General features: G+C 41.8%; 1 long non-coding RNA gene across 1 annotated transcript; it reads right to left on the reverse strand.

Moving 5' to 3' along the window:
* Positions 1 to 26,918: 26,918 nt before the first annotated feature.
* Positions 26,919 to 113,285, reverse strand: LOC145528575 (uncharacterized). Its single transcript, XR_014070521.1, has 8 exons — positions 112,979 to 113,285; positions 102,974 to 103,145; positions 101,930 to 102,013; positions 96,611 to 96,698; positions 91,878 to 91,961; positions 31,060 to 31,154; positions 28,209 to 28,396; positions 26,919 to 27,035 (listed from the first exon to the last, which is right to left on the reverse strand). It is a non-coding gene; the product is annotated as an uncharacterized LOC145528575 (long non-coding RNA).
* Positions 113,286 to 144,179: the final 30,894 nt, after the last annotated feature.

Genomic DNA, 144,179 nt, shown 5'->3' on the forward strand with positions numbered 1-144,179 from the left:
CACACATACACACCAGTCTATAAAGAGAGAGACAGAGACAGGGAACGCTGTTCAATGTTATGGAGCAGTCTGAACAAGAGGGGAGTTTGGGGGAGAATGGTTGCATGTACATGTATGACTGAGTCCCTTTGCTGCCCACTTGAAACCATAACATCATTGTTAATCAACTACACTTTGATATTAAAAATTAAAGCAAACAACTAAAAAACTTAAAAAAATAAAATAAAAATGCCTTTACAAAAGCTTCTAGACTAACAAATATTTGATCAGTGTTAGACTATGGGCACTTTGGTCTAACCAAGTTGATACATAAAATTATTCATCACATTGAAGGACTATATTTCTTTATAAAAGTTGTTGTTTCTCAGTTGCTCAGTGTCCAACTCTTTGCAACCCCATGGACTGCAGCACACCAGGCTTCCCTGCCCTTTACTATCTCCTGGAATTTGCTGAAACTCATGTCCATTGAGAAGGTGACGTTTTCCAACCACTGTATCCTCTGTCACTTGCTTTTCCTCCTGCCGTTGTAAAAGACCTTCCATCAACCCCCACATCACTTTTATGGTCCTTTGTTCTTTGTAGTAGTTAACATTAGTTGTGGTGCATGCGTGCGTGCTTGCATGTTAAGTCGCTACAGTCTTGGTGATTCAAGCATACTACAATTGATTCTTTCTTTCTTTCTTTTTTCTTTGCATTGTGAAGTCCAAAATAAATATTCCCAATTGGTGAGGAGCTCTCCTCCAAGTGGTGATTCAGGGACCCAGAAAACATTCATCCTGTGACTCCCTCATGTTTAACACAGAGCATCCAAATTTGCTGTGTTTATAAAGCCATTGAAAGAAAAAAAAAGGTTATTTGTGGGAATATTTTATACACCAGGAAGTAATTTTTGTATATTGCTTTTGCTTACTGCCCATTGACTAGAACTTAATCACCTGGGAAATAAAGTTAAACTTTTACTTGGGATATGTGAAGAACAGGATTCGTGATAATCTATCTAGTCTTTGCCTTGCTTCTGCATCTTATGTCCTCCACAGTGATCTTAAACTTTAACATAAGCATGAGGATAAGAGATTAGTAAGTTTCAAAACTTTCCCATACCTTCTTTTTTTTTCCCTTGTAAATTGGAAACAGCTTATGATTATGACATGTGCTTAGTTGCTCAGTTGAGTCTGACTCTTTGCGACCCCATGACCTGTAGCCCACCAGGCTCTTCTGCCATGGGGATTCTCCAGGCAAGAATACTGGAGCAGGTTGCCATGCCCTCCTCCAGGGAATCTTCCTAAGCCAGGAATCAAACCCAGGTTCCCCTAATGCAGGTGAATTCTTTACCATCTGAGCCACCAGGGAAGGCCTCTGATTATGATATGAGGAGTCAATACACCATGGCAGTGAACATGCCTGATAAACATTAGGGGCCTGACATTTCTGTTCGATTTTAAGCAGTTGAAAGAGTCCTGCCTTCCTGAAGATTTTAGTAAGCCAACATTACACTCTTGACTGGTTCTAGAAGAAGAAGTAAAGAGTTAAATATCTCAAGGTGCAAAAAAAAAAAAAAAAAATCTGCATTTTTTTAGAGCCTGCTTCTGAAGTGCCTCTGAATATCTTTATGGATAAAGTCTCCCAAACTGAGTCCTACACCTTAGAAACCAGCTCATCTTTGTTCAAATGGGTTTGATTTCCTACTGACCCTGTCAACAGCTTTGCAAAGCTAATTTGCTAGTTCAGTGGCTCATCATCAGTTCCTCTTACAATAAACTGACTAAGGTCAACCGTGTAAAAAAAAAATATTAGATTTCAGACTTTAATCCGAAGAGTTGCAATCTTTCTCTGATTTTCTGATTGAATTAACACAAAACTCACCTAATTGATTATTATACATGGAGAGATCAGGTTTTCTCTGAGGGTCCCTAGCTGTATCTTACTCCTTTTAAGTGATACTTGAGACGATGTTTAAGTTGATTTGATGAGGAAACTGCAATGATCTGTCAATAAGCCAAACCCAGCATGTGGTCAAGGACTTCAGAAGCCTCATGATACCTATCACTTTTGTTGCTCTGGGAGGAATTAGCCAGATGACCTGGCTTCAGCATCTGCTACTAACTTTTTGACCTTGGCCAAATGGCTTAAATTGACTAAGCTTTAGTTTACTTCTCTGTAAATTGTACCTAAGTCTACCACCTATGGGCTGCTTTTTGGATAAAATGAACCTGTTTATAGCAAGGTTGTTGGTCTGCATTGAGTGTTTAGTTATTTCAAGGTATCCTGCCTCTCTGTTTAGGGGTAGATCAAGTGTTCTTTAATTCTCATCACTCTATCGTACTTCATTAGGGCATTTTGTTTGAAAGCAGAAGAAACCAACATAAGCCAAAATAAAATTTTGGTGTTTGGTTTAAAGACATACTCTTGCCTCCTAGAAATTTAAGTTGGGGATATAGCCAGTCCTTGGATCAAAGATGAAACAGCATCTGGGAAGCCCAGCAAATGGACTTTATGTGTCATATTTCTGCTTCTCTTTGCCAACCCAACTCCTTCTCTTATATCTGCATATAATCTTTCCCGCTTATAGTATCCATCTGGTGGAAGATATCTAAATCACAGCTCTGGGCTTTCAAAGATATTGCTGCTGTTGTTGTTGTTAGCAGCTAATCTAGTATCAATTATCACTGTGGATGGTGACTGCAGTCAAGAAATTAAAAGATACTTTCTCTTTGGAAACAAAGCTATGACAAACCTGGACAGAGTACTAAAAATCAGAGACATCACTTTGCCAACAAAGGTCCATACAGTCAAAGCTATGGTTTTTCCAGTAGTCATGTACAGATGTGAGAATTGGATTATAAAAAAGGCTGAGTGCTAAAAATTGATGTTTTTGAGCTAACTCTGGGAAATAATGAAGGACAGGCAAGCCTGGCCTGCTGAAGTCCACGGGGTTGCATAGAGTTGGACATGACTGAGTGACTGAACAACAACAAATAACAAATAAAAACAACAACAACAAATAATTGATAAATGTCAGTTCTAAATTGTCTTCGCCCATCTTGTGTCAGCTGTCCACACTTGGCCCAATCCACTGGGGCCATTTATAAATATGGATTCTGAAGTAGCTCTTCTGTATGTAAGGGGATATTTAAGGGGGCTGTGAGTATGTCTACTACAGTGAGAGTTTAAGAAGAATCTCATTTTTATTATAAAAGAATATAAAAATAAAGGAATGTCCCCTCCCCCTTTTTCACAGGGATTCCACTGACATAAGGAAGTAATCTTGGTTTCTGTTGCAGGTCATTACAGAATGAACAGTGGAGGAAAATAAACTATATGGATGGTCATACTAAAACATTATCTGGAAGCCACTGGGAACCTCTGGAAGCTTAGACACCAATATGGGAAGCTTCCTTCACACACAGTGCCCTGGCCAGAATATGAGAGCATTGTGCCTGGCTGCATCGTAAATGCTCTCTCTCTGGGGAAATAGATGATGAGCAGTTTCCAGACTGAGATTTGGGGGCAGCTCTGTACCCACAGTTCAGTGAGAGCCAGGCAGAGTTGTAGGAACTTCTGGCTTTGCCAATGATGAACCTTCTGCTGAATTTCAACAGGTCTCTCAAATAAAATGCCATCTTCTGGAGCTAAACTAATAATTGAAGAATTTACTATCTCCTGGAAGAGGAAGTTCAATCCCATTTAAATGTGAAACACACTGCTGCAGACATCAAACTCAAATAAATATTTTCTTTCTGTATATTTTATGACATAATTTTAATTAGAGGAATGGAAAGAAAAAAGTTTAAATTCTTTTAACAAAGGAGATTATTTTACAGACCATCCTTGATGCAAATCAAAATAGATATGTAAATATATATAAATGACTATAATTGACTTTGACACAATGTCAAATTCTGACATTTTAGAGCATACAACTTTTAATTGTCTTTATACACTGTTTTTCAGACATTTCCTATGAGAAAAACGTTTTATATGCCATTTAATTTAACAATTACGAGTCCATTAGGTAGATAACAGTATTCCCACTTTACAGATTTAAAAAATATTGAGGTCAGAGAATTCAGATGATTTTCCTGATACCAGGTACCTTGTAAGAGGCAATTGAGATGTGAAACTAGTCTTTTGGACTGGGGGAAGGGGAGAAAGGTGCTGGTCAAAGAAACATGGTCCTCCTAAGGAAATAATTGCCTACAATATTACAAAAATATTAAGATTACTTATCAGCGCAAGTATCTCCAGGCATTTCTCAAATATTCTAACATGAGTCATTTTTTTACAATAGAAAGGTGAATCCAAATTTGACTTATGACCAGAGGAAGTAATAGATACCAGTTTTACTGTCACAAATGAAAGAAATAGAAAAGAATAATAAAATATACAAATCAAGAGTTTTCGAGAATTGGCCATGAGGCAATGAAGGGCAGGGATCCCTGAGCAATGAGAATAAAATCAGATATAGCGCAAATGATCCTAGTTTATTGCTTAGAGAGCATTTCCAGTCTACAGCAAGAGGAAAAACAACCTACCAGAGCTTAGCAGTCTCCATGAATTGACAGAAGATAACTGGGAAGCCAAGATGCATAGAGTCACCAGGCAGAGTATCAGAGAGGAGACAGCTGCCCGGAGATCTGGAGTGAGTTTCCCTCAAGTCTTCAACTGAAGACCGATCAGCACAGCCACGTGAAGAACTTACAAAAGACTAGGAAAGATCCACCTGAAATAATCAGAGGACACTATCCTGGAGCTCTGTGCTGTGCTGGGCTCAGTTGCTACCGTATGCCCAACTCTCTGTGACCCCATGGACTATAGCCCGCTAGGCTCCTCTGTCCACGGGATTCTCCAGGCAAGAAAACTGGAGTGGGCTGTCATTACCTTCTGCAGGGAATCTCCCCAACCCAGGAATCGAATCTGCATCTCCTGCATTACAGGCAGATTCTTTACCCGTGAACCACCAGGAAAGTCCCCCAGAGCTCACACAAGGCTTGAAAAGTTCCTGGTTCCATCAGTAGGAGTGGAAAAACTAATAACTCACAGGACATCAGGTAGGACAGTCAAAAGAGTTTTTTTGTTTTGTTTTGTTTTTTTGCATTTCTCTGGTCTTCTCTAATGAATCCTAGAACCAAGATCCAGATGAATCAGACTGTATTCAAATAATTTAACTGCATACCAGAATAATGCTGAATAATATTTATGGGACTATAAATTATCCATCACTCAACAAGTAAATTCACAGTCTCAGGTATCAAATAAAAAAATACAAGTTATTGAAGGGAGAAGACATATATGAGTCATAATGAGAAGAAAAATTAATCAGCTAAAGCTCAGAAATTAAATAGCTGATAAAATTAATTGATGAGGCTATTAAAACAAGCCTTATAACTATTTTTGAATGTATTTCATATGGTCAGTGATCTAGAGGAATGAGTGAGTATGTTAAGAAATGAGACATGTGAAAAGAGACCAAAATTACACTTCTATAAATGAATGCTATAAAGTATGAGATGAAAAATATGTTATATGAGATTAACAGCAGATTAGACATTGCAGAAAAAAAGATTAGTGATCTTGAAGATATAATAATGGGTACCATCCAAAAAGAAACGTAGGAAACAGAGAAAAAAGAATGAATAGAGTATTAAAGGCCGGTGGAAAATATATGCAACTGGAGTCCTTGAAAGAAGGAAAAGTAGAAAAATATTTGAAAAATGAACAACTAAAAATTTAAAAAATTAGACAAAATTATAGTTCTATACACACAAGAATCTCAATGAACTCCAGGCAGAAAGAATCAAAAGCAGAAATTAGAATGAATCAAAAAGAGAATGAGAAGATAGAAATTACAAGATGGTAGAACTAAATGAGAATTAGAACACAGGCTATCAAATTTGTTGGATGGAGCGAAAGCAGTGTTTACAGGAAAATTTATGTCACTAAAATGTTTATGTTAGAAAGGAGGAAAAGCCTCAAATCAGTGACCTCAGCTTCCACTTTAAGAAGCCCAGGGGATAAAATTAAACCCAATTTAAATATAACTACACACCATAAATGAATAATCCTGTGATCCAATAAGTGCATGCAGCCACTCGTTTTCCACCCACAAGCGGATACAAATACAAAATTTGTACAGTCAAGTCCTAACCATGGTACCACTTCTATGGTCTTAGGCAAATGATTCTACTTCTCTGAATCTCCACTTACTCCTTCATAAAATGGAATAATTAGACTGGATCTTGAAGACTGGGCAGGAGTTCTTTAAGCAAACAGAAGGAATCGGAATGGCATTCCATACTAAGGGAAGAATCTACAAACATGAGAAGACTTCCAGGAATGTGCTGCTTGAGGCACAGCTTATGCAAACAGTTTAATGTCAGCTCAGTAAGTATGGACCTTAAAGGTCAGAGGGAGGGAACTGATGGGAATGGTCCTGATGGTGGGCAGCCTCACTCAGCCTCCTAACGATAGTGGGGAGCTGCCCTTGGGCCAGAATTCCAGTGAGAAACAGCAACTCAGACGTGCATGTTTTGCGAAGACCATAGCTGTGGTCTTCGGATGATTTAAATCATATGCCTCAATTACTCATCAACCCCACAGAGTTCACAAGGTGAATGAGAGGGTAGAGCATTTTGTTCCACAAAATTCAACAAGAAAAAACTACGTCGATCTGTTTGCTTGTATTAGGAATCTGTCCATGCCAGTTCATTTTGTAGGTGTATTGATTTAATTTCCCGGCATTACTAAGGTCTGACCATTAGATTCCCTAAATAAGGCAGAGCTCTTAGATGGGGACTTTTTCTTGAAAGAATTCTTCAAGAGTTTTTAGAACACCTTTTTTTTTTCGGCCCTCAGGTCTTATCCCTTGTATTCTGAAACAAAAAAACGATCATTGTCATGAAAGTATAGAGAGAAACACACACACGCGTCTTGTGAAAATTTTACATGTTCTAGATACATATATACTCAACAAAGTGCCTTGTGAGCTGCCGCTTGAGCCAAGATTCAGTTAAGTGTGGCTAAGAATGTCACATTCACCTGCTTTCATTTCTTTCTGAAGAAAGTGACAAATGCCCATCTTAGTCACTGGAGCACAAAATTAGCTAAGTGCTTCAGGGAAAATGCAGCACAGGAATAAATAAAGAAGAGGTCAGAGACCCTGACCCATATGGGGATAATGAAAATGGTTAGAAAAAAAACCAAAAAACACTTATTTGTAATAGAGATCACGCCATCCATGTGGCCAGGTTCATCTGATTGCAGGAAGATTTCAGAATTTCCTCTTGTTCTAGACACTGATGTGGAACATGCCTGATTTTAACCTTACTTTGACAACTCAGAAATGTTTAATTCAAATCATGTGGGAAAATATTGTCCACATTCAAGATCATACATAGAATACAGAGTCAGAGGAGGGCTTCTGAGTTATGCCTCCATTTACATTCCTGCATGAGTTACGAATTTCCACCAGCTATGACTGACAGAGGCCTAAATAAGGTAGAGGCTTATTTCTTTTTCCTGTATATGGGGTCCAAAGATGAGAAGTCTGAGAGTAGTCTGATAGCTCCAACATCAGCAAATACCCAGGCTATTTTGTCAGTCTGCTTCAGCATACTTTGCCTTGGCTCCCATTCTCAAGCTAACCCAAAGCCCAAAATGGCTGCTGAAGCTCTGGCCATTACGGCAGTATTCGAAAGGGAGAAAAGAAGACAAAAGAAACACTTGCCTTGATTTTAAGAAGCTTCCTGGAAGTCTCACTGAATTTTTTCAGTTATATTCCATTTATGGCAATTTATTCACATGGCCACTTGTGGGGGAACAAGATTGACAGCGAAATAGTCTTTAGCTCAGTACTTTACTACTTGGAATAAAGATGAAATTGTCTTAAGAAAGGAGAGAATGGGTCTTTGGTGGCAAATAGTAATTCACTTTTGACTTATAACTAGTGTGTTCAAGTCCCTGTTGGAGGACATAACCTGCTTTTCTGGAAAAAAAGAAAAAAAAAAGGTTTCTTGTTTCTAAAATTTTCAGAAAAAAAGAGAACAAGTGAAGAAAAGGAAAAAAATATCAGCATAGTTTATTACCAGATATAAAAACATTAAAATTTGATGTCTTTCCTATTAGTCTTTTTCAGTATCTTACAAAAATTTTGATCATATAGCACATATAAAATCATATGTCATTATTTTAAAATATAAACAGTACTAATGATTGTGAAATTTACAGTAATTTATTAAAAATAGAAAGCCACAAAAATATAACAAAGAAACTGATATTTAATTAGTCTTAATATCCAGATATAACAATCACTTTGAATATTCTAGAATATTTTAAGGCTGACTTACTTTTCAATTTTTACATTGTTGATGTTGTCATCTTGTATATAAGCTGATTTTAAATTATGACAAGTACAAAATTCATAGGTCTCATCTGAAACAATTGGAAATGAAGAACTATACTAAATATCATATTTCATTGATTCTAAGATATATTTTTCACATTTTAATGTCTCTGAAATTGGGATGCATGCTATAATTAATGGCATATCATAGTTTAATTGGCAACTTTTTTTTTCTTAGTGGTACATGAAACAATGATACTTCTTATGATTGATAATGAATTAGATTTGATTAAAGCAGTAATATCTATCACTAGATAGTTTGTTAGTCATTCATATTAACTTAAGTCATTCAGTGTGAAGTTGAAAGAAGCAGAAAGTTATTCAGTAAATTCTCTAGCAATAAAATTTGACCGTTATTTTGCTTGGTCTAACTTGATTAAAAAGCAAAGATACCACTTTGCCAACAAAGGTCCGTGTAGTCAAGGCTATGGCCTTTCCAGGAGTCAAGTGTGGATGTGAGAGTTGGACAATAAAGAAGGCAGGGCACAGAAGAATTGATGCTTTTGAACTATGGTCCTGGAGATGACACTTGTGAGTCCCTCGGAATGCAGGGCGATCAAATCAGTCAATCTTCAAGGAAATCAACCTTGGGTACTCTTTGGAAGGACTTTTGCTCAAGTTGAAGCTCCAATACTTTGGCCACCTGATGTGAAGAGGAAAAGACCCTGATGCTGGGAAGAGTTGAGGGCAAAAGGAGAAGAGGGTGACAGAGGATGAGATGGTTGGATGGTATCAGCAGTTCATTGAACACAAACTTGGGCAAACTCTGGAAGATGATGAAGGATCGGGAAGCCTGGCGTGCTGCAGTCCTTGGGGTTGCCAAGAGTCGGACACGACTTGGTGACTGAACAACAGCAACAATAACGGCTTGGTTTTGGGAAAGAAGGAAATAACAGAATAGGATATTTTAGGGACATAGCAAACCTGGCCCAGAAGGAGTAGTTTCAGTAATTTGGGGTCAGATTACAAAGTTTCTGAGGGCAGCTTGGATGGTTCAGTAATTTGCCTCACAAGTAGACCCTTTACCAATTTTTTCTTTCATTTCCATGCTGAATTGAACTGCTGTTCTCAGTTTTTCCCTTTTCCTCCCAGGAAAAGAAAAAAAAAAATCTCCAGTCATTGCTGTGCAGCTCGCAGTCCCTTCCTGTATAAGACGTACACGTTTCTGCTGCACTGACGTAGAGTGTAGCCTTACAACTTACTTTGGCCGATGGCACATGAGCAGAAGTGATATACAGATCTCCATCAGGCAGGAGCTGTGACAACCATGATGGGCTTGGTTTTTCACAGCTTTCTCGTCCTTGTCTCTCGGCCGTGAAAACAAGTTCCAGGAGAAGCCTCTCTTTTGTCTTGATCTTATCATGCAGACAGGCAGAGCAGACCTGAGCGCACTTCATAGGTAAAGTTCAGTGTGAACAAAAGCAAGCCTCAGTTGCTACCATATCCCACGGAGGTCTGGGTTTCATATGTTATTGCAGCAAAGCTGACTTATATGAGAGCTCATCAAATTTGGGCAAGAAAAATGGATTGACAGATGGGCTCCAGAAAGTGTATTTCCGGATTTAGGGACAAAATACATCCTCAGGTCTCACAGGTAACATAGGATCCAAATAGATTACTACTGCAGGAACCTAAACTGAGTAAGAAATCGCCTACAACTCCGTCTGTAGTAAAACAGCATCTGATCAGAAGCTACCAACAAAGTTACCTTAATCTTAGTTTTTAACAGCCCCAATGTTTTGATCGTTGAGTACCTTAAATTGGATTTATCTTTCAGAAAACTTGAGTTTCTCTTCATCATTTCTTTTTCCAGAAGGATGAGTGAGTGGCACCCTTTCTGAGTATCTAGATAGATGATAGTGTCATCTTCCTGCCTTCCAACATGGAGTAAAAAACATGTGTTGATAGTACAGCTATCATGGCGACCAGTGTGGAGATTCCTTAAAAATCTGGGAATAGAACTGCCATATGACCCAGCAATCCCACTGCTGGGCATACACACCGAGGAAACCAGAATTGAAAGAGACATGTGTGCCCCAATATTCATCGCAGCACTGTTTACAATAGCCAGGACATGGAAGCAACCTAGATGTCCATCAGCAGACAAACAGATAAGAAAGCAGTGGTACATATACACAATGGAATATTACTCAGCTATTCAAAAGAATGCATTTGAATCAGTTCTAATGAGGTGGATGAAACTGGAGCCTATTATATAGAATGAAGTAAATCAGAAAGTAAAACACCAATACAGTATATTAACATATATATATGGAATTTAGAAAGATGGTAACAATGACCCTATATGTGAGACAGCAAAAGAGACACAGATATAGAGAACAGCCTTTTGGACTCTGTGGGAGAAGGCAAGGGTGGGATGATTTGAGAGAATAGCAAAGAAACATGTATATTACCATATGTGAAATAGATGACCAGTCCAGGTTCAATGCGTGAAACAGGGTACTCAAAGCTGGTGCACTGGGACCACCCAGAGGGATGGGGAGGGAGGTGGGAATGGGGTTCAGGATGAGGGGCACATGTACTGCTGCTGCTGCTGCTAAGTCGCTTCAGTCGTGTCCGACTCTGTGCAACCCCCGAGGCGGCAGCCCACCAGGCTCTCCAGTCCCTAGGATTCTCCAGGCAAGAACACTGGAGTGGGTTGCCACTTCCTTCTCCAATGCATGAAAGTGAAGTCGCTCAATCGTGTCCGACTCCTAGCGACCCCATGGACTGCAGCCTACCAAGCTCCTCTGTCTATGCGATTGTCCAAGCAAGAGTACTGGAGTGGGGTGCCAGTGCCTTCTCTGGACACATGTACACCCATGGCTGATCCATGTCAATGTATGGAAAAACCACTACAATATTGTAAAGTAATTAGCCTCCAATTAAAATAAAACAACAACAACAACAAACGTGTGTTGAAGTGTTAGTCGCCCAGTCATGTCTGACTCTTTGTGATATCACGGACTGTAGCCCACCAGACTCCTCAATCCACAGCATTTTTGAGGCAAGAATACTGGAGTGGGTTGCCATTTCCTACTCCAGGGGACCTTCCTGGCCAAGGAATCAAATCTGGATCTCCCACACTGCAGGCAGATTCTTTGCCATCTGAGCCACCAGGGAAGCATGGAGTAAAACATTATCTATTGCACAGGTTTAGGCCACAGTGATTTTCCTCACAAAGCCTGTGGATAACAGTCTATGTGCATTTTGTGTTGGAGAGAAAGAGTTCAAAGCAGTATGATTTTTATTTATTTGTAGGCAGCCTATTTTTTAACCAGGCTTCTCTGGTAGCTCAGCTGATAAAGAATCTGCCTGCAATGCAGAAGATCCAGCTTCAATTCCTGGATTGGGAAGATCCCGTGGAGAAGAGATAGGCTACCCACTCCAGTATTCTGGCCTGGAGAACTCCATGGACATAGGGACCTGGAAGATTCATGATCATTTTATCAGGATATCTATAGATTTAGTTTTATTTTTATTGTGTTTCCCTAATCACAGACTATACTTTAACCTTTATGCTAAGATCTTTTGTAAACTTAGGGACTTTTATTAGTTATGAATCCCATGATAAGGCAGTCTCAGGTTTCATTCACCAGCAGTCCACAAATAGTTATTAGTTCCCTACTTTTCAGAAAAATATCCTGCATAGAGGTTGCAGAGATGAGGTTTTGGCCCTTGTGGAGCTCAAAATCCAATAGAAAACAAGACAGCAAATTAACCAACAATTAACAGACTGAAGGGTGATGAGTCAGATTTAATGTATTTCCTTTCCTGCGTGGGTCGTGTACGGTAGGTTTCTGTGCCTTATTGGGTACAGGGCTTGCTGTGTGGATGTGAACATAATTTATCTCATAGGGGAGATGTCGATCCTTTCATATAAAGAACAGAAAGATTGAAGGCAGCTGAAGGCAGGAGGAGAAGGGGATGGCAGAGGACGAGATGGTTGGATGGCATCACCGACTCAATGGTCATGAGTTTGAGAACGCTCTGGGAGACAGTGAAGCAAAGGGAAGCCTGGCATGCTGCAGTCCATGGGGTCACAAAGAGTCAGACGTGACTAAGTGACTGAACAACAACAGAGAGAGGAGGAAGAGGCTGAGCATCTTCTAATACTGCGAACTTCTCCATTTTACAGATGAGAAGACTGAGGCCCGTAAAGAACGAGGCATGTGCAGTCACACAGCTAAGGTGCAAAGGTTCACAAATGCAGGAGCCTACATGCCCTGCTCTTCCTCTGCAGCACCCAGCGAGCACCATTTCTAACAGGGAGATGGTGCAGAACCCGGAGCCCTTTCCTGCCACCCTGAGCAGTGTTCTCAGTATCCCAGCTGCAAGATCAGGAGAAAGCCCTGACACTGTAAGTACTTCTCTTCCATCTATGATCTCCTTCTGTATTTTCAGGTTTCTGAATCATGCTTTTAAAGAATCACACAGAGATGGACAAATATCATATAATATTGCTTAAATATGGAATATATAAAAAAAGGATACAAGTGAACTTCCTTACAAAATATAAATCGACTCATAGACATAGCAAACAAACTTATGGTTACCAAAGGGGAAAGAGCGGAAGGGACAAATTAGGAGCTTGGGATTAACATACACACACTATAGTGTATCAGTTCAGTTCAGTCGCTCAGTCGTGTCCTACTCTTTGCGACCCCATGGACGCCAGGCCTCCCTGTCCATCACCAACTCTCAGAGTTTACTCAAACTCATGTCCATATATATAGATTAGATAAGGTACAAAGACTTACTATATTCCACTGATAACTCTACTCAGTATCTTGTAATAACCTATAGTGGAAAATAACCTTAAAAAGAATATAGATGCACATAAGGATATACCTGTATATCTCTATATCTATATGAGGCTTCCCAGGTGGTTCTAGTGGTAAAAAATCCAGCTGCTAATATAGGAGACACAAGAGATGCGGGTTCAATCCTTGGGTCAGGAAGACTCACTGGAGTAGGAAATGGCACCCCACTCCAGTATTCTTGCCTGGACACTTCCATGGACAGAGGAGCCTGGTGGGCTACAGTCCATGAGGCTGCAAAGAGCTGGACACGACTGTGGGACTGAGCACATGTGCGCACGTGCGCGCGCGCGCACACACACACACACACACACACTCACCTATATCTATCTATCTATCTATATATATGTATCACTTTGCTGTATACCTGAAATGAACACAACATTTTAAATCAATTATATTTCAATATTTTTTTTTAAGTCACAGTCTTTGTCTTATGTGTTTCTAATTTAATTGAGAATGTGGGAAGGAGGTAGATTTGGGGTGGGGGACATTTGCCAGAATAATGTGATGTTTATGCTACCCTCTCTGAAACTCTTCCAAGGCAGTTTGCCAATATTCCTTTATTAGGAGTCATTTTGGGCTAAGACCTAGATGTCTGCTAGCCTTGCCCTTCACTGCCATGAAGACATCATCAATGTCCAGGAAATTAGCCTTCACAAACCCATGAGTGATCACACAGGGCTGAGTCCAGTCCAATTTAGGTACGTAAAGAAGAAGGCTTGTATAGAAATCAATGAAGATTGATTGCAATTGATTTGAGGAAGAGATCAGATTTATTCTCCCCTGGAACTTAGCCCACAGTTCACATCATTGTGCCAGTGGGTTTTAGTCAAAATCCTAATGACGCTTACAGGTGAAGAATTTCATTATTTGGACTTAAGAACTACTTATTATTACCAGTCTGTGGCAAAAATAATTAAATAAAATGCCTGTAAATTAAGAAGTTGATATGAAAATAGATGAAGTTTGCATTCTATTGAGCAAGCATAGTTTTCTTATTAATTTTATGCATTATTTACATTGATAGCTAAACATATTGATCGTAGCAAAGCAGGAAGTGTTGTTACACCAACAACTAGATTTGACTAAGAAAAGGTAATAATTATCAATTAGCGGGAATTACTGCTAATAAGGTTGGGGGAAGTGCAGAAAATTTCTGATTAGGAAGAGCTGACACTTTCACAGTGTTGTGTAAATTGCCAGGATTTTAAAAATACATCTGCCTCATATGATATTTAAAAAGAGAAAAAAAAAGTGTTAGGCACATAATTACTAGATACATCTAAGCTACAAACCTTTTTGTTGTTCTTCTAATCATTGGAAGAAGAGGAGTCATTGCTTAGAAGATTTTTGCCCTTTTCTGAGGATAACAAGTAAAATTAACTAACAGCTCAATTATTCTGTTAATGAGGCAATTCCCTCCCCGCTTGCATAAATTCAATTTATTTTTCTTTCCTCTATCCTCTCTTCTACCATCAATCAACCATCCTTTCAGAGGAAAAAATTATACACTGAGAGAGGGGTGAGAGTGGGGAGAGGGCAAGATTGAGGCTGATCACACGTTGTCACATGGAAACAGAAGCGGACTTGTCTAGTCACTAAGTCGTGTCTGACTCTTTGCGACCCCATGGACAGTAGCCTGCCAGGCTCCTCTCTCCGTGGGATTTTCCTAGGCAAGACTATTGCAGTGGGTTGCCATTTCCTTCTCCAGGGGATCTTCCTGACCAGGGGATGGAGCCCGTGTCTCTTGCGTTGCAGGCATATTTGTTACCACTGAGCCACTAGGGAAGGCCCAGAAATGAACTTAAAAGAATCCATTTTGCCAAGGAGAAAACAGGCCCTAAAAGACTTGCTGGCCAGTCTGGGACAGAGCAAAGAGAATGTCAAGATTTTCCAGCCTTGAGGTCCATGCTATTACCCAACCCACAGAGGTCTGGAATGAAGCTTGTTCTTTGCAGACCGTTGTTTCCACAAATATTTGACTGTTTGTTGGTCATCCCATTTAATTAATCATTAAGAGCTTTTAAAGCTGCCAAAGGCAAGCAATAGAAATGGAATAATTCAGGCAAGAGCAAAGCAAAGGGCTGCTTAGTCAGTGAGGGCAGCCTCATCCCAGATAGATAGGGAGTTTCTTTTTGGCTTTTGGAAGCACTGCCAACCTGTCAGGAGTTGCCCTGGCATCTTTGAACAGCTTTAGAAAAAAGTTCAGTTTCATTAGGTCAGGAGCCGAGCCAAGTTTTGTCTGTTTCACCTTTGCCACATGACAATTTAAGTCGACTTCTTTGCACCTAAGTTAGGCCAAACAAAACGGTCCACCCACTCACACATCTCCTCGAGCCTTGATCTCAGTTGTCGTTTTCTCTGTCCTATGTATAACCCTTCCCTAAAATAATGTCAAACACGTTTGCTTAGAATTCAATTGCTTTTCCACATTCTCTCTGACCATCATTGTTAACAGCATTGCCCACATGCTGCCTTGTACCAAATAAACTCCCAGCATCTTTGCTGACAGGTGCCTCACCCTTTGCTCTGGATTCTGCCTTCTCAGCATCTAGTGACTTCACCTTCTGTTCTCCAGACTCTGAAGCTCTTCCCCACACACCTTCAGACTCTGGCCACAGGGTCCTCCTCATCAGATTCCTGCCTCCTCTCTCATATCCCTCCAATCTATCGTGGGCATCACTGCCAGAAGTATCTACTTCTTTTTTATATATATAAATAGTTAAGTTAATTATTTTTCTTGTTTAAAGAATGGTTACATGCTCAGTCATTCAGTTGTGTCCAAGTCTTTGCAACCCCATGGACTGTAGCCCACCAAGCGCCTCTGTCCATGGTATTTTCCAGGCAAGAACACTGAAGTGGGTCGTCATTTCCTTCTCAGGGGATCTTCCTGATCCAGGGATTGAACCCATATCTCCTGCATTGGCAGACAGATTCTTTATCACTGAGCCACCAGGGAAATCCTAAAAAAATAATTAAAAACTGTTCATGGGGTTCTATGATCAACCCAGCATATTAAAAAGCAGAGACATTACTTTGCTGACAAAGGTCTGTCTAGTCAAAGCTATGGTGTTTCCAGTAGTCATGTATCAATATGAGAGTTGGACTATAAAGAAAGCTGAGCACTGAAAAATTGATGCTTTTGAACCATGGTGTTGGAGAAGACTCTTGAGAGTCCCTTAGATTGCAAGGAGATCAAACCAGTTGATCCTAAAGGAAATCAGTCCTGAATATTCACTGGAAGGACTGATGCTGAAGCTGAAACTCCAATACTTTGGTCACCTGATGCGAAGGACTGACTCATTGGAAAAGACCTTGATGCTGTGAAAGATTGAAGGCAGGAGAAGAAGGAGATGACAGAAGATGAGATGTTTGGATGGCATCACCAACTCGATAGACATGAGTTTGAGTCAGTTCCAGGAGTTGATGATGGACAGGGAAGCCTGGCATGCTGCAGTCCATGCGGTTGCAAAGAGCTGGACACACTGAGAGACTGAACTGAACTGAACTGATCATGAAAGCTGTTCAAATTTCTTTCAACACTTTCTCTCTCCACATTTTCTCTCCAATCATCTTTGAGCTATACAATTGTCATGTCTGACCTTGCTAGAAAGTTTAAGTCAGTGTGGTGAAATGAGGCTAGGCTTTGAAGTCAAATGACCAAGAACCCTGCCCCAGCTTTGTCGAGACTCTTATGATCCTCAGCCCTAATCTATTGACTTGAACAAAGCCTTTTGGACTGAACGGGTGTAATTTGGAGGAAAGCTTTAAAGATAAAAAACTGAGTCTTGGAAGGTCATTGAAATGGTAGGAAATTCCAACTCAGAACAAGGATGGGGAATCAAAGAGATAAACCAATAAAGGAGAGAAGAAAAATTTCTGGATCCTTTACTGTAGACAGGAGAATTTACAAACATGATCTGATTTAAAATCCCATCAGCAATCAATCAATCAATTCAGTCACTCAGTCATGTCCAACACTTTTCGACCCCATGAACTGCAGCACACCAGGCCTCTCTGTCCATCACCAACTCCTGGAGTACACCCAAACCCATGTCCATTGAGTCAGCGATGCCATCCAGCCATCACATCCTCTGTCATCCTCTTCACTTTCTGCCCTCAATCTTTCCCATCATTAGGGTCTTTTCCAATGAGTCAGCTCTTCACATGAGGTGGCCAAAGTATTGGAGTTTCAGTTTCAACATCAGTCCTTCCAATGAACATCCAGGACTGATCTCCTTTAGGATGGACTGGTTGGATCTCCTTGCAGTCCAAGAGACTCTTAAGAGTCTTCTCCAATATCACAGTTCAAAAGCATCAATTCTACGGCGCTCAGCTTTCTTTATAGTCCAACTCTCACATCCATACATGACCACTGGAAAAACCATAGCCTTGACTAGATAGATGTTTGTTGGTAAAGTAATGACTCTGCTTTTTAATATGCTGTCTAGGTTGGTCATATCTTTCCTACCAATGAGTAAGCATCTTTTAACTTCATGGCTCCAATCACCATCTGCAGTGATTTTGGAGCCCAGAAAAATAAAGTCAGCTACTATTTCCACTGTTTCCCCATCTATCTGCCATGAAGTGATGGGATCAGATGCCATGATGTTAGTTTTCTGAATGTTGAGCTTTAAGCCAACTTTTTCACTCTCCTCTCTCACTTTCATCAAGAGGCTCTTTAGTTCTTCTTCACTTTCTGCCATAAGGGTGGTGTCATCTGCATATCTGAGGTTATTGATATTTCTCCCGGCAATCTTGATTCCAGCTTGTGCTTCCTCCAGCCCAGTGTTTTTCATGATGTACTCTGCATATAAGTTAAATAAGCAGGGTGACAATATACAGCCTTGACGTACTCCTTTTCCTATTTGGAACCAGTCTGCTGTTCCATGTCCAGTTCTAACTGTTGCTTCCTGACCTGCATACAGGTTTCTCAAGAGGCAGGTCAGGTGGTCTGGTATTCCCATCTCTTTCAGAATTTTCCACAGTTTATTGTGATCCACACAGTCAAAGGCTTTGGCATAGTCAGTAAAGCAGAAATAGATATTTTTCTGGTACTCTTTTGCTTTTTCGATGATCCATTGGATGTTTTCAATTTGATCTCTGGTTCCTCTGCCTTTTCTAAAACCTGCCTGAACATTTGGAAGTTCACGGTTCGTGTATTGCTGAAGCCTAGCTTGGAGAATTTTAAGCATTACTTTACTAGCCTGTGAGATGAGTGCAATTGTGCAGTAGTTTGAGCATTCTTTGGCATTGCCTTTCATTGGGATTGGAATGAAAACTGACCTTTTCCAGTCCTGTGGCTACTGCTGAGTTTTCCATATTTGTTGGCATATAGAGCGCAGCACTTTCACAGCGTCATCTTTCAGGATTTGAAATAACTCAACTGGAATTCCATCACCTCCACTAACTTTGTTCGTAGTGATGCTTCCTAAGGCCCACTTGACTTCACATTCTAGGATGTCTAGCTCTAGGTGAGTGATCACACCATTGTGATTGCCTAGGTCAGCAGTCCTTGAGATCTATATTGTTATCCCCACTTTAAACAGAACAAAAGGATCTATTTCTGAAGCCATGTTTTTTGTTTTTCTTTAAAATCATACTGATACATAAGAGATACATTGTCACTGTAAAATGTATGTATACGTTAGTCGCTGTCGTGTCCGACCTTTTGTGACCCAGGGACTGTAGCCCTCCAGGCTCCTCTGTCCATGGGATTCTCCAGGCAAGAATACCGGAGTGAGTTGTCATTTCCTTCTCCAGGGGATCTTCCCAAGGACTGTACTCAGATCTCCTGCATTGCAGGCAGATTATTTGTCATCTGAGCCACCAGGGCAAATTAAGAGTTCCCCTTCACCCCCAAATATAGCACCCTCAAACAACCCCCCAAGGCTCCAGACCATCTTTTATTCATTGGAAATATTTATACACACTCTATTTTCTGTTTGTGTGTTTACATGAATGTGAGCATTCATCTATTTCTGAAGTCTTTTCTTTCCAACTAGTAGAGAGAGAATTTCAAATCAGTTCATATGGCTGCCCTACCTTATTTTCTTCTCCCCCGCCCATATCTTATTTCCAATGGATCTTTGGTATTCCAGAGTTTAGGGATTTAGGATACTTTAAATTTTTTTTTCATGTATTGATGGACATCAGAATTAGTTTTGGTGCCATTTTTGTCTTGTAAGTAATGATGCAATAAATACATTCTGGGGCATGCATAGCATTGGATAAAAAGTTGTGCACCTTTAAAATATGTGAGAGTTAACTGACAAATTACACCTCAATAAGACCATACTATTTTTAAAATTTCACTGAGCAGCTTTCAGTAAAAGTGAAAGCTCTCCACAGTTTAGGATTATTGCATTTTTTTTTTTAAGTAAAACATTATGGTGGTTGAACAATGCTGTCTTATTGCTTTGATTTGCATTTCTCTGAGTAATAGAGGCTAATTGCATTTCTCTTCTTGTGAACTGATATTGCATTCTTCTATTCACTTGCTAATTTTCCTATTAAATTGTTTTTGAAAAATAATATTTTTATGTACTTATGGCAAGTGTGTTCTCCCAGTCTGTTGTCTTTTCTTATATAGCATCTTCAGAGGCATAAAATTATATTTTTATATATTCAAATATGCCAACCTTTTCTTTTTGGCTTCTAGTTCATACATTTTCTTTGGAAGATTTGATCCACCCCAAGCTATAATCGATCTATGTATCTTTCTACCTATCTATCATTTATCTTTTACATACATATACATGCATGTATGGGCTTTCCTGGTGGCTCAGTGGGAAAGAACCTGTCTACCAAGCAGGAGAAACAGGTTCCATCTCTGAGTCAGGAAGATCCCTTGGAGAAGGAAATGACAACCCACTCCAGTGTTCTTGCCTGGAGAATCCTTTGGACAGAGGAGCCTGGAGGGCTGCAGTCCACGGGGTCACAAAGGGGCAGACATGACTTAACAACTAAGCAACAACAGTGATGACATGCGTGTGTACATACACACCCCTCTTCTGTCTTTAGTAACTTTTGCAGCTAAGACTAAAGGCTTTAACATGCAAATTTAACATCTCCGTCCTAAATTTAACATATGTTCTTGTCTTCTACCTTCTTCCTCCTGAGAATAAAATTTAAACCCAGTGAACTATTAGGCCCTTCATAACCTCCATCACCTCATTTCTTCCTACTCAGTCTGCACCCGCTCTCAAAAAGAAGAGGGTTTCGTTTTATATCTCAAAGACCCAGACGCCCTTGTGCCCCTGGGCCTCTGCACACGCTGCCTGCTACTCTGTGGGATGTGGGCTGTTCAGGGTCCTTCCCCAGTTAATAACAGGAAGAATATCTTGGTCCTTCCTAAACGGGTGAGACAAAGAGTGAAAGGAAGGGGGGAGTGAAAGAATAAGAACACGTGCCGATCGTTTATGGTTTGGCAGGGAATCCTGCTAAAATCCTTACGAGTTACAGGGGGACAAACAGGAGCCGGAGGTACAGCAACGGGGAAGACTGGGCTGAGCTTTTCTGAACTGACCATTCGTATCTTCAGAGTCTTTTATTGCCTAGGAAAGGGGTTTCTGAAATCCCCTCACTCTATGCTGACAGATCTTTCCAGAGGCAAATGAGGACTCATCCAAGGAAACGGAAATACTTCTTCACAATTGGAAGGAGGTGTTGGATGCTACCCGCTGTGTAAAATCCTCCCACACTGTCCACAATCCCCAGGTTACACTGAATACTTTATTGCCGCTGCAGGTATTTCCTTTCTGACCCTCAGCATCCTGTCTCTCATCACCTCCTAACACCCTCAGCTTGCCTGGGGTCCCCTGGGAAGTTCCCTGCATTCATCTTTCTGCTTCCCTTCTTCGATTATATGATCATGCCGTTCCCTCTGCTAAGTTGCTTCAGTCGTGTCCGACTCTGTGTGACCCCATAGAAGGCAGCCCACCAGGCTCCCCTGTCCCTGGCATTCTCCAGGCAAGAACACTGGAGTGGGTTGCCATTTCCTTCTCCAATGCATGAAAGTGGAAAGTGAAAGTGAAGTTGCTCAGTCGTGTCCGACTCTTCGCGACCCCGTGGACTGCAGCCTACCCGGTTCCTCCGTCCATGGGATTTTCCAGGCAAGAGTACTTGAGTGGGGTGCCATTGCCTTCTCCGGCAGTACCCTCTGCAGGGAAGTAATTCTGAATCCACTTGTAGGTGGATACATTGTTCGTATTGACTGTTCAAGAGTCAGATCACATATCACCTCTCACAGGAGATATCTATGTCCTCCCTAAACCTAGCCTTCCCTCTCCCCATCCAAGCCCTACCCTGGAGCCTTGTGTGTGTTCACTTGCTTCAGTCATGTCTGACTCTTTGTGACCCCATGGACTGTAGCCTGCCAGACTCCCCCGTCCATAGGATTCTCCAGGCAAGAATACTGGAGTGAACTGCCATACTCTCCACTAGGGGATCTTCCCAACTCAGGGACTGAACCTGATTCTCTTATGTCTCCTGCATTGGCAGGTGAATTCTTTACCAATGCCACCTGGGAAGCGTGAGAGCCTTACTCTATTCATTCCTACACTTAAACTTGAGCCTTGCTCTCCACCCTTAACCCTCCTGCTCAAGCTCAGTTGCTAAGTCATGTCCAGCTCTTTGCAACCCATTGATTGTAGCCTGCCAGGCTCCTCTATCCTTGGGATTTCCCAGGCAAGAATACTGGGGTGGGCTGTCATTTCCTTCCCCAGGGGATCTTCCCTACCTGGGATCAAGCCCACATCTCCTGCACTGGCTGGTGAATTCTTTACCACTGAGCTGCCAGGGAAGCCCACTCTTACCCCTAAACTTAATCTTGTCCAATCTATCCATAAGCCTATACCTAGTCTCACCCTGCCTACCTGAACTAAGTTTCACCTCATTTTTTCTTATATCTAACAATAAATCTTACTTCATCCTATTTACCTTTAGCACTGAATTCAACCCTCACCCTACAGTGTGAAAGGAGAGTGGATGGATGAGTTGATGCATGTATGTATGTATGTATGTTATATATGTTTGCATATGCGGAGGAATGAATACACAGAAGGATGCATACGTGGATACATGGATAACTGAATGTGTGAATGCATGGATGGATGGATAGAGGAGAGCTTAAATGATGAATTAATGAATGCATGTGCGTATGTATGTATCTATTGGTGTGTGTGTGTGTGCATGTGCTCACGTGTGGGATCTCAGTCATATTCGACTCTGTGACTCCATGAATTTTAGTCCCCCAGGCTTCTCTGTCCACGGGATTCTCCAGGCAAGAATAATGGAGTGGGATGCAATTTTCCTCTCTAGGGGATCTTCCAGTCCAGGGATCAAACCTACCTGCCTTGTGTCTCCTGCATTAACCGCCAGATTCTTTACCACTGAACCACCTATTTAGAAATAGGGTCTTTGCAAATATAATTAAGAATATTGAGATCAGATTATCCTGGATTTAGGGTATGTCCTAAATCCAATAACAGGTGTCCTTATAAGAGAAAGACAGAGGAATATTTAAGACACACAGACATGGGGATGAGTGATGTCTGAAGCCAAGGCCTGCCTGAAGCCACCAAGATCTGGGAGAGACAAGGAAGCATTCTACCCTTGGTCCTTCAGAGGGAGTGTGGGCCTGCTTTAGTTCTGCTTTTGGACTTCAGGTCTTCAAAACGTTTAGAGGATGAATATGTGTTGTTTTAACCTACCCAGTTTGTGGTCATTTGCTATGGCAGCCCTAGAGAAAAAATACTGGTACCCAGAAGAGAGAAGTCTCATTCATCTAGAGGCAAGAAAAGTTTATTTTCCATCTCATCTGAGTTTCAATTTACTGATGAGGGCTTGTCCTGAATAGAGCCAGCAGAAGGGGTTTTTCCTTTAATGTGTGATCCATATCTCGTTACTTTAAGAGACCAAAGAAGGGACAGAAGTTTCCGTGTACAACTTAGTGATTTGATGTTATTGTACACTGCAAAATGATCACCACCATAAGTCTAGATGATGTCACCATAGGAAGTTGTTACAATATTATTGACTATATTTTCTATGTGCACATTGCATCTCCATGACTTATTTATTTTGTAACTAGGAGTTTGCATCTCTTAATGCCCTTTACCTACTTTGCCCAGCCCTTTGTGTGTCTTCCCTCTGATACCACCTGTTGGTTCTCTGAGTCTCTGACTGCTTCTGTTTAGGTAGGTTGATTCATCTGTCTTTTTAGATCCCACATATAACTGAAATATAGAGTAAAACACATGCACTGCCCCCTTAATGTTTCAAAAGCACCTGCTAATTTGAGATGAGAAGGGGATATAGACTCACCATCACTTTCCCTCACTTGGAATCCCTCTTCTCAACATTATAAAATGTTATTGTTTTGTTCCCCAAGACTTGAAGATCCATTATTGAAGTTCCCAAGAGCGGGCTGATTTTATATGTGGTTCTGCCTACTCGGTACTTTCCTAGACAATCAAAATCTGGATTATTTTAGTAGAAAAGATATCAATATATTGCTGTCATTGTTCAGTCCCTAAGTCATGTCCGGTTCTTTGCAACCCCATGGACTACAGCAGGTCAGACTCTTCTGTTCTCCACTGTGTACCAGAGTTTGCTCAAATCCATGTCAAGTTGAGTCGGTGATGCTATCTAACCATATACATAAGATCCCGTTATTCTTCTCAGGCGCTCACCTTTTCTTGACTAAAGTATTCTGGTTGCCACTCCTGGTAATAGATATGTATTTTTATCTCTCCCTTTCATCATGGCTATGAGGAAGCAGTGTAACCACTCTTGCCCTCCAAAGCCTCATCTTCAGTGAAAAGACAAATCATTGTAGTGACTGTCTGACTCCATGCTCTGTCTCCCAGCTCTGAACATCCTCACCTCGCCTCCCCTAATTTTTTGTTTATGTGAAAGAAGCTTCTTCCTCTTTCTAGACGTTATCTTTCAGGCAGAAAAAACAAATAAAATTCCACTTCAAACTTACCATCATTATTGCCATTATTTATCATGATAATAATTATCAGGTGGTTATAGGTGTTGAGGTGGAGATCACACAATGAAGGTCATCTTTTTCACACTTGGTGCAGCAAGCAGTGGTTAAACTATTACTGAGTTGATGATTCCCTAGAATATATTTCACTTGCATTATTAATAATACTCATCACCTTCCTCAGCCCCTCTCCTGCTGTTGCCCCAGTGTTTGCTACTAGCTGAGGATCAATGAGCCACAGACTATGAGAAGAAAATAAGGGTAAACGTTTGTCATAGCTAGCTGTGATAAAAAAACAGAGTTGTGGTTACGGAAGAGTGGTTTTGGCACATGAAGGCAAGGTAGTCATCAGACCTTTTCTACAAATATCCCATCCTTTCCCTTCTGAGCTTTGAAAATAACTGTAAGTGGGACTTCCTTCACGGTTCAGTGGTGAAGACTCCATGCTTCCAGTGCAGGGGACATGGGTTTGATCCCTGTTGGAACTATGATCCCACATGCCATTGGCGCAACCAAAAAAAATTTAAATTAAAAAAGTAACTATAAGTTTAAAAAATATATATGGATGGAAGCACAGTATAAATGGGAGTCCAAGATTCTCTTGACCAGTGAGTTTGGACAGAAGTTTGGGGCAGCATTTCCAGGCTAGAGTATACGATTGTCCAGGTAGATGCCTCAGATCTTTGTCCTTCTATGGTGCCTGGCATTGACCCAGTCAGTGGCTCCTCGGTCCATTCAGATTTATAGGGAGGACAACATTACCACAGGAAGGCATCTCCGTGGTGCAGGATGACATCTTTGCTGTCCAGATGTGGGGGCTGTTTCTTCCTACAGCATAACCCAGCTTATCTGAGGTCTTGGACAGAGCTCAGCAAAAGGAGAGAAGAGAGAAACTACCATTTTCCAGTTTAAATTCCTTTTGTGACTATGAATCCATGGGCAAACCATTTGTGTAGCCTTGGCATCTTTATAGCTAACATGGAGATAGTAAGCTCTGATTCTCTGCAAACATAAGATAAAGTAGTAAACGTGAAAAAAACTCTAAGCAACATGCAAACTTTAAATGGTTAGGCTGCCCTTGGACCTTAGCTATCTAATGATTTTCTAAATATTCTTTTACCATGTATATTAGATTGCCATCTCTCTCCTACCTATTTTCTTTTCAATTATAAAATGTTTCTGATGAAATAAAAAAGATAAGTCATAACTGATAAACACAGACGGCACTGAAGTATTAGTGGAAAAATTACATTTCAGCTTTTCTTGAAGAGTAGCAGTTAGCAAAAGTCATTACCTCCTCCCCACCCCTCAACAGATAGAATCTAAACATTCAGAAAATGCTATTTCTATTTTTAACGCTTATCAAAGTAATCTATGTACATCATTTAATGAGTCAAATAGTGCACAATCTCTGACCCCCCTCCTGTCCATTTCCAAATCCAGCTTCTCAGAGCCAAGCACTTGCATCTCATCTACATGTTTATGTCTTGATATACTTTAAAATAATATCTTTATGATGCTTTTTTTAATTTCCCCTTTTAAGTATTATTCATTGACTTCCTTCCATGGAAAATGTCTTGCTAGAGGTTTGGGTATTAGTAGTGACTGGGAACCCCTGGGAGTAGGTCAAGTCACGAGTTCAATTGTGCGGTGTTGTGCTCAGTCGCTAAGTCATATCTGACTCTTTTGTGACCCCATGGACTGTAGCCCACCAGGCTCCTCTGTCCATGGGATTTCCCAGGCAAGAATACTGGAGTACATTGCCATTTCCTCCTCCAGGGGATCTTCCTAACCAGGGATCGAACCTACATCTTCTGCATTGGCAAGTGGATTCTTTACCACCGAGTCACCTGGGAAGCCCATGAGTTCAATAAAGCATCCGAAAGCCAGGTTAGTTCTGTGCTGGGCAGAGGATGACAAAGTGTAACAAGCCACTAATGCGATCACCTTTTCAACTGCAAGGGCCCAGGTCTGCTGGAGGATAGAAGGACAGCATTACTGAGAGGAGCTATGATAGGTAAAGGCTTCTTCCTTCAGAGAGCAAACACAGATGAACCTGAAGAAGAAAGAAGTGGCAAAGCTGTCTTTAGGAGATGCTGAAGCTCCTCCTCTAGGCTTCCCTGGTAGTTCAGCTAGTAAAGAATCGCCTGCAATGGGGAAGACCCTTGTTGGATACCTGAGTCGGGAAGATCTTCTGGAGAAGGGATAGGCTACCCACTCTTGGGCTTCCCTGGTGGCTCAACTGGTTAAAAAAAAAAAAATCCGCCTGCAGTGCAGGAGACCTATGTTCGATCCCTAGGTTGCGAAGATCCCCTGGAGAAGGGAACCGCTACCCACTCCAGTATTCTGGTCTGGATGATTCCATGGACTGTATGTTCCATGGGGTTGCAAAGGGTCAGACACGACTGAGTGACTTTCAATCACTAAGCTCCTCTATATCCACCTTGCATTTTTCCTTTCTCCATCTTCTTAGTAAGCCAGTCAACACTGGCTTCTGAGCCCCCAAGAGAGAGATAGCTGATTGCTAGATATAGTATATAGTTTGGCTAGGTCACCAAGACTGGGCCTCCTCCAGACGGTCATGATAAAGAGTGTCCTCTGTTATCTTGTATTTCCATCTCCTTAGTTGACTTTGTCTTGATAAGAAAGAGGTAAAATATCCACTATCTCTGTTAGGGGATTTGTTTTAAGAGACCAGTTGTGCTGCTGACAGATCTCTTTTGCTGAGATCCCTCAATTTTATTCCCAACCCTCCTGTGCATGACTGGAGTGAAGCAGAAACATCCAGGGGCTGTTGCACAGTGAGATCCAAGGTTCCCTAGAAAATGGGAAGATATGAGAGACAGAAAGAAGGAGGAAGGTAAAATCAGAGAAGAGAAACTGCCTGCAGGAGTCAAATCCATTTCCCATATCCCATTTCTTATGTATAATCCACCTATAAAGTGGACAGAGCAAATATAGTAACCCCCACGGTGCAAGTAAAGAAACAGTCTAAAGAACTCTCCAGAAGACATTTTGGGAGTAGTGCAAGGTGCAGAAACCTAGAAGTACAACCAGCTCTCTGTTCATGTTCCAACTGGCCCGGTTGCTAGATAAGGCAATGAATGTCAAACAACCCTATCAATAAGTAAGAAGGACTTATATTGAAGCTGAAACTCCAATACTTTGGCCACCTCATACAAAGAGCTGACTCATTGGAAAAGACCCTGATGCTGGGAAGGATTGGGGGCAGGAGGAGAAGGGGACGACAGAGGATGAGATGGCTGGATGGCATCACTGACTCGATGGACATGGATTTGGGTAGACTCCGGGAGTTGGTGATGGACAGGGAGGCCTGGCGTGCTGCGATTCATGGGGTTGCAAAGAGTCGGACATGACTGAGCGACTGAACTGAACTGAAGTATTATTATGGTTACACTGGCCTTAGACCTTAGTTATCTGGGATCTTGGGCAAACTGCCTAATTTCTCCGTATCTCCATTTCTTCAAGTATGTGTGAGAGGTGGTAAGAACTGCTTCAAAGTTTTTGACTAGTGTTTGAGGCAATGCTATCTAACATGTATTGTTCACATGGGCCTGCATAGTCAAATATTTTGTGCATATTAACTCATGTGCAGCATATTTGTGAAGTAGATTCTACAATGACCACCCTCTCCATCCTACCAGTGGGGAGACTGGTCCTCCTGTGAGACTGAGTGATATGCCAATGCTAGCAAGTCTATTAGGTAGAGAAGTTGAGATTGAGCTCTGGCCAGTGTGATGTAAGTTTCTGACCTCATAGCCCCTATGCTGATCTGCCTCACATTTCTAGAACATGTATGGGGGCTGCATAGGGCTTCATACTCTCAATAAATTCAGGTGTCTTTGAGCATTTGCTAAAAATCTCCAATCAATCAATCTCCTGGATTTCTCCCTACTCTTGTCTTCACTTCCTTCTTGAGCAGTCTAGATTATTTCAGGAATATGTTTGCCAATACCCTTTAATCCCTTACCTTCCATTTTTCACAATCATCTGAGTGAAATCCAAACTCCAGCAGATCTCAGCAATCCATCACCTTCACTCAAGAAGAAAGTAATGTTGGATATGGTCCAGAAAGGCAGAATGCATTGATGGTCAGGTTCAAAAGCAGACTCACTATTGCCAGGCAGCCCTCCTGGGTTTCAGGAGCCCATCAAGGTCCTGTTTTCACAACAAATATGTCAAACTCTAACTGCTTCTCTCTGTAATACCCAGAAGAGGACAAAAACCTCCTGTTTCTCAGAGAAAATTGGGCGAACAGGATGAGATCTCTCTCAACTTCACGTGAATACCGGACCTTCAGCTTACCTGCATCCTGTCCTTCTATTCTGGTAACTTCAAGGAGACACCCTCTTTGATGGAAGATCATTTCCATTCCCATGTTCTGAGATCCTTCCCTGCTCTCAGACATTTCGAGAGCTCAGCTATTCTTGTCTCTCTCCAGTACATTTTGCTAAATTCTTAACAACAATTCTCAATCATTCAATCGTGATTGTCCCATTTTTCCAGAGCAAAAAGAGGATTGCCCTCAACCTCCTTTTAATCAATGCCTATCTCTTCTCCTTCTCACAGACGTCTTATGAACAGAGACTTCTCCCCCTGAAATCCCTAAGAATCACGTTTCCTTCATAACTATTCACATTTTGCTCACATCTGTCTTTCAAGATGCTCTTCCTCAGGCCATGGGGTGTTCTGTCCTCCTCACAGTCTTGCTCAACCTTCTAGGGTCCATAGTTTCTGGTTTTCCTCCTCCATAGATGAGTGTCTTCTTCTCTGCCACTACTGTTATTCAATGTTGGAGTTCCTTCATTTGCGACCCCATATGTTTATTCTGTACTTCCCTCCTAAATCAAATAAATTCTGGCTCCAGAAGTCATTTCTGGACTGGTGACTCCCAGCCTGATGGATAAAGACAAGTCTCTTCCTCTGAGCTGTAGACCCATGTGTCTAGCTACCTGTGCATTACCTCCACTCTGAATGCTGAAAGTTCTATTAAACTCAAAATGTTTGAGACCAAATTCTTGACCTTTGCTGGACCCCATCTTAATAAGTGGTATCAAGTTGTTTCAGTCATGTCTGAGTCTTTGTGACCCCATGGACAGTAGCCTGCCAAGCTCCTCTGTCCATGGGATTCTCCAGGCAAGAATACTGGAGTGGGTTGCCATGGCTTCATTCAGGGGATCTTCCAAACCCAGGGATCAAAATTGTGTCTTTTATGTCATTGCATCAGCAGGCAGTTTCTTTTCCACTAGCGCCACCTGGGAAGCCTCTTAATAAGTGGCATCACCATTAATAAGCAATGTGGCTTGGTCCCTTAGGAGTCAATAGGCCCTCTTGAAGAGACTCATACTCCTAGTCAAGTCATGGCCAACAAAAGGTAGTTTTACCCTCTGCTAGTCTTTCTATTCTTTTCCCTTAAACTAAGATCTACCACAGTCTTGTTTATTCATGATGTCATTATCTCTCATCCAGACACTTTAAGGATCTCTGATTCCAAACCTAATACATGCCGCTTTCAAATGTTCTCTGAAGCTTCTATAATCTTATAAAAAACAAATCTGGATTTGTTTCTCCCATATTAAAACCTTCCACTAAATTCTCACATCTCTATGGATAGTGACCAAAGTCCCCTATCTGGTCCCCAGGCCAGGTACAGTCTAGAGCCTGTTATCTTCCCATCTCACTTCACAGCATATCCCTGGCGTCACTGGTAGACACTACCCAGGCTATTTGTTCCTGTTGTCCTTTGCTGTGAAATAAGCCATTCCACACTTAGAAGAGCCAGCAGCAACTGTTTCATTAAACCAGAAATTCTATGGGTGGGAAATTCAGAAAGAGCTCAGTGAAGATGTCTGAGACCAGCGGCTGGGGCTCAGAAGCCTGGAGGACTCCCTTCCACGATGTCGTCGTCTTCATCATGAGCCTGGAGTCTGGGCTGGGGTGGCTGAGGACAGGCTGCCAGAAGGCTCACAGCCTTGCATGTTCTAGCTTTGGGAGTCACTAAGCATCACTTCCGTCAATTCTCTTCCCCTAGGTCGTCACAAAAGTCTACTCATTTTCAAAGGACATAAACCCCACCCTTTGATGAAAGGAGATCAGATGATCTGTGGGTCACATTTTAAAGCTGCTGCATGTTTCCCTCCCATTCCCCAAGGGCACCATCAAAGCTCCCTCCAGACCTGTGATAGGCTCTGCCCGTTCCTTCCCTGCAGCCAGATTGATCCTCCCCGTCCTAAGGATGCTGCTTCCTTCTTGGCTTTCTCCAGGAGTCTCTCCCTAAGACTCCAAGCCTGATCTCCTGTCCACACCTGCTTCTCCTACCATGCCCTTCTTTGTAGCACTCAACACTACTGTCCTCCTAACCTCAAGTTCTTGATGGACATCCCCCGATACATAATGAGCTCCTCAAAGACAGAGCCCTCAAGGAGAGAGAGAAGACATGAAACAAGAAGGGGAAACAGCCTGAATTCAGTCTCCCCACAATGGGTTGCAGAGCTCTTTGCATAGCGTTTTGCTTCCTCTCTGTCAAAGGGGAGAGCATTCTGGCTTATGAGGCAGGAAAGGTCTGTCTTTAGAGAACTGTTTTGGTAGGTCCTCCAGGGGAGGTACAGGAGAAGAACTTCTGTGCTCTATTTTCCTAATCACCCTAAATGAATGAACAAAACACTTTACAGCCCTCCCTGGTGGCCTCTGGCCTCTGCACATGGCAGAACGTGAACGTATGATCTTGGCACTTGCCGGAGACCGTTCAGGTGCAGGCAGGAGGGCACAGGTCGGGAAGCAACAACAAGAAACAGAAGTTGCAGTGACACCTGGATACTCACCTCTTTTGAGCCCTGGGGGCAGCTGGATACTTTCCAGAAAGGGAACACCTGGGTCCCCCACGGGCTGGAGGGTTGCCACACATCTTTGTTTCCTGCTGAAATATTGGACAGAACCGTCAATTGCGAGATCACTCAGATCCCACATCCGAGGTGGGGTACAGCGAGGGTGGGATTGGAGTGGGTTCTGAATGAGTCACGCCACTGTCCCACACCATGCATTGCAGCTTCTCCCCGCTTCTCAGGAAGATGATTTTCTTCTCTGAGGCCACTGTTATCACACAAGAGAAGTCCAAACCCCCCACCCCAGTAGGTGGGATTGGATGATTTGGGTAGTAAAATGTTCAGACAACAAAGGGCTCTGAACCAGGAGGTAAGCAAAAATGATATTTTTCCCTATACCTTGATTCAATTATTTACCAAGTCCAAAAACACAATATTGGAAAAAGACAGGTAAAGGCTCAGCTTAAATTTTACATATACAGTATCAATTCCCTAGCAACCCAGTCTTGTTTCATATTCACTTTTTAATTCCCTTTCTTTGCATTTTCTTTACGTTCCCTGTAGGAAACCTAGCTATATTATATCCAGCTACTGAAATCATTGTCATAATTGTCAATTATGAAAATGTAATAACAATAATGATTCCTTCCATTTCAGACCATTTTACAAACCACTCGGAGACATATGGCAGGATTAGATATGACCCTTGTAAGCTCCACAGGACGCAGCCCTAAGACTCTGAGCATGGAAAGGACTAAGCTGTGGTCTATTTTACAAGGGCTTCCCTGGTGGCTCAGTGGTAAAGAATCTGCCTGCAAAGCTGGAGACATAGGTTTGATCCCTGGGTTGGGAAGATCCCCTGGAGAAAGGCATGGCAATCCACTCCAGGACTTTTGCATGGGAAATCTCATGGCCTGAAAAGACTGGGGGGCTACAGTCCATAGCGTCTCAAAAGATTCAGGCGTGACTTAGCAGCTAAAACAGCAATAAGGATAACCTCAGACAATTTAATTAAAAGCATTATTGTGAACTTATATATCCGGGCTGCCTTTCCTGAAAGAAAGGGTAACCTGTCAGTACTCTGAAATGAGTTAAATGCATCTTCTTTGAAAGTATACTTTTTGTGGAGGACGGCAACAACAAGCGTCATATTTCCTGTATTTATATCCTGTTCCAATCCCCTCCCTCCACCCAGGGATTTGGATCTATACTTTTCTTCTGGAAATACGACCAGTGTACCTTTAAATGATAATAAAAACTTTCTCTCCATTTTTTCAATTTAATCTCCAGCCTCAGAGAGACTGGATCTTTGTCCCCAATCAGTGCATATTCCTCTCCGTGTAAGAATCACAGATGTTGATAGAAATAGCCATGGGGTGCGCTAAGAACCCATTTCATGTGTCAGAAGAGTTGGGTCTCTGCAAGATGAAATGTCAAAGGAAGGCAGAGATCTGTATGTGAAATGACCTTAAGAAAACCCCGACCTCGCCAAAGATGACCTTTTTCCAGCAAGAAACATTAAAACCACAACTATATTCATGTTTCAGTTTCAAAAACAATATGTCTCTCTCCTTTACTCTTCTCGGACTTGGCATCCTACATATCTTAAATAAAGATATACCCGGGTCTTATTTCTACTCGGCAGCACGGAGTTGATTTATTTCTGTCTGAACACACCCGCGGAATAAGGCTGCTCTTTTTAATTCCTCAGGAGGCCCATCGGAGGTCCATTTTATTGCTATTTTAGCTGAATGTTTTACTACTGTATCTGCATTTAATATTTCCAGTGTGGCCTCATTTTTGGATTTTTTCCCCCCAAATCCCACCAGACATCCTTGCTTTAAGTAAAATCCATCTCTCATCAATGTGTTAATCAAACTGAAAATTCTGAGGTCCTTAAAATGCAGCTAAAGAAAAGTGCCCACATCTGATTGCATTTGAATCTCCACGTGCTGAAGTACAAACTGACAGATCAGGGGCAGAAATGTCTTTCGTAGCAACGACAGGAAGAGCAATTCTGGCTCAAAAGCTACGTTGAGAAGCAAGCTTTCAAAGGGGACTTGCTTTATTCTAGCCTGTGATTTAGTTGTTTGTTTACTTTTCATCTATCTGCTTTTTGGTGCCTTGTCTTGCAAATTAAATCCACCTTTTTTTTTTAGATCAGCATTAATTCCACCGAACAGGGAAAGACTTTTTCCTCAGTACCTAACTGCCAGGGCAAAACATAAGATTTCAAAGCACCTGTCATTGTCAGAAAGGGAAAGTGGCTTTAGAGTCCCTCATGCTGTGTGTGTGTGTTTCCAGCTAATGGTGTCTAAGGTAACGTGACACAAATTCTCCCCACCCTCAACATGAATAGAAAATCACTAGAATTAGGATCCTATCCAAACCGGGGCTAGGATAGGGGAAAATACAGCTGGAAGCAGCATGTAATGGGGTGTGCTGGAATGAGGGCATCACTGTTTCTGAACTGGATGACATCGGTCTATTCACACCTCACCTTTAAGTTATAGCAACAGGGTCCAAGTCAGGCATCTGTTGTGAGGATCAAATGGGCTGATGTGAGAGAAACCGCTGGGGTAATGCATAGAGGAGGGTTAGAGTGAGAGGTTAAGATCAGGGGGTCATGAAAGACCCAGCAGAAAGGGTCCTGGCTGCCGTGTCACCTCCACTGTTATATAACAGAAGATGATAAGAAGGAAGTGGCCTAGCAAGACTGAGTGGGCATCCTGGCTCTGGAGTGTCTGGGAACCGTGTGGCCATTCTGTAGTCACCAGAGAGGGATGTTGGCTCTTTTTCGAATCAAGTTAGAAAACATTCCAGGGAAGAATTCTGACTAGTTTAGTTTCTGTCATGTGACCAATTTGTATTAAAATAAACTATTTGGAGAACTTCAGGAGAACACTGATTTGAAAGGATCAGTGTTTCTCAAAGGATATCCTTATTCTGAGTTGACAAAACAAAACACATCCACTTCAATTCATTCTTTTTTTTTTTTTTTGTATTTTTAAAAATTTGTTTATTTTTAATTGATGGATAATTGCTTTATAATACTGTGTTGGTTTCTGCCATACATCATCATGAATCAGCCATAGGTATACACATGTCCCCTCTCTCTTGAACCTCCCTCTCACCTCCCACCCCATCCTTATCTTGATACCACTAATATTTAAGCAACCTGCCCAAATGCCTCCAGGAAGGCTTCATGCTTCTTCACAAGTCAAACCCAAAGTATTCTGACCATATTCAAAGCAGTCTTCTCTCTGCTGAGATTTTTATCTGGTGACAGAGTTTTCCACTCTTTCCTGAGAGCCTAGTCCACAAATGAGTCAGGGTCACCTGTGGGCTTTCCTTCCTTGGTTACAAGGTTGACAGATCTTTCCATTTGTATCCTGCTTTTGGAGCTTGCAAATGTGATTTTGTATCCACTATCTCATTTGATGTTGGGCCATAGGGAAGCAAAATGGAGATGTAGGTAAGAATCACAACTCATGGTTCATTGACTTACTTAAGACAAGAGGCTTCACAAAGCTTCTAAAGAGTAGAATCAGGACTGGAACTCACGCCATTGATCTCAAAATCAAATTTTCCTTTAAAGACTTTGCCATGCATGTATGCACCCCATGACCCTCTGGTTTGAAAGCATGATTTTGTTGCTGATTAAACATAGTCTATGATTTAAAGGGGTTGCTGGATTGCTGAATGGGGCAAAGAATCTTCCTACAATGCAGAAGGACCTGGGTTCAATTCCTGGGTTGGGAAGATACCCTGGAGAGGGGAATGGCAATCCACTCAAGCATTCTTGCCTGGAGAATTCCATGGACAGAGAAGTCTGGTGGGCTGCATTTCATGGGATCAAAAAGGTCTGACACAATTGAGCAGCTAACATTTTCACTGGATTGCTGAGACCGACGCAGTCTCTAGACGATCTCCATCCTCAAGAGTTTTGCTTAAGGCCCTCCAGTATGACTACAAAAGGCAGCCTCATGAATGCACTACAGGCTTTTATAATTGAACACTCACTCTTTAATTCAGAATCTGGACATTTTGTAGGTATTCAGAGAAGGTGTTCCTGTCAAAAGCCTGCCCAAGATTCGTGGAAACTTCTTCAAGGAATGTGCTGCGTGTCCATAACTGCTACCTCTGACATGTTCCTCTAGACAGCTCAGTTTTGGAAGCCTACATATTCTGGTCCTTGCCAGAGCTTCCTAACCTTGATGAGGTTTAACTTTTATATCATCAGCTTAAATCTAATGCTACCAAGAGGTAATCATAAGCATTTACCACCTGTATGTTCAATAAATATTTACCGAGTGATTGTGTATATAACTGAATTCTACATAATAATTTTGTATAATTTTGAAATGTAATGATAATAATAATTTTGAAATATCTTACTACAATGCTGTAAATTCTTCAGTTTCCCTGTAATTCTATCACTTTTGCTTTATATATTTAAAAATGTATTAAATACTAAAATCAAGTCATATTATTTGTATCTTCTTGATTAATTGCCACCTATTGTGTGTGTGTGCTAAGTGGCTTCAGTTGTGCCTCTGTGACCCCATGAACTGTACCCCTTCAGGTTCCTCTGTTCATGGGATTCTCCAGAAAAGAATACTGGAGTGGGTTGCCATGCCCTCCTCCAGGGAATCTTCCCTGACCCAGGTACTAAACCTGTGTCTCTTATATTTCATGCATTGGCAGGTGGGTTCTTTACCACTAGCCCCAGCTGGGAAGTCTTTGCCATCTATTGTCATTATATAAAAACTACCACTGTACATAATAACCATTCCTGTCTTAAATTTTATTTTTGTAATTTCAGTATGGTTAGTATTTGCCTGTTATGTATTTTGCCATCTTTCTATGTTGTCATATGTTAGGTATAACTTTGTAGACAACATACACATAACTTTTCAAGTCTTACATTTAATAATGTCTTACTGATTTTAATCCTTTTATATTTATTGTGATTATTCATAGCATTTATTTGATGCCTTTAATAATAAAGCCATTTTAGGACTCCTTATTCAGTTTCCTCAAATTTTATTTTCTAGGGATTTAATTGTAGAATTTGACTACTTAATTGTTTTTATCTGTATTGGTTTGAAATTTATATATGTACCTTTATTTTTGATAGTTACATCTGAAAGTTTTGCCATGTATACTAAATAAAGTTTAAAGCTAATAAGTATCTAAAAACTCTTTTGAAAAGAAATATAAGAATCTCTGATATTTTGCCTTATAAAATGTATTTCTATCTACCTGAAGAATATTTTTTTTAACTTACTTTAGAGTAGGATGCTGATCATAATTTTTTCTGATAGCTTTGAGCTATCAGAAAATAACATTACTTTGATTTTTAATGATAGTTTTTGTGGCTGTTCAATTCTTGGTTGAAAGTTGCAGTCTCGCAAAACTCAAAAAATGTTGTTCCACTGTCTAATTTCCATTGTTTCCATTGAGAAGTCTGCTCTCAGCTGGTTGATCTTTTTCTTTCTGCTTTTAGAATTCTATCTGATGTTCTGCATTTTTACAATGAGTCTAGTGCAAAGTTCTTCAGTTTAATATTGTTTGATATACAGTGCATTTTATCTTATTATTATTTCTATTCTATAACTGCTTTCAATATTTTTCATTTTCATGCCTCTTTTTCAAATTCTGAGAATTTCTTCTGATTTACCATCGTGATTCCAAATTGTCTGTTCATTTGTGTCCTACTAATGCTTAACCCATTTATGGGGTTTTGAAATTAAATCATTTCATTTATAAATAGATTAATGTTTTTTTGATTGAATTTTATCCTTTTCTAAGTTTGTTTTATTTTCTTAAGCATTTCACAGACATTTATTTTACATCATATGTATAACTCTGTATACATGTATATGGGAGCTACATATGAGCTCCAGAGAGGATTTTCATTTGCTTTTTCTGAGGGTCAAAGGATGTTACAGACTGGGACTATTTTTGGCTTATAAGCTTCCTGGTTCAAAGTGTAGCCCTCAGGTTGAGCTCCTTCATTATACTAGAGTCTAGACTCTAGACTTAGACTCTTCAAAGGAGACTTGCTAAATATTCAAGTTCCATGTTCAAATCATGCTCAGTTATCTTTTTTGAACAGTTGTTTTTTTTTTAGATGTCTCTTGTCTTCTATCAAGCCCAGAAAAGCATTGCAATTATGTTTATTTGTGTTTCTGTTATTAATTTCTAGCTAACCCAAGATCTGGTAGTATTTCAGCCATGACATTCTTCTGATCATCAACTTGCTATACTATCAGAAACACATTTGCTGGAATTATGTTTGAAGGATATTGTCTGCTGAATCATTCAATGTTCTTGGCCCTCCAAATAATGATAATAAAAATAGTAATAACAGCAACAATTGTATACTGAGAATTTACAAGGCATCAGAGACCTGGTCCTCTGAACATGTTGAGGAAGCTGTATTTCTGAGAGTAAAAGTAAATAGCAAATAATGTTTGCCATTAACCTACTTTATAGAGGATTTAGAAAGGAGTCTGCCATAATATTATGCACATTTAATACTATGCCATGATATATCTAAATTTCAAAATATAAAATTACATAAAAACTTTTATGGAAAAATTACTTTTATAATTCACAGCTTAAAATATATTTTTGTTACCCCATGGGCTTAAGCTATATCTTTGTGACCCCATGGACTGTATATCCATGGAATTCTCCAGGCCAGAATACTGGAGTGAGTAGCTGTTCCCTTCTCCAGGGGATCTTCCCAATGCAAGGATCAAACCCAGGTCTCCCGCATTGCAGGCAGAGTCTTTATCAACTGAGCAGCAGCCTATCCCTTCTCCAGCAGATCTTCCTGACCCAGGAATCAAACCGGGGTCTCCTGCATTGCAGGTGGATTTTTTACCAACTGAGTTACCAGAGAAGCCCTAAAATATATTAATTTACCCCAACAGACTGGTCTTAACCCTCTTTGTCAACAAGGAAAATTGCATGACTGCTTGCACTTGCCTTTCGCTTGGAACATCAGAAAGCTCTGCAACAAATTGGAAAGTCAACTGAGTCACTCTAGATTGGAATATCATTCGCATTCTCCACTCTAGTCATAACATTCTAGCTGCATGTATATTTAATTGTATATTCACTGTATTATCTTTATTGCAACCATTTAAAAATGAATAAATCATCAAAGACATGAAAATTGAACAAAATAGGTACACGGTTGCTTTATAGAAAGAGCTTAAATTGCACAGATCTTGTTTTCAGAACACATACAAAATTCTAACACATCAAATATCCATATCATGTATTACTTTTAGCTTTCTTTATGGAGGGTGAGTTCTCTTGTAGTACTAGGCAACAACAACAAAAACTTAATGACAACAAATGCAATCTGGTTAACAGAATCCTTACAAAATATTTTTCTCCAATTTGTTCTTCACTCAAAACAGTCCTTTTGGGATCCATTTATTTCTATACATTGTGGGATTGAGAAAACAGAAAAACTGGAGCTCTGTGCCTTGCCAGGACTTCAAGACTGGTTAGTGCATTAACCAGGGTTCTCCAGAGAAATAGAACCAATTTATTATAAAGAACTGACTCATGTGTGATTATGGAAGCTAAGTCCCTGTAAGCTGGAGACCGAGGAAAGCGGATGATTTAGTTCTGAGAACCAGAGGCCAGTGGTAAAAGTGCCAGTTGAGGGCAGAAGAAGGCTGGTATTCCACTGGAACAGTCAGGCAGAGAAAGCAAATCTCCCCCTTCCTCCATGTTCTATCCCAGCCCTTGACATTGACATAATACCCAGCTACGTTGTCTACATACACAGGGAAGGCTATCTGCTTTACTCAGACTACCAATCTCAATGTGAATCTCTTGTGGAAGCACCCTCACAAACAGACCCAGAAATAATATTTAATTGGGGCGCTCTGTGTTCCCTTTTAGTTGACACAAAAAATTAACCATCACAGCAAGCAAGTAGGATAGATGGGAAGTGCAAACTTGTTATGTTATTTAAAGGGATACTTGTCATTGCTTATGTCCCAACTCTCCAGGAGAGAGAGAGAGAAAGAGAGAGAGAAAGAAAGAAGGAAAGCGAGAAAGAAGGGAAGAGAGAAAGAAAGAAGGAGCGGGGAGGGAGGAAGGAAGAGAGGGTGGAAGGAAGGGAGAGAGAGAAAGAACGAATGAAAAAGAAAGAAAGAAGAGAGAGAAAGAGGAGGGAAGTGACGAAAAGCCCTTTCATCTGCTTTCTTCTTGATACTGCTTCTCTATACTTATATCCCATTTAGATAAATCCTTTATTGCCCACTCTCCTTGAAATTTAATATTTCCTAACCGCCATTCTACTTAACCTCTCTGTGCAACAGTATCTCATCTCTAAAATGGAAATGGCTTCATGGAAGTGTTTTGAGAAATAAATAACATAATATTTTAAATGCTGTGTACTGTTCATCATACAGTAAGTTCACTTTTATTATTTTATTTTATCCAGCTTTATTGAGACATAATTGACATATATCATTGTATAATTTAAGGTGCACAATATGTTGATTCGATATATATTGCAAAATGATTACTACCATAACATTAGTTAATACTTCTATCACATCACATAATTAATTACTCTTACTTTTTTGTGGTGAGAACATTTAAGATATACACTTTTAGTGACTTTCAAGTATATGCATGCATGCTAAGTTGCAAAATCTGACTCTTTGCAACCCAAGGACTGTAGCCTGCCAGGCTCCTCTGCCCATGGGATTCTCCAGGCAAGAGTACTGGAGTGGGTTGCCATTTCCTTCTCCAGGGGATCTTAACACAGGATGGAACCCATGTCTCTCATATCTCCTGCATTGGCAAAAAGATTCTTAACCACTAGCGCCACCTGGGAAGCCTACACAAGGCAGTGTTATTAACCATAATCACTATGCTGGACATCATATCTCTCCTCAGAACTTATTTGTTTTATAACTGGAAGTTTGTACTCTGACCGTCTCTACATTTCCCTCATCCCCGGTAACTGCCATCCTATTCTGTTTATATGAATTTGACCATTCTAGGCCCCACACATAAATGATGTTACACGGTATTTGCCTTTTTCTATCTGACTTATTTCACTTAGTGTAATGAAAAGAAGCTTCTACACAGAAAAAGAAGCAACCAATAAAGTGAAAAGACAGCCTATGAAATGGGGGGAAATATTTGCAAATTGTGTACCTGATGTGAAGTTGTGAAGTTGCTCAGTTGTGTCCAATTCTTTGTGATCCCATGGACTGCATAGCCTGCCAGGCTTCTCTGTCCATGAAATTTTCCAGGCAAGAGTACTGGAGTGGGTTGCCATTTCCTTCTCCAGGGGATCTTCCTGACCCAGGGATCAAACCCGGGTCTCCCATATTGCAAGCAGATGCTTTACTGTCTGAGCCACCAGGCAAGCTCTGACAAGGGGATTAATATTCAAAATATGTAAAGAATTCATACAACTCAATAGTAAAAAATAAATCTATCTTGTTAAAAAGGGGCAGAAAGCTGAATAGACATTTCTGCAGAGAAGACACACAGATGGCCGAAAAGTACATGAAAAGGTGTGAACATCACAACATCATAGGAAAATGCAAATTAAAACCACAGTGGATATTCCCTCACACTTAGAATGGTTATAATCAAAAAGGGGGATTCCCCCATGGCTCAGCAATAAAGAATCCACCTGCAATTCAGGAGATGCAGGAGATCTGGATTCAGTCCCTGAGTTGGGAAGATCCTCTGGAGGAGGGCGTGGAAACCCACTCTAGGATTCTTGCCTGGAAAATCCAATGAACGGAGGAGCCTGTTGGGGTACAGTCCATAGAGTTACAAAGAGTTGTACACGACTGAAGTGACTGAGCATGCATAATAAAAAAGATAAGAGATAAGTGCTGGTGAGAATCTGGAGAAAAGAAACCATTGTATGCTACTGGTGGGATTATATATTGGTGCAGTCATTATTAAAAACAGTATAGAGATGCCACAAAAATCTAAAAATAGAACTACTGTGTGAACCAGCAATTCCACTCCTGGGTGTATATCCCAAGGAAATTAAATCAGTATCACAAAGAGTATCAGTGTCTGAATTCCCATGTTCGTTGCAGCATTATTTGCAATAGCCAAGATTGAAGAACAACTTGGCTGTCCTTCCCTGGATGAGTGGATAACAATGTGGAGTATACTTGTATATGCAATAGAATATTATTCAGTCGTGAAAAAGAAGACAATCCTGTCATTGTAGCAACACTAAATGACCTTGAGGGCAATAGGTTCTGATTCTGTGAATATGTATTTCTTCTTCTGAAACTTTCTCTATTACTTTCCTATGACTTCTGTTAAAAAAAAAAAAATTGCCACAAACCTATTGGCTTAAAACAGCACAAACTTATTATCTTAAAATTGTGAAGGTCAAAGGTTCGATATGTATTTCACTGATGTAAACTTGGGATGCCAACAGGACTGTACACCTGGGAACTCTAGGGGGCAGACTGTTTCCTCGCCCTTTCCAGTTTCTAGAAGTTGCCTACACTCCTTGGCTCATGGCCTCTTCCTTCATCTTCAAAGCCAGCATTATAGTATCTTCAACTTTCTTGTTTTGCTTTTATTTGCACATCTCCTCTGATTCTGAGCCTCCTGGCCTTCCTTTTATAAAGATACTTGTGATGACATTGAACTCATCTAGGTAATGCAAGATAATCCTCTCATCTCAACATCCTTAATTTCATCATATCTGCAAAGTCCTTTATTCCATGTCAAGAAACATATCCAGTGCAAGAGGATTAGGGCATAAAAGTTTTGAGGGTCATTTCTCTTTTGACTCCACCCTGTAAGAACAAAATGGTCCCAGAGATTCATGTGGAGCCAAGTCTCCAGACAGAACTGGACTGGATCCAATACAGCGAAGATGATGAGGTGAAGGGTGATCCTGTTATCAGGCTTTGTAGGCAGTTTAGAGCAGCTCTTATATCCTAAACCTATATTTCCTCCAAAGGCACAGGTAATGAGTTTGGGGTAACTTTGTTCATATTGAATGCAAACATGATAAAGCAGCAATTGCCCTTACTCCTTATTCATAAACAAGGGTCACCTATGGCTAACCCTGAATGAAATCCTCCTGATCCCGTTTTTTCAGGGCCTTAAGGCTCAATTGCATATTATCCTGCATCTGTGTTTATTTGTGTTTAATCGTAGTGCTTGTTATTTTCTGAAATGATCTGGTTTTTATTTGTTTGCTTTCTAAATTGTCTCCCTCCTTTCAACCATTGCCTAATTTCAATCAATATGCACTGAATGAAGAGATGGTGGATGGAGGGTTGGGTGTGTTGTTAGTTGGGTGTATGGATGGGTAGATGGGGATATAGGTGGATGGATGGATGGATGGATGGAAGGGTGGGTGGATGGATGGATGGGAGAGTGGGTGGGTGAGCAGATGGATGAATGAATGGCTGTGTGAGTGAATGGGTGGGTGGATGGGTGGATGGGTGGATGGATGGATGTCTAGATATGTTATATCTATGACTCATATCCAGAACCATGCATATTATTAGTACCTTATATGGCAAAAGATGTGGGGCCTAGAACCTTCATAACATGAGATAGTTGGATGGCATCACTGACTCAATGGACACAAGTTTGAGGAAACTGCAGGAAATAGTGAAGCACAGGAAAGCCTGGCATGCTGCAGTTTATGGGAGGGCAAAGATTAACAGTAAATGAACAGTAATAACATGGCAAAATATGTGATTGTTGCTGTACTCAGTTGCTCAGTTGTGTCCAGTTATGTTCAACTCTTTGCGACCCCATGTACTGTACATGGCAATGCTCCTTAGTCAATGAAATATTCCAGGCAAGAATGCTGGAGTAGGTTGCCATTTCCTTCTCTAGGGGATCTTCCCAATCCAGGGAATGAATCTGTATCTCCAGTTTCTCCTGCATTGGCAGGCATATTCTTTACCACTGAGGCACATGGGAAGCCCAAAAGATGAGAGGCAGTTAAGCTACAGAGAGAAGCTGAATTTAAATGCCATCACATATACATCCTCATGAGAGAAGGCAGGGGGAGTCTTAACACATAAGAGGAAAGACTGTGACCACAGAGGAAAAGGAGTGATACAGTCCTAAGCCGAGGATGCCAGAAGCCACCAAAAACTGGAAGAGGCCAGCAAGGATACTCCTCTGGAGATTTTGGAGGGTACTCTGCCCACCAACACCTTGGTTTCAGACTTCTAGTGTGCAGAACTGAGAAAAAAATAATTTCTATTGTTTTAAGCCTCCGGTTTACAGAGATTTGTTACAGCAGCCATAAGAAACTAATACACTTCAAGATTCCTCTGACTTTAAGTAACCTGGTGAATTTAGAATAGGTCTGGGTAGGTGGGGACTAGGAGGAGTCAAGAGCCTGCACACATTATTTCTGGACAGAGGCAGGGGCTGGATGGAAGGACTCGGAGGGGATTTGTGTTTCTTCTTACCTTCCCCTTCCCCTGCAGATCAGGGAGCAGACCTGGCACACTGCTGCTCTCTTCCTCCTCCTCTGAATTGAAATGACTAGTTCAACCCTGAGCTTCTGTGCTGTATGACTCCAAAATATCTCCCTTATCTCTCTGATTTTATCCTCCAAAACCGGTGAGACCAAAATAAAGTTCTGTTCTTTCTGACCAATGGCTATCTGTGTTACCTTGCACTCTCTGTCTGTCTGTCTGTCTGCCTCTCTTTCTGTCTCTCTCTCTCTTTTATGCAAAATTTATACACTGTCAAATTAATCATAGCCATTTTAATGTGTACATTTCAATGACATTTAGCACAATCATAATGTTGTGTAACCAACAACTCTATCTATTCCAAAATATTTTCACCACCCTGTAAAAACTTCATCCCATTAAGACGTCAGTCCCCAGGTCTCTCCTCCCACCAGTCCCTGACAACCTTCAGTATGCTTTTGTATAAATTCACCTATTCTGGAGATTTCATATAAACAGCATTATATAGCTAAAAACAAAGAATAAGCCTGGGTTTTTTAATTAAAAATTACACATTTTAACACAGAAGTGTACAAAGAGACATGTTTACTAAGAATTATAAACATAATTTAAAGCATTTCAAAAAGTTTTTATGTAAAGTACATATATAAGTACCTATTTCTGAGGTCTATGCTTTTCATTAAAATGAATTGCAATATGTTAGCAGATTATGTTCTCCAAAATGAGATAAATGACTTCTGTAAAAGTCATCCTCAACCCTGACTTGTCTCTGTCTCAGGCATATGTCCCACAAATTATTTAGATCCAGAGTTACTTTTTTAGTGAGTGGGATATTACTATTTATTGAGAGGACCACATTACATCCCAGGGAACTCAGGGTATTTCATGTAGAAACCCTTCCCAAAGGACCCCAAATAAAGACTACAGATACTCAACTCCCAAAACTGAAACAAAAGTAGGGGATTAAGCTCTTGGTAGGGAGCATGTGACCAGCTCTATCTGCTCAGAATTTAATGCACCATCAACCTTAATATGATGAGACGTCACAGGATAGGTGGCAGATTCTGCAAGGAAATCAGGCAGCTGCAGACATGGGAGTTTGAGTTCCCTTGAAGTTCTACTCAGGGGAAATACCTAAATGTATAAAACTCAAAGCCAACCTCCAGCTTCCTTTATTCTACTAATTTGAAACAGTGGAGAGAATTCAACTCACCCACAGAACTGAAGCCTTGCCTCCTAGTGGACTGGATAAAATGAATGATTACCCTAAATAAATAAAACCTAACCTGCTTTGGAAGGCTTAGTCCAAAAGGAACTTCGGAGAATTCCTCAAATATTTGCCAAGTGCTAGAAGTCACAAGGAACTTAAAGAATGGTAATGACAAAGATGTAAAGATAACAATGGTAGTAATGATGGAATGGAGATAATGAGGGGGACTATGGTGGTTCTGATGATGTAAAATGATGAAGATGATGATGACAGCAATGTAAAGATGAGGGAGATGACTTTTGGTGGTGATGTAAAGGTGGTGGAGATGAATTCTAAAATTCAATTGCTTGTGATGACAGGGTTTTATTAGGTCTTTGGTTCAGTTGAGACAAACATAACCTGAATTATGTCCAACTTTCAAACTGACAATTTTATCCAATAAGCATTTAGCAAATGCCAGCAAAATTCTAGGTTATTACCCTAAGCCTCCAGAGCAGATTTTAATAAAATATTTTCTCAAGGAATTCACAGTCTGGGAGTAAATATGCAAGAGTAACATGGAATTTTTCCAGAGTTTTGGAAGGCCTACCATCACCTGACAGAGGGGCAAGACTTAGTAGAGACCTGTGAAGAACGGTTAAGTGAGCCTACGTGTTGAAGGGAGTCTATGGGGAGGAGGTGCCATATGCCCTCTGCACCAGATGACTAGGAAGAACTACCCTTGCCATTGGAAAGAGAAAGCGAGGCATGGGTTAGAGAAAGAATATGCTCTAGTCTATCACCTCCCATCTGGGAGGCTTCCCAGATGGCTCAGCCGTAAAGAACTCACCTATTGATGCAGGAGACACAGGAGCCGCGAGTTCGACCCCTGGATCGGGAAAATCCCCTGGAGGAGAAAATGGCAACCCACTGAAGTATTCTTACCTGGAGCCTCCCAAGCAGAGTGGAGCATGGTGGGTTACAGTCCATGGGGTCACAAAGAGTCTGACATGACTGAGCAACTGACCATGATGGGCAGTAGAAGAGGAGGATAGGAATGCAATGTGTGTGTGGGGTGTGTGTGTGTGTGTTGGGAATGGAGGAGAGGATGCTGAAAACCTAAAATAATTTAAAAAGTTTATATGTGGTAAGGGCTGCTCAAACATGAGAACTTACACAGGACTGGGCAAACAGACTCTTGGAGGGCACAAACAAAATCTTTTGTGCACCAAGATCCAGGAGAAAAGAGCAGGGTCCACACAAGAGACTGACCCAGACTTGCCTGTGAGTGTCCAAGAGTCTCCAGCAGAAGCGTGTGTTGCAGTGGCCTGCTGAAGGGTCAGGGGCACTCAGTGTAGCAGTGTCTGCATGGGACATTTTGAAGGAGGTCACCATTATCCTCATTACTTCCACCATAATTTGGCCTCAGGTCAAGCAACAGGGAGGGAACACAGCCCAGAAAATTGTATTAAAGATTTACTGAGCATGGCCCCACCCATCAGAACAAGACCCAGTTTCCCCCTCAATCAGTCTCTCCCAACAGGAAGCTTCCATAAGCCTCTTATCCTTATTCATCAGAGGGCAGACAGAATGAAAACCGCAATCACAGAAAACTAACCAACCTGATCACATGGACCACAGCCTCATCTAATTCAATGAAACTATGAGCCATGCCACGTAGGGCCATCCAAGACAGGTGGGTCATGGTGGAGAATTCTGACAAAACATGTTCCACTGGAGAAAGGAATGTCAAATCACTTCAGTATTCTTGCCTTAAGAGTCCCATGAACAATATGAAAAGGCAAAAGGAAAGGATGCTGAAAGATGAATTCCTGAGGTTGGTAGGTGCCCAATATGCTACTGGAGATCAGTGGAGAATTAACTCCAGAAAGAGTGAAGAGACAGAGCCAAAGCAAACACACCCAGTTGTGGATGTGACTGGTGATGGAAGTAAAGACCGATGCAGTAAAGACCAATACTGCATAGGAACCTGGAATGTTAGGTCCATGAATCAAGGCAAACTGGAAGTGGACAAATAGGAGATGGCAAGAGTGAACATCAACACTTTAGGGATCAGTGAGTTAAAATGGACTGGAATGAGTGAATTTAACTTGGATGACCACTGTATCTGCTACTGTGGGCAAAAATCCCTTAGCAGAAATGGAGTAGCCCTCATAGTCACCAAAAGAGTCTGAAATGCAGTACGTGGATGGAGTCTCAAAAACGGAAGAATAATGTCTGTTCATTTCCAAGGCAAACCATTCAATATCACAGTAATCCAAGTCTATGCCCTGACCAGTAATGCTGAAGAAGCTGAAGTTGAATGGTTCTATGAAGCTTACAAGACCTTCTAGAACTAACACTCCCAAAAGATGTCCTTTTCACTATAGGGGACTGGAATGCAAAAGTAGGAAGTCAAGAGATACCTGGAATAATGCGAAAATTTGGCCTTGGAGTACAAAACGAATCAGGTCAAAGGCTAACAGAGTTTTGTCAAGAGAACATACTGGTCATAGCAAACACCCTCTTCCAACAACACAAGAGATGACTCTACACATGGACATCAACAGTTGGTCAATACTGAAATCAGGTTAATTATATTCTTTGCAGTCAAAGATGGAGAAGCTCTATACAGTCAGCAAAAACAAGACCAGGAGCTGACTGTGGCTCAGATAATGAACTCCTTATTGTCTAATTCAGACTTAAATGAAGAAAGTAGGGAAAACCACTAGCCTATTCAGGTATGACCTAAATCAAATCCCTTAGGACTATACATTGGAAGTGACAAATAGATTCAAGGGTTTAGATCTGATAGAGTGCCTGAAGAACTATGGACTGAGGTTTGTGACACTGTACAGGAGGCAGTGATCAAGACCATCCCCAAGTAAAAGAAATGCAAAAAGACAGAATGGTTGTCTGAGGAGGCCTTACAAATAGCTGAGAAAAGAAGAGAAGCTAAAGGCAAAGGAGAAAAGGATAAATATACCCCTTTAATGTGGAGTTCCAGAGAATAGCAAGGAGAGATACAAAAGCATTCCTCAAGGATCAGTGCAAAGAAATAGAGGAAAATGATAGAATGGGAAAGACTAGAGATCTGTTCAAGAAAATTAAAGATGCCAAGGGAATATGTCATGCAAAAATGGGCACAATAAAGGACAGAATGGTATGGGCCTAAAAGAAGCAGAAGATATTAAGAAGAGGTGGCAAGAATACACAGAATAAATACACAAAAAAGATCTTCATGACCCAGATAACCAAGATGGTGTAATCACTCACCTTGAGCCAGATATCCTGGAATGTGAAGTCAAGTGGGACTTAGGAAGCATCTCTATGAACAAAGCTAGTGGAGATGATGAAATTCCAGTTGAGCTATCTCAAATCCTAAAAGATGATTCTGTGAAAGTGCTGCACTCAATATTCCAGAAAATTTGAAAAACTCAGCAGCAGCCACAGGACTGGAAAAGGTCAGTTTTCATTCCAATCCCAAAGAAAGGCAATGCCAAAAACTGTTTAAACTACCATGCAATTGCACTCATCTCACACGCTAGCAAAGTGATGCTCAAAATCCTCCAAGCCAGGCTTCAACAGTATGTGAACCATGAATTTTCAGATGTTCAAGCTGGATTCAGAAAAGGCAGAGGAACCAGAGATCAAGTTGCCAACGTCCACTAGATCATCAAAAAAGCACAAGAGCTCCAGAAAAGCATCTACTTCTCCTTTATTGGCTACGCCAAAGCCTTTGATTGTGTGGATCTCAACAAACTGGAAAATTCTGAAAGAGATGGGAATACCAGACCACCTTACCTGCTTCCTGAGAAATCTGTATGCAGGTCAAGAAGAAATAGTTAGAACTGGACATGGAACAACAGACTGGTTCCAAACTGCTTCCAAATTGGGAAAAGAGTAAGTCAAGGCTGTATATTGTCACCCTGCTTATTTAACTTATATGCAAAATGCTGAGCTGGATGAAGCACAAGCTGGAATCAACATTGTCAGGAGAAATAGCAATAACCTCGGATATGCAGATGACACCACCCTTATGGCAGAAAGTGAAGAAGAGCTAAAGAGCCTCTTGGTGAAAATGAAAGAAGAGAGTTAAAAAGTTGGCTTAAAACTCAACATACAAAAAACTAAGATGATGGCATCTGATCCCATCACTTCATGGCAAATAGATGGGGAAACAATGGAAACAGTGACAGACTTTATTTTTTGGGGGGCTCCCAGATCACTGCAGGTGGTGAATGCAGCCATGAAATTAAAAGACACTTGCTCCTTGGAAGAAAAGCTATGACCAACCTAGACAACATATTAAAAAGCAGAGCCATTACTTTGCCAACAAAGGTCCATTTAGTCAAAGCTATGGTTTTTCCACTAGTCATGTATAGATGTGAGATTTGGACTATAAAGAAAGCTAAGCACCAAAGAATTGATGCTTTTAAACTGTGGTGTTGGAGAAGACTCTTGAGAGTCCTTAGACTGCAAGGAGATCCAACCAGTTAATCCTTAATTAAATCAGTCCTGAATATTGATTGGAAGGACTGATGCTGATCCAATATTTTGGCCACCTGATATGACAAACTGACTCATTGGAAAAGACCCTGATGATGGGAAAGATTGAAGGCAGGAGGAGAAGGGGAAAACAGGATGAGATGGTTGGATGGCATCACCAACTCAATGGACATGAATTTAGGCAAGCTCCAGGAGTTGGTGATGGACAGGGAAGCTGGGTGTGCTTCAGACCATGGGGTCACAAAGAGTTGGACACGACTGAGTGACCGAACTGAACTGAAATGAAGATTCACAAGTCTGAGTTTTCCTGAACTTGCTAGAATTTTTAGAATCTTTAAGTGAATAATAGAATAGTATGTTAGGAAAGAGCAAGCATTCATGACTTTTTGTGCTTCCCTAGTGGCTCAGTTGATGATAAAAAAAATCTTCCTGCAATGCAGGAAACCTGGATTTGACCCCTTGGAGAAGGAAATAGCAATCCATTCCAGTACTCTTGCCTGGAGAATTCATGGACAGAGGAGCCGGGCAGGCTACAATCCATCAGATGGCAAAGAGTAGGGCACAACTGCACGACAACTTTTTTCTTTTTTTTTGTTCATGACTTTTTACAGCTTGCCATCCCTAGTGCTTGATGCATAGATAATCTCATTGATCTTTCTCAGCACATCCAAGACTTGATTTTATTATTACCCCCATTTTGTAGATGAGGAAACTGAGACACAGAGAACCGCAGTGACCTAGACAAATTCAGTCGTGAGTGTTAATTCTTAGCCTCAGTGGTCTTAACCACCAGGCCCTACTGTTCACAGATGACTTTGTAGACTCACACATGTGTAAATGAAGGGATCTGGGCCTGGGGGGCCCTTGGACACACAAAGGCATCTGAGTTCAGTTGGGTTTGTCTCCGAGTCAGAGGGAAAGTTCACTTTGTTTATTAGCTTTTGCTCAGCCATTGTGCATTAATAGTTTAGTGGCATTTGTTAAATAAATACAGCCTGGGCTCAAAGGTGCAAGATGACAAGCCTGGCCTGGAAGATGGGGGATGCTCCCAGAGTCAGGTTGGTGGAGATTGGAAGTTGGCAATACCTTTACTGTTTGCAAACTGGGCTCCTCTTTGGATCTCTGGCCTCCTTCCTCTTTTGCAAAGTGCCAACTTCGCAGAGATTAGCATATGCAAAACTCCTGGGGTGTTCCCAGAGCATACTAGGTGTTTGATAAATAATACTTGTTATCATTCCTATGCAAAATGTCTACCTGATGGGGATTTAATAATTTTCTTTCTCTCAAATGGACTTCCTCTCTTTCTGGAGCTTCTAAACATCCTTAGGTCTTTAAAGCATTCTGTGTGCCAATCCATCCTCCTCCTGATAAATGGACCACTTCTGTGAAGCCTGGGCTTCCCTTATGGCTCAGCTGGTGAAGAATCCACCTGCAATGTGGGATAGGGTTAGATCCCTGGGTTGGGAAGATCCCCTGGAGAAGGGAAAGGCTACCCACTTCAGTATTCTGGCCTGGAGAATTCCATGGACTGTATAGTCCTTGGGGTTGGAAAGAGTTGGACACGACTGAGCGACTTTCACTTTCACTTTCTGTGAAGCCTAGTCTGCTTCTCTATGTTGGGCTGCAATTCCATAAATTTCTCCTGCATTCTTGCTGCCCAGTGAGCTTATTTTGGACAGAGGGCAGCTGGGCAGATGGGCACATGTTCCCTGGACTCTGCTCACCTGCCTTCCTGCTGGAGAAGCAGCTCTCTGACCCATCCCATGGCCTTCCCACCACCCCACCCCACCCCACCACCACCAACAACAACCCCTAGCCATTGGAACAGTTATGTCCTCTTCCTAGATAGTTCTAGTTAGTGCCCTTTCCTTGTCTGGTCTTTGTGCAGATGCAGCCTCTCAATGAAGCATCCCCAAGCGCCCCACCCTGACACACATCTGGCTCTTTGTACCCCTAACAGGCTTTATTTTTCTCCAAGGGACTCTCACCATCTAGTGATGCATCTTACTTTGACAGTTTATTGCTGCTAGCTTCAACACCACATTGCTAGCACCCACAACAGTGGATTTCACCTAGTAGGTACTAAAATAATACTCCCCTATTGAATATTATCACCCAGGAGACCAAATATGCAGGTGATTTCAATAACTAACAACCCGACTAACTCTGATAGATAGAAAATCGACCTGAGTTATTCCTCTGACAGCTGCCCTCAACAGCCAGACAACTACCTACAACGACATAGACTTGAATCTCTCTTCTCATCACTATAAAAGCACTATTCAGTGAGTCCCGTTCCCTTCAGAGGGGAATCAACTTCCCTGGCATCATCCTGTGAGAACACAGTGGAGTCTGGTTATCCTAAACCAAAATGGCTCCAAAAGTCTGTGTTTTGCCAATTGCAAGAGCAAGTTTCAAATTTATGCAACATCAAATTCTGATGTGATGCTTGTAATGAACAATAACTTCTGGGCCTCCAGTTGGGAGGTTTCTTATGCCAGAGGCCTCAGGAGAGGCATGGGAACTCGTATTTTTCACAAGCATCCCTCAATGGTTCTAAGCATTTGGTCCAGGGTTGAGGCTTTGAGAACCCAGACTCCACCCGCTGCTTATCTATTAAAAACAGCAGACAAAAGTAGGACTTGGGTCTCTGTTCAACACAGGTAGCCATTTGTGGTTTTCTCTGTGTGTGAAAGAGAGGAAGGAAAGGGCAGAAAGAACAGGGAAGGCGGAATTGACTGGGGGATTTTATTATTTTATTCCTCCCCACCCTCCAGGTATTTATAGCTCAAATGATGCTCCAAAGAGACCCCTTGACTCTAAACTCATAAAATGCCTACTTGGGAGTCAGGCTGTAATTTACTTTTCTAAAGATGCCTCAATTATATCCAAGGAAAAGCCTGGTTACATTTTTAAAACTCAGGAGCAGCAGCTTTTAAATTTATTCAGACTAATGAGCACGTATAAATTTGGCGAATGCTAATTCACGGGAGTCGGCTGTGGCGATGGGAGAAACACAGCAAGAGTGTCACTGCCGGAGAACAAAGTGAGTGGGTGATGTGAGTGACAGTAAAGATTTCTTTTAACATCACTAAAAGGCGGCTGAAGTGACAGGTGAGAGGACAGTCGCAGAATTCTGCAGCACTTGGAGAATTTGTGTACTATCAAGAAGGGACACATTGACTTGATACCAACTTAATAAGTTCAGTAGAAAATAAGAGCAGGGGGCTGGGGGGAGAGGATCTGATGGCGAAAGGGCTTCCACCTCGCATGCTTCCTCTGGAGGCAGAGGACGCTGATCACACAGCCTGGAGGGTGCAGCTCATCATTAGACTGCAGACCTCCCTCGCCCCACCTTGCAGGCTTCACAGGAATCAGCCACATGGTTTTAATCTGTTTCCATCGCTCTCCGCAATGAACTTAGTGTCCTCTGGAGACAGCTTCCACTTCGGATCTTCTCAAAGGGAAAGAAATCCTAAATCAAACCCCACTGGTGTACACCTGGATTTCAAGAGTCACTCCCCAATCAAACGTGCAGGTTTCTGATGTCGGAAACCTCTAGCTCAGGGAGAAGTCAGTGGGAGGCCAAACTTTGAAACCTTAATAAGCGTGGCTTTGAGACCCACCATCGTGCCTTCTGGGAGCAGGGGTGTCTGAGTGGAACACAAACGCCAAAGCGGCTCAGATCTTCTTACTGATTTCTTTCTGAGAGAGGTGGGCACCTTCTCCCACCTGCGTGCTCTTCATGCTTATGTAGACCCAGGGACCACCCCGAGCTGAGTGCACCCCTGCCTACCTCTTCAGCCTTTGCCCCACCCTCTTCTGTTCACACACCTCCTGAGTGTCAGCTGTATGCACTTAGACACTATGTATTGGATTGGCCAATTTTCATAAGATGTTATGGAAATCCAGAAGAGCCTTTTTTGCCAGCCTCATATTTGGGGCTGAATTGTTTTCCTTCAAAATCCATAGTTTGAAGTCCTGACTTTCAATATGACTATATTTGGAGATAAGACCTTAAAAGCAATTTAGGTGAAATGCTGTCGTAATGGAGGATCCCTGACCTAATGAGACCAGTGTCTTTAGAAGAAGAGGAAGAGATACCAAGTCACCCCGCTCTCTGCAAACACAGGGGAAGAAGCTTGTGAGGACACAGGGAGAATGTCTGCAAGCCCAGAAGAGAGTTCTCACCAGAAACCAACCCTGCTGGCATCCTGATTGTGAACTCCCAGCTTGCAAAACTGTGAGAAAATAAATGCTGTTTAAGGTTCTCAGACTAGGGTACTTGATTACAATAGCTCCAGCCGACTAGTACACTTCTGTGAAAGATCCTGTGCTTTAAGCTGGGTGTCTATTGTCTCTCTGGAATGCCTTGCTCGTATTACCCACCTGATGATCCTCAGGTCCTCAGCTCACGTGCCTGGCTGATCCTCCTGGATTTTCCTAGGTTGGAGAGGGTGTCCCCGTTCTCTGCTCACTTAGCGTTCCATGCTCTTTCTCTTGTAAAGTTGAGCACACAGTCTTGAAAATATGGTTTTATCTGATTTTTCTCACAGCTAATCTCTAAATACTTAGAGACCATTGGCTTGGATTTACATCATTGTGTTTGTAGGATGGAGCATCTGTATTGAATCTCTTTACAGCTTGTAGTGTAAATTGATGAATAAAAAGATGAAATGAATAGATAAACAACTGGATGGACAGAAGCAGATGAACGGAAGGTTGGATGGATGGATGTATGGATGGAAGAACAGGTGATTGAGTGGCTGGCTGGCTGACTACATAGATGAAGGTTTAATTTTTTTTTCTAGTCTCAAGCTCCCCACGGTGCAGAGGACAGGGTAAGGGTTGCGGTTGGGATGCCAGAGTGTTGTTTCTCGATGCACGTTGCTCTTTTCATCAAACCTTTGTATTGAAAATTTCCCTTACTTGTTCCCTCACCATTCATGCCACTGGCTGCTGAATCTCTGCTGTATTGGATGGATGGTCCTAAATCTTTGCCTACAGGCTGACTGGACTCTTTCTTTATATTGTACACTGTCTCATCTCATCAAGGAGCTGATTTCATTTCAAAGCAGAGTCTGCTGAATAATGTGGTATAATAATAACTATAGACCAGGCATTTTGACAGACTACCATCTCATTTAATCCTCACAAATAAATTCCTGAAAGTTGATATCATTAACCTCATGTTATGGCTGAAAACCAAGAGGCTCAGCCAATTGAGGGCAAAGACAGGATTCAAAGTGCATCTCTGCAGCACCAGTCCAAAACCACAAGACGGATGAGCAGCCCTGCTGCCCTGTGTCTTCTTGAAAGATGGACACGCAGTACTATCTGGAATTGCACCTGCATTTTCTGCAAGAAGAATTAGGCTGGGAGACATATTTCTCTTGGAAATAATTTTACTGGGGGAAATTTCCGACTGTGCTGAAAGCTGACCTCTTGGACAAACACACTGTCATAAAAATGTGCTATTTGCTACGAGTGCATTGGGAGTTTTAAATCATCAAACTAAAGTACCCCAGGCTCTGACAGTAAAATTTTCATTCAAAGAAGGACTCAGCTTCACAACATAATAAATTATATATGACGGGGACATATAAAACATTTAAAGATATACAGAATTTCTCTGCATTTGTGTTCAGTGGAAGAGTTCAGCGCTTGAAGTACTTTTTTATGTCAATCCTGCCTATTCATAAGAAGAAAAGACACTCATCTTTCCTCCGCCTTAAAATGAGCAGCAACAAAACAAGTTGCCTATCGCCTGTGTCCTGAAGTTGAGATTTGATGTTTTATTTTTATTTTCTTTTTTTTTTTCCAAGCATGTGTCAGAATGAAACTATGCCATGGTGGATAGGAAGTAGTTAGAGACACTGTAAGCAGAGCCTTGGGTGACCTCTAAAACCAGAATAATTAAACATAAACAGTACAGACCCATACCGGACAGACTTGAGCAAACTACCCAAGACAGGTCAAGGTGAAGTTTGGGGGGATATTGGTAAAGAGTGGAGCTTATACAAACCAAGGCTGTGATTACTGGTACCATTTTTTTAAAGATACTGAATTTAGGGAGACACCCTGTTGTTGTTCAGTTGCTCAGTTGTGTCCGACTCTTTGTGACCCCATGGACTGCAGCATGCCAGGCTTCCCTGTCCTTCACCATCTCCTGGAGTTTGCTCAAACTCATGTCCATTGAGTCAGTGATGCCATCCAACCATCTCATCTTCTGTCATCCCCTTCTTCTCCTGCCTTCAATCTTTCCCAGCATCAGGGTCTTTTCCAATGAGTTGGCTCTTTACATCAATTGACTGAAGTATTGGAGCTTCTGCTTCAGCATTAGATCTTCCACATAGTACAATAGTTGAAGCAAGAAATTCCTAGACAGAGGTTTACAAGCCCAGTCCTAGAACACGGTAGCTACTAAATATGTGATATAGTTCTTTGCCTTTCTGGACTGAAAGATGATCTTCATGTAATGCTAACACACAACTGTGCATTAGTCCGCAATTATTGCATTAATGCTGTATAACAAGCTAACTACCCCCAAAATCAATGGCTTATAGCTTAAACACTCTCTCGCATATGGGTCCACAGGTCATCTGTAGTTTGGCTGAACTAGATGAACCTTGGCTGAGCAGCTCTGATTCCAGATGCTGGTCAGCTGGACTTGCACCCAGACTAACCATCAGAGCTGTGTGCTTCCTCCTTCTCTTTAGACTGGAGCTGTTTGAGGCATGCTCTACTCATGGCAAATGGCAGGAATCCCAGAGTGTCAACAAAAACAGATACTGTCTCTTGAGGTTCTGGTTTGCAACTGACTCACTCTCCTTCCACCATATTGCATTGGCCCAAACAAGTCACATGGCTGAGTGGGAGATCAGTAGGGGAGGGAAATTCCACTTTGGTAGGTGGTTTTGTAAAGTCACGTGACCAAAGTCATGAACATATAACTTAAATCCAGGAAGACTGTGAAGAACTACAAATAATCATTTTCTCTACCTCCCCAGAGTTTGATCTCTGCCCTTGGTCTTAACCTGCTGTGAAACTTTGAGGAAATGGTTTCTCTCTCCCAGTCCAGTGGTAATTGAAGGTCCCAGATCAACAGCATCAGCCTTATCTTGGAATTTGTTAAACTTGCAGACTCTCGTGCCCCACCCAGACCTACTGAATCAGAAACCGAGCCTCAGTGAAAGTAAGCCACCTAAGCACACAGAACACTAAGTCATGGTCTGACCCCAAAGCTTCTTTCCTTTCTCATATTTCCCTATCAATCCGAAAGAGGGAAGGGGGAACCAGTGAGTGGAATTGATTAGAAGTATCTTTTAGGTGAAAATGAGAGTTAAAAGCATTTCCCAAGGATGCAGACAGATTCGTCCATGTGCCTCTCACCTCTCGCCAAGCCCACATTCCAGCAAAGGCATTCGATTAATCACTGTTTGTGCAGAAACTTGATCCAAAGCCTCAGGTCACTTCACCATGACTGAGTCTATTTTTGTTTTCTGAAATCCCAAGAGTTTCACAGGTGACTTCCAGACCTGCTCAGCCTTGGAAAGGGAGTGGGAGGTCTCTCCACAGGTAAAAGCCTCTTGTCTTCAAATAGAGATTGAGCCTGAGGGGCCTCCCACAGCCAGAATACTCAGAGTTCACAGCCCCTGGGAATACTGGTGAGTGCTGAAAACATGCAGGACACAGGCAGCCTTGTGAACTGGACAGGGATCCTTGTGTGATTACATGGGAGCCCTGTGGATGGGGATTCAGGGCTCATAGCACCAAAGCCAGGGGAGGGACCTAGACTAAGGACCAAGAGTGATTTTGGTACAAACTCTGACCCTCCTGAGCTCTGTGATATTAGACAATGTTCCTGGGCTTCAGAGGGCTCTTTTACCAATGTCTGTAATTTGTATATTACATTATTATTTATTATATCACATTATCATGTTAATATAGATATATGGTAGGGCTTCCCAGGTGACTCAGTGGTAAAGAATCTGCCTGCCAATGCAGGAGATGTGAGTTCGATCTCTGGGTTGAGGAAGATCCCCTGGAGGAGGAAATGGCATTCTTGTCTAGAACATCCCATGGACAGAGGAGCCTGGCAGGCTACAGTCTGAGAGGGTCTGGGGTCACAGGTTGTTGTATGTGAGTTTCAGGCTCCAATTCAGCAATTGGGGACCCTTAGGCAAGTCTCATAAGCTGTTCGAGGCTTTCCTAATCTGTATAAAGAGGATCTTACTCCCTGTCTCATGGTCTCATTGGGAGAGTGTGACAAAGCTTGCAAAGCACTTGACTCTCAGTTGATCCTAATACATGACAATTTGTTAATGAGCAGCTCTGCTCTCCTGGAGCTAGAAAAAGTTACACTGAAGATAGTAGAGAAGGACCACACAGCCTTGTTTTGACACTCAAAACTCAAGATTCACTCTTTTCTCCTTTTCCTGGATTGCCCAGATCCTGGGAAGGTGGGGTGGGTGTCTGCTGAAGGTATCCTGTGCTGCAAGATGCCAGGAAGTACAAGAGGCTGCAGCCTGTAAGTCTGTACACAGATCTCCATGCACTCACACTCTCACACGGTAGGATCCTCAGCCACCCAGTGTCCCACAGCGGAAAGCCCAACCAGCAGACTCCACCAATGAAGCCCCATGGATCTGACAAAGCTTGTCTCCAACGACCTTTGCTCTCTAACCATTCATTTGACAAACATTTATCATTCATGCATTGTCTCCTCACTGGCAGTCTCTCAATTCTCCAAACAGTATAGTGGCTTGCTTTTCGACCTTCCCATAGCACTTGTCACGTAACCTTACAAAGGTGTTCACTTGAAGCATTCAGTTCTACTTGGCTGGTATATAGTGGTGTGTGTGTCAGTCGTGTCTGACTCTTTGCAACCTTATGGACTGTAGCCCGCCAAGCTCCTCTGTCCCTGGGATTTTCCGGGCAAGAATACTGGAACAGGTTGCTATTCCCTCCTCCTAGGGATCTTCCTGACCCAGGGATCAAATACGTGTCCCCTGCATCTCTTGCATTGCAGGCAGATTTCTTTATCACTGAGATACCAGGGAAGCCCAGTATATAGTGGGGGCCTAGCTAAAGAAGCATGTGCTGTGCATGTCTGACTCTTTTCGACCCCATAGACTGTGTAATCCACCAGGCTCCTTTGTCCGTGGGGATTCTCCAGGCAGGAATACTGGAGTGGGTTGCCATGCCCTCTCAGGGGATCTTCCCAACCCAGGGATTGAACCCAGGTCTCCCAGATTGCAGGCAGATTCTTTACTGACTGAGCCACCCAGGAAGCCCTAAAGAAATATTGCCAGATGAAAAAGAATTTCTGTGTCAATGGGCTTGAAATTTATTATATGCACATATAATTAGAGACACAATATGAATAGTCACTAACTACCTGTGGCTGCTTACTTTGACCACCCCATGTGAAGAGTTGACTCATTGGAAAAAGACCCTGATTCTGGGAAAGAATGAAGACTAAAGGAGAAGGGAGTGGCAGAGCATGAGATGGTTCGATAGCATCACCGACTCAATGGACATGAATTTGAGCAAACTCCAGAAGATGGTGAAGGATGGGGGAGCCTGGCGTGCTGTAGTCCATGGGGTCACAGAGTTGAACATGACTTAGTGACTGAATAACAGCAGCAACCTGTGGTTACTTAAATTCCAGTGAGTTCAAAGGAAACAAGATTAACAGTCGGATGTTAGGTCTCACTGGTCACGTTTCAAGTGCTCAATTGTCGCACAGTGGTTACTGTATCTAACAGTGCGGACAAAACTCTTCTCTTTGCAGAATATTCTATTGGGCAACACTGCTCAAGATGCTCTGTCCCCTTGGGACCTCTGCTATTCTCTTTCACTCTGTCCATTCTCTTTTATATCTTGTCTGTTTAATGGAGGTCCCCCCACCCCCACCCCCATCCCCCATTAGACTGGCAGCTCACTGGGAATAAGAATGAAGCTCATCTCTTTCACCTCTTCACCCCCAGCGGTTAGAAAAGGAATGGCACACAGGCGGTACTGTAAACAGATCGTTGAAACGAATGCCTGAGAGAACGAACCTCTGCATTCCATTGGCCCGACTTCCGAGTCTCTCATGCACTGATTTGCCATTTGGTGGGATGAATCTGCTAGATGGTCATAGCCCTCCGAGGATACCACTTATCATCTTGGCAGGTGCATCCTTCTCCCACTGATACTCTGCTGACACACCCTGCTCTGGCCTCAGGGATCTAGCCAGGTCTTACTTCCCTCTTCATTGTCTTTGCTCATTTAGGATCTCAGCCCCACTGGGACTTCCTCCTACATCCATGCCTGAGGGATTGAATCTGACCCAGACATCCAGGATCAAGTAAAACACCACCTTCTCCAGGAAGAGGCTTGAATTTACTTCTCTTTTAAACCTTACAGTTCTTAGGACACTTCTCATCTGTCGCCTTGTCTGTGGCTGCCTTCATACATTTTTGTTCACATTTCTTATCCACTATTTGAGAGCAGGATTTATGACTAGTAGAAAGTCATGTTCCCAGGCTCTGAGCAAAGTACTTAACACACAGTAGATTCTTAAAAATATTATTTGAATGAACATGAGTAAATAAATGGTTACTTTTTAAGGCTATGGGGCTTCCCTGGTGGTTCAGATGGTAAAGAAGCTGCCTGCAATGCAGGAGACCCAGGTTCAATCCCTGGATTGGCAGACCCCCTGGAGAAGGGAATGGCTACTCAATCTAGTATTCTTGCCTGGAGAATTCCATGGACAGAGAAGCCTGGTGGGCTATAATCCATAGGGTCACAAAGAGTCAAACATGACTGAGCAACTAACATTCTCACTTTCACTTTTAAACCTATGATTCTACATTTTTTTAAATAAACAATCATTGCCACTGAAGAGTTTAATTCTCCTCAAGTTTTACTTCATGATTTTTTAATTTTTATTTTTCAAAAAATTGCGTTAAACTGTAAAGCATAAAGTTCTATAGCGTGTGTAATTTGTAAAATCGAATTCTAAAATTAAGAATTTATTACAGATAACAATTCAAGGACCTAGGACTCCACAAAGCAAATTTCCAAAATTTAAATATTTCTTGAGGATAGAGGCACATTCATTTTGATTTTGCAACAAAATAAATTAGTTCAAGTAGGGAAAATGTGAACCATTGGTATAATTTACTTGTATACTGCATCCTTATTAAAATGTATATGTTTTAGACTAATAATTGAATAAAGAAGCTACAAATAGAGGACCACCCCTCCATCCCCATTATCCCCTTTTAGTCTATATTCCAAAGAAGAAGGACAAGATTTCTCTGTGCTTAAGGCTGAATCTCTGCAAGCATTCATTGTCACATGCAATGATTACATCAACCCTACAGTTGGGAACTTTTATCTTGTACAACGCTGGCCCCAAAGTATCACTAACACAACCTGTTACAACAAAATTCTAGGTCTCATAGTTGTTGCATTCCGTACAAAGAATAAGACATTCTTCTCTGCGTTGTGATCAAAACTCCTTTAGAAAAACGGTACTGATGAACCCATTTGCCAGGAAGGAATGGAGATGCAGATGTGGAGAACAGACTTGTGGACACAGTGGGAGGAAGAGGGTTGGACGGATGGAGAAAGAAGCGTCCACATAAATACACTACCGTGTGTAAAATCGACAGCTGCTGAGAAGCTTCTGTATAACACAGGGAGTCCGGCTGGGGGCTCTGTGATGACCTGGAAGAGTGGGATGGGGGAGGGAGGGAAGCTCAAGAGGGAGGTGATATGTGTAGGCTTATGGCGGATTCACATTGTTGTGTGGCAGAAGCCAATACAATATGGTAAAGTGATTTTCCTCCAATTAAAAAAAAAAAAGCAAAGCATGAGAAACAAAATTTTAAATTATGAATGTCACCAAAGGATGGAGATGAAGTCCCCCAGGGGAGACGTCAGAGGGGAGGTGGCCCCAGGATAGACATTCAGCCTCGTGAGCGCCAGGGCCCATAATGAAGACAAGGACTCTGTCTAATCAACACCTTCCTACCCCATGCTGTCCTGATGCTCTCCCTGGTGTGTTAAAGACTCCTTCCCTGTCTGCAGGAAGCCCACTTCCAGAAGGAAAGAACAGGTATGGAAGGCTGTTTTTTCCTGTATGTAGGAATTCACCTGGATTTACATCCTTTTGGATATGACTATAACGCATGTTCTAGATAAACCTGGATTTGGGGAAATAGCATATGATCTGCTCGCTAATATTATTCTCTAATTTCATGGTGTTTGGAGAAACTGCTTTTATCTATATCCATAACTGTATTCATCCTTACGGGCTTTCCAGGTGACACTAGTGGTAAAGAACCTGCCTGCCAATGCAAGAGACATAAGAGACACAGCTTAGATTCCTGGGTTGGGAAGATCCCCTGGAGGAGGGCATGGGTACATGCTCCAGTACTCTTGCCTGGAAAATCCCATGGACAGAGGAGCCTGGTGGGCTATAGTTGGTAGTGTCCCAAAGAGTCAGACATGACTGATGCAACCTAGCATGCATTCATGCTTTCCTACTTACACCAGTGTGTTTATCCATGTGTATTTAGGTAATGTGGCAATTAAGTAGGTCCTGAAAAGGAGCCTGGTGGATAAAAGTCACGAGCTCCATGTACTGAATTCAGAAGATGAGGATTTGAGCGCCAGCTTAGCCACAAGCAGCTGGTGACTCAGGCAACAGAGGAACTCTTCCTTCACCTGAGTCAACTCATCTGAGGCTGAATCTGACAATCCTGTCTAACAGGGATGCCACATGTAGTCATGTATGTTAAAGGACTTCATAAAAGATAGAACTGAGAGGGCAGCATAAAGAATACTATATTCCAGCAGCGGATTCATCTAAGTCATGGGATTATGTCTCATTTTAGTTTTATTATTTACAGGTCATTTTGTCCCAAGCAACATGTTTTCTCTCACTTAGGAACAAACACCTTAATAAGAGACGTGTGTATGCTTGTGTGCAGGTGTATGTGTGTGTCCTGGAGGAGGGCACAGCCACCCACTCCAGTATTCTTGCCTAGAGAATTCCATGGGCAGAGGAGCCTGGAGGGCCACAGCCCATAGGGTCGCAAAGAATTGAACACGACTGAAGTGACATAACACACAGACATGAATGTGTGTGTGTATGTGCGTTAGTTGTACTTGTCTGTGTGTCTTTCTCCTTGAATACACGCGCACACACGTATGCAAACATTGTGCCCATGTGTCTATGCATAGGATGTGTGCATGCATATGTATATGTATATATATGTAAATATATATATATGTGTGTGTGTGTGTGTGTGTGTAAAGGAAAATTTAGTGATGGCATAGTCATTCCAACTACTTAGTCTTTCACATTTCTTACTAGCTGGCATGTCTATAGACCACACAGCCCATGGAGAGCAGTGGATCCTTGCCCACTGGCAGCACTATCCTCCCAAAGCAGGCAGCCATGGAGGAGACCTACAGAGAAAAGTAAGCTGGGGGCTTCAGGCAAGGAATTCTAGGAACCAGGTAGAAGAAATAGGCTCTGGATGAGCTCAGCCCATTGGCCCCAGGAAATCCTTATGTACAGGGAATCACTGAGGCAGGAGGAGCGCTCAGGAGGACCTTCTAAAGATCAGGGTCCAAAGCTGGTGCATGCTAAGTCGTTTCAGTCATGTCCAACCCTTTGCGACCCCATGGACTGCAGCCCACCAGGCTCCTCTGTCCATGGGATTCTCCAAGCAAGAATACTGGGATGGGTTGCCATGCCCTCCTCCAGGGGATTTTCTTGACCCAAGGATCAAACCTGCATGCCCATGTCTCCTGCGTTGGCAGGCAGGTTCTTTATCATCAGTGCCACCCAAAGCTGGGGCCTGACACTATCTGCGGGTGACCTTATGCTGGTGTCTACTATGGTCCCTGTCTGAGATGAACCGGTAGACTTTGGCTAAATAAATGAAGGGATAAAATGTTAGTCACCAGGTGGCCTTCACGGTTCTAAGAATGACTTAAAAACTAAAGTGAACACATAGATGAACTTCCCTATAGTTACTATAAAGGTTAGAAACTTGAAGTTTGAAGATGACCCATTTTAAGCAGCCCTGTTACCTTTAGAGGGCTTCCCTGGTTGCTCAGCTGGTAAAGAATCTGCCTGCAATGCAGCAGACCCCGGTTTGATTCCTGGGTTGGGAAGCTCCCCTGGAGAAGGAATAGGTTACCCACTTCAGTATTCTTGGGCTTCCCTGGTGGCTCAGATGGTAAAGAATCCGCCTGCAATGCGGGAGACCTGGGTTTGATCCCTGGAGGAAGGCATGGCAATAGAAACCAGATTTCCTATCTTCCCTAAGGATGTTTTAATTCATATGTCTTCCTTCAAACCAATATCCATCATGATATATAGATATGTGGCCCTATTCCACAACCACTCTAGGATCAGAGGTATGTGTGTTCTAATCAGAAGCTGAAGTAGGGTGATACGTAGAAATCTCAATGCTGCAAAATTTGGTAAAATAGAGAGGGGAAAAAAAAAGACATTTTGGAATGCTGTTGTTGTTTTTTTTTTCCCCTGCTTCATAAGTTATGAGGGACGAGTGGTCCTAGGAAGGAAATACTTTGTCACACTCAGCATCCTAGGACAGATCTTTATCACCTGATACACTCAGCCTCGTAAAATGAAAGCAGGAGCCGTAAACTGTGCGGAGAGGAAGGTGCAAACTGTTGCATTCTCTGAATTCATTGAAGGTGACGTGAAAAAGTTGTTTGGATGCTTTATTATGTGTGGAAGGGTCGTAAAAACCAGGCTGATCCACCAGGAAAAAAGTGCGGTCAGAGATAAGAGTGAGCGTGAAGAGGATGATGCTGCAATTAAACCTGAAAACCTCCCTTTATAGACACATTAAAAATTGTACTCAAACCAATAATGAATAAGCAGCTTCACTGTATCAAGATCCCACAGCTATGAACACACAGCCCTGGAAAATAAGATCTGCAATGTTTGCTCCCTCTCTGTCTCGTTTATGGACTGATGCTGTGCCAACTCTATTTAAATACCATGCAAATGACAGATAGGCATTTATTTATCCTTTTAACTAATAATTATTAAGTACCACCTATATGCCAAGCTTTGTACAAGAGGCTAGAGATATAAAAATGTAAATTCATGGCACCCATTCTGGAGGTGCTATAGGATGAGAAAGAATGAGGAAAAATGAACAGTGTGGCAGAGGAATGGATAGAAAGGGGTCCCTGACTTGGTGTTTTTAGTTTGGAGTGGGATAATCATCTTGCTGGGCTTCCCTGGTGGCTCAGGCGATAAAGAATCTGCCTGCAATGCAGGAGACCTGGGTTTGATCCCTGGGTTGGGAAGATCTCCTGGAGGAGGGCATGGCAACCAAGTATGTTTGCATGGAGAATCCCCATCGACAGAGAGCCTGGCAAATTACAGTCCATGGGGTCGCAAAAAGTCGGACACAAATGAGTGACTAAGCACAATATGGCACAATCATCTATAAGTTCTACACACACTTTTTCATTATAATTATTATTAGTCATACATAATATTCATGGGGTTCTTGAGGCAAGAATACTGGAGTGGTTTGCCATTCCCTCCTCCAGTGGACCATGTTTTGTCAGAACTCTCCACTGTGACTCCTCCATTTTGGATGGCTCTGCACGACATGGCTCATAGCTTCACTGAGTTACACAAGTTTCTTATCCATGTATAGTCAAAGCTATAGTTTTTCCAGTAGTCATGTAGAGATGTGAGAGTTGGATAAAGAAGGCTGAGTTTTGAAGAACTGATGCTTTCAAACTGGGGTGCTGAAAAAGACTCCTGAGAGACACTTGGACTGCAAGGAGATCAAACCAGTCAATCCTGAAGGAAACAAACACTGAATATTCATTGAAAGAACTGATGCTGAAGCTGAAGCTCCAATTCTTTGGCCACCTGATGCAATGAGTCAACTCATTGGAAAAGACCCTGATGCTGGGTAAGATTGATGGCAAAAGGAGAAGGGGGCTGTAGAGAATGAGATGATTGGATGGCATCACCGACTCAATGACATGAATTTGAGCAAACTCCTGGAGATAGTGAAGGACAGACGAGCATGGTGTGCTGCAGTCCATGGAATCTCAAAGAGTTGGGCACAACTGAGTAACTGAACAACCAGCATCCCAGAAGCCCATGAAAGAAAGGATGCAAAGTTCAAAAAAATGAGAAGAAAAACAAAAACAGCCTTACTGCTTACAAACAATAGATTATGTTATATTACATTTCCTTCTGGTTTTATGCACATATTTTGACTTTTTATTTTTTATTTTATATTGGAATATAGCTGGCTTCCTTGGTGGCTCAGATGGTAAGTAATCTGCCTGCAATGCAGGTGACCTGGATTCTATCCCTGGATCTGGAAGATCCCCTGGAGAAGGACATGGCTACCCACTCCAGTGTTCTTGCCTGGAGAAGTCCATGAGCAGAGAAGCCTGGCAGGTTACAGTCCACAGGGTCACAAAGAGTTGGACACGGCTGAGCAACTAACATTTTCATTTTCAATAGTTTCAGGGGGACAGCGAGCCACTCAGTCATACATATGCGTGTATTCATTCTCCCCTAAATTTCCCTCCCAGCTAAGCTGCCATATGACATTGAGCAGAGTTCCCTGTATTTTGACAGTGTTGATGCTTGAGCCTTGTATATGTTTTACTAAAGCTCAACAACATTATTTTTATGGTTTTAAACACGTGTAATATTTGGGATGCTGCAATTGCGATGAGGGGAGGGGAGCTGGCAAAACTTAGATGCCTGGTTCTGCTCCTCTTCCCACCGTAACCTGACCAATTTATTCAGAGTCTCTGGGGTGGAATACAAGTCTCAGTATTTTTAGTTCTTTAGTGACTTATGTGCAACCAGTACTAAGAAGTCATGTGTTTTCCTTATTATTTCACAATTGAATGCATAGTGAGAAGATTATGGCTTGGTTTCATTATCACAATGACTGACTAACAGACTACTATCTCAATAATCTAACTATTATCAGACCACCTGACCTGCCTCCTGAGAAATTTCTATGCAGGTCAAGAAGCAGCAGTTAGAACTGGATATGGAATAACAGACTGGTTCCAAATAAGGAAAGGAGTATGTCAAGGCCGTATATTGTCACCCTGCTTATTTAACTTCTATGTAGAGTACATCATGCGAAATGCCAGGCTGGATGAAACACAAGCTGGAATCAAGGTTGCTGGGAGAAATATCAATAACCTCAGATATACAGGTGACACCAACCTTATGGTAGAAAGCAAATAAGTACAAAAGAGCCTCTTGATGAAAGTGAAAGAGGAGAGCGAAAAAGCTGGCTTAAAACTCAACATCCAGAAAACTAAGATCATGGCATCTGGTCTCATCATTTCATGGCAAATAGATGGGGAAACAGTGAAAACTGGAGAAGGTGATGGCATCCCACTCCAGTAGTCCTGCCTGGAAAATCACACGGATGGAGGAGCCTGGTAGGTTGCAGTCCATGAGGTTGCGAAGAGTCGGACACGACTGAACAACTTCACTTTGACTTTTCACTTTCATGCACTGGAGAAGGAAATGGCAACCCACTGCAGTGTTCTTGCCTGGAGAATCCCAGAGACGGGGGAGCCTGGTGGGCTGCCATCTATGGAGTCACACAGAGTCGGACACGACTGAAGCAACTTAGCAGCAGCAGCAGCAGTGGAAACAGTGAGAGACTTCATTTTGGGGGGCTCTAAAATCACTGCAGATGGTGACTGTAGCCATGAAATTAAAAGATGCTTGCTCCTTGGAAGAAAAGCTATGACCATCCTAGACAGCATATTAAAAAGCAGAGATATTACTTTGCCTACAAAGGCCCATATAGTCAAAGCTATGGTTTTTTCAGTAGTCATGTATGGATGAGTTGGACCATAAAGAAAGCTGAGTGCTGAAGAATTGATGCCTTTGAACTCCAGTGTTGGAGAAGATTCTTGAGAGTCCCTTGGACTGCAAGGAGATCAAATCAGTCAATCCTAAAGGAAATCAGTCCTGAATATTAATTGGAAGGACTGATGCTGAAGCTGAAACTCCAATACTTTGGCCACCTGATGTGAAGAAGTGAATGACTTGTTGGAAAAGACCCTGATGCTGGGCAAGATTGAAGGCAGGAGGAGAAGGGAACGACAGAGGATGAGATGGTTGGATGGCATCACTGACTCGATGGACATGAGTTTGAGCAAGCTCTGGGTGTTGGTGATGGACAGGGAGGCCTGGCGTGCTGCAGTCCATGGGATCACAGGGAGTTGGACATGACTGAGCAACTGAACCAATCTGAACTATTATCAGAGAGAAAAAAGATTACAATAAAAAGCAAAAATCCAATCCATCACTTTGTTATTACATTCACTTTACAGTTGAAGAAGTTCCGGTGAAGAATTTCCAGTTAATAAATTAAAGTAACTTTGTCCCTGGGAAGTTTATATGGCAAGTCTGACTCCCAAATCAGGAGTTGTTCTACTCTGCTTTGATCTGAAAAACAAACAAAAAAATCCTGGGAAAATTATTAAAAATGTAGGATCCCCCAAAGATTCTGATTCCACAGGCCAAAAAGTTCTAGGAACCTGTATTTTTTTAAATTTTATATCTATTTATTCATTTATTTTGGCTGTGCCAAGTCTTTGCTGCTGTGCATGCTTTTCTCTAATTGCGCTAAGTGCTGGCTACCGTCTGGTTGTGGTGCACAGGCTTCTCACTGCGGTGGCTTCTCTTGCTGTGGAGCACGGGTTTAGAGCACAGACTCAATAGTTGTGGCACATGGGCTTAGTTGCTCTGTGGCATGTGGCATCCTCCCGGATCAGGGATGGAACCCAAGTCTCCTGCACTGGTAGATGGATTATTTACCACTGAACCACCAGGGAAGCTTGGAATCTGCAATTTTTATATGTAACCCAAAGATTCTGATGCACTAGCTCTGTGGGTCTCCTTCACCTGGTTGTCCTCCCCTTATGTCCTGCTTCCTTCGGGTGTGTAAGGAGTTTCTCAGATCTCCTTTCAAGATGAACCTTCTGCAAGGGGTGTAATGAGCTGACGTGCTCCAGGGCCCACACTTTCTGGGTGGGTCCAGGATTCTGCATGGTGCTCACACCAAGGTCATCTCTTTCTCAGCTGCTTTCAGCCAATGACCAGAAGTTTCATGGAGGACTTCAGAAGTGGGACACGTCTGCCTCTAACAGAAGTCCACTCATGGGGAATCTTGGCTCGGGGGCTCCACCAGCCTGAGCAAGACTTGCTCAGAGCTGCGTTGCAGTCTGACAAGGGTTCTTGCCCACCCTCCCCCCACCTCTGTTTGCAAGTGTCTGACCCTCATCACAGCTGGAAGGCTCTCTCCTTTGGCTCCAGCTCCTCCTCTCCTTTATCATCCATGATCATTGCCCCTGATCCATCTCTCTCAGTTTAGATTCGGTTTTGCTATTTGATTCCTAGAGGACTCTCAAAGTAACACAAGGTGCTCCCAGGAAAGTGAAGTAAAGAAGCCCCAAACCAGTGGCAGGCTAGAGGCCATGCATACCACACACAGGATCACAGCAGCCACTTGGGTACAACTCTTACCAAATCCATGTTTGGTGGTACCCCACTGTTGCCTTGAAACTGGTCATGGTGGAAATATTTACACTACAGAAATCGAGAAATGCTGCAGATCAAAACTAACTTTTTTCCTGCTAGAGTCCCTGTTGTTAAATGTTTCCTGGCACACCACTGTCCCCAATGCCACAGCAGCTAGGATTCTTAGACATTCTGGTCCACAAATAACATTTCCCTTTTTCAAGGCGGTAGCAATACATACAGCCAACACCTGTCCTCTTGTTATTTATCTCCCATCGACTTCTCTCCTGATGTAGGATAAAACCCGTCTGACTTCATATCCCAAAATTTCATCATGTAAACACTTGTCTCCACCTGCTTGCTGGTGCTGTTCAAGTGCTTCTTGTTACCAGCAAGCTCAAAGTTCTCTAGTGGCCAATAACACTCCATAATTTTGTAATCAATAAGAAATTGTACCTGCAAGAAGATAATTATTGGTACAATACATCAAATACAAAATGATATGCTCCAGATGTAATTCCCCTCCTTTTTTTCAGTTCAAGCCAGCACATCTCAAAAGACTGGAAGAGAACATTTGTATTCATAATGAATAAAAATGTTCAGGAATCTGTGAGTTAGTTACGTCTTGGTGTGAAATGAAAAGAATCAACAGCCAAAGGAGTGAGATTGGCCTAAAATAAATAAATAAATAAGCAAACAAACACACACATGCATTGGTTTCAAAAAAGAACATTCCTTCTAGACAAGGAGAGAGGAAATAATTTTTCCTCAGGGCTCTTGATAGAAACACAAACCGAAAAATCATACTAGAGGATTTTAACTTATGTTTTATTAGCAAAATGTAGGCATCAGTTTTCTTAAATGCAAATTAAGTTTTATACCAATGTGAAGTGCTTGTTTGTGGGCTCAGTAACGTTATGCACATGTGTGATGTGTTTTCTGTGTGTCTATGTGTATGTGTGTCTATGTGTATACATGTCTGTGTGTTTGTGTACTTGTATGTATATGTGGATGTGTGTGCATTATGTGTTTGTGTGTCATGTGTATCTATGCGGGTGTGATGTGTACATAGTACTAAGGCACTTAGTAAGTGTTCAATAAAAGCGAATCTATTTCCTGCTTCTTTTTTAGTTATGAGAATCTATGGAGAGTAAGGCACCCACATTACCTTGCCGAGTGTATTCATTATTAAAGAAGAGAGATTGCTTTCTGGTGTTTCTGTAAGTGAACGCTAATGCATTAAAAGTCGAAAATAAATAAAACAAGCAGACAAAAAGACAAGGCAGAATTCATAGTGGAAATAGCTCTATTAAACCTTGCACAGCTGGAATGTGGCCATGAGGAAGTAGCAGGGAGTTGTTTGTCAATTACACTAGGAGATGCAAGATGTCAGAGTGTGCAGGACACCTCCCAGGACAAGTATGTGAGTGCACTATTACAGAGTAGCTAGCTTTACACACAATCAAGATTTTCCAAATACTTGCTCTGACTTTGTGCTACAGATCTGGGCACAAATATTGAGCAAGATCCACGTGGTACACAGCGTCCTGGTATTAGTGTCTTCCATCAAAATTGAATTAGGACAGGGGAGTAAAGATGGGCGGTTGCTTGACCAATTGCCTTGGATTTATTTTTCATCATTTATATTATATTACATAGGACTGGAATGCAACTCAATGGATGGACAGTCTAATAATTTACATGTTTAATATGATTTCTGCTTCAGGCAAAAACAGTACCAGGTAAAGCATTTATATCTTAATGATAGGTAAATAATCCTTCAGTGTCACTGCTGAACATACAACCAGCCAGCGTTGTCTATTTATGAAAACACCTTTATTTTTGTACCTCATTACAGCAGAGATTTTACTACATTGGTAGCTATAGCCCTACACAGATAGAATAAACAATTCACATACACACACACACACACACACACACACTTACCCAGACACACACACACACACACACACACACACACCCCAGCAAGATGAAGGCGGTATAGTCATACAATAATATCCCCCCACCCCCATCCAGAAGCTAGAGGCTTCCCAGGTAGCACAGTTGGTAAATTATCTGCATGCCAATACAGGAGACACAGGAGATGCAGGCTCAATCCCTGGGTCAGGAAGATCCCCTGGAGAAGGGAATGGCAACCCACTCTGGTATTCTTGCCTGGGAAGTCCCATGGACAGAGGAATCTGGCGGGCTACACTCCATGGGGTCGCATAGAGCTAGACACAACTGAGCAACAACAAGAAGCTAGAGAATTTCTGCCTCATTAAAACAAACAAACAAACAAAATATATATATATATATGAATATATATAAAAGAATACTAGAAAGAATTATAGTATGCTCTGTATACTAGAAAGAATTCTTCGGATCAGAGTGCAGCCCTCAGGCGCTCTCCTGACTAGCTGTGTGACCTTGAATGTTGTTTTACAAATGTGCTGTGCTCATGAATCACTCAAGGTTCCTGTTAAAATGCAGAGTTTGTTTCTCAAGGTCTGGGGCAAAGAGTCCCTGAGACTCTGCATTTCTCACAAACTCCCCTGTACCTGGGCTCAGGATGGTGATTCTTAGACTTGACTTTGAATCTGAGTTTCTTCATCTGCAACACGTAGATGCTGATGTTTGATAAGGTAGTGAGGATTATACCAAACAGTGCTTGTAGAAGCCCCAGCCGAGCGGCTGGCATGCACTGTGTTCCATCAGTGGACACAGTTACCACTATTATGAATAACGTGTTCATGGAACTAGGGCAGACGTTAACCACCTGAAGAGAACAAGGTAACGTCAATTAGATGTATGTGGTCCCGTCACCTTTTTCATCCTACAGCTAACAGCAACGTTGCAGATTTACTTAGCCCTGTAAATTCTGACTCCAAGGCATTGTGTATTCCACCATCTTCCTCAAAATAATAAGAAAACTGGGAAAAAAAATAAAAGGAGAAAATCTGTTTGCCTTAGAAAGTTTCCACAGCTCAGCAGAACCCTGCATGTACTCGAGGGTAACTTCATTTCCCAGGGTCTGGCAGAGGCCGTAATCCATGAAAATGGAACACAAGTCCTTGCATGATGTGCTTTGCAGTAAGCCGCTAAAATTCACTTGCAGCTCTGCGTGAGACCCCTGGGTTCTCTTTGATAATTTGCCCAACCCGAGGAAGCTGAAAATGTGTCGATTATTGTGGGGGGCTGTAGGGGGGAGACAGCATTAGAAGTGGAGAGGGTGGTGGATCACGGACCCCGGGGTGTGCAGCCTGCCTCCTGACCTCGTCTGTAGGACAAAGAGAGCCGGAGTTGGTTTTACAAAGTACTCAGAGCCCTGGTGAGGCACGGGAAGAGGCGTTTTGGGTTGCCTTCCATCAAATGCATGCGGATGAGGTGATCAGGGTGTTAGGAAGGGTTTTAGCACCTGTGGAAATGGGGGGGCCAGCCCCAGGCAACTCTGTCCCTCCCCTGCAGAGGAAAGAGCACCCACCCCGGTGTTTACACTGCAAAGCTGGGAAAGAATAATGTGTAGTTCAGGCAAGGCCGTGGGGGTCTAACCCTCTCAGCCCCGGCCTGGGAGAGGATAAAGTGTTTCAGCTTTTCTGGAGGCAATTTGGCATCCTTTTTCAAAACCTTTAAAACTCTACATACCTTTGGACCCCGCAGACCTACATCTGGAAAATTATCCCAAAGAAACAACATAAATGTGTGGAATATTTTAGCTTTAGGGTGTCATGCCTGGAACTGGGATGTGGGATTTTTTTTTCTTTTTGTAACTTTGATGGGTAGGGGTACATGAAAACAAAACAAACACACCAAAACACCAAACCGACAATGACAGCAATACAGAGACAAAGAAAGTTATCTCCTTTCAAAGCTGCAGGAAGCTTTCTCTCCCAGAGAGCTGGAATGTGGAGCTGGCCTTTGGTGGAGTCTGCTCTACTGTTTGGAAGCGATCCCCTTACATGGGGAAGAATATTAAGCAGTCTCCCCAGTATTCCCAGGCAAATCTGAAAATGCAGGTGTGTTAGACTCAGTGGTTAAGTGCCCTGCCTCATTATGGAAATTGTAAAGTGCTGTTTTTATCCAGACTTGGATGCTCGTTTGTACAGAGCCCAGTTTCTCTACTCAATAAGGTTTCAAACTGGTTGCAATTTGCCTGGAAAGAGGGAGCATTCAGGGGCTTCCCCGGTGGCTCAGCGGTAAAAAATCCAAGTGCAATGCAGAAGACACAAGAGAAGATCCTTGGGTTGGGAAGATGCCCTAGAGGAGGGCATGGCAGCTCTCTCCAGCTTTCTTGCCTGGAGAATTCCATGGATGGAGGAGGCTGGAAGGCTATGGTCCATGGGGTCACAAAGAGTCAGACATGACTGAAGTGAATGGGTAACACACGTGCAGAGATCTTTCAGGCATGCGATATTCACATGGTGGTCGGCAGGCCAGGGCTGCAGAGATAGTCTGAGAAGCTGCCTTGGACTTGCTCATATTCTAATAGGCTTAGAGAGGTAATGAACATGCAGATGAGTAAGTATACAAATGCAAGCACATATAATAGTTATATGTTCTATGTAGAGGAAAGTACCATAACAATAGAGAGTATTGGAGATAAGCTATGTACTTAGAATGGTTTCTGAGGGAACTGATAAGGAGGTAATGAGGCAATGAACTGGGACACAATGTCCATCACTACATAGAAAGAATGGTCTTTGCAAGAGGTGTTGCTGTGAACACCTATAGATAAAGGCCCTGACATTTGGAGGGAATGTGGAGTCATGGGGTGTTTTATTTTGGATGGATATCTGATGGCAGATCTGTTGGCTTATGAGAATGATGTAGTAGAGAGGGAGAGATTGATGAAAAATATCCGGAGGAACGCAGTCCTTGAGAAAGCAAGGGGCAGGAGACAGGGAGCATAAGAAGGTAGTCTGTCCTAGGGCTGAGATGGATGCTCATTCCATTACATGGCAGAAGCCAGTGATACAGATTCAGACAGCCAGTGTCATTGGAGAAATAAAGATGGCGAATTTATGTCTGATTGTATCCATCTTCTTTGAGATAAAAGATGAGGTCACCAGTAGAATTTGGTGGAGGTGGGAGTGACATTTGAGGATAGATAAGGTGTGAAACCATCATCTCAAGAGCTAGAAAATAAATTCACCTGGAAAATATGATTGGCTAGTTGGATTGAATGCCTACTTCAGATGTGTGGTCATCTACTGAAATGCATCCATTCAGTCCCATTTTGCAACATTCTCCAGCCACAGTCAGCTCTTTGGGAGCAGATGCAGAGAAAGAAGACAGTCCATATAACTAGGTACGATGAGCAATTTTATGTGTCAACTTGGCTGTACCACAGAACCTAGATATTGGAACAAACACTATTCTAGATGTTTCTGTGAAGATATTTTTAGATAAGATTGACATTTAAATCAGGAGACTTTGAGTAAAGCAGATTTCCCTCCATAATGTGGGTGGACCTCATGCAATCAGTTGAAGACCTTTAGAGAAAAAGAGTGACCTCCCTGGAAGAAGAGGGAATTTTGCCAACAGACTATCTTTGGACTCAAAATGTCATGCTTCCCTGGATCTCCAGCCTTCTGGTCTACCCTGAATAACTTTTAACTTGACAGCATCCAAAATCACATGAGTCAGTTCCTTAAACTGATTCTCTCTCTATGTACATCCTATTCGGTTTGTTTCTATTGAGAATACTGACTACTCCACCAGGTTTTAGGAGGACTACTCCACCAGGTTTTAGGTGGAACTGGGGTTACTAAGGGAGTCTTATAAGCAGGGAATGGACAAGGGCATGAAGACTGTTTTCAAAGGATGGCTATGGTCATAGTCAGGGAAATTGTACATGGTGTGAGTCTATACCCCTAAGAAAAGAAACATGTCCCAAATCTCAGTGGCCTATCACAATAAATATTTACTTCTCAAGCAGAATGGCTACAGCTATTGTTCATCATGGTCACTCAAGGACCTGGACTGATGAAGACTCCATCTCCATGTCGGCTTCCACAATTGCTGCAATGGGAAGAAGAGAGGGTCAGGGAATTGCACTGGCAATTAAAATGCATATATCACTTCTCAGATTTGCTTGTAAAAGCAAATCACAAGACTCCATCTAATTTCAAAAAATAGTCATGAAGCAGTTCTGCCATGTTTTAGAAAGGAGAATAATAAGAAACTTGTGAAACAGCTTTAATAACTCCTAGGGATGCCAGATAATAATAATAAGAAAAAAGTGGTAGGACTGATGGACCAGAGGCCTCAATGAGGCTGAAGAATTTCTAAGCTAGGAAAACTGCTGTGATCTGGAACCTTGGAGGCTTCCCTGGTGACTCTGTCTGCAATGTGGGAGACCTGGTTTTGATCCCTGGGTCAGGAAGATCCCCTGGAGAAGAGAATGGCAACCCACTCCAGTATTCTTCTCTGGAGAATTCCATGGGCAAAGGAGCCTGGTGTGCCAGGATCCATGGGGTCACAAAGAGTCCAACAACGACTAAGCAACAAACACTTTCACTTTTATAAAAACACCTTCACAGCAACACATAGATAAGTATTTGATTAAATAACTGGGACTACAGCTTAGCCAAGTTGATTCAAAGACTATTGAATACATCAATAGAATGCTAAGGCAAATTCACTGATGTCAAAAGAAAAACATTAAAATAGTCTAAATAAATCTTCAAGTGCTGAGCAAGGCATAGAGCACACTCAGTATGTCTGCTTTTAGTTGGGATCACCTTTATGAAAGTTTAAATTTTTAAACAATATATATTCCCTGTATCCAAAAGGCAACATTAAAGGAGGGAATAATCTCTAGACACAAAATGGGACAGGATGCCATGATCTTAGTTTTTTGAATGTTGAGCTTTAAGCTGGCTTTTTCACTCCCCTCTTTCACTTTCATCAAGAGGCTCTTTAGTTCGTCTTCACTTTCTGCCTTAAGGGTGGTGTCATCTCCCTATTACATAATGGGAATAAATACACATTTTTTAGGTCAGAGAACTTTCTTGAAAATACTTGATTATGTCATGACTCATAAAAGGGACACTGAGGTGTGTGCTCCAAAATAATAGATGTGAGTCACACTGGCCTGAGTGCAAGGCCCAGATCTAGCAGTTTCTAGATGCCACTGTGAACCTGGGAGAGATTCTTCATGTCTCTGAGCCTCCATTTTCTCCTCCCCCCAATTGGGAAGATGCATTGTATCTTCCTCACTGAGTAGTTGTGATGTCTTTAATGGACTTGGTACATCAAAAGAGCTTAACACAGTGTGTGATATAGAAGGAATTCAATACACATTACCTAGTTAATTAGAATTTTGATTTTCATTGTTATGTCAGATACTTATAAGTTCTTCACAAGGTCTTTAGTCTTACAAACCCACCACAGAGGTCAATCCATCATCAGAAGGAATATTGATTTATTCCCTCTACTCATATCTTTTGAGTACACTATTCCACGGACTACTTTAGAGGATGTATAACCACTGTGAGTCTTAATCTTATTACCTATAAAAGTAATAAGTATGGGGGGAAGTAAGAGTACTTACCTTGTCAGGTATTAAAATAAAGCTAAAAATTGTTACAGATGAGTTTCAAGCCTAGAGCTTCTGGAGCATTCCAGCCTTCAATTAGTTTTTCACACTCAGGCTACACTTCACCCTACCTACTGACTCAAGATCATTTCAATCTGGGAAAACGGATGGTTCCTCTCCAGGACGATGTTCATATATATATATATATGAACCTCACATCTCAAAAAACATGTGTCTGACAGGAAATTGATGTCAGGGCACGCTGCACTTCAGCAACTGTAATAGCACAAAATTAACCTCTGCCCAAGTAAACTCTTCCCCACTGCAGTGATGGACACTCATAAGCTGAGAGCTTATTTTTGTGAGACTTGCATATGCTCTAAAAATGGAAGCTCTTCTAAATATGAGACTGCTGTACACCAGTAAGTAATTATCCAAAGGGAAGGTTGTTTTATTTATTTATTTTTCCTTAGTATATCAGACCCAGTAGCCTACATTTCCACGGGTTCATAATCATTCAATTAGATACTCAGTTGAATATAAATTATTTTGCAAGTGATCCTTGCAAAGAAATGTTTAGGAAAAAAAGAGAGAGAGAGAGAGAGAAGCTTTGCAAACAAGAAGTCTCATCAGCTCAATATTACACTTTGTCATTAATGACACTGATTGTTTTCATTCATTATTCAGCCTAACTTAACAGTAATTTGTGCCTGAGAGCAGGAGCAAAAAGGGGAAAAATGAGGGCTGGAAAATATGTGTTTATATTAGAAATAATTTTAAAATAGTATCTCTAATGCATAGTGAGAATGAATATTATTTTCACCATTAAAATTCAATTATATGCACAGTGGTTTTGCCTTTCTCTTAAGTGGTAAATGGTACTATTGAGCCTTAAATGTGGTGATAAGTTTGATATGCATTTCCTTCCTTTTTTTGCACTACATCTTATATATACTATTCATTTCCAAATTAATGATCCTTCTGTGGGAAGCTTTGCAAGGTGCAAGAGGTTCTCTGTAAAGAGACACTTCAAGATGCAAAGAGCATAAATGTTAAGATCCCAGGTTGCATTGCTTCATTCCTCCCAAAAGCATATGTTATGAGTCTAGTCAGCCTCAGGCATGGTGTTAGACAGAGAATTTGCCAGGAAGTAAAGACAGACCCCTGCTCAAGAGGACAGATTCCCAAAGAGAGCAGCCTTGGAGAATGCAATCACAAAGAGGTTATGAGAAATAGCAGATAGTACATAAAGAGGATGCACAACGGAGGAGGTAGCTTTTAATCTAAGACACTGGTGGGCTATAATGTTGAGAGAGTCTGTTTTGGGTCCAGGGATTATTCACACAAAGAATACGGTGTGAACTTGGGACCTATAAGAAGATCCAGTAGTCATCTGCAGATGTGAGAGTTGGACCATGATGAAGACTGCACACCGAAAAACTGATGCTTTCAAACTGTGGTGCTGGGGAAGACTCTTGAGAGTCCCTTGGACAACAAGGAGATAAAATAGTCAATCCTAAAGGAAATCAACCCTGAATATTCACTGGAAGCACTGATGCTGACGCCAAAGCTCCAATACTCGGGCCACCTGATGTAAAGAGCCAACTCATTGCAAAAGACCCTGATGTGCTCCTCCTGAGGGCAGATGGATAAGGAGGTGACAGAGGATGAGATGGTTGAATGGCATCACCAACTCAACAGACTTGAGTTTGAGCAAACTCTGGGAGATAGTGAAGAACAGGAAAGACCGGTGTGCTGCAGTTCACGGGGTCACAAAAGATCAGACATGACTTAGTGACTGAACAACAACAATGACAACCACATAAGATCAAGTTTACAGGAGGACAAAATGTGAGAAAAGAGTTACTGATGGAAAGAAGGATGAGCAGCTTGTTGGGCCCCACATCCTGATGTCTAAAGGATGCTCAACAGATGAATGCATGTAAGTGGGTGAATTTAGTTAATAGCACCAATGTCAATTTCCTGGTAATCACTGGGGGAAGCTGAGTGTCAGGTACGTAGGAACTCTGTGCACTATTTTTGCAATATCTTTTGATTATTTCAAAGTAAAAGTACTTCAAGTGTTTTAGAAAGTGCATGTATTGTAAATAGGAGACTAAGACATGAAGCTAATGGAGAGCCAGCACAGACTTCAGTGCAGAGATGTGTTTCCTAATGAGGTTAGACTTGTAATCGAACTTCAAAGATTTTTGAAAACACACCTCTTTTTCTTCGTGCTGGAAATGAAATAGAATCCTAGACCAGACTAGAAGGGTTGCACAATACATTAGTGATGGAGCTGGAATGAAGTAACAGTCTTGTTCAATGATTGCCTGGCTATTTCAGTTTTTACATTGATTTCATTGTGAATGCCAAAATTTATTGGAAAGAGTGCACTCTGAGACAGAAAACTGCATTTTATGCTCATGTTGACCACTGTAGGTCACCACAGAGCACTGAGTAGGTTTCTCTGGGTTATAGGGTGTATTCACATTAACCATCTATTTTATACACAATATCAATAGTATAAATATGTCTATCCCAAAATGCCGGTTCATACCAATCCTTTCCCCCCAACCTTGGTGTCTATACATTGTTCTCTACATCTATGTCTCTATTTCTGTTTTGCAAATAAGATCATTTATACCATTTTCTAGATTCCACATATATATGTTTAATATGCATTATCTGTTTTTCTCTTTCTGACTTATTTCATTCTGCAAGTCAATCTCAAGGTCCATCTACATCTTGGCAAATGACCAAATGTTATTCCTTTTCTATGGTTGAGTAATATTCCATCACATATATGTATGGCTTCTTTATCCATCTGTTGATGGACATTTAAATTGCTTCCATGTCCTTGCTATTGTAAATGGCACTGCAAGCACATTATTTAATCTTTATTAACTTTCAAATTCATATCTATAAAATGGAGATAATCATACATAACAAGGCCGTGAGATGATTGGGCGAGATCATGTCTGTCATAGGTCTAGGGCAGAGTAAGCAGCATACCTAGATGCTAGTGTATCTCCTTCCTGCCTCTTGGCTCTCTTCCATGCCTAGCAAGCTTCTCTGTGCCCAGTCCACCAACAGCACATGACTGAGACATTCCGACTCCAACAGATAGTCTGACTTCTCCAGGCTCCAGGCCCTCATCTCTCCTCTCGCAATACATCCTAATTTTTAAAACATATATATTTATTACAGACAAATAAAAAGATTTACCTTCACATTTTCTGTCTAGAGTCCTACATTATGCATAGTTTGGCATGATTTCCTCCAGGTTCATTTTATATATATTTTTTATGCAGGTGAGTTTATTCAGATAGAGAACAGCTTTGTATCCTATTATTTGTTGGGAAGGAGGGTAAAGGGGCCTAAAAGTATTTTTTCCTTGTCTTAAAATTTGTTAACAACTTATAATAGCTGCATAATAGTTCTTTGGGGGAGGGCTATACATATGTATTCAGGGATTCTTATATGGTGGTGTATTTATGTAAATTTGGCCAACATGAATGAGCAACAGTGTGATGAACAGATCTTCATGCATATAACTTGGAGTTGTCAATGGACTTGTCTAATCTGAATTCTTACCTCTCTCCTGGGTTTCCAAACGTCATTTGCTCCATCCCTGGGTTTGACTCCTTTGATTTTCTGACATATGTTTTTGCTGAATAGCAGCCTCTTGGTTGGCCTACTGTGTGACCCTGCACCTCTTTGGGTATCATGTTCTTCCTTTCAAGGACTGGATCTCCTACTCTAGAGGCAGGGCTGGTCTGGGCTTCTGTCACATCTCTGCTTGCCCGGTCCTCTTAGAGTTAATATTCCTAGTCTGATTATCAAAAACAGAAACAGATACAACCCCACAACTGACTCTTTCCATTCTATCAGGATGCCTTTTGAAAACATTGTTGTTTAGTTGCTAAGTCATGTTGGACCCTTTTGTGACCCCCTGAACTGGAGCCCACCAGGATTACCCAGGAAAGAATAGTAGAGTGTGTTGCCTCTTCCTTCTCCAGGGACTCTTCCTGACACAGGGATTGAACCCACACCTCCTGCATTGCAGGTGGATTCTTTACCACTGAGCAGCCTGGGAAGCCCTTGAAAACATTGTAGCCCTCACGTTTTCTTTGTTTTGATTCTGAATGGTCAGTATCAGGTACTCCAAGAGATGTAGAATTAAACAGAGAGAGTATGCTTCATAGGTGGATTGACTTTCAAAATTAAAACTTTAGTTTAAACCAGCATGAGCTTTGACCTTCAGCAGAACTGAGTTGCAGTCTTGACAAATCCAATAAACTGATTGAACCTGTCTGAGCTTCAATTCCCTTCTGAAAACAAACGATGGCAACAGCTGTTGGATGAGTCACCTTGAGGACTTCTGGTTGCTGGGTTTATGCTGGTCACTAGGCATGCTGGTAGCTAATCCAGGCTCAGTGATGATTGATATGTTGAAAATCAGTGCAAGGAAATTGTGAATATCCGCGTGAACTTAGACATGAAAATTACCCCCCATAAGCCTCAGTTTCTCTCTCTGAAAAAAATTAGAGAAACACATACTTATCCCTTAGGGCTGTTCTATCAAAAGAGATAATGCATTTAAAGTGCCTGACATATGCCAGGAACTCAATAAATATTCATATCTTCTCACTCTCCTTCTCCTCCCTAATGCCATCTTGGATTTCAGCACAAGGCATTTGACCAGGCGAAGATGGTCACATTGGAGACACGGGCGGTGAGGAGCCACACTCCTCCAGACTTTGTAGAAAATGATTGAAAGTTAAACTGGGCCAGGAGTCTGGTGACGTTTGGGTGAGAGACAGAGTTAAATTAAGGTTTAATCTTAGCCCCTTCCATGTGTTAACCAGGCTGTGCAGAGCCAAGAGCTTGAAAGAGATTCAGTGCTGAATTTTCTCACTAATCTGATGAGAAGAGAGAGGCACGGGAAGAAAGGGAACAGGAGACAGGGAGAAGCAGAGTTCAGATGGCTAATTTTCTAGCCAGCAGCTACTGGAATGTCTCCATGAGGAGATATGAAAAGAGACAAAAAGAAATAATAACTGAAAATGGGCTTTGTTGGCCAGAAAAACTTATCCTGCTGGGGTGGAGGTCAGTGGGCAAGAGGATGGGCAGAAGCAGGTACTCAGGGGACATGTTTCATTTTAATGTAGTCACTTTGGTACGCTTCTATCTGCTCATTCAATTAGCATCAGAGGGAAAAATAAAAGTTCCTTGTGTGTCAGCCTGCTTTCCAAGCTCCAGGGACAGAATTTTGTAAATGCAGTGACCTTACATTGCTCTCCTCGGAGAGCACGCTCCATCTCCGTGTTGGCCTCTGATGTTAAAGAAAATGGATCGTTCATTCTTTTCCTTTTCGGTTTCTTTCAGGAAAGAAACGATCTAAGTGTCGTTTTAAATGAAAACAGTTGAGTAATTGTCTTTTTCGTAGATGCTCTTGCATCCCCTAGAGTCATAACCTTCTAGGCCTGTTCCTTTTCCCCCATCTTCTCCCAAGTGCATTTGGCTGATTCACTGCAGGTTAACCTGAAATATGGCCCATGTGTTCCTCCACCCACTCCATGTCGTGTTGATGGCAACGTGATCTTGGTATGGAGCTTCCAAAGTCACAACATCAACAAAGGACATTTCTCCTTCCCATCTTTTTTTGTGTGTGTGTTTCGCTTGATTCCAGTTTTCCCGTCAAACCAACTTTTATTGTTTGGACTTGTGTTGCCCTGACTCATTCCTTTAGATCATAAGTTTCCTAGAGACCTTTCACCCCTGACTTATAAAATTCTACTGTCTTCAACATCCTTATCAAAGTCTAGACCACAGGCCTCCCTGCGCCCACTCTCCTAGAATCTCTGTTTCAATTTCCCTACCTCTGTTGACTTGAGTGAATCTGAACTCAGGAGCATTCATTCATTCATTTGTTCATTTATCTCTTTATATCTGTTATATTTGTGGAGGATTTTCTACAAATGGTTATAATATTTCTAGTCCCATGTGCTCCTCCAAAACCTCATCCTTCCTCAACAACAGGAGGTCACTCCCCTTGAACTTGGGTGGCATCTGTAACTGCTGCCTCAACTAAAGGAGAGTGGAGTGATGCTGAATGACCTCTGAATAATGGTGAACAAAGAGGGTTCAGGAAGGAGATCAAACCAGCCAACACTAAAGGAAATCAACCCTGAATATTCACTGGAAGGACTGATGCTGAAGCTGAAGCTCCAGTACTTTGGCCACCTGATGCGAAGAGTTGACTCATTGGAGAATCCCTGATGATGGGAAAGATTGAGAGCAGGAGGAGAAGAGGGTGAAAGAGGATGAGATGGTTAGATAGCATCACCGACTCAATGGACATGAGATTGAGCAAGCTCTGGGAGATGGTGAAGGACAGGGAAGCCTGGCGTGCTGCTGCCCATGGGGTCACAAAGAGTTGGACATGACTGAGCGACTGAACAACAACACAGGGGGTGCCGTCCTCACCTGGGTCTCTCTCTTGAGATGTCACTCTTAGACTCTCCATGTTGTAAGCAAGCCCAGTCCACATGAAGAGGCAGCACGTAGGTGTTCCCATCACTGACAGCCGATAGCCAGTACCAAGTGCAAGACACATAAATGAATGAGCCTTCAGAAACTTCTAGCCACTGAGTCACTCCTTACTCAAGTATTCCAGATGAGATCTCAGACATACTGGAGCAGAGACAGCTATTCACGTTGTCTAGTTCATACAGCTGATCTGCAGAATCTGTGAGCTGGTCATAGCGTTTAAACACAGAGCACCATTCATTGATTCATCCAGCATCTAAGTCGCATTCACTGATGACCACTGTTTGTCCCAGACTATAGGCGTGTGTGGGTGCGTGCACCCTGAAATCATAAACATGCCAATTATTCACCTATCCATCCCTGAAACCCAAATGACCACAGAGCACCTTCCTAATATCCCATTTCAGAATTTCGCAGCCATTCAATTATGAAAGTGTTTCTGCATTTTCATTCCAACTCAGCTCCTTTAAAATAAGGGACTACTATAAAAAAAATAAATAAATAAGGGACTATAAGCTCTATATTTCCCATGGTACACAACACAGTTTTATAAACCTCATAGATGTTTGATATAGGTTTGTTAATTAAAAAAAATCAGTTCACTACTGCTATTAGGTTTTCAAGGCCCCAAACAAATAAACTAAATACACTTTGGAGAAAGACTTGAATAAATGTAACCATTCTGCAAATAGGAGAGAAGGAAGACGTGAACAGTTTTTTGATCTTGTATGACAGGAAACTGCTGTTTCATATTAATCCACAGAGCAATCCTATTAAAAAAAAAACATGATAATCCTCAAATTACAGATTTGAGACTTCAGTCCTTACTGGCAAAGTCGCATGGCTACTGAGTGTGGTGCTAGGATTCTAGCCAACACCAAGAAACCCTTCTCAGCCACAGTGGTGGCTTCCATACATGAAGACACGACACAGATGACATTTGCTTTCAAGACCATTGAATAGACTGTCTTGAGAAGACTGCTTTTCAATGTGAAACATTATGTCCCACGTGCCATTGGTAAGTGACTCAATCACTTTTGGACATTCTGGATGCCTCCTCTTTCAATGGTTTCCAAGCCTCACAGAAAAATGTTACTGATAAATATTACTCTTATTTTTATAAATGGGAAGAAAGAAGGCATAAGACTTAGGGGAAAACAGTTTAATATTCTCAAGAAGCCTTAAAAGTTAAAAACAAAGCATGTTCATTACAAAAGCTCAGCTTTAACTTTGCATTTCTATGTTGTATGAACATTGCTAAATATACTTCAGTGAACACAGGGATGAAGCTGAGGGGTATGGAGCATCTCCTTTAGAAGCTAAATGCACACTTTGCCCTGCTCTGCTCTCTGAGCAGAAGAAAGGGAGTGGAGAGATAGGAGGTTCCAGTCTACTGTGACTAAGGAGAAAAGGAAAGATATTCCCATCTGAATGCAGAGTTCCAAAGAATAGCAAGGAGAGCTAAGAAAGCCTTCCTCAGCAATCAATGCAAAGAAATAGAGGAAAACAACAGAATGGGAAAGACTAGAGATTTCTTCAAGAAAATTAGAGATACCAAGGGAACATTTCATGCAAAGATGGGCTCGATAAAGGACAGAAATGGTATGGATCTAACAGAAGCAGAAGATATTAAGAAGAGGTGGCAAGAATACACGGAAGAACTGTACAAAAAAGATCTTCATGACCCAGGTAATCACGATGGTGTGATCACTTACTTAGAGTCACATATCCTAATGTGAAGTCAAGTGGGCCTTAAGAAGCATCACTACGAGCAAAGCTAGTGGAGGTGATGGAATTCCAGTTGCACTATTTCAAATGCTGAAAGATGATGGTGTGAAAGTGCTGCATTCAATATGCCAGCAAATTTGGAAAACTCAGCAGTGGCCACAGGACTGGAAAACGTCAGTTTTCATCCCAATCACAAAGGCAGGCAATGCCAAAGAATGCTCAAACTACCACACAATTGCACTCATCTCACATGCTAGTAAAGTAATGCTCAAAATTCTCCAAGCCAGGCTTCAGCAATATGTGAACTGTGAACTTTCAGATGTTCAAGATGGTTTTAGAAAAGGCAGAGGAACCAGAGATCAAATTGCCAACATTCGCTGGATCATCAAAACAGCAAAAGAGTTCCAGAAAAACATCTATTTCTGCTTTATTGACTATGCCAAAGCCTTTGACTGTGTGGATCACAATAAACTGTGGAAAATTATGAAAGAGATGGGAGTACCAAACCACCTGACCTGCCTCTTGAGAAACCTGTATGCAGGTCAGGACGCAACAGCTAGAACAGGACATGGAAAAACAGACTGGTTCCAAATAGGAAAAGGAGTACGTCAAGGCTGTATATTGTCACCCTGCTTATTTAACTTCTATGCAGAGTCCATCATGAGAAATGCTGGGCTGGAAGAAGCACAAGCTGGAATCAAGATTGCTGGGAGAAATATCAATAACCTCAGATATGCAGGTGATACCACCCTTATGGCAGAAAGTGAAAAAGAACTAAAAAGCCTCTTGATGAAAGTGAGAGAGGAGAGTGAAAAAGTTGGCTTAAAGCTCAACATTCAGAAAACTAAGATCATGGCATCTGGTCCCATCACTTCATGGGAAATAGATGGGGAAACAGTGGCTGACTTTATTTTTCTGGGTTCCAAAATCTCTGCAGATGGTGGCTGCAGCCATGAAATTAAAAGACACTTACTCCTTGGAAGGAAAGTTATGACCAACCTAGACAGCATATTAAAAAGCAGAGACATTACTTTGCCAACTAAAGTCTGTCTAGACAAGGCTATGGTTTTTCCAGTAGTCATGTATGGATATGCGAGTTGGACTATAAAGAAAGCTGAGCGCTGAAGAACTGATGCTTTTGAACTATGGTGTTGGAGAAGACTCTTGAGAGTCCCTTGGACTTCAAGGAGATCCAACCAGTCCATCCTAAAGGAGATCGGCCCTGGGTGTTCATTGGAAGGACTAATGTTGAAGGTGAAAGTCCACTACTTTGGCCACCTGATGCGAAGAGCTGACTCATTGGAAAAGGCCCTAATGCTGGGAGGGATCGGGGGCAGGAGGAGAAGGGGATGATAGAGGATGAGATGGCAGGATGGCATCACTGACTCGATGGACATGAGTTTGGGTAAGCTCTGGGAGTTGGTGATGGACAGGGAGGCCTGATGTGCTGTGATTCATGGGGTCACAAAGAGTCGGACACGACTTAGCGACTGAACTGAACTGAACTGAACTGATACCTTCTTATTCTGAGTGACCTTGGCATCCAAAAAGTTCATTTTAACAAATGACCCATTTGTTTCAAGGCTGTGGGTGGTGGTATCAAGAAAGATGATGTAACTGCTTATTAAAAGAAACTGTGGTGTTGGGAATTATTCTCTGAATAGTGGGGCTTACTAGAAATTCCAAAAATAAAAGAAAAACACAGAGAGACTTCTGGATAGCATATGTGGATCTATGGATGAAGAAATACCCTTCTGACAAAGTTCTTCTACTCTGCCTATAGAGAACTGTGTAATTGGAATCAGAATCTGGATGTAATCATCTTGACGCCATTTACCCACACCGCTTTAAAAATGAGGAAATTGGAGGCTGCTGGAGGTGGGGGGTCATTTTCCCCAGGTCATCCTGTGGTTAAGAATAGTCGTGATCAGCTCTGAATGGACCAGTAGCTAGCATACCCTAACCCCACACATCTTTCTCTGATCTTATCACCACATCCACATTCTAGTCTGTTCTCCATCTCCCTGGATTCTGACTTCATTTTGAGTCTTACAGTCCAGACCTCATTTCTTCTATAAGGTTTGGCCACTTTCCCTCTTTTTAATAACATCTTCCCCTAGAAGAGGGTCCAATATGTAAACATGTAAATATGCCAGGGATAACTCCTATAAAGACCACAGAGTTATAGAGCAGGAGATCATCATTCAAATTCAAATATGTAGCCAAATCTGGCTAAAATAATAGGTCTGCTGATTGGGACTGACTACATGAAGCACATCTGAAAACCAACATGGACCACAAGTGAGTCAGATGTTTTGACTGGCAGGCTGGTCTAGATGACCACTGAGATATCTGCATCTCCTAGAACATGCTTTCTTTCTTCCTTAACTCAGTTCAAAGTTGCTAACATATAAAGCTATTCTTCACCCCACCCCTTTCCCCAAGATAGAAATATCCTTTTATCCTTTGTGTATCCCCATTGCTATTGCCAGGAAAATATGAAGAAGAATAAATGTATTCATATTAATAATAACAGCAATAATAGCAGTAAAGCCATTGTCGAATGTACACATATCAGGTAAACTACTTTGTTGCTATTTAGTCATTCAATTGTGCCTGACTCTTTGTGACTCCATGGGCTGTAGCTCGCCAGGCTCCTCTGTCCATAGGATTTTCCAGGCAAGAATACTGGAGTGGGTTGTCATTTCCTTCTCCAGGGGATCTTCCCCACCCAGGGATTGAACACTAGTCTCCTGCATTCTCAGGCAGTTTCTTAACCACTGAGCCACCAGGGAAACCCTGATAAAATACCATGTTATTTAATAGCCAGACTATCTTTGAGAATGGAAATCACCTATTTTCTGTTTTACAAATTAGGAAATTAAGGCACAGTGGAGTTCAATAACTTTCCCAAAGTCTAAAAAAATGGAGTAGCCAAGGCTCAGCTACAAGCACATTTTATTCTAGAACTCAGGTTTTTCCCCAGCAGCTATCTTTCTCCATGATCCATCCGCTAGTCTATGAAAACCTCCCGAACAGTTAAATTTTGTTTAACATTTCTCTCTTCTACTCCACTATAGTTTACTATATTTCTCTCTTATACTTCTCTTCTGAATGAAAAGACAAGGAGCTTCACACATATTAGGGAATAATTTTTTTTCTTTACTAAGCGACCAGTGATGCCCTTGAAAACTTTACTTGGAATTGTTTGTTGGCATCATCACGTATCATGGTGTTGTTAATGGAACAAATACAGGGGCTTGCATGATGGGGCTTCCACATGATGAGGTGGTGATAGTGATAAAGAATCTACCTGCCAGTGTAGGAGACGCAAGAGACATGGGTTTGATCCCTGGGTCAGGAAAATCCCCTAGTAGGAAATAGCAACCCACTCCAGTATTCTCCAAGCCAGGCTTCAACAGTACATGAACTGTGAACTTCCAGCTGTTCAAGCTGGATTTAGAAAAGGCAGGGGAACCAGAGATCAAATTGCCAACATCCTCTGGATCATTGGAAAAGCAAGAGAGTTCCAGAAAAACATCTATTTCTGCTTTACTGACTATGCTAAAGCCTTTGACTGTGTGGATCGCAACAAACTGTGGAAAATTCTTAAAGAGAAGGGAATACCAGAACAGCTGACCTGCCTCCTGAGAAATCTGTATGCAGGTCAAGAAGCAACAGTTAGAACTGGACATGGAACAACAGATTGGTTCCAGATCGGGTTAGAATTGGTCAAGGCTGTATATTGTCCCTCTGTTTATTTGACTTCTATGTAGAGTACATCATGCAAAATGCCGGGCTGGATGAAGCACAAGCTGGAATCAAGATTGCTGGGAGAAATATCAATAACCTCAGATATGCACGTGACACCAACCTTATGGCAGAAAGCAAATAAGAACTAAAGAACCTCTTGATGAAAGGGAAAGAACTAAAGAACCTCTTGAGGAAAGGAGAGTGAAAAAGCTGGCTTATAACTCAACATTCAGAAAACTAAGATCATGACATCTGGTCCCATCATTTCATGGCAAATAAATGGGGAAACAATGGAAACATTAAGAGACTTCATTTTTGGGGGGCTCCAAAATCACTACAGATGGTGACTGAAGCCATGAAATTAAAAGACATTTGCTTCTTGGACGAAAAGCTATGACCAACCTAGACAGCATATTAGAAAGCAGAGACATTGCTTTACCAACAAAGGTCCATCTAGTCAAAGCTATGGTTTTCCAGTAGTCATGTAAGGATGTGAGAGTTGGACTATAAAGAAAGCTGACCGCCAAAGAATTGATGCTTTTGAACTATGGTGTTGGAGAAGACTTTTGAGAGTCCCTTGGACAGCAAGGAGGTCCAACCAGTCAATCCTAAAGGAAATCAGTCCTGAATATTCATTGGAAGGACTGATGCTGAAGCTGAAGCTCTAATACTTTGGCCACCTGATGTGAAGAACCGACTCACTGGAAAAAGACCTTGATTCTGGGAAAGACTGAAGGCAGTAGGGAAAACAGAGGATGAGATGGTTGGATGGCATCACCGAGGCGATGGACATGAATCTGAGTAGACTCCAGGAGTTGGTGATGGACAGGGAGGCCTGGCGTGCTGCAGTCCATGGGGTTGCAAAGAGTTGGACACAACTGAGTGACTGAACTGAACTGAACTGAACCAATATTCTTGCCTGGAAAATTCCATGGACATAGGAGCTGGTGGCTTACAGTCCATGGTGTCACAAAAGAGTGGGGCATGACTGAGTGACTGACCATGGACATGCATGAAGGGAACCCATGGCAGAGTTGTTTTCTTATTTTCTTTGCGTTTGTTTTGTTTTTTAAATTCACAACTGGCCCTTTAAATGATAACTGTGCTGTCACTAAGTTTTGCTGCATAAAGACTTTTCCTAAAATGGGACACTTCATTCTGATTGCTTCCAATCACATCCTCGATTTGATGTGAATCAAATCAAGACTTTGCTGCCAAACACCTCATTGATCTCACCTCAGGAAAAATCCACCAATAGGTGACTAAATATGACCAAGAAGGAGAAGAGATTGTCAGGGTGTCATCTCTGATGCCCTCTGAGGGCTCCAGGGTCATCCTGAGCTTATCAGTAGAGCCCAGAAGGTCAGCAGGAGGAAAATGTTAATGAGAATCAGGGTTGTCTTCAAGGCATCTGATGAGGGAGCAGGGTTGAGATCCTTGGTTGAGATCATCTGATACCTCATCAATAACCAAGAACACTTGAGACCATCACTTGCAGTTTTCCTCCAAGTTATTTCTTAAGAACTAATTTGTATGTGATGTTCTGAAGTGAAAAGAATCTGTAATCGAATAATTATGGGCCACAGCTCATATAAGATGTGTCACAATGTACATTTGGATATACAGATCTCTGAAATATACAGAAATCTACTCAGCTGTACTTCACTTGACCATTATAGCGGAGATGGTTTGTTTCCATCGGGCATCCATTTTCTTCAACCTCCTCGGTAATAGAACTCTGATTTTATTCACATTGGCAATACTCTTTTCACAGTTTTTTTTTTTTTTTTCCTCACAGGAATACTACATTTCACAGTTTCTCTTGTAGTCGGGTATGGTCATATGACTACATATTCTGGCTCATGAGGTAAAAATAGAGTGCTGTAAGGGAATTCAGGAAAAGTTATTTAAATAAAACTGATTTATCTAGAAGACCATTGTGTCTGCCATGCTTTATAATTTTCATTTCTGTTACTTGGAATGCAGCTGTAATGGCTGGAGCTCTGGCAACCATTTTGTACTACACAGTGACATTGAAGATGGAAGTCATTGCTAAGGATGGTGGAAGAGAAAGATAAAAAGATCTGGGATTCTCATCATACCAGCCCAGGATGGCTTACCTTAGAATTTATTCCACTTGAAAGAAAAATAAATGTTCATCTTTTAAAATTCTGGTGTTTTTTAATAGCACTGGAACACAATCCTTGTTTAAATTAATCATTGAAATCCTTTTGCACATAACTTACTATCCACATCCTTTAGAACACATTTTGGAAAGCATGAATTTGACTTAACCCTTACTACCTACATCTGCAGCAGAAAATCAAAGGCCAGGGAAGGGCAATGATTTGTCAATGGTCACAGCTGTTTATTTGTAGGACTGAACTTTGGCCCAAGTAATCTGAAAATTGGTCCCTTGCTCTCAGCTCTCTTACGCTTATTTTTTATGTTTGGAAAATAATTTCCAATTCTGAAATCATTTTAGGTGCACAGTAAATAGGATCCAGTATATGATTTACAGATCTTCAGGTGCCTCAGAAAGCAGCTCATAGTGCCCTACAGAGAAAATAAGCCATTTCAGGTGACCTTGTCCTGGAATGTTCGCCACTGGGCATTTGGGGAGACTTGAAATCCCCCTGTCACTTAGGCATGGGGAAGGCGATGGGAGAGCCAGCCAGAATGATACTTTTGTCTTCTCGCCTTTCAAATCCAAATAAATCATGAAAGCCTTCACATTTGCCTTTTAAGAATGCCGCCCTGGATGACTTGTGGTGGTCTATCAACTTGTCTTACAGCTAACAGCCAATTAAAACACCTTGAGGAATCTGCAAGTTGCTACAGAGGCAAAAATGTGGCCCAGGTCTAATGGGGTCTCAAGGAAATAAATCCATGGTTAAACCTCCAGAGACGGGCTCCTCACATTCCTGCCTCTGATGAGTCTGGGTGAGTGCACACACACACACACACACACACACACACACACACACACACCACACTACACACACATGCCAAACCACACACTTACCCCACACACACATACCACACACACACATATACCATACATACAAACACACACACACAATGCCTTACTCACCACACACACACACAAACCTCACATGTACCCCCACACACACACACCACCTCTCCACACACATACACATACAAGCACATCACACATTGCACACAAACATCCCAAACCATACACACACACACATACAATACACACCTCACAACCCATACCACACACACACACTCACACACACACAGCAAATCACATATATACCCAAGATACACACCTCATACATACAAACACACACAACTCATACCATACCCACCACACACACCCCACACTCACTGTGCACACCCACACCACATTCTGCTAGGCAGAAATGGAACAGGAAAAGGGACCACTGTATCATTAATTACTCCCCCATTGTTAGAAAAAAATTTAAATTATGATATTGTTACCTGAGGACTGCTGACAGACTTCTACAGGTCTCCTCCACCTGGCACAAATGCAAGGCTTCTTTTCTCCCTTCTTTCTTTTGAATTCTGGAATGCAGACAGCAGAATCTTCCATCAGTAAACGAATGTGTCTAAAGCCCAATTATCATGCCGTGTCAGGAGAAGGGGCCCTTCGCCGTCATCTCACTCCACTTTTAAGCGGTGAAACACTGAATCCCTGGGGTATTCACAGATTGCATCTCCCCAGAAGTTTCCAGTGTTTTGGGGGGCTTTTTCCCTATAAATTTCCAGTCACACTCATTTTCAAAGGATTGTTTAAAACCTGTAGTGGGATTTACATCTTATATTCCATAGGTTTTCACATTTCCAGAGGAACATGGGGAAATTTTACAACGTTTTTTCTTTCCTCTCATAGACACCAAAGTTAACCGGTATAACAGACAACTTCCAGGTCTCAGAAGTTTAACAAATAAAAATTAGCATCTTGTGTCTCTTGTCCACTGAGGTCAATGGGATGGGGTACCTTGCTCTGAGTCAGGGGTTGGAAAACTACAATCAGCCTGACACCTATCTTCATAGATAAAGTTTTGCTGGAACACAACCTCATCCATTCCTTGGCATGGTGTCTAAACTGTCAGCTGACCCTTGTTCTAGGCGGGCATTCAAGGATGCTGTCTTCTTGCGTCTCCCCGCTCCTCTGAGTTCTGGAAGTCTGTCCATTCTGCAGGCAGGTGGAGATTGTGGGGGGGAGGTTTTTTTAACAGGTTAGGTGTGCAAGTCCTGTCCAAAACTCCCACTTGTATTTACTGGCCAGAGCTCGGTCACACGGCTACAGTGACCTTTCAGGGACGCCGGGAAAGAGTATTACCTTTGTGTCCAGACAGAAGGAGAAGCAGGAGCTGTGAGCAAGTAGTTTCTGCTTCCAGTGTCTCCTGACTTCAGCACCTACACCCAGGCATCAGGATTCCCACAGCTTCTATCACCCTAACAGCTCTAAGCCCTTCCCTCACCTCTTACCATGTCGCCACTGCCCTGGTTCAGGTGCGGGCATTTTCCACTTCTGTTTTCGGAACTGCAGTCTCTCTGCATTTACAGTTCCAGTCTCCATCTCTCTTTTCCCTGCTAGGTCAAGCTTTTCATCTCATGTCTTTGTTTTCTGAAACAACTTAAGAGTCCCCTGTGTGTCTGTTACACAATTGTCAGGACTTAGGGAGAGGCAGTCACGTTCCTCCAAACCTGACAAAGCCCTGATTCAGCTTGACGTCTTGACTTTCATGATTCCGGAGCTTTCTTCTCTACAGAATGCTCTATCTTCTTTTCACTCTTTGGCCTGTAGCCACTTAGTGGCTTCTCCTCACATTGCTCCCCTTGCCTGGAAAACATTCATCTCCCAAAATCTCAGCCATCTGACCCATTTCAGCATGTCCAGATATAACTCAGACCTTCATCCATCTACACTAAGGACATCACAGGAAGAAGGAGCTGGGTCGTTTTTATTCATTCATTGTATCCATAGAGCCAGCACACTTCCTACACACACACACACACACACACACACACACACACACACACACACACACACACACACTCAGACTTTCATCCATCTACACTAAGGACATCACAGGAAGGAGCTGGGTCATTTTTATTCATTCATTGTATCCATAGAGCCAGCACACTTCCTACACACACACACACACACACATACACGGTCTGTTAGTTGTGTCCAACTCTTTGCGACCCTATGGGCTGTAGCCCGCCAGACTCCTCTATTCATGGAATTCTCCAGGCAAGAATACTAGAGTGGGTTACCATTCTCTTCTCCAGGGGATTTTCCCTACCCAGAGATCAAACCCAGGTCTCCTGCATTGTAAGCAGATTCTTTACCATCTGAACCACCAGGGAAGCCCCAGGACATTTCATAACATGTGGTAATGACTAACACTGTTTTAAATAAATGAATGAATGAATACCCAATGGATTATGTGTGTACTTGTATACCCAGTGACCTGGATCTGTTTTCCCTCTGAAGTCTCATAACTATACCTTTTTAGAGTAACTTATCACTCTTGTATTTAGCATGAGCTACATATGTGTATTTGGTATCACCTTTCCTGGACTGCACAATTCTCATGGATAAGAGAATAAGCATCAGCATCACAGCATCTATTACATGGTAGGTGCTGAATGAATGTGAGATAAATAGGTGAACAAAGGGAGCTGAGCTCTTTCTTGGAGATTCTGATCCATACTCTAAGCTATCCATTCTCTAAGCCTCATATTACTTCCTTCAGGTGAGAATGGAGAGTGACGATATTAATCTTAGAATGAGAAATGTCTTTCTCTCTTAAAAAGGGTTTGAAAGGCTTTAAATCAAGAGCCAAGAAGATTCAAGGTTAAGTAACAGCTTAAATTCTTGAGCAGTGTAGCTCTTCCTGCTTTTTTATGAAGAGACGGGAATTAAGAGCCTAATACCAGGACGAATAACTTTGAACTTAGTTGTGATATGAAGAGACAAGGGGAAAAAAAAAGACGGGAGACTGGACTCTAAATAGGAAATTGTTGGACTGTTATATCAAGTATCACACTGTGTCCAACTGAGTGGAAACAACTAGCCCTGAATCATTTTTCCTACCCATGCAATGGGTATCGCTTCACTAATCAAAGCTTAGCATTAATGTAAAGAGGAGGGTGTGATCGCAAAGCTTCATTATGTGGTCAATTCAGATACAAAATGCTAAGAAGCAATGCATTGAAACCACAGGCTTTTCAACTCTGGAAACTTAGAAATAGATTACAAATAGGCAGGCATCTCTTCCTATGCTTATATTTATTTTTTAAAATTTTATATTGGAGTATAGTTGATTGATAATGTGTTAATTTCAGGCGTACAGCAAAGTGATTCAGTTATATACAAATATGTATCTATTCTTTTTCAAATTCCTTTCACATTTAGGTTATTACAGAATATTGAGCAGAGTTCCCTGTGCTGTACAGTAGGTCTTTCCCTTGGTTGTCTATCTTAAATATCACAGTGTGTACATGCCAATCTCAAACTCCCAACCTATCCCTTCTCTCTCCACCTCCTCCTTGGTAAACATGTTTTTCTCTACGTCTATGATTCTATTTCTGTCTTGTAAATAAGTTCACTTGTATCATTTTTTAGAATCTTCATATAAGTGATATCATATGATATTTGTCTTTCTCTGATTTGCTTCATTTAGTATGATAATCTCCAGGTCCATTTATGTTGCTACAAATGGCATTATTTTATTCTTTTTTATAGCTGAGTATTATTCTGTTATATATAAGTGCCATATCTTCTTTATCCATTCATTTGTTGATGGACATTTAGATTGCTTACCTGGCTTGGGTATGGTAAACAGTGCTACAATGAACACTGTGGTGAGTGTAACCTTTCAAACCATGTTTTTCTTCAGATACATGCTCAGGAGTGGGGTTGATGGATCATATGATAACTCTGTTTTTAGTTTTTTAAGGAACTTCCGTACTGTTGGACTTCCCTGGTGGCTCAGAGGGCAAAACATCTGCCTGTAATGTGGGAGACCTGGGTTCGATCCCTGGGTAGAGAAGATCCCCTGGAGAAGGAAATGGCAACCCACTCCTGGAAAATCACATGCCTGGAATTATTGTCTGGGAAATTCCATGGACGGAGGAGCCGGGTAAGCTACAGCCCATGGAATTGCAAAGAGTCACACACAACTGAGCAACTTCACTTCTTCATACTGTTCTCCTTAGTAAATACACCAATTTACGTTCCCGGAAATGGTGTAGGAGTTTCTCTTTTTGCCACACCTTCTCCAGCATTAATTATTTTTAGATTTTTTGACGATGGCCATTCTGATTCCTATGAGGCAACATCTCGCGGAAATTTTGATTTGCACTTCTCTAATAATTAGTGATGCTCACAAGTGAATTCTATCAAAAAGCTAGAGAGCAGTTAACACTTATCTTTCTGAAACTGTTCGAAAAATTGTAGAGCAAAGACTTCTCTTCCTGTGCTTTTTTGTAGGAGTACTTTGCTGAACAGGCTGAGCATTGCAGAGACAATGGGTCTCAAATATCCCATGGGCTTCTCTGTATTTCCCGTCTCACTCATAGTTGGATGGGTTTGTGGTGTGAACTCTTCCAGAACCAGACAACAGGACAGGAATTAATGTTCCCCTAATATCTTCAGATGGGTTTCCATGGTGCCGCAGATGGTAAAGAATCCGTCTGCAGTGTGGGAGACTTGGGTTCAATCCCTGGGTTGGGAAGATCCCCTGGAGAAGGGAATGGCTACCCACTCCAGGATTCTCTCCTGGAGAATTCCATGGACAGAGGATCCCAGCAGGCTACAGTCCATGGGATTGCAACGAGTCAGACGTGACTAAGCAACTAACACTTGCAACTTCAGTATCTTCAGATAAGTGGAAGTGAAGGCAACAGAGAGTGTGGTATTGAGCCAGCTTCCACTGCGGTCACCTGGAGCTTAATGCTATTGAAGAACGCTGAAAATCAGTGTGAAAGGAGCCTCAGAATGACTCAGACAGAGGAGTGAAGAAGCTGGCGTATTTATCTACCACTTCTCCTGCTATCAGTGGCTGTGGCTGGCTCTCAGAGATTTGGTTTCACGGCAAAGCAGAGGCTAGCATAGCGAGTGGCATTGAGAATGCAGATATGATAGAGCATATAGAGAGGACACTCATGTACAGAACTATGCATCAGCTTCTACCCACCTGACCCCGAGAGAAGTGACATGGCTTGCTTTTATCACCTCTTCTCTCCGTTTGGGCCTCCCCAGTGGCTCCACGGTAAAGAATCAGCCTGTAAAGAAGGAGACACAGAAGATGTGGGTTCAAGCCCTGGATCAGGAAGATCCCCTGGAGGAGGACATGGCAACCCACTCCAGGATTTTTGCCTGAAATCCCATGGACAGATAAGCCTTGTGGGCTACAGTCCATGGGGTCACAAAGAGGTAGACACGAACAAAAAAGCCTCTCCAGCTGCATGGCTCAGAGGGACCAGTCCTGTGATGAGGAATTTTCCAGGCTGGGTACCTGAGTGACTGTGCAACGACTGCCTCCATTCTTGATCTTCCCCAGTCGCTGAACTTGTGGTGTGAATGGGAATAAAAATCTTGCTGTGAAGCCACTGAGATTTTAGGACTGTTATGGCAACTGGCATTAATTACCCTGGTGAATATGCTAGATATTAAAGATTCAGTCTCCAATTAACTCATATTCAGCCATCATTCAGTTCAGTTCACTCTCTCAGTCATGTCCAACTCTTCGCGACCCCATAGACTGCAGCACACCAGGCCTCCTTGTCCATCACCAACTTCCAGAGCTGATTCAAGCTCATGTACATTGCATTGGTGATGCCATCCAACCATCTCATCCTCTGTTGTCCCCTTCTCTTCTTCAATATTTCCCAGCATCAGGGTCTTTTCAAATGAGTCGGTTCTTCGCATCAGGTGGCCAAAGTATTGGAGTTTCAGCTTCAGCATCAGTCTTTCCAATGAATATTCAGGACTGATTTTCTTTCGGATGCTCTGGTTGGATCTCCCTGCAGTCCAAGGGACTCTCAAGAGCCTTCTCCAGCACCACAGTTCAAAACCGTCAGTACTTCAGTGCTCAATTTTCTTTGTCGTCCAACTCTCACATTCATATATGACTGCGGAAAAATCATAGATTTGACTACTTGGACGTTTGTTGGTAAAGTAATGTCTCTGCTTTCTAATATGCTGTCTAGGTTAGTCATAGCTTCTCTTCCAAGGAGCAAGTGTCTTTTAATTTCATGGCTGCAGTCACCATCTGCAGTGATTTTGGAACCCAAAAAAACTAAAGTTGGACACTGTTTCCATTGTTTCCCCATCTATTTGCCATGAAGTGATGGGACCGGATGCCATGATCTTAGTTTTCTGAATGTTGAGTTTTAAGCCAGTTTTTTCACTCTTCTCTTTCACTTTCATCAAGAGGCTCTTTAGTTCTTCTCTGTTTTCTGCCATAAGGGTGGTATCATCTGCATATCTGAGGTTATTGATATTTCTCCCGGCAATCTTGTTCCCAGTTTGTGCTTCATCGAGCCAGCATTTCGCATGATGTACTCTGCATATAAGTTAAATAAGCAGGGTGACAATATACAGCCTTCACATACTCCTTTCCCTATTTGGAACCAGTCTGTTGTCCCATATGCAGTTCTAATTGTTGCTTCTTGACCTGTATACAGGTTTCTCAGGAGGCAGGTCAGCTTTTCTGGTATTCCCTTCTCTTTAAGAATTTTCCACAGTTTGTTATGATCCACACAGTCGAAGGCTTTGGCATAGTCAATAAAGCAGATGTTTTTCGGGAACTCTCTTGTTTTTTCGATGATCCAACAGATGTTGACAATTTGATCTCTTGTTCCTCTGCCTTTTCTAAATCCAGCTTGAACATCTGGAAGTTCACAGTTCACATACTGTTGAAGCCTGGCTTGGAGGATTTTGAGCATTACTTTGCTAGTGTGTGAAATGCGTGTAATTGTGCAGTAGTTTGAACACTCTTTGGCATTGCCTTTCTTTGGGATTGGAATAAGAACCAATCTTTTCCAGTCCTGTGGCCACTGCTGAGTTTTCCAGATTTGCTGGCATATTGAGTGCAGCACTTTCACAGCGTCATCTCTGAGGATTTGAAATAGCTCAACTGGAATTCCATCACCTCCACTAGCTTTGTTCATAGTGATGCTTCCTAAGCCCCACTTCACATTCCAGGATGTCTGGCTCTAGGTGAGTGATCACACCATCATGGTTATCTGGGTCATGAGGATCTTTTTTGTATAGTTCTGCTGTGTACTGTTGCCACCTCTTCCTAATATCTTCTGTTTCTGTTAGGTCCATAGCATTTCTGTCCTTTATTGTGCTCATTTTTGCATGAAATGTTCCCTTGGTATCTCTATTTTTCTTGAAGAGATCTCTAGTTTTTCCCATTCTATTGTTTTCCTTCTATTTCTTTGCACTGATAGCTGAGGATGGCTTTCTTATCTCTCCTTGCTATTCTTTGGAACTCTGAATTTGAATGGATATATTTATCCATTTCTCCTTTGCCTTTTACTTCTCTTCTTTTCTCAACTATTTGTAAGGCCTCGTCAGACAACCGTTTTGCCTTTTTGCATTTCTTTTTCTTGGGGATGGTCTTGATCATGGTCTCCTTAAATTTCTATTAAATATTGGCCATTATTCTAAGGGCTTTCATAATCATTGGCTCATTTAATACTTATAATTTTATCAAATGGGTCTTATTCATTTTTTAAAGGTGAGGCGACTGAGGCTCGGAAATGTTAAACGACTCACATCACACAGCTAGTATGCAGAGAGTGCCAGCCCTACTCACAGTGGCCTTAAGGTAATCAGATCAGACCACTGTGAGAGGCCAGTTTAACTGTGTCTCAGCTAGGTCACCAAAGCAAACCCCACCCTAAATACATTCATTTCTGCTATCAAATCACTGTGGATGGTGACTGCAGCCATGAAATTGAATGATGCTTGCTCCTTGGGAGAAAAGCTATGACCAACCTAGACAGTATATTGAAAACCAGACATCACTTTGCTGACAAAGTTACAGATAGTCAAAGCTATGGTTTTTCCAACAGTCATGTATGGATGTGAGAGTTGGAACATGAAGGTTGAATGCCAAAGAACTGATGCTTTCAAACTATGACTCTGGAGAAGACTCTTGAGAGTCACTTGGACAGCAAGGAGATCAAAGCAGTCAATCCTAAAGGACATCTACCCTGAATATTTATTGGAAGGACTGATGCTGAAGCTGAAGTTCCAATTTTTTGGCCACCTGATGCAAAGAGCTGACCCATTGGAAAAGACCTGGATACTAGGAAAGACTGAGGGCAAGAGAAAAGGGTGACAGAGGATGAGATGTTTGGATGGCATCATCAATTCAATGGACATGAATTTGAGCAAACTCCGGGAAGTCGGGCATGCTGCAGTCCATTGGGTCACGAAGAGTCAGACACAACTGATCCACTGAACAACAAGAACTGTGACCAAATGCAAAATCCTCCAGGCTTCCCTGATTCAGGGGAGCCCCTGTCTGTGGAATCCAGAAGGTAGAAGCTTCCATGGCAATTTGAACTCTAACATGTGAGAAGCGGCCATCACAGCAAGTAGCATAGTTTATTACCATAATAAGATCCCTCCTTCTAAGCTTTCCCTTCCTCCCCTTCCTTTTTTGTTTTGTGAAAACTGCCAAATGTTTCTCAGTAAAACTGGACAGCACCAATTCTGGGAGGTGTATAGAAAAGTATTTTCCATGTTTCACTTAACTTGCTATTTCACTAATTAAAGGCAATATATTTTACTCTCAAACTTGAGAATGCTTGAAAACCTGTCAGAAGAATTGTTAGAACAAAGATTTTTGAGTCCTGCATCCACAGATCATCATTCTGTAGACCTAGGATGGGCACTGAGAATTTACATTTCCAATAAAGTTCCCAGGAAAAAGATGCCACCACTGCCAGTCCAGGGGCCCACTCTGAGTAGTTGATACATAGGTTTATTGACTTCATTTCTGATAACTCTTAAACTTTACTGAATCCCATAGTCTCACCTTCACTTTGTTTTTCTTTACTGCTTATAAAATCTTGATCTTTGTGACAATCTTTGATTATCACTTAGCATCGTCTCATTCATTTTCCATCCATACAACAAATGTTTATGGACTGCCTACCCTGTGCCAGGCACTGTTAGGTGCTGAGATTTTCAAATACAGTTAAAAATACCATCATTATCGTCAAGGGACTCACGGTCAAATGGACGGAAGGGGATTGAGGGTTATGGATCAGGGCATAGTGACAGCGGTGAAACCTGGTAGTAGTTTGGGTATCACGGCAGAGGGAGGACCACTTAAAGAAGGTTTTTAAAGTTTCTGTTGCTTCCCTTCTTGCTTCTTTCCTCATCCTCCTCTTCTCTTGTTCTCTTGTCTTCATCTTCACACTTGACTTGAAGTGCTCTGCATGTATCGCCCTTTGATTTTGGAGTGGAGGAATGGATCTCAAATCCTCCAGGCTCCCAAATAAATTCAAAGCATCCACAGTCATTAGCAAGTGCACCATGGCCACCTCCTATTTAGAAAAGAAGCTCTTTAATCACTGGAATCCAATACAATGTACAAATCACTGTGCGAAAATATTACAGAGACGCCCTTGAAGCAGGAATGTTTCTCTCACTGTCTTGGCAATCTGAGATGTTCTCTGAGTCTACAGGAGAAGATGAGTAGAGAGAGACTCCGATGCCTTTAGCATCTGAAGGATCCAGGGATCCTGGGCATAACTGCCTTCAAAAGCCAAACTACCTGGGTTCTGTCATTTGCCTAGGAATGTTCATTTATAATACTCATTAAAAGAAAAATAGCCAAATAAAAGCAAGGTTAATTTTAGGTAATGGACAACATTTTTTTTTTTATTCTCACCAGCAATATTTTTTAGTTATTTTGGCTCCAGCTCAAAGTTTCAAAGTTTGTAGTCATACCTTTATTTTTCACCAGAAAGCTAAATGAAATGGTCCCTTTACTTCTACCTGGAATGAGCTGGTCTGAACAATAAATCACATATGAAGGCACAGCTTAGAAAGAGCTCAGTTCTCCAGCTCGCTTCCCCAAACTTCTTCAAGTCTAAAGAAAGGTCTGAAGTTAACTGGTTCTTTAGCACATCACTATTGAATAGGCAGATGTTGGTAAGAAGAGCTCTAGGGGAATAAATTATTTTCTAAAATGGTAAAGCAAGAAGAGTGGAGGGAATGAGTTATTTTTATTGATTAATTTATTTTTAATTGGCTGATAATCATGTTACAATATTTTGCTAGTTTCTGCCATACATCCACATGAATCAGCCATAGATATACATATGCCCCTTCCCTTATTAAAACGTATACATTACCAGATGCAAGACAGAGAGCCAGTGGGAATTTGCTGTATGAAGCAGGGAGCTCGACCCTGGTGCTCTGTGACAACCTAGAGGGGTGGCATGGAGTAGGAGGTGGGAGGGAGGCTCAAGAGGAAATTACTTACTTTTAATGAGAACAAGCTCCATTGATAATTCTTTGTAGTCATTTTGTGGGGTGGAAAACATTTGCCCTCTGAAAACACCTGAATCTGAAAAGTAGGGGTGGATGCCAAGTAAAACAAACATACTTTCAGTCCATTTTCATTGGCTAGTGTAGTTCTATAACTTGCCAGACAACTGAGTCACTTCCTTAAAAAGGCTAAAGTCTTCTAGCTTATCACTCCTTGCCTCGTTCCGTCTCTGAATTTTGGAAATCTCCATCTTTGTGGGTGAATCCTCTTAAGATATTCTAACATGGCTGTCTACCAGGTTATTTCCTATAGTTAGCTGTGGGATCCCTATAGGAAATGAACTGAGCTTAGTTAATTCTATTGAAGTGCAAAGTCTGGGAGACAGTGAAGGACAGGGAAGCTTGGTGTGCTGCAGTCCATGGGGTGGCAAAGAGTCAGATGTGGCTTAGTGACTAAACAACAGCATTAATATGTTTGCGTATAACTGATGTTCAGTATGCATTTAGTAAATTAAACAGAATGAAGTGGATGGATAGATGGATGAAGGAGTAAGTGAGTGAATGAATAAGTGGGTGTATAGCTGGGTGAAAGGATGGAGGGGTGAGTGAGTGGTGGATGGATGGATGGAAACATCCACAGACAGGAAGATGAATGACTGGAAAGACAGAAAGATGGAAAGTTCAACAGATGAGATGATGGCTTAGGGGATAAATAATAACAATAACAAAAAAAGATCAATTAATGAGTGAGCCTAGGATTTTCAACTTATTACTACTCCTGGACTCTTTAGCTTCACAGCATATCTCATATATTGGTGAAAAAGCAAACCAACTACATATTTAATTTAGTGGTAGAAAGTAAAGAATTCAACAATTAAATAAAAAGAGATGCTTTACAGAATTTCAACCACTTTTAGAAGATATAATTTTTTCTGAAAATCTAACTCCTTTTGAACCATAATTCCACAAATATTTTATTAACAAAATTCAGAAATATTTGTCAAAGCGTTGAAGACCAAAGCTGCACAAAAGGACTTACCTAGAAAACTACACCTCTCTCTCTCCATCTCTTTTCATGTCTCTTTCTCAATCTCAGCCAGCCCCTCTCCATATCATTCTTCATCTTTTCTATTCTAGTCATCTTATACAACTTAACTCTGGCCAAAACATCCGCATTCTCCTGTTATCACTGTGTGGTGGTCCCCCAGTACCTGTAGGACAAAGTCAGCAAAGGACGTGGGTTTTGAGGCTGTTCCACCCACGCCTCTCTGCTCTTCTGCTCTCATGGGATACCAGCTACCCCAGAGCACCTGCCATTCTAGTCACAAGAGACCGATCAGGAGTGAAGACTATGCCATCTGGTCCATAGCTCAGACCTGTCATATGAAGCCTGTTTCTTTGTGTGTGGAAATAGTGCTTACCTCAGTAAATGTTAACACATTTTAAGCTGGAATACCCTTTCCTCCTGCCTTTTGGGGAAAAGCTCACTTTGTTGGATTTGAAACCTTATTTATGTCTCTAAGGCCTTGCCGTGGGATGGACTTCAGTGGTGTCACATCCCCATGCCTCCACCTTTATCACACTATAATGTAAACATGCTGATGTTCAGTCACTCAGTCGTGTCCAACTCTTTGAGACCCCATGGACTGCAGCACTCCAAGCTTCCCTGTCCACTACCATCTCCTGGAGGTTGCTCAAACTCATATCCATTGAGTTGGTGATGCTATTGAACCATCTTATCCTCTGTTGCCCTCTTCTCCTTTGCCTTCAGTCTTTCCCAGCATCAGGGTCTTTTCCAATGAGTCAGTTCTTCGCATCAGGTAGCCAAAGCGTTGAAGCTTCAGCTTCAGCATCAGTCCTTCCAATGAATATTCAGGATTGATATACCTTAAGGCTGACTGGTTTGATCTCCTTGCAGTCCAAGGGACTCTTAAGAGTCTTCTCTAGCTCCACAATTCAAAGACGTTGGTTCTTCGACACTCAGCCTTTATTTTTTTATGATCCAAATCCATACACATAATGGGACACATTATGGTCACATCCGCACATAATGTAAATAGGCTCCCCTGCAATTTTCTTGGTCCTCAACAAATAACAGTGAAAGCTAATGTTTAGTGAGTACCTAGTATGTGCCACTTTTAATAGATTAGGTTTATTAGTTTATTTAATAGTCACGACAACCTATGATGCAAATATAATATTATTGCCATTTCAAAGATGAGGAAAATGAGAGTCAGGGAGGGTATGTAACCCCGGTGTGCTCCCTGAGAGCAGATACACGCCTTTTCTCTATAGTGCTTGGCACATAGTAGGTGTTTATAAGTATTGATTAAACAAGTGTCAGATAATTTGATCTCCAAACAAGTGTCAGATAATTTGAGCTGAGGCTGAAGAATGAAGGAGCAACCATCTTTTCATGTCATTTTCTGTGTGATATTAAACTGGCTTCCACAAATTCCCATTTATTAAATTTCTCATATTTTTCACTTATGATTCAGCCCCTTAGGACTTTTACAATATTTTTAAGCTGAAAATATAACATTGTTTTCTCACATGGCAATCCAGGGTTTCCTTTAAGATTGTATTTAATAATCAGGCTGCAATATATGTCCCCTAAAAGGTCTTCACCAGGTGAAACTTTGTTCAAAAGAGAAACTGACATTCTGGTTTAACTGTTTGGAGGAGTAATTATAACACCAGTCCCACTGTGCTTTTTTCCTTGTTGATTCGCGTGCATGCCTTACTCAATTTACTGTATGCTTAGGGTTGGGAGACTGAGCCTGGTCTGAATTTTATACCCCTGTGGTCAGCAGAACACCTCACATAAAGTAGATGCTAAATAAATGATCAAAATGGCACTCTGCTGCAACCGAATAGCTTGGAATTTCATCTGCAAAATGGGTGTGATAAGATCAACTTCAGGAGACTCTGGGGAAATGAACAAGGGAAGCTGTGGGTGGGGCCGTGTGCCTCAGGATAGACGCGTTGGTAGAAAGCCTCCTGTGAACAGTGGTGTTTGTGAATACCACTAGAATGAGCTCTAGAATAAATCGATTTCAAAGTCTGAGATTCTAACCCAGTTTGAGCTCAGACTTTACCCTTGCATTTCAATGCCCTTATTGTAGAATGTGAATAACAATAGAACTTGCTATATATTTACCAAATAAAGACACAAGTCTCCCAGTTAAATCTGCATTTGAGATACACAGCAAATAATTTTTTTTTAAGAAAACTATGTCCCATGTGATATATTCAGAACATACTGCTACTAAAAGATATATCTTTTATCTGAAGTTCAAATTTAATTAGCATCCTGAATTTTCTGCCAACTAGATCAAATAATATGTGTAATCCACTTGCATGGCATAGATACTCAATAACTTTCACCATTATTTTATACTGTGTGTTCAATAAATAGTAATTCCCAGTCTGTCTTCCCCCTTTCAAAAAAACCAGCGTTACTTCCATCCCTGCCTCCCTGCCATCCTCCACCCCATTCTCTGCTTCTTAACATACATTGAGATGTCAGGAGGGGTCTTGGATATAAAAAGGGAGCAAACAGCTGCCATAGAAAGAAGTTGCTGTCAGTTCAAATGAATGCTGAGCTAATAGGCCTATTAATAATGAGCTTTATTATAGGAGGCCACTTACGTTAATAATTCTCTGTATTTAGTATTTGACGCTGTGACATTTATACTGAGCTGAATGGTGGCTCTGTGTGTGTGTGTGTGTGTGTGTGTTTAAAGTCATTTAGCTCACTTTTACTTTGAATACAGCTGCAACATTGGGACACAGAAAATGTTTTATTTAAACACACACACCTCATCTGACTCTACTTCTCATGGGTGTCTCTCAGCTTGAATGCATCGGAGACACGCTGAGAGATGAACAAATAGGAATCAGTCCTTATCTTCTGGCCCTGGGATTGTCAGTCCAAGCCCCCACCCCTTGCCCTCACAGCCCAGAGAAGCTGAGGGTAGATTTAATCTGATTTGCATACTGTGACTTCTCACAACAGTAGCTGGAATTGTGACAGGGTCTAATTAGCATTTCCACCCCCTCTCTTCGCCTCTTTTGTATTTGAGGACAGTGCCTGAGCAGTAGGGGAAGTTTAACTAAACCCAGATTAAGAAGTCATGCTCTGGTTCTGGAAGTTAGAAAAATCAACATTCCCAGTGGGTGTTGCTTGACAAGGAAGGTGTTTGGGTAGAGGGAATATTTATTTCTATGGTGGTGACTTTAGCTCTAGTTCAGGCATTTGTGTGTAAGAACACCCATTGGAGGAAGATAAAAAAAGAGCTGAATTTCCCCAAGAGTTCCTCACTCTACAATGCCAAAAGTAGAACCCCTCCTTACATATCCTGCCTTGAATCCAGTGCCATGAAATCTCTCAAATGGGCTAAACAGCATATCACAAACCATATAGCCAGAAATTGTTCAAGTCCAGGTTCAAAGTCTAGGCTTCCCAGGTAGTGCAGTGGTAAAGAATCCACCTGTCAATGCAGGGGACTCAAGAGAGACGAGGGTTCAATCTCTGGGTAGGGAAGATGCCCTGGAGTAGGGAACGGCAACCTGTTCCAATATTCTTGCCTGGAAAACTCCATGAACAGAGGAGCTTGTCTGGCCACAGTCCATGGGGTTGCAAAGAGTTGAGCATGACTGAGCAACTGAGCACACACACACACAGGTTCAAGCCCCACCAGGCAGGGTCCACTACCATCTGTGGTCTCAGAATTCAGATATCACACCAGAGATCCCGCCATCATATGTATGCCTGATCCAAATCAGGTCAGGAGCGCCTCCCATCTCCTGGTGACTCACAGAACCGTCCACAGGCTAGGGGTTCTGGTGGCCATTGCTTCAGACCTTGGGAAAAATGCAGAATCTCAGGCTGAATTAGAAGCTGCGTTTTAACCAGACCCCTCGTGATTCATCTCTATTAAATTTTGAGAAGCCTTGCCTTAGAGCTTTCTTGGGCAGACAACAGGCTTCTCCTTGAATTTGTCATATGACTTGCAACTCACCTTCTCAGAGAGCAGTCTGTCCCCTTGCCGGGCACATCTCACACACAAGGCAGGGCCAGCATTTGGGAACCAATCCAGGCCTCTAAACCCCGCAGACAGACACAGTATTCCTCTCACAAGGCCAGGCTCTCAATCCCAAGCAGTTTTTCTCCAGTGGAGGTCGCTGTGCCCATCCTTCCCACCCCCCACCATCCCTTCCCTGCTTGCAGGAGCACAATTAGCAGGTTAATTTTAAGGCCACTGGTGCATGTACAAAGTACCTGGCAATTACCAAAAAAAAGAGAAGATATTCAAACTAGACTGCTCATAGAAGATCAAGCTAGATGAATATTCTTAATAAGTGTTTAAAACATCTTAAGAGTTTCCGGAGCTATTCTGCCGCTCAAGGGTTTTCAATAAGATGCTCTGATGATGGAAGAACCACTTTTATCAAATATTAAGCTACTGTAAATTTACTGTAATTGAATAATTTGCCTCTTAGCTTTGGTTCACTAAGACTGAAGCGAGGTTTTCATCCTTATGTGATTGCTCCACAGTCTGTTTCAATATATGTCATGTCAAGCAAGGCTCATCTACGGCACCATTTGAGTTTTAGTAATTTCAAAGCCAAGGGACCCTGTAAATGGTCTGGATGATTGACCATAAAGTATGTACATATTTAGTTATATTAAATTGTGATTAGGGTTTCAACTTCCATATTTAAACTCTGAGTAGTTTGCAGAGCCTTTATGACTTTTATGGAAGTGCTAATGTGCATTCCGCAGGGCTTTTTATAGGAATTGAAGCAGAGGCAGACCTTTTGGTCCAGGTTACATAAATATTATGGAGATGGAGTAACATAAAAAAAAAAAAAAACCAGCCATCAGTCGGAAATAGATAAAATTAATACACACATCTATAAATTTTGTCATAAGAGATGAGGAGGCAAAAACAATTGGGAGCTTTGAAAAGGAGCATCTGAATTTGTCCCTAGCTCTTCTCTTATACTGATTTAGTGATTTTACCAAATGACTTTCTAAGTCTCAGTTGACTCATCTGTAAAATGAACATGATGTTGTGCTGAGTAGATCATTAAGGGGGGGCGTGAAAATTTCTGTGAAAGGTTTTGGTGACACAAACAAATGTTTCTCAAAGCATCACACCTGGACCCCCCTGTCTTGGAAACATCCCTGAAGTTTGTTAAAATTCTGATGCCTGGTCATCACATCTGCTCTGCTAAAGGAGTATTTTTGGAGATAGGACTCAATTTTTTCCAATAATATTAGGTAATTTTCATATACACTAAAGCACATGAAATCCATTTCTAAATATGTTCCTTCTTATTCTGTCCGAGTAGTGGAGGAAGGTGGTTCACTTTTTCTTTCAGTTCCCTCTTTATGTGCATGCGTGCTCAGTTACTCAGTTGTGTCCGATTCTCTGCAGCCCCACGGACCATAGCCTACCAGTCTCCTCTGTCCATGGGATTGCTCAGGCAAGAATACTGGAGAGGGTAGCTATTTCCTACTCCAAGGATTGAACCTATGCCTCCTGCACTGGCAGGTGGATTCTGTACCACTGAGCCACCTGGGAATCCCACCTCTTTCTATACATATTCTAAAATTCAGGCGTTTTAGAGCAATTAGCTCCATATACCTGTATATGAAAAGTGAAGAATCTCATAACCGCTATATGCATCCCTGACAGAAGAGATGAATCCAATAATAGAACAGCAGGAATTAAGACTTTTATTGTTCAGTTGGTAAGTTGTGTCTGATCCTTTGCGACCTCATGGACTGCAGCACACCAGGCTCCTCTGCCCTCCACTATTTCCAGGAGTTTGCTCGTATGACAAACCTATACAGCATATTAAAAAGCAGAGACATTACTTTGCCTACAAAGTTCCATATACTCAAAACGATGGTTTTTCCAGTAGTTATGTATGGATGTGGGAGCTAGACCATAAAGAAGGCTGAGCACTGAGAACTGATGCTTTCAATCTGTGGTGTTGGAGAAGACCCTTGAGAGTCCCTTGGACAGCAAGGAGATCAAGCCAGTCAATCCTAAAGGAAATTCACTCTGAATATTCATTGGAAGGGCTGATGCTGAAGCTCGCATTGGCAACTCAATGGACATGAGTTTGAGCAAGCTCCAGGAGACAGTGAAGGACAGGGAAGCTTGGCAAGCTGCAGCCCATGGGGTTGCAAAGAGTCAGACATGGCTGAGACTAAACAGCAACAACCGAGTCAGTGATGCCATCTAACTGTCTCATCCCTGCTGCCTCTTTTTCCTTTTGCCTTAAAGTTTTCCCAGCAGCAGGCTCTTTTCCAGTGAGTCAGATCTTCACATTAGGTGCCCACAGTATTGGAGCTTTAGTTTCAGCATCAGTCCTTCCAATGAATATGCAGGGTTAATTTCCTTTAGAACCAACTTTTTTTTTTCTTAATTATTTATTTTAGTTCGGGGCTAATTACTTTACAATATTGTAGTGGTTTTTGCCATACATTGACATGAATCAGTCATGGGTTTATATGTGTTCCCCATCCTGAACCCCCCTCCTACTTCCCTCCCCATCCCATCCCTCTGGGTCATCCCATTGCCCCAGCCCTGAGCATTTGTCTCATGCATTGAACCTGGAATGGTGTTCTGTTTCACATATGATAATATACATGTTTCAATGCTATTCTCCCAGAATGTCCCAACCTCACCTTCTCCCTCAGAGTCCATAAGACTGTTCTATGCATCTGTGTCTCTTATTCTGTAGAACTAACTTTTTTTTATCTTCTTGCAGTGCAAGGGAGTCTCAAGAGTCTTCTCCAACACCATAGTTCAAAAGCTTCAATTCTTTGGCACTCTTTACAGTCCAACTCTCATATCTGTACATGATTACTGGAAAAACCATAACTTTGCCTTATTATATGGACCTTTGTTTGGCAAAGTGATATCTCTGCTTTTCAATATGCTGTTTAGGTTTGTCATAGCTTTCCTTCCAAGGAGCAAGTGTCCTAAACCTAAATTATTTCCTGTCACTTACTATGTCTAGAATGGTATTTCCCTTGTTAGCTCTAACTTCTATTCATCCTTCAAAACCCAAGTTAAAATCATCTCTGCTCTAAAATACGTTCAGACCCCAGACCGGACAGCTAAGGACCATTGCCTCCTAATGTGCCCAGAGTAGATAGTGGCCATAACGGATGTAGTGGGAAGAACTCCCATATGACCTGAAAGTTTCCTGTCCTCTGAAATCCCCTCCCTGTGAGTGTGGGTGGGGCCAGTGAGGATAATCAGATGTTCCCTTGATCAGGTTACATTATACAAGTAAAGAGGTAGATTCTACTGCTGGTTGACATCTTGATTTTCACCTGCTGAGTGTCTGAGCATCGGACCCAGCTAATCTGTGTCCAAAATCTTCACCCACAGAAGCTGTGAGAGTATACATTTGAGTTATTTTAAGCCACTAAATATTTGATGATTGCCTATGCAGCAGTACAACAAAGGAGATGAATAGTGAAAATACAGAGGAGAGACTGTAGAGATTTCTGGAATCTTAAAGCTATGATCATGAAAGCTTTTTATAGAAAATGTGTTGTCTCTACCTAGGGAACCAGTGGTTGGTAGGACATCAACCTAGTTCAGACCCTACCCATTTCAACCCATCAGAGACTGCAGGGCATAACACGAGTGGCAGAGTTCAGGAATCATTTTTCAATTATCTATGTGCTATCGTGACATTTCTGACTGGGATTGGGATGAGAAGAATTCTGCAAACCACCAGCCATGTCAATGTGCCTTGAAATCTGTACTTCTTTACCACCGATGGCTCAGTGGTAAAGAATTCACCTGCCAAGGCAGGAGACACAGATTTGATCCCTGGGTCAGGGAGACCCTCTGGAGAAGGAAATGGCAACCCACTCTAGTATTTTCGCCTGGGAAATCCCATGGATAGAGGAGTCTGGTGGGCTACAGTCTATGGGGTTGCAAAAGAGTTGGATAGGACTTAGCAACTAAGCAACAAGCCCCTTTAGAGCTAAAGTACATCAGTACTTTTCATCCATCAGCTACCAATGAAACTGTCTGGCTCCAGCAAGAGCTTGTGCCTGGGTGCTCTGTGAAAGCACAGTTTTTGTAGTTTGTCATAAAATTGCTTCCTTTCCATCATGTATTCCCTTTCATCCAACGAGCTCCTAGTGTTTTATTCATAAATATAATTATCCTCATTTTACAGATGAGGAAACTGGGTCATAGAAACGTGAACACTGTGAATTAATAATAACAACAGAAGCAAGATTTGCCTCAAATTGCAAGTGACTAAGTCTCCCTTTTCGATTGCCATTACGTGTATGTAGGAATCACATACGTGCATACATACACGTAGTCATATGCATATCCACACAGTTCCATTTTGCACAAGCAACTTCCAAACTCTTGCTTACCATGCCAGGTTTTCCCCAGTACAATATTTCTATCCCACTGCATCCAGCCAGGAACATTCACAGTGATTTAACTCCAAGTAAAATTCAGATGTGCTTTTATATCTGTGCGGGCACAAGCACAAAAGCTGAGACTGCCTGTGGGCCACACTGGCAACTTGGTCCTATATCATTCCACCTTAGAGACAAAATGTTTAAAAAGAAAATCATGACTCCTCTATAAATACCAACACTGTGGAGCTGAAAGCAATCGGTGATGTGCTTTGTTAGAATGCTGCCTGAAATGTTAGCTGGTGCTTTTCGGTGGGGCCATGAATATGAGGAAAGACAACCAGCTCTGCCTTGCACCCAATGAGCCCTTGCTGTAGTCTGAGTCCATCAGTCATGGCTTCATCACTGGAAATTTGAAAAGTCTGGGCAATTTCTACCAGCCTAAGCCAAAGCAGAAAGGAGACTGGAGGTCTGGGTGCAGGCTGCATCCTCTTGCAGAAACACAGAGCCCGCTCTAGGAAGCGGAAGAGGACCCATCCTCTGCTCCCTACCTGGCTTGCCTTCAGGGAACAGTCAATATTGTCCCTTAGATTTTTTTCTAAACCCAATGATAATTGCCTTATTCTTTGTCAAGGATCCTAAATTCATTTGAGATGTTAGACTGAGTCAAATAAAATGGCCTCTGAAACTGATTGGGGATTCTCCTGTTGGTACGTGGACTAGTTCCTGGCTAACAGTAAATGCTCAGGAAATGGTTGTTGCACTAAATTGAGAAAGTTCTGTTTATTGTTATCAAAATTCGGTCTCTCATCCTACCCCTATTCCCTCTATGATAATTCACAACCTTGTTTCTCCTGCCCACTTGAATGGCTGTCTTGCTTATCTTCTGCTGCCTGTTTATGCTCCCATTGAAACTTGAATAATAATTCCAAAGCCTAAATCTAACTGTTCTATTTCTCTGTTTAGAACTCTTCAACTCTGATCCCCTCCCCCACCAAGAAATAAAGAACAGAGTTCAAGCTCCTGAACATGCAGACAAGGCCCCTGACCTGCCCCTGGCCACTTCTTTTGCTAGATCTCTCCCCGCCCCACCCCATCTTATTCTTCATCATCCCAGGACTACTCATAGCTGCATCATAATGTCACATCTAGATGCATCTTGCCTTTGCTTCTGTCATTGATTCTCTTCATTTTCTCCTCTTGGTATCTCCCAAAACTTCTACCCTGCCACCTACTTTCTCATTAACTGAAAAATCCTGCTAGCTTTTAAGAATCAGCTTGGGGCTCTGCTTCCAGGAAATGCTGTTCATCTCTTCTAAATAAGAGTTCTGCTGTATGCTCTTTTGTACCTAACTTCATAATGACACTTGCCCTTTTATCTGGATCCTTGTCTGCTTTCCCACATTAGAATGTGAGACCTGGTGAGCAGGGACTAAATCGTATGCATCTGGGTATGCCCAGGGTCCAGCATTGGGATTCATGCACAGTAGACGCTCAATAAAGCATCTTGAAAGAATGAACAGGTGCCATAAATAACTGATCCATGGATGAGTGGATAATGTCAGCAAAGGTCTGTTCTGAGTGCTTCACTCCCTATGCTTCAAAGGGTTAATTGCCTCTTACCTGGAGTTCTGAGTGAATTCCATTCTCTGGTGTCAAACTCCATTTCCACTCACCTCACCCTTGTTCTAATGACATGCAACTGGACAAATAGGAAAAAGCACCCATGGCACAATTTCTGCTGATGAATATTTCAGCAGGTGCCTCTTGGCTAAAAGTCAAGATGAAAGCCTGGCTCCAGGCAAATTAAGACGGGGAAGAAAGACTTGTAAGTACATAAGGCTTTGGAGAAATGCCCCAATGCTGAGCTGGAGACAGGAGCTCTGCAGTTGAAAGAGAGGGGATCACAGCCTGGGTTCTCTCCAAGTCTCTTTCTGGACTTGGGAAGGGGGCAGGGGACACGCTGCTCTCAGAGTTCGATCACAGGCTGTTCCCAGGACACTTAGCCCCCGGCAGGATATGACTGAGAGCCAAGGCTGCCCTTTCACCTACATATGTTTAGCCCCCGGTAGAGCTTGGCTTCCTGGGTACAAGGCAGGCCTGAGTGATCTATCCCCGGATCCTGTTCCAACATGACTTCCATGTTCTTGGGTGTTTTTTGGTTGTTGTTGCTGTTATTATTTTTAAAGAAGGGCTGGGCTTAAGCAAGCCAGACTGGGACCATCTTTGAGTTGTCATTGGTTCAGTTGCTCAGTCGTGTCAGACTCTTTGGAACCATCTGAGTCCACACTGCTTTCTCACATCCCCGGGTGGCCCAATGGGAAAAGAATCTCTGGCTTCTGAGTCCAGCAGGCTTCCCTCTCTTTGTTGCAACACAATGATTTGTTGGAATTCCAGGATAGGAAAAGATTCTACAGATGCGTTTTACTGAATCTATATGAAACTATATGATTTTCTTAAACACCTTGAACCTGGATGGACAGAAAAATGGAGCCAGGAAAAAAAAAAAATGGAGGCTAATTGAACTGGATAAGAAAAGTCACTAACAGGAGACTGGGAAAGTTCCAGAAGTGGGGAAGACAAGAGAGGGCTGGGAATTAGGAACTCTCATTCTGAACTTGACTCTGGCCCTGACCTTACACAGTGACTACCCTTTTCTGCTATGGGTGTCAATTTTCTCAAATGCAGAAGGAAAAACATTGTCTGAGATGTTGTAAGATGCCTTAAAGTTCTACTTAGTTGTAAATCGATCTATTGGTTTTTAGAACACCTCTGGCTCAGAAATGACAATAGTAAAATGAGAATCCCTCTAGGCATGTGTCTGGGGTGTAGGAAAGTCTTCACAGGGTGGTTTGCCTTCTCCTGTCAGTTGCACTACAGACATGGGAACTCGTAGGGAACTCAAGAGGAATCTGATTGAATCAAAGAAATAAATCTTAACTTTGAAGATTCAACCTGTGGTTGGTGGCAACTTGTACGCCAGGAATGAAGGCCGTAGGTAGAGGCCCCTAAGCCTCTAAAGCATGGACCTATCTGCACAGTTTATCAGGAGCGCTGGCAGAGTGCGGAGCACAGAACTGAGAAGAGGGAGAGGTGGGGCTTTGGAGCATTCACAACAAGGACCCCCGGAAATCCCTGAAGCTGGAGGGTGTGTGCTCAGTCATTCAGTCTTGCTCAGTCATGTCCGGCTCTTTGTGTGGACAGTAGCCCACCAGGCTCCTCTGTCCATGGAGTTTTCCAGGCAAGAATACTGGAGTGGGCTGCCATTTCCTTCTCCAGGGGATCTTCCCAACCCAGGGATCGACCCTGTGTCTCCTGCATTGGCAGGCAGCTTCTTTGCTACTGCGCCACCTGGGAAGCCCTGTTTCTGAAGCTGGAGAGACCCCTCCAAATTCCCCAAGCAGTGGCATGGGAGTGGGCATTTGCACCCCATGCCCCGATCAGTTAACGTTTGGGCTGCCCTCAGAAGGACCCAATTTCCCAGGCCAGCTGTCCACAAAGATCTATCCATTGCCCATTTTTGCAGACACTGGGGAAATAAGTCCTTTGATTCTGCCTGGGTAATCAGGGTGGCAGAGCAGAGTTGCCCACACAGGGTAACAGCTCAGCAAGCAAGTAAGTGGTCACCCTTAGGGCAGATGAATTTTCCCAATTTAAATTGCTTACCAAATAAGATTATCTATACCATTTTGATGATTTTATTTCCAAACAGAAACAGAGACACAGACATAGAGAACAAATGTATGGATACCAAGGGGCTAAAGGGGAGGTGGGATGAATTGGGAGATTGGGATTGACATATATAAACTATTGATCAGTTCAGTTCAGTCGCTCAGTCATGTCCAACTCTTTGCGACACCTTGGACTGAAGCACGCCAGGCCTCCCTGTCCATCACCAACTCCCGGAACTTACTCAAACTCATGTCCATTGAGTCGGTGATGCCATCCAACCATCTCATCCTCTGTTGTCCCCTTCTCTCGCCTTCAATCTTTCCCAGCATCAGGGTCTTGATACTATGATACTATTGAAACTATTGATACTAGGTATAAAATAGATAACTGATGAGAACCTACTATATAGCTCAAGGAGCTCTACTAACTGCTCTGTAGTGACCTAAATGAAAAGGGAATTCAAAAAAGAGGGGATATATGTATTTGTATAGCTGATTCATTTTGCTGTTCAGTAGAAACTAACACAACATTGTAAAGCAAGTATACTCCAATAAATGTTAATTAAGATAAATAAATAAATTGCTTACCAATCACAGAGGAGTTTGTTAAATACTCATCTCCCTGGCCTCAGTCTGAATCAGTTAAGACAAAATCTGAGACTGTGATCACATACATACTTTTACAGCATCCCAGGTGATTCTATTGTTAGCTGTAGTGAGATACAATGGTGTTTGGGGTAAAATGGAAAGAGTTGGAGATATGGCATCAAATTTTGAGTTCCAGAAAAGGCTCAACTCTTTGCAAATCAAAAGAGACTACACTGATCACACTTCTCCCAGCCTTATTGCCTTTATCTAGAGAAAAAGAATGAAAGAGCAGAGAACTATTGTGGAGTCAATAATATTATTTTATTCAAGAATTTTATAGAATTCTACACCAATATTAGATATTTCCCCTGAGTTCAGTGCTTATAAACATGCATCTGAGAAACAGTGCCAGTCTGTGATGCGGTTTTCTTCAGTCTAAAGAAAACTAAGAAAAATTTTTACAGAGTTTTATCTAAACACAAAATTAATTTAAGGTTCTTTATACCTGGCACATATTAATTGCTCATTTAATGCTAATTACAGCTACTACTAAAAAAACAAACAAACAAAATTTTTTCAGTGGAGAAATATTTTTAAGGATCATCCCACCTTGATTGTTCCTCTAAGATACAATGATTACTTTTAAAATAAGACAGAACAGCTTATTATTTTAACAACATTTCTCCTCTTTTATCCCAATCCATGTGAGTAGATGTGTCAGAAAATGTCTTGAGTGGGCCATTTTGACTGGTGTTTTCTCTAATGTTTTGCCACATTCTTGTTTTCCTTTTGTTGAAAGCTCATTTCTCCCCTCCTAGAGCTACTGTGAATGTCCCTAGCCACAATGATCACAACGGATGTGAGCAATGTAACACTCTCGGTTTTCTCTCTCCACCATACTGTCTGCAGCTAGTTGTTTTTCTTTCCATCTCTAACTACCTCTCCTGTCTTTCCTCTTTGCCTTCTCTTCATTCTCCAGTAACTGTTTTCCTTCCTCTTTATCTTCCTTTAGCCTTCCCTTCCAATTATTTGTGCACTAAAAAAATGGCCAAACAAAACAAAGAAATAAAAAGCAGACACATTCTATACACAGGCATGGGGAAATCTGTGTAGAGCTGAGGGTCAAGGTATTATTTTAATTGTGGCAATTTTTAAATTGATTGATTCAAGTAATACATAGGACTCACCAGAACCCATCTTAAAGAGATGGGAATACCAGACCACCTTACCTGCCTCCTGAGAAATTTCTATGCAGATCAAGAAGCAACAGTTAGAACTGGACTTGGAAGAACTGACTGGTTCCAAATCGGGAAAGGAATATGGCAAGGCTGTATATTGTCACCCTGCTTATTTAACTTATATGCAGAGTACATCATGAGAAACGCTGGGCTGGAAGAAGCACAAGCTGGAATCAAGATTGCCGGGAGAAATATCAATAACCTCAGATATGCAAATGACACCACCCTTATGGCAGAAAGTGAGGAAGAACTAAAGAGCCTCTTGATGAAAGTCAAAGAGGAGAGTGAAAATGTTGGCTTAAAACTCAACATTCAAAAAAACTAAGATCATGGCATCTGGTCCCATCACTTCATGGCAAATAGATGGGGAAACAATGAAAACAGTGTCAGACTTTATTTTTTTGGGTTCCAAAATCACTGGAGATGGTGACTGCAGCCATGAAATTAAAAGATGCTTATTACTTGGAGGAAAAGCTATGACAAACCTAGACAGCATATTAAAAGCAGAGACATTACTTTGCCAACAAAAGGTCCATCTATTCAAGGCTATGGTTTTTCCAGGAGTCATGTATGGATGTGAGAGTTGGGCCATAAAGAAAGATGAGCACCGAAGAACTGACACTTTTGAACTGTGGTGTTGGAGAAGACTCTTGAGAGTCCCTTGGACTGCAAGGAGATCAAACCAGTTGATCCTAAAGGAAATCAGTCCTGAATATTCATTGGAAGGACTGATGTTGAAGCTGAAACTCCAATACTTTGGCCACCTGATGCAAAGAACTGACTCTTTGGAAAAGATCCTCATACTGGAAAAGACCTTGATGCTGGGAAAGACTGAAGGCAGGAAGAGAAGGGGACAACAGAGGATGGGATGGTTGGATGGCATCACTGACTTGATTGGATGTGAGTTTGTGCAAGCTTCAGGACTTGGTGATGAACAGGGAAGCCTGGCATGCTGCAGTCCATGGGGTCTCAAAGAGCTGGACATGACTGAGGGACAGAACTAAATTGAATACCAGTTGAGTCAATCATTAGGCTCACAACAAGAGAGTTAATACAGGTTGAAAACAAAGGATACTTCAAAAGCATGGAGGGTGCTTCTCTAACCTCTGGTCTCTCATACTACTCATGATCCAGACCTCTTCTCCATCTTGCCTTTCATCTCTCCTGGAGTCATGAAGATAAAATTTAAATATTTCAGCAGCCCACAGTAGAGTTGAGTTAGAAGAGGAAAGTTGTAATAAATAAGCAAGTAAAGTAAAATGAGCTGGAATTTCAAAATCATGAATATGGCCTTGGTAGAGTGTGGCCCAAGGTTACACAAAGAGGTCCCATTCTTGTCTTGGCCTTGACAATTCTGACCAATTCTGTGGTCAAGATTATGTCTAAAGGCAGCAATACATAGGGGAGGAGAAGTTCACCCCATTCACACTGGTTTTGATGCTTCAAGACAAGAAGAAATAAATTACCTGAGGTCATACAATATTGGAGGCATCCACCAATCTCTGATAGTTACATTTCACCTTGTGTCCATTCTTTCAGTTCAGTTCAGTTCAGTCACTCAGTCGTGTTCGACTATTTGTGACCCCATGAATCGCAGCATGTCAGGCCTCCCTGTCCATCACCAACTCCTGGAGTTCACCCAAACCCATGTCCATTGAGTCGGTGATGCCATCCAGCCATCTCATCCTCTGTCAATCCCTTCTTCTCCTGCCCTCAATCTTTCCCAGCATCAGGGTCTTTTCCAATGAGTCAGCTCTTCCTATCAGGTGGCCAAAGTATTGGAGTTTCAGCTTCAACATCAGTCCTTCCAATGAACACCTAGGACTGATCTCCTTTAGGATGGACTGGCTGGATCTCCTTGCAGTCCAAGGGACTCTCAAGAGTCTTCTCCAACACCACAGTTCAAAAGCATCAATTCTTCGGCGCTCAGCTTTCTTTATAGTCCAACTCTCACACCCAAACACGACCACTGGAAAAACAAAAGCCTTGACTAGATGGACCTTTGTTGGCAAAGTAATGTCTCTGCTTTTTAATATGTTGTCTAGGTTGGTCATAACTTTCCTTCCAAGGAGTAAGTGTCTTTTAATTTCATGGCTGCAACCAACATCTGCAGTGATTTTGGAGCCCAGAAAAATAAAGTCAGCCACTGTTTCCACTGTTTCCCCATCTAGTTGCCATTAAGTGATGGGACCAGATGCCATAATCTTAGTTTTCTGAATGTTGAGCTTTAAGCCAACTTTTTCACTCTCCTCTTTCACTTTCATCAAGAGGCTCTTTAGTTCTTCTTCACTTTCTGCCATAAGGGTGGTGTCATCTGCATATCTGAGGTTATTGATATTTCTCCCTGCAATCTTGATTCCAGCTTGTGCTTCCTCCAGCCCAGCATTTCTCATGATGTACTCTGCATATAAGTTAAATAAGTAGCCTGACAATATACAGCTGACGTATTCCTTTTCCTATTTGGAACCAGTCTGTTGTTCCATGTTCAGTTCTAACTGTTGCTTCCTGACCTGCATATAGGTTTCTCAAGAGGCAGGTTTGGTGGTCTGGTATTCCCATCTCTTTCAGAATTTTCCACAGTTTATTGTGATCCACACAGTCAAAGGCTTTGGTATAGTCAATAAAGCAGAAATAGATGTTTTTCTGGAACTCTCTTGCTTTTTGATGATCCAGCAGATGTCAATCTCTGGTTCCTCTGCCTTTTCTAGAACCAGCTTGAACATCTGGAAGTTCACGGTTCATGTATTGCTGAAGCCTGGCTTGGAGAATTTTAAGCGTTACTTTACTAGTGTGTGAGATGAGTTCAATTGTGCAGTAGTTTGAGCATTCTTTGGCATTGCCTTTCTTTGGGATTGGAATGAAAACTGACCTTTTCCAGTCCTGTGGTCCATTCTTTAGTGGTCCTCAAAGTTTGAGTTTTGTTGAATACAGAAGTCTCCTTTAGATCATAAAACATAGTGATAATGTATAACATAATTTGTTAATCACTCATTTTGATTAGTAAACTAAAGCCCTTCTTTTCACAAACTGTCCCTCTTCAAGAAGGCCCTGATTACCAATAGCTACTCTGTTTATTCAAATATAGGTCATGTCCCTCCAGGAAGGAATCCCTGAGCCCAAAGGGGAGTATTTTCCTATATGTCACTCATTCTACTTTCTGATAGCGAGCAGTCTGCTCTCTGTCTGCTCCCAGCTCATGAGATACAGGTGGACTGAGACTTTCCTTTAAAGTAATTTTTATTGGGGTAGAGTTGATTTACAATGTTGTGTTAGTTTCAGGGGTACAGCAAAGTGAGTCAGTTACACATAGACATAGATTCACTCTTTTTTAGATTCTATTCCCCCTATAGATCACTACAGAGTATTGAGCAGAGTTCCCTGTGCTATGTATTAGGTCCTCCCTAGTTATCTATTTTATACATAGTAGTGTATATAGGTCAGTCCCAGTCTCCCAAATTATCTCTCCCCCATTCCCCCTTGGTAACCATAAGCTTGTTTTCTACATTTGTGACTCCATTTTTGTTTTGTAAATAGGTTCATTTCTACCATTTTTAATATTTTTAGAAAACAGTTTATTAGATTTTTTATGTTTTATTGGAGTACAGCCAATTAATAATGATGTGATAATTTCAGGTGGACAGAAAATGGACTCAGCCATATATATATATATGTGTGTGTGTATATATATATATATATATATACATATATATATATATCCATGCATCCATTCTCCTCCAAATTCCCCTCCCATCCAGGCTGCCACATAACATAGATCAAAATACCCTGTGCTATGCAGTAGGTCCTTGTTGGTCATCCATTTAAAATATAGCAGCATGTACCATTTTTTTTTTAGATTCTACATGTAAGTGGTATATTTGTGTTTCTCTATCCGACTTACTTCAGTCAATATGATAATCTCTAGGTCTACCCATGTTGAGGGACCTTTTTAAAAATTTAAATGTGTGCCTTTGTGTGGGTGGGCTACAAGATGCAGATTAAACAAATGTCTGTGGAATAAATGAATGGAAAAATAAATTAGTGAATAAGCTAAGGAATTAACATAAGAATGAATGAACCTCTATACTAGAAGGTGCTTAATCAGAAAAAGGAAAAACAAAAACAACCAGCCTTAGAAGTGTTGAGAAAGGATTGCTAAGCTAAACCTTGCAAGCATTTTGAATCTAAGGCAAATACCAGACCGTGGAATTATATAATGATAACTCACCTTGGAAGAAATTTAATGTTTATGTGAGCTAATAAAGCTGATGGAATTTATATGGACTTTTAATAGGGGAGCTGAGGAAGTAAAACATCCCAGACTATTTACTTTTAAGAAAAGTCAGAGTTAATATACAATTTTCACTGATATGTTGCTAAAACCAAATCAACTAGAAGTAGGCATTCAAGGGTTCCTTCTTTAATTTTAATTTGTTAGAGTCAATCTAGTGGAGATGGTTACACATTGAAGAGTGAAATTGGAGATATTCATTAGTCACACAAAGAGCAGCCATGAATATGGTTTCTCTGAAGATTTTCTCCAAATACCTCTCTCTTCCAAAACTGAGGCTCTACCAACTTCAAACGTCGAGTCCTCCAAGCTTCTCTGTGCTTCTAGAAAAACCACATCAACAGGCTGTTGATAAGTATACTCTGCCCTCTTCTCTCCAAGACATAAAGAGAATACTGAATTATTCTTTGGGTTCAAAGCATCACGTTTCTTTTTATAGTGTAATATTGGAAAGAAAGCTTACGACTCAATGAAAAAAATGCATATCTCTAAAATTAAAGTAGGTTGACAGTGGTGAGCTCCTGTATTAATTTGTGATGGTAGTTTGGGATAATGGCATGAATGTCAGCATTAGACATCTATAAGGGAGTTCAAAGCTTGCTCAGAGCCATGCTTCTTTAAGATTGGATTTGAACAAGAAGTCATGTGCAGTACTGGAGCAATAAAACACCCCATTCTAGGAAAGGGTTACCACTTCATTAAGTTCTTGGATCTCAGAGGTCCAGCACCACCCCTTCTGGCTTCTAGGTGCCCAGTGGGCATACACCTATAACACATACCATGCTGCATTGGGTGATCTGTCTCCATGCATCACCTTCCCCCAGAAGAGTGTGAAGACCAAGGCAGCACACAGAAACCCGACCGAGTCATCTCTGAATCCTCAAGGTCTAACACAGAAGTTAACTCTTAGTAGAAGTTGGCTTCCCTGCTGGCTCAGACAGTAGAGAATTTGCCTACCAGTGAAGAAGACCAAGAGGTGAGGATTTGATCCCTGAGTCGGGAAAATGCCTTGGAGAAGGAAATGGCAATCCACTCCAGTATTCTCGCCTGTAAAGTCTCATGGACAGAGGTGCCTGTTGGGCTACCGCCCATGGGATCACAAAGAGTCAGATATGACTGAGATACTGACACAGATATAGTATTGGAAGAGAGTCGAAGTGGGTCCTTGAGAGGATGAGTGTTTGGATGGATGGATGGATGCGTGTGTGGATGGATGGATGGATGGATGGATGGATGGATGGATGCGTGTGTGGATGGATGGATGAGTAGATGAATGGGAGGGTGTCTTGACTTATTCATCTCTTCTTTAGGAAAAAAGGTGAGTTGTCAAGAGAACTGATAAAATGTGGGTAGTGCCTCTAGAGTAAGGACTGTCACATATTTAGAAGAAATAAATAAGAGAGAGAGAATATGCTTCTTTCTGTTTCTTGCTGTTTTGCACCTTGCTATGAGAGGATATGAACTTGGAGCTGCTGTAGACACCTTGAGAGCCTGAAGGGACATCCGTTTATATGGTGTGCATCATGTAGCAGAAAGTTAGGAACAGTCAGGGTCCTTAAAGACCCTGATGAGTCGTTGATCATCCCTGGAGTGACCTCTATCTGGCTTTCTTATTACATGAGAAAATTCTTTTATAAGAGAAAAATGAATCCCTGATGTACAAGCTTCTATTAGCTCAGGCTTTCTCCTTCTATTACACTCATTTCTTCTTGACCGCCTTTTTCCCCTGCATTGGGGTGGCACTAAAGCAACCAGTCCCTAAGGAGCCTAACCTTGGTGTGGACCAGACACCTGGACAGGGCAGCCCTGATTTTACAGGCTGAAGAACAAGGCAGAGAAGGACAGTTTTGTGGATGGGGGTAGTAGAGTCCTGCATGACCTGCCAGGGAAGTACAGCATTCTGGCCAAGGTCTTGCCCAACTGGGCTGATCTGGAGTGACTCCAGAGATGGGCCCTGTTGGTTTCTCATTTGACACTTGAACATGTCTTCTGAATGTCTCCCACTTCCAAGAAAACTGATGCAGTTGACGTTTCACTTCAGTCCTTAGAATTTCTTGGTTGTCTCATTGAAGATGATAAGCCCTCTCTGCTTTTTTTTTTTTTAACCTCAAAGACAAAAATGGGAAAATCAAAATACACCATAACAAGGGACACTAAAGGGGAGAAGATGTGGAGTGATAAGAACAGGGTGAGGCTGGGACCCAGGGAGGCTGCAGACTCACAGATATAGAGAACAAACATGGTTACCAGTGGGGAGAGGGAAGAAGGGAAAGGTGCCATAAAAGTAGGGGAGTAAGAAGTACAAGCTATTAGTATAAGATAAGCTACAAGAAAAATAAATAAAATTAATTACAAGGATAAATTGTACAGTATAGGGAAGATAGTGAGGATCTTGTAATAACTATAAAAGGAGTAAAACTTTTAAAATTTATGAATCACTATATTATACACTATTAACATATGAAATCAACTATCAGTTCAGTTCAGTTCAGTTGCTCAGTCGTGTTCGACTCTTTGTGGCCCCATGAACCGCAGCATGCCAGGCCTCCCTCTCCATCACCAACTCCCTGAGTCCACTCAAACCCATGTCCATCGAGTCGATGATGCCATCCAGCCATCTCATCCTCTGTCATCCCCTTCTCCTCCTGCCTTCAGTCTTTCCCAGCATCAAGGTCTTTTCCAATGAGTCAGCTCTTCACATGAGGTGGCCAAAGTATTGGCGTTTCAGCTTCAGCTTCAGCATCAGTCCTCCCAATGAACACTCAGGACTGATCTCCTTTAGGATGGACTGGCTGGATCTCCTTGCAGTCCAAGGAACTCTCAAGAGTCTTCTCCAACACCACAGTTCAAAAGCATCAGTTCTTTGGCACTCAGCTTTCTTCACCGTCCAACTCTCACATCCATACATGACCACTGGAAAAACCATAGCCTTGACTAGACGGACCTTTGTTGGCCAAGTAATGTCTCTGCTTTTTAATATGCTATCTAGGTTAGTTATAACTTTCATTCCAAGGAGTAAGCGTCTTTTAATTTCATGGCTGCAGTCACCATCTGCAGTGATTTTGGAGCCCAGAAAACTATACTTCAATTTAAAAAGAAGTGCATTTAACAGATGTTCCTCTTTTCTCCTTGTAGTTTTAATTTTTTTTTTTTTGCTATTTTTTATTAAAAGAGTGGTTTTTTTTTGTTTTTTTTGTTTTTTCTCCCTACCTGAGACCAATACAGAAATAAACTGTCTTTACCTTGGTTTCCAGTATGAAAATATTAGAAGCAGATTATGACTATTTTTAGTATGAAAGGGCAGTTGTGAGTCTCGGCTTTGAAAATAATAAAAGTCATTGAAAAAAGCGTTTCAATGCCTTGCAGAGTGTAAGCACTCAGTTTGCTTATTATCAATAAAATTATTATTTAAATAAAATTATTATTATTGTTGTGTTATTATATTACAAACTCAAAGGTGACACAGTTGTAAATTATGACAGAGCAGCTCGCCCAGAACAAATGACCAACTTTAAAAGGAGAAGAGTAAAAATGCAGTGAATTGCTGTTTTCTTTTCTTTTGATTTTTATGTTAGTCAACTTTTCATTTTGGGGAAAAATGTGAATTGAGCAGAAATTAGAGTTTCTTCTAGCAGAGTTTCCCATGGCATTTTTTCATGGTAAAACAAAGTCTACAAATGTGGGGGAAAACGTGGCATTTGTCAGTCTCTCAACTTGATCTTATTTCCTTAGAGAGAAAAGGAGAGAGAAATTCAAAGACCATCCTTAGAAGAGGAAGAAAAGAGAGAACCCCTTGCTAAATGTTAGTTATTAAAGCTGGACAAATTTCCACTATTTAGACAATATTATTATTCCCCACACTATGTTTAATTATCAGGTGTGTAGATAAACTTACACTTTTATTCCTCTTTTAAATATTGAAACTTAATTGAAGAAAAAAAGCATCCTAAAAAGTGGATAATTAAACAAATATGCTGTGAAATAAGGCCATGTGTAATTTTATTTTATGTGTAAATTATATGTAGACCCAAAGGGGATGCCATCTTATTATACAGTTTGCTCCCCCATTAACATTTCAATAGAGAGATTTTTCCTTCTGGTTTTGAGGAACTCAGAGGAACAGGGAGCACCTGCCAGAGGTGTGTGCAAAGGAAGACTTTTAAAAGTTTGTTTGCTTCTTGGAAAGAAAAAACAAAAATCTTTCTGTGTTGATTGTACTTGCATAGCTTTCTGCTAGCTAGGAAAAGTTAACCTCCATTTGCACGGAGGAATCGTTTCTGCATAGCATCACAGGATGTTAGAAGTGAGTCATTCCACAGCTTGGAGAAAATGCTAAGCATGTTTGGTCCTGAAACAGGCTGGGACTTGGGCCCTGAGACCCTTTGCTTCAGTGCTTGCACCTAAAAAATGGCTCCTGGAGCAACAAAATACAAATAACTGATAAGAGATGAAAAACAACTGTGTGCATTTGCAGTTGGGCATGGACTGTAGGCCAGAAGACTCCTCTGTCCTTGGGATTTTCCAGGCAAGAATACTGGAGTGGGTTGCCATTTTCTTCTCTAGGGGATCTTCCTGACCCTGGGAATAAACCTGAGTCTCTGGCATTGCAGGTAGGTTCTTTACCTTCTGAGCCACCAGGGAAGCTCAAACTATGGACCGCAAGATACAAAAGAACCAAAGACCCAACTGCCACTTCTGAGGAGGAGGGAGCAAAGAAAGTGAAAGTGAAAGTCACTTAGTCCTGTTCCAGTCTTTGTGATCCCATGGACTATACAGTCCATGGAATTCTCCAGGCCAGAATACTGGAGTGGGTAGCCTTTCCCTTCTCAGGGGATCTTCCAAACCCAGGATGGAGCCCAGGTCTCCCGCATTGCAGGCAGATTTTTTTTTACCAGCTGAGCCACCAGGGAAGCCCCAAAATACTGGAGTAGGTAGCCTATCCCTTCTCTAGTGGATCTTCCCAATCCAGGAATCAAACCGGGGTCTCCTGCATTGCAGAAGGATTCTTTACCAACTGAGCCACGAGGGAAGCAAAAGAAGGGAGTTGGGAGTGAAAGCAGGGTACTGCACACAGCACCACCAAGGGGGTGGGCAGACCATCTAAGCCACCCCGCCAACTGCCCCTGGACCTGTCCTTAGCTTCACCCCTGTTTAAGGAGCTAGCTCATTCCCCCTTGGGGATCTAGCAAGGGAAACTGTTGCTTGTTTTCCCTCTCACCCCCTGCTATAACAGGGGCCCCAATAAAGTCTTGTCTGAATTTCTCATCTGGCTTCTTATCAATTTCTGTTGATCAAGGAGGCCAAGAACTACGGTCTGTAACATAATGAAAAGACCAAATAAAGAAACTGCATTCCAAAGAACCAAGATTGATCTCTGGTCATAAAACTGGACACTCTGAGTGTCTCTTTTTATCTTTCACCGTTTATTTGACTGAATTCAGTTTTAAAATATAGAGACTATAAATTGATTATTAATAATTCACCAACCTGTATGACTTTAGGAAATATGCATGTGTGTTCAGTCGTGTCCGACTCTTCATAACCCCATGGACTGTAGCCCACCAGGCTCCCCTGTCCATGGGATTATCCAGGCAAGAATACTGGAGAGGGTTGCCATTTCCTTTTCCTGGGTATCTTCCCCACCCTGGAATCAAACTTGCATCTCTTGTGTCTCCTGCATTGCAGGCAGATTCTTCACCACTTGAGCCATCGGGGAATGAGAAAGATTCAAAAGGAAAATGTGGAGGGATTCTTACAGTTCTGAAGCACTGTAGCCCATGACAATGCTGACCCTAGGCAGACACTGTATTTCATCTGGGGGTTCATTTTCACTCCCAGTGTTCCCAGAGCTGCTCCAAGATTGTGGAGCTGTTTCTACCATCAGAACTTCTTCTTCTTGAGTCTTTGAGGTCCTCTCTGTATCTGTCTTTGGCTTTGACTTGCAATATTATTAAGCAGGGCTACACTTAAAAACGCTTATGTCTTAATGGAAATTTATTTGAGAAGACATATTAGAATGTCTTAACCATCTGCTATGAATGAGCGCTCCTCAATATTACGTATTGCCCAAAGTTAGAATCGCTTAGTGAAAAGTCTGGCGTTAGACTTGAAGACCTTGGTTATTATAAGTAATGCTGCAATGAACATCGGGGTGCATGCATCTTTTCAAATTATGGTTTTTTTCCTGATATATGTCCAAGAGTGGGATTGCTGGATTACATGGTAATTCTATGTAGACTTTTCTGATGAACCTCCATACTGTTTTCCACAGAGGCTGCCCTGACTTACATTCTCAACAACAGTATAGGACGGTACCCTTTTCTCCACACCCTCTCCAGAATTTATTTTTTGTAAACTTTTTGACGATGGCCATTCTGACCAGTGTGAGATGATATCACATTGTAGATATCCTTTGCTTTTCTCTAATAATTAGTGATGTTGAGCATATTTTCATGTACTTTTTAGTTATCTGTGTGTCTTCTTTGGAGGAATGTCTATCTAGATCTTCTGTCCATTAAACAATTATGTATAAACAATTTTACTCTTCCATACTCTATTTCAAACATTGTCTTAATAAATATTTAATTTTTGCATTTTTAATGAGGACACAGAGAATTACAGTATGTGTTTCTTTTCTTTGCTATCATTAAAAGAATGCTTTTATTTTTTTTAATAAAAATTGTATATATAAAATAATGGGTTGGGAAGATCCCCTGAAGAAAAAGTGTTCTCTAGTATTCTTACCTGAAGAATTCCATGGATGGAGGACCCTGGCAGGCTACAGTCTAAGGGGTCGCAAAGAGTCGGACAGGACTGAGAGGCTAACACCGTAATTTAAAGAAGAGAATTAAAGACCCATGTCCTTCATTTAAATAGTGGTATCTGCTTGTATATGTGTGTGCTTTTCTCTATAAAGCCACCTTATACTGCACCACTGTCTGTGTTTAATTGAGTACTATCACCATTATATGGGCTTCCCTGGTGACTCAGCTGTAAGAATTCGCCTACAATTCAAGAGACATAGGTTTGAGCCCTGGGTTAGGAAGATCCCCTGGAGAAGAAATAGCAACCCACTCAATATTCTTGCCTGGAAAATTCCATGAACAGAGGAGCCTAGTGGGCTACAATCCATGAGGCCACAAAAGTGTTAGAAACCACTTGAGACTAAAGCAACAACAATGTAGCCATTATATAGAAGGAAGGTAATTTTCCAGATTTTTAACACCTACTAATGTTACCATAAAATATTCCAAATCAACCTTGCATCATTCAAATTGTGTTATTTTATATTTACCACTAGTAATATTATTTAAAGGAAGCTGTTAATTTCTCTCTGGTTCATACTGTCAGGACTCAGGATGAATCAAGAAGACAAGGTCAACAGCCTCTGAGTGACATGGAAAGTCTGCTCGGGGACGAGGGGAGGTTTTCCATGTCAGGCTGAGACAGTTATATACGGGTAGTGGATTTGCACTGAAGACAAGTAAGGGAGCTGACGTGGTGTTGAGGCTTGTAATCAGGAGGGGCACAAAGATTAAAACTAAATGGGCAAACACCATAAAAGAGGATTTGTGGATTGAACTGGGATGAGGGGGTCAGGGTCATAAGTCATGAGGGCTCATCGATTCCTGTCTCCCAGGGTGATGGGATATGAGATGAGGGTGAACATGGTGGCTTCATAGATGATCAGACAATTTCAGCCACTGCAGTTGGTGGTCCACAGCTAGAAAGAAAGCATCTAAGCTTGCAATTAGGAGACCTGAATTGTCTACATTGGGTCCCTTGGCTCAGCTGGACCATAGTGTCCCATAAAGAGATGTAAATAGCAAAAAAAATACAGTTTGGTAGGAAATAAAAGGACATGGCAATTGTAAAGGAATTAGGTTTTAAACATTTCAAGACAGTTATAAGCACTCTTATAAAAGAGCAGATTTCTACTGTGTTTCCTACTGAGTCATTCAGAGGAGAGACCTGCTTTGAAATTTCTCAGCAAATTCTTGGAACCCTAATGCACAGCTTGAACCCCAAAGCAGCAGATGTTTTGAAATAGTGTAAATGCAGAGAGAATGGCTTTCAAGAATCCAGTAAAATGTTGGGAAAGAGATTAAGGATAATACAACTAAAAAAGCAAACAACACACATTATTCAGATAGAGCCTTCATTGCTAGGCTCATGTACAAAAGGATCCATTTTCATTTCTAAGTTATATCAAGTCCTTTTCCTAATTTTCCTATAATTTAACATTCAATTTATTTTACTACCCATATCACAGATAATTCATGGGTAGAGTCTTGAAAATTTGATATGATTCATTTCATTCCCAAATAACATAAGGCCTTCTGCCTAATTTTCCCATATTTTTACATTCAATTTATTTTACTATCTACATCATAGATAGTGGAGGATAGAATCTTGAAAACTCAATTTTATTCTAAAGGTAGTGAATATGAAATTATAAATGAATAGCCAAATAGTTATACATTCATTTAGCAAATATTTATGGAAAATGTCTCTTGTTCTCTACAACACAGCACTGTAGGGAGTAGAAATAAATACAGCGTGTGTGTGCACGTGTGTGTTAGTCATTCAGTTGTGTCCAACTCTTTGTGACCCCGTGGACTGTGGCTCTCCAGGCTCCTCTGTACATGGAATTCTCCAGGCAAGAATACTTAAGTGGGCTCCATTCCCTTCTAGAGGGGATATCCCCAACCCAAGAATTGAACCCGGATCTCCCACATGGCAGGCAGATTCTTTACCATCTGTACCACCAGGGAAGCCCATGAATATGGCACAGACTTCATCAAAGAGCCTATATCTGATTGAGATGATGAAACACATATAAAAGGTAAATATGGATGTAAAGTAACTATTTGAAATTCACTGTGCTTTAGGTATTTTCAACAATTTAATCTTTATAAGATCTCTGAAAGAGATATTAGCATGCCCATTTTTCTGATAAGAACCCCAAGTTTACTTAGGTTTACCTTATATGACAAAACCATGATTTAAACCTGGTCAGTGTGATGCAATATCCACAATCTTTTAATTATACTGTATGACTTTCTAATGAGTAAAGACCAAATTGAGAAACTGAACAATGTTGAAGACAAAAGCAAAGAATTGAGAAAGCTTTTTGGGTTGGAGGGGCTAAGGCATGGGAAGGAGAGACAGCATCTAGATGGATGGTGTGTTGGGACAGGCAAACATGTATGACTCAATCAATGCAAGTGTGTGCAACTCTGCCAATGCAAGTGTGTGCTGGTGTATATATGTATGAATGAGCCCTTTGTTACAAAAAAGAAAAGAAAAAAATCTTGACCTATGTGTGTCTCTTTCTATAGAAAACATCATCTTCAGTTGCTAGACTTTTAATCACACCACACAGGGCCTTCCTGCAGTTTTCCTGACATTCTAGGCACCCTTCATCTTCTTTGAGAGATAGGACATCATTTAGAAAAAAAGAAATGGCTTCAAAGATGAGAAAAGTTGGAAGGAAATGGAGGTGACCTCACAAGATGAAGATATTTCTGTGCAGCTCATCTGGGCAAGGGACCTTGACAATGCTCAGATGGCAGTTCACTCTGACAAGTCATTTGGGTTACCACGGTCAAAGAGATCACAGCTTACGTTACTACAAAAATACAAGTGGTGGTGATGCAAGCTAAGTTTTCCTGGAGCTGAGGGAGGTTTTGATCCCATCCTTTCATTTCTGGATGAGAAACTCAGAGAGATAAATAGACTTTCTTATGGTCATACAACAAATAGAGTAGGCTGCTATGGTAAGAATCTGGCGATCTCAATAATTCCATTGAGTGCTAAGACGCTTCAGTTGCATCTGACTCTTTGCAACCCCAAGGACTATAGCCCACCAAGCTCCTCTGTCTATGGGATTGTCCAGGCAAGAATATTGGAATGGGTCATCATTTCCTCCTCAAGGGGATCTTCCCGACCTAGGGATAGGACTCATGTTTCCTGCATTAGAGGCAGATTCTTTACCACCTTGGCCACAAAGAAACATTATTCTGGGTTGCCTCCTGAGAAGAATGAATGAGACAACTTGTTATAAAGTGTTTGGCTCTAAGTGATCCTTGATAAAAATGTTTATTATTAACTGAACAGAGATCTCCAAAGAGTTTGTCACAATTATCTCCAGGTCCATGCAAATATTTTGATGGAGCTTCTTAATGCTGTTTTGGAGTTTCAGTTCAGTTCAGTTCAGTTGCTCAGTCGTGTCCAACTCTTTGTGATCACATGAACAGCAGCACACCAGGCCTCCCTGTCCATCACCAACTCCCAGAGTACACCCAAACCCATGTCCACTGAGTCGGTGATGCCATCCAGCCATCTCATCCTCTGTCGTCTCCTTCTCCTCCTGCCTTCAATCTTTCCCAGCATCAAGGTCTTTTCCAATGAGTCAGTTCTCCTCATCAGGTGGCCAAAGTATTGTAGTTTTAGCTTCAACATCAGTCCTTCCAATGAACATCCAGGACCGATCTCCTTTAGGATGGACTGGTTGGATCTCCTTGCAGTTCAAGGGGCTCTCAAGAGTCTTCTCCAACACCACAGTTCAAAAGCATCAATTCTTCGGCGCTCAGCTTTCTTTATAGTCCAACTCTCACATCCATACATGACTCCTGGAAAAACCATAGCTTTGACTAGACAGACCTTTGTTGTCAAAGTAATGTCTCTGCTTTTTAATATGCTGTCTAGGTTGGTCATAACTTTCCTTCCAAGGAGTAAGCGTCTTTTAATTTCATGGCTGCAATCACCATCTGCAGTGATTTTGGAGCCCAGAAAAATAAAGTCAGCCACTGTTTCCACTGTTTCCCCATCTATTTGCCATGAAGTGATGGGACCAGATGCCATGATCTTAGTTTTCTGAATGTTGAGCTTTAAGTCAACTTTTTCACTCTCCTCTTTCACTTTCATGAAGAGGCTCTTTAGTTCTTCTTCACTTTCTGCCATAAGGGTGGTGTCATCTGCATATCTGAGGTTATTGATATTTCTCCGGGAAATCTTGATTCTAGCTTGTGCTTCCTCCAGCCCAGAATTTCTCATGATGTACACTGTATATAAGTTAAATAAGCAGGGTGACAATATACAGCCTTGATGTACTCCTTTTCCTATTTGGAACCAGTCTGTTGTTCCATGTTCAGTTCTAACTGTTGCTTCCTGACCTGCATACAGGTTTCTCAAGGTCAGTTGGCCTGGTATTCCCATCTCCTTCAGAATTTTCCACAGTTTATTGTGATCCACACTTTGGACTTTACAAGAACCTATATTTAAAAATGCTTGAAAACTTAGAGCTGTGCAGCCTTCAATTTCATGGGTTCCCATATTATCATTAATGGGTTGGGTATCTACATGGCAGCTGCCTCCTTTGTCTTGGAATGGATTCATTGCTTTGCTCCAAGTCCTAGCAGACTCAAGTCTCATCTAAGTTACCCTTCTAGCCTATAGGACATCATACTCCTACCCACTATCATAGAGAGTTCTAGGTGTCTTTTCTTAAACTGCTAATATGTCCTGGCTTAAACAGATAGATACAACTAGATAAACAGCCATCTCTATTAGCTCCTCAACTGTATTCCTGGAAATGAGCCATGTTTCTCTGATTTTCCTGGGAAATAAGACTTTAATATCCTGAATATTGTACACTCTGTTGTTATTGAAATGGCACCTAGATTTAAAAAAATTCTGTTCTTGCCATTTTCTTACTTTGCTATTTCAGTTTTGTTCTTACCTCCTCCTAGGAAAGTGTGTGGTGAACGTGAAAGACAACAGCCATGATTCTTGGGTGACAATTAGACTCAACAATGATTCATACCCAAAGCCTACTTGTCCTCCTTTTCCTCATATATGTTTTCTGTTGCAGAATGGGAGTTCGTATATTTCAGTGTGGAGAGCAAGGGATGAGAGGAGACTTTATGAAGTCCACGGATTTCAGCAGAAATTAAATATATGTGTTGATCTGGGATTCCCCTAGCCTGGCTTTCCTCTATGAAGGATAAAGAATTGGTTAATGCATTACTCACTTTTCCAACTAAATGAAGCTGAAAAACTGAAACTGAATTCGCTCAGTCATGTCTGACTCTTTGCGACCCCATGGAATGCAGCCCACCAGGTTCCTCTGTCCATGGGGTTTTCCAGGCAAGAGTACTGGAGTGGGTTGCCATTTCCTTCAATCTTCCTGACCCAGGGATAGAACCCAGGTTTCCCGCATTGCAGGCAGACTCTTTACCGTCTGAGCCACAAGGGAAGCCTAAATAAAGCTGCTCTAAGAAAATTTCATGTTGAGATACCCACAGAAGCCAGGCTCTATTTCTGAATGTTCACCCCAAAAAGTGATACAAAAAAGGAGGAAAAAGGAGGATCATACCCAACAGCATCCTGACACTTCTTGATGGCTCATAATGGAATACCTTATCAGGAACAGAAACAAATAACCCATCTCCAATGTGCACACACAGAGGATAGCAACTCAGGGTAGAGTTTCTGGAAAATCAGCCCTGAATCTGGATGCTCAGCACAGATGAAGCTGGAGAATGCCTGCTTCGGTTTCTTCTTTCCTTCCTTCATTCCTTAACTCCCTCCTTCCCTCTTTCCCTTCCGCCGGCCCTCCCTCCATCCTTTCTAGAATATGATTGAACACTCTTTGGTCTTTAATTATGGCCATTTTCCATCCATTCCAGGGAAATCTGAGGATTGCCTGGAGCTCTCTGGAACAAGAAGATGTAATGTTGACTTGAATGAACAGATGGCATTCAGAGGGGAAAAGAGTCTATCAGCATTTTAAGTGTCCGAGTTTGACAGAGAACTTGCCTGTGGAGTGTCTAGGAACCTGGACAGGGAAACATGTTGTGACCTTATAGGAAGTAGGGCTGGTTTCTCAATCTTCTGAAATGATCTGGCTGGGCAAATGGGTGCAAATGTGAAGTGACATGCATATTTTTTTTTTATCATTGGCAGAATACTTATAAAACAATCACATTTTCAGGAAGGGAGTATTGTAGAATACTCAACAGCAAAGAAAAGAATATTCTGACTGAATATAAATGCTCATAGTGTTCTTGGCTTTTCTTTCAGAGAGATGAAGAATCACAATCTTTTTGCAAATGGTATTGATTATAGACACATACAGAAATAAAGAAATAATGATGATGGATACATATTCCTTCCATCATTATATAATGTTATATATTACATCATATTAAATATGTGTATGTGTTTGCTCAGTCATGTGCAACTCTTTGCGGCCTCCTGGTGCAGCCCCACCAGGCTCCTCTGCCCATAGAATTTTCTAAGCAAAAGTACTGGAGTGAGTTGCCATTTCCTGCTCCTTGGGATCTTCCTGATTCAGGGATAGAACCCACATCTCTCGCACCTCCTGCATTGGCAGGTGGATTCTTTACCACTAGCACCACCTGGGAAGTCCGTATTATATATAGTATATATAATACATATACTATAGTATATTATAATATGTTATATTATGATGGAAGAAATATAAAATCCACCATTATTATTTCTATCATTGTCAGCCACTTCCTATCTGTGTGAACACAAGAAAAAGCTGTGTAACCTCTCCTAGCCTCAGTTTCCTTCTCTAGAAATGGGCACAATGACCTACACTTGCAGAGGGATTGTGAGCATTAAAGTGACGCCTGACTCTTGGAGCCACTTGGTCCATGACCAGCTTACTTGGCACATCTTGATGGCAGTGACCTTGTCTCTGTCTCCCCAGGCACAGACACTGTGCCGAGCACATAATAAGTGTTCAGTGTGTGCTTGTTTGAACACCACTTGAACAGAATTCTGCCTTTGATCACCCCACGGTCTTCCCAAAAGGTGCCTTCTATTGATGTTTGATCTTTGGAAAATTTCTGCTTGGGCTGGGGTCTTCATTCCCCATTGATACGACACAGAGTAGTCTTTCTGGAAAGATCCCTAAAAGGGAGCTATGATGTTTCCAAACATGGTTTTTTCTCTAGAGAATGTTCTGTGATATTCAGTGGATAAGAGAATTCTTTCTTGGCGATGCTTTTTCTTCCACCCCATCATGCGTAGCAAGCATGCTCTTGGATCTGGTGGCTTCAAGAAAAGCAACTATGTGGATCTCAGAACAAATTTAGGAAGACCTAGCCAGCTAGTCACCCAGATGGCAGTGATAAATGAAGAGCCTCGGGGTCAATGGTTACCCAGAACTTGTCTCTTTGGTATTCTTGGGTTTCTGGAAAGTCTTCATGGTTTCAATCAACACTCTTCTTTTCTGTGCCTGCTGTATGCCACACATGGTACCGCAGAGGTTTCTCCCTTGAAGTCCTAAATACTTTATGTCGTCACTTTTGATAAAATCAACAAAAACAATAGCTTTCTACAATGAGCTATATCCAGGCAGCCTTCTGTGTTTTGAAAGTAAGGTCCCTGAACACCAGCCCACATTTATCATGATTTGGCCATCCTTACGCACAGAGTAAAAGTCTCTCATAAAAGAAAATGTAGTGAGAATTTATGCTTGCCCTGTTTTCTGAATGGCACCACACTGCATACTTTAAAAATCTGTTTTGCATAGTTTCCTGCCTTCTCCACTTCCTGACTATGCCTTATCACCACCAGTGTCCCCGCCCTCTTGCCTACCTGCTTAAAATACATTTTCTATTTTAAATTCATTTTATTGAGCTGGGATTGGTAGTAAGAAAACCAAGAAGTGAAAAGAGTTATGTGTGTCATCAAAAACATCATTGGATGGAGTTGGCATTCTTATTCTGACACTTATCAGTTATGGCACTGGGCATATAACTTTAAATCTCTGATCTTCATTCTCCTCTCTTTAAATTAGGAAATTATCCAACTCCATCTTTTAGCATTGTTGCAGATAAAAGCCGTGCTACTTACAAAGCTCTAGCTCAGTAGCCAAAATGCTGCCATTGTTGGAGTGTACAGAATCCTTCCCCTCTTGGATATTTTGTAGCCACTGTCTTACATGCCTGGGTGCATCTTCAGCTTTCTATGCCTTTGTTGTTGTTGTCCAGTCGCCCAGTCATGTGTGACTCATTGTGACCCCATGGACTGCAGCACGCCAGGCCTCCCTGTCCTTCACCGTCTCCTGTAGCTTGCTCAAACTCATGTCCCTAAAGTCCATGATGTCATCTAACCATCTTGTCCTCTGTTATCTCCTTCTCCTCCCGCCTTCAATCTTTCCCAGCATCAGGGTCTTTTCCAACGAGTCAGCTCTTTGCATCAGGTGGCCAGAGTACTGGAACTTCAGCTTCAGCATCAGTCCTTCCAGTGAATATTCAGGACTGATTTCCTTTAGGATGGACTGGTTGGATCTCCTTGCAGTCCAAGGCACTCTCAAGAGTCTTCTCCAACACCATAGTTCAAAAGCATCAATTCTTTGGCACTCAGCCTTTTTTATTGTCCAACTCTCACATCTATACATGACTACTGAAAAAAAACATAGCTTTAACTATATGGACCTTTTTTGGTCAAGCAATGTCTGCTTGTTAATATGCTGTCTAGGTTTGTTACAGCTTTTTCTCCAAGGAGCAAGCGTCTTTTAATTTCATGGCTGTAATCACCATCCACGGTGATTTTGGAGCCCGAGAAAATAAAGTGTCACTGTTTTCATTGTTTCCCCATCTATTTGCCATGAAGCGATGGAACCAGATGTCATGATCTTAATTTTTTGAATGTTGAATTTTAAGCCAACATTTTCAGTCTCTTCTTTCACTTTTATCAACAGGCTCTTTATTTCCTCTTCAATTTATTCCGTAAGGGTGGTATCATCTGTGTATCTGAGATTATGCATATTTTCCCAGTAATCTTGATTCCAGTTTGTGCTTCATTCAACCTAGCATTTCACATGATGCACGCTGTATATAAGTTAAATAAGCAGGGTGACAATATACAATCTTGATATATTCCTTTCCCAGTTTTGAACTAGTCTGTTGTTCTACGTCCAATTCTAACTATTGTTTCTTGACCTGCATACACATATCTTACGAGGCATGTAAGGTGGTCTGTAAGGTAAGACAGTTTTGTAGGTAAAGTGAAAGTTGCTCACTTGTTTCCGACTCTTTGTGACCCCTTGGACTGTAGCCTACCAGGCTCTTCTGTCCATGGAATTCTCCAGGCAAAAACACCGAAGTGGGTAGCCATTTACTCCTCCAGGGGATCTTTCCAATCCAAGGATCCAACCCAGGTCTCTTGCATTACAGGCAGATTATTTACCTTCTGAGCCACTAGGGAAGCCCAAGAATACTGGAATTGGTAGCCTATCCCTTCTCCAGGGGATCTTCCTGACCCAGGGATTGAACTGGAGCCTCCTGCACTGCAGGCAGATTCTTAACCAGCTGAGCTACCAGGGTAGATAAGGTGGTCTTGTATTCCCATCTCTTTAAGCATTTTCCAGTTTGTCATGATCCACACATTATTATTTTACAAGCTATTTTTTTTTTCCTGCTTGGAAAATAATAATCAAAGGGGTCAGTCACTGAAGTCATGCATGTTAGGTCCATTACCTTCTCTTACCCTCATAGCAGTACAGTGATGCTGGCTCGGCAGTGCTTATTTTACAGACAAGAGCACTGGGGCTCAGGAGGTTAAATGGCTTGTTGAGATCACACAGCTGGTAAGTGACTCAATACCACGTTTCTGACACCCAAACCATGAATCATTTCACCACACTGGACTTCCTTTCTGGTAATAAGACAGGTTTGCGGAGGGCAGAGTAATGAATCATGGCAGTGTAACTCTACCAACCCCAGCAGGCGACCAGCTGCTCTGATCATTGATTATCTTTGGCAGAGCATCACATTTGAGGCCATGAAAGATTCAGGTATTGAGACAGGATAGGCTGATTCTCTCCTCCGCCTCTGAGCTGAATGTTTGGGGACACAAGGATCTGCTTGACGATTTGGAGATCTAGGTCTCGGTCTTCCAGCAGAGTGCCAGGGATAATGTATTTAAGAGATGCTGGACTGATCAGGTGAGAATTTGTGTAAGCTGAAACCATTAGGTGGCTTAATTAAATCAGGGCATTTAACTCATTAGCCTTCTGTTCCTGGGACTAATAAATTTGAACCTGGTGCTGCTAATCGCAAAAGAAGTCAGGTTGAGCATTGTGCCCCTCCCCCCTTTGGTGGAGAGATGAGAAAGAACAGGAGAAACTGAATAACTTACCCAGAGAAAAGATGACTGGCAACATCAACAGGAGATGTTGAGAATTCTGAGCCTAAGTGAGGATTACCTGGGAGAGAATGATGATGACAATGGTGTCTAAAAAGAACTTAGGATGTCACTTGGTCATCCCACAAAGATGCCTCTGTGGGAAGGCCTTGTCCAAGTCATCACAGAAACCTTATCTGTTGAGTGACAACCTGCCATAAGATTGGTAATTGACGTGTGTCTGCTCAGTCCCTCAGTCATGCCTGAATTTTTGCAACCCCATGGACTACAGTTCACCAGACTCCTTTGTTCATGGAATTCTCCAGACAAGAATATTGGAATGGATTGCCATTTCCTCCACCAGGGCATCTTCCTGAACCAGAGAGTGAACCTGCATCTCCCGCATTGGCAGGAAGATTCTTTACCACTGAGCCACTTAGGAAGCCCATAATATGGAATGGAAACTACCTGAAGCCAAATCTCACCTCTCTGCTCACAAGTGTATGCATTGCCTTCTATTTGCTCAGGCTCACTTATCTCCTTCTCTAGGATTTTAAGATGAATGGCATCCTATGGTTCTCCTCTCTGTGTCACCAAAATACCTTACAAACACATGTCTCTTCCTCTAATCTTATCATTTCTTCTGGAACATAGCAGCCAGATTCATCTTATGAAATAGAAGTCATGATGCCATCTCTCGGCCTGAAATCCTTCTGCAGACTCTCACTACCTTCAGTATCAAATTCAAATTCATTAACATGCCCAATCAAGTCTTCCTTTAAGTTTCATCAGCCACTCCCACTACCTCTAGTTCTCCCTTCCAAGGAGGGCAGGTGTTCATAAATAGTATGTAATGGTTTACATTTCCCCAAATATTCCACTCTCTTTTAACAATATGTGCCCTTGTAGATCCTCATTTTGTTTAGGAAGTCCTTCCTCTTCAGTTGGAAATATTCCTTCACTTCTATCATTTGATGGCTCAGACATCACTTTCTCAATCAAGTTCTTCTTGATATCTTCAGGCTTCAAAAGCCTTACTTGGGCTCCTGCTGTATGCTTCATAAAGACCTTACTTTTCTCCTGGGCACTCACCTCTTTGCATGTCTGTCTTCCTTTCTTCAGGCTTTCCCAGTGGCTCAACTAGTAAAGAACCCACCTGCCAATGCAGGAAATGCGAGAGAGGAGGGTTTGATCCTTGGGCTGGGAAGATCTCCTGGAGTAGGAAATGGCAATCCACTCCAGTATTCTTGCCTGGAAAACTTCATGGATAGAGGAGCCTGGTGGGCTACAGTCCATGGAGTTGCAAAGAGTCGGACATGACTAAGCATCCCCCCCACACACACACACACACTTCTTTCTAGATCCCCAGCTCCTTGGAGTCAGGAACCGTGTATTATTAGTCGTGATAGGCAGCCTGGTGTGTCGTGTTTGAATAACCCTGAATGGTGCCCAGCAGCTTTCTAAGATGGAGTGACACTTGGCTATCATTCTGTCATCCCAGATGGGGAGCAAGCTGAGATCCAGAACAGAAGTGGAGCTCAGAGAGGCCATTGAAAAGAAGAGGATGGTAAAGAGAAGCCGATATTAGGCAGGGAAATCTAGAGTGAGCATAAAAGATTCCAAGGAAGGTTTTGTGGAGTTTTGCCACATGTCATTGAATGAAAAATGTTTCTCTATCTTCCCATGACATTTTCAGTAAAATAGCTATTTGTTAATCTGTGGGCTCCCCTGATAGCTCAGTTGGTAAAGAATCTGCCTGAAATACAGGAGACCCTGGTTTGATTCCTGGGTTGGGAAGATCCCGTGGAGAAGGGATATGCTACCCATTCCAGTATTCTTGGGTTTCCCTTGTGGCTCAGCTGGTGAAGAATCTGCCTGCAATGTGGGAGACCTGGGTTTGATCCCTGGGTTGGGAAGATCCCCTGGAGAAAGGAAAGGCTACCCACTCCAGTATTCTGGCCTGGAGAATTCCATGGATTTTATAGTCCATGGGGTGGCAAAGAGTTGGGCACGATCAAGTGATTTTCACTTTCACTTTCACAATCTGTGGTAAGTTGGCTTTTCTGGGGAGTATGTGTCATATATTTTCATGATTTTAAGGTCTATCTTTGGGACATCCACTTCATCCATATTGTTTCTTCCTAATGGCCATAAATAATAGCTTGGCTTTCATGATCATATGCCAGTACCTGCTAGGCACTACCCTTGCACAATTTTATTCAATACTCACACCAACCCTGGGAATAATTGCAATTATGATTAATACAACTCTTACAGTGAGAAAATTGAGAGGAAGATAAAGGATGTTCTGGAAGTCACATGCTAAGTGGGATACTGGGACTTGAACCCAGGTCAATATAAAAGAAAAATCTATACTGGTATACTGTTCTCCTGGGACCCATCTTGAGACAGGGCCCTGGTTCTTAGGCTTTCTCAACATCAGTAGTCCAAGGATGTCAAGAGAAGTGATTATGAGCCGTCTGGGGCCAAGCAGGGAGGAAGACCTGCTGGGAGGTGTGTAACTTCAGGATGCATTACAGATGTGCTCTTGCTTCCCACAGAGGTAGAGGCTTAACCAAGCCCCTGTCAAGATTTCTGATGCTACAATAACCTTCCTAGTGTTTTGATATATTTTTTCCAGTTTCCTCTCTTCAAAAAATGTAGAGAAAATGACGGGGAGCCTTCTCGGTCAATGCCTGAGAACCCAAATCAGCCTGAATGAGAGAGAGGCGGAGAGAAGAAGCCCTGTTTGAAATATGTTTTTCTTCTAACCTAAATAGGATGAAAGGCAGTTTGCAAAGTTTGTCATCCAGAAGGCAGGAAGTACCCAGAACAGAAGTTATCTACTGCGTAATGCAGGCATTTGCAGCGATTTGGCAGATACAATCTTCTGTGTACAGACATCCTTCAGAGTTCCAGTAACTTTTCATAAAAAACCATCACTCACAAGCCAGTAGGACTGGTCAGAGCCCTGACATCAACCCACCCTTGACTTTGAGAAGTGAGTGAAGAGTGTTAGATGCTCAGTGGTGTCCAACTCTTTGCGACCTCATGGACTGTAGCCCTCCAGACTCCTCTATCCACGACTTTCAGAACCGCTCTTAATCCCTTATCTGACATACCTAAGCCTCAGGGCTTCCATCTACCCATGAGGGCTTGAGTTCCAGCTGTGAGTGGTTGTCAGTGTTATGAGAGACTGAAGGGAGTGCTTGTAAGACATCATCATGTTGGCCCACCTCTTTTGTGTAGCAGGTGCTGGTTCTGTCTACTCATTGAGAGGGGAAGGGGGTCATCTTAGATCTCATGGCACTCTTAGGCCAGCCCCAGGAAGTCCCACCCCACTCACTGGTGGCTCAAATCAAGGTTTGTGTCTTCTTTAAAACTTTTTATTTTATATTGGAATGTAATTGACTAACAGTGTTGTGTTATCTTCAGGTGTACAGCAAAGTGATTCAGTTATACACATACATGTATCTATTCTTTTTCAGATTCCTTTCCATTAAAGGTTATTACAAAATATTAGATCGAGCTCCCTGTGCTACACAGTAGGTCCTTGTTGTTTATTTTATATATAGCAGTGTGTATATGTTAATCCCAGCCTCCGAATTTATCCCGCCCCTCTTTCCCCTTAGGGAATTGTAAGTTTGTTTTTGAAGTCTGTGAGTCTGTTTCTGGTTTGTAAATAAGTTTGTGTCATATTTTAGATTCCACATATAAGTGATATCATCTGATGTTTCTCTTTGTCTGGCTTACTTTACTTAGTAGGATCATCTGTAGGTCCATCCGTGCTGTTGCAAAGGCATTTTCTTGCTCTGAAGGGCACTTCTCCACATTTACTCCAGGTGAGTGACCCACTAGACATGGGACAACACACACACACACACACACACACACACACACACACACACAAAACAGTGCCTCTGAATTTTGTCCTCTCCAGCACTGTGGCCATGAGCCATGCGTGACACTGGAACATTTGAAATGTGACTGATCTGAACTGAGATGCATGGGAAGTGTTACAGATGCTCACTGGGGTTCAGATAGTTAGCACACCGATGAGGAAGGAAAATCTCTCACTCATGATCTTACGTGGTTTACAGATTGAAACAATATTTTGGATGAAAAGTGAAAGTGAAGTTGCTCAGTCGTGTCCAACTCTTTGCGACCTCATGAACTGTAGCCCACCAGGTTCCTCCGTCCATGGGATTTCCCAGGCAAGAATACTGGAGTGGGTTGCCATCGCCTTCTCCAGGAGATCTTCCAACTCAGGGATTGAACTTGGATCTCCCACATTATAGGCAGACGCTTTACCGATAAATAAGGTTAAAGAAAGTATAACATTAGATAATGTCACTTGTTGCATTATATATTCTTTGAAAATGTGGTGAATGGAAAATATAAAATTAGATACAGGCCCCTCATTATTTTTACATCCAACAGCACAGGTGTAGCCTATCTTTCTCTCCCTCTCTCTTTGCTCCATTTTCAGGAAAAATGCTCCATCTCTTTTCTTGTTTGTTTTGTTTTGCCGCCGTCCTCGCTGTCTAGTTTTACTCCCCACACAGTTTTCTTTAGTGATAGTAATAATAGTTGTGTAATTATTAGGGCTATTTGTGAAACTCCACATTCTCACTGGTTCTCTTCCTTACAAAACTCACCCATACTGTTTCTTGTCCAACTTATTTTTGCTTGTCTTGTCAGGCTGTCTCTGCACCCCTGAACAGTCATGAAGAATTTCCAGGGGATGCCCTTCCGTGAGTAGCCATCCCAAGGTCGAATTCAGAGGTGGGAAAGATCACACTCTCAAGCCAGCTTCATTCTATTCCTTCCAGCTCTTTCGAGGACATGCCCTGAATCTCTCCCTCACTTTTTTTTTTCCCCTGAGCATATAAAAAGTTGTACATAATAAATATATACACGTTGATACGTTTGGAAGTAAGTAGACACCTGTGGAACCATCACCACAATCTATACCATAAACCTACTCATCACCTTCAAATGTGTTTTCTCTCCATTTTGCTTTGCTTTTCTAAATGTATTTTTAATTGGAGGATAGTTGCTTTACAATATCGTGTTGGTTTCTGCCATACATCAACATGAATCAGCCATTGGTATACATATATCCCCTCCCTCTTGAAACTCCCTCCCACTTCCCACCCTATCCAACCCCTCTAGGTCATCACAGAGTACTGGGTTTGAGCTCCCTGCTTCATACAGCAAATTCCCACTGGCTATCTATTTTTACATATGGTAATGTATATGCTTCAATGCTATGCTTTCGATTTATCCCGCCCTCTTCTTCCCCTTCTCTGTCCACAAGTCTGTTCTCTATGTCTGCATCTCCACTGCCACCCTGCAGATAGGTTCATCAGTACCATCTTTCTAGATTCCTTATATATATGTTAATATGCAATATTTGTTTTCCCTTGTTGTTTATAACAACTACTACTGTCATTTGTGATAAGAACATTTAACATAAGATCTGCCCTCTTAGCAAATTTTGGATACCAGGCTGTACAGGGTGTGCAGATCTCTGGAGTTATTCTTCTTAAATAACTGAAATTGTGTTCATTGACTAATACCTCCCTGCTCCCTTCCTAGCACCCCAGCCCCAGGAAACCACCATTTCACTCTCTGATTCTATGAATTTGACTGTTTTAGATTTATTCTATAAGCAATATCATGCAGTATTTGTCCTTATGGAAAACTTTTTTGAGTATGGAGGTTCCTCAAAAACCTAAAAATATCACATGATCTGGCAATCCCAGTTCTGGGTGTATATATATATATAGAGAGAGAGAGAGACAGAGAGATGGCATCATTGACTCAATGGATGTGAGTCTGAGCAAACTCCAGGAGATAGTGAAGGA

Source organism: Giraffa tippelskirchi, chromosome 12, assembly GCF_054371585.1.
Source record: "Giraffa tippelskirchi isolate mGirTip1 chromosome 12, T2T-mGirTip1v1.2.pri, whole genome shotgun sequence".
NCBI lineage: Eukaryota > Metazoa > Chordata > Mammalia > Artiodactyla > Giraffidae > Giraffa > Giraffa tippelskirchi.